This window comes from Dendrobates tinctorius, unplaced genomic scaffold (assembly GCF_039654945.1).
Source record: "Dendrobates tinctorius isolate UK_male_01 unplaced genomic scaffold, ASM3965494v1 ptg000442l, whole genome shotgun sequence".
Lineage (NCBI taxonomy): Eukaryota > Metazoa > Chordata > Amphibia > Anura > Dendrobatidae > Dendrobates > Dendrobates tinctorius.
In genome coordinates, this window is record NW_027362105.1 from 356,419 (window position 1) to 500,597 (window position 144,179).

The 144,179-nt window shown below is 49.3% G+C and overlaps 1 protein-coding gene, 1 long non-coding RNA gene and 1 other non-coding gene across 3 annotated transcripts; all 3 read right to left on the reverse strand.

Annotated features, from left to right (window-relative positions):
• Window positions 1–49,435: 49,435 nt before the first annotated feature.
• LOC141077370 (uncharacterized) lies at window positions 49,436–58,524 on the reverse strand. Its single transcript, XR_012227540.1, has 3 exons — window positions 57,582–58,524; window positions 56,284–56,490; window positions 49,436–52,400 (listed from the first exon to the last, which is right to left on the reverse strand). It is a non-coding gene; the product is annotated as an uncharacterized lncRNA (long non-coding RNA).
• A 1,625-nt stretch (window positions 58,525–60,149) lies between these two features.
• TRNAK-UUU (transfer RNA lysine (anticodon UUU)) lies at window positions 60,150–60,222 on the reverse strand. Its single transcript has one exon. It is a non-coding gene; the product is annotated as a tRNA-Lys (tRNA).
• A 27,081-nt stretch (window positions 60,223–87,303) lies between these two features.
• LOC141077372 (sodium/potassium-transporting ATPase subunit beta-2-like) lies at window positions 87,304–116,008 on the reverse strand. Its single transcript, XM_073564266.1, has 7 exons — window positions 115,851–116,008; window positions 105,377–105,505; window positions 103,811–103,918; window positions 103,361–103,566; window positions 100,978–101,049; window positions 91,746–91,859; window positions 87,304–88,709 (listed from the first exon to the last, which is right to left on the reverse strand). The coding sequence occupies exons 1-7, from the start codon at window positions 115,960–115,962 to the stop codon at window positions 88,548–88,550; spliced, it is 903 nt and encodes a 300-aa protein (XP_073420367.1). The 5' UTR covers window positions 115,963–116,008; the 3' UTR covers window positions 87,304–88,547.
• Between the last annotated feature and the right edge of the window lie 28,171 nt (window positions 116,009–144,179).

The following is a 144,179-nucleotide window of genomic DNA, read 5'->3' on the forward strand; positions in this document are numbered from 1 at the left end:
TGGGGATCACCATCTCCACCCACCTGTCTGGTTATATCTGCCTGTATGAACAAGTCCCGCTCCCCAGCAGCGACTCTAGGGGGCTTTTACCAAAGCCGCAGGGACATGGAGGAAAAATACACTCACTGGTCGCCTTCCTCCTCACAACCAGGAGGGGCGGCTTCTTCAGCTAAAGCTAACAATGAATTGAGGCTTGCAAAAGATGTCAAAAGCAATAATAAAGGATTTTGGGGATATGTCAAAAGTAAAAGAAAAGTCAAAGATGCTATAGGATTTTTACAGGATGAAAATGATGAAATGGTAAGACAGGATGTTGAGAAGGCCGAACTTTTAAATTCCTATTTTGCATCTGTTTTCTCTCAGAAAGGAAATGTAACATCAACTGTTCTTCACTGTCCTATTAAGGGAATAGAAGAATCCAGGATATCTATAAACAGAAATATAGTGAGGAAACACTTAGCTAACCTAAATGAATTCAAGTCTCCAGGTCCTGATGAATTACACCCCAGAGTACTGAAGGAGATAGCAGAAGAAATTTTTGAACCCCTCTCCATAATCTTTGAAAATTCTTGGAGAACAGGAGAAGTCCCAGAAGACTGGAGAAGAGCAAATGTTGTTCCTATCTTCAAAAAGGGGAAGAAGGTGGACCCAGGAAACTATAGGCCGGTGAGTCTGACTTCTATACCAGGAAAGATCTTTGAGCAAATTATTAAACAACATGTATGTCAGTACCTGGATAAGAATGAAGTGATTAAACAGAGTCAGCATGGGTTTGTAACTAATAAGTCATGTCAGACTAACTTAATTTCCTTCTACGACGGAATCACTGATTGGGTGGATCAAGGAAATGCTGTAGATATAGTATATCTTGACTTCAGCAAAGCATTTGACAAAGTCCCTCATACAATCCTTATTGAAAAAATGACTAAGTATGGAATGGACAAGGCAACTGTTAGGTGGATTCATAACTGGCTTAGTGATCGGACCCAAAGAGTGGTCGTAAATGGCTGCACATCCAGTTGGAAGAATGTCTCAAGTGGGGTACCACAGGGCTCTGTCCTGGGCCCTGTATTGTTCAACATCTTTATCAACGATTTAGATGAAGGAATTGAGGGTAAACTGATTAAATTTGCTGATGACACAAAGCTAGGAGGGATAGCTAATACTAGAGAAGAGAGAGAGAGGATTCAAAAAGATATAAATAAACTGGAGAAGTGTGCAGCAACTAACAGAATGGTTTTTAACAGGGAAAAATGCAAAGTACTACATCTGGGCAATAAAAATGAAAAAAGCATATACAGAATGGGAGGAATAGGGCTAAGCAACAGCACATGTGAAAAAGACTTGGGTATACTAATAGATCACAGACTGAATATGAGTCAACAGTGTGATGCAGCAGCAAAAAAGGCAAATGCAATTCTAGGATGTATTAACAGAAGCATACAGTCTAGATCACGTGAAGTCATTATTTCCCTCTACTCCTCTTTGGTCAGACCTCATCTGGAATATTGTGTCCAGTTTTGGGCACCACATTTTAAAAAAGACATCAACAAACTGGAGCAAGTTCAGAAAAGAGCGACCAGAATGGTGACCGGTCTGCAAACCCTGTCTTATGAGGAAAGGTTGCAGGATTTGGGAATGTTTAGTTTGCAAAAGAGAAGACTGAGAGGAGACTTAATAGCTGTCTACAAATATCTAAAGGGCTGTCACATTGTAGAAGGATCAACTTTATTCTCATTTGCACAAGGAAAGACTAGAAGCAATGGGATGAAACTGAATGGGAGGAGGCACAGATTAGATTTTAGAAAAAACTTTTTGACAGTTAGAATGATCAATGAGTGGAACAAGCTGCCACGAGAAGTGGTGAGTTCTCCTTCAATGGATGTCTTCAAACAAAGGCTGGACAGACATCTGACTGGGATGATTTAGCGAATCCTGCTTTGAGCAGGGGGTTGGACCAGATGGCCCAGGAGGTCCCTTCCAACTCTGCGATTCTATGATTCTATAAGATTTGGCGTTAGCCCCGCGGACTATACACCAGTCTGCTCACTACAGGGACGTACCCCTTCACCTCGGGGAACCCCAGACAGCACCATGGGGATCACCAACTCCACCCACCTGTCTGGTTACGTCCGCTTGTAAGAACAAGTCCCGCTCCCCAGCAGCGACTATAGGGGGCTTTTGCCAGACCCGCAATTTGCCAAAGCCGCCATTTTGATTTCCTGGTTACCTGAGCAGAGGCCCCAGACCCTGATAACTGCTGCTGCAGCGGCTCTAAACACCTTGCTGCTCCCCACTCACCTCAGTGAGGCCCGGCAGCAATTACTCACAGGTCTCCACACGGCCAAAGCTCACCAGAAAAAAAAAAGTAAGGTTGGTGATAATTTCACAGTCACGTGTGTCTGGACGCAGCGAGTACCGCAAGGCGAACCCATATGACACACGTGACCCTGGATACACCGCCTCCAGTGGGGCGAATTTAGACATTACACGTATATACAAGTCTGGAAACCCCGCCTCCAGTAAGGCGAATTTAAACAATAAGGGAAACCTGGGAAACATTAACAATGGTGGGCCCTGCTATAGGGAATAGGGAAGTGGAGACCTCCTGAGCTCCCCTCAGCCAGTGTCCCTGCACTCCTAATGTTCCCTCCCTATGCCGGTTCCGCACCGGGCGCCCACCAGGAACCTAAAAACCCTAGCTCGCCCTGACCTAAACCCTCACTAGGGAATTGGTCGGTGGGGAAACTAATCCCACCACTGCACTAAAACACACATGAGGGAAAATGACAATACAGGGGAAACACCACTTAGGTTTGCTCTGTTGCATGCGCTCCTAGCAACAGAGCCCACCACCTGTGTGCATCTTCTCCTCCACCCGGATCCATCACCATAACTGGATCCTTCACCATAGTGCAGCCTTGGAGCAGAGGCCACCACCAGTTGCAGCTGTCCAGTAAACGGAGTCCCAAAGATGAGTCCAGCTTCTGCCAAAATGTCCAGCATGCTTGAGTCCAGCTCTCAGCAACCAAGTCCCGCATGCTGAGTGCAACTCTCTCCATAGTCGTCACTCCACCATGCCATGCAAGCACTTCCTGCCAACACCATAAACTGTGACTCCACCACGCCATGCCAGCCCTTCTTGCAGACCACCTAGCTGCCACTCGTCCCCTCTGGCTGGGCTGCGCAGGACTCATGTTCAGCTCCTTCTTTCACCCAGCCTTACTTGCCAAATGAACACAAAATATCACCAACAGTGATTGAACCCACCTGGCTCTCTTTTATAGAGCCTAACACCTGATTTGTAATTGAATGCACATTAACCCTAAAACTAAGGTGCAATACCACTCACCACCACCGGGCAACTTAGAATGAAACACCACGTGTAATAATTCTAATGGCCACCGGGGGCAATCAACCCACTTTGGCACCTAGCCAAAGGAAAAAAAGTTCACTTTTCCATTTAATTTGTCAGATCCACCTTGGATCATGACAATTTGATGGTGTAATGTAAGATATGTCTGTAAAGTTTGATGTTTCTGTAACATGCTAGAAATCTCCCATTTCACTCTACTGAGGACATTGTAGCCTATCACAAGCTTGCAGCATCCTCCTTCCCCCCTCCTCTTTTCGCCCACAGCTTACACACACACAGACCAGTGTCCCCCTGCTTGCAGCTCTGTGAAATCTGAACTCACACCGAGGAATTCTCCCCTCCCCTGCAAGGGATGTTAATTAAGCTGAGTGGAGAGCATTTCTTTGCTTGAGACATGTGGCTGAATAAAACTATGAGAGATATTAAACTAAGCTAGCACGGACTCCGGTCACGGCAGGAAAATTATACAGACATTTCTGTGATCTGCATGGACCCGGCTTCGCTACGGTGGATTTTGCAAAGTTCTAACACCTCCCGAAACTGAGATATGGATTGCTCCCAAATGGAGTGTCTTAATTATGGCATGCTTGGTTTTGTTTTATTGTATTCAATAAACTGGGAAACATGATACTATCGGCGTGTTTGTACAAGCTTCCCTCATCTAGATAAAGTTAGTATAAGTTTTTTAGTTAAATTGCAACTTCTCCAGCCAGCCTCTTTTGTGAGGTCACACAGCAGAGGCCATAAAGCCTGCCAAGGTTCAAACCATTCAGTTGGAGCTGCAGAGACTGTGCTGACAAGAACCCCAGATGAGTGGAGATGTGTGGCTCCGCCTTCTTTCCCCACATGGCTTGCTTAAAGACCATTAAGTAACTGTAAGTGTTGATCTATGTTAATCCCATTTATTTTATATTTGCATTGTACATATCTAATGTCTCAACTTTGTAACAATTTTTTTATCTGTGTAATCACTGCCCTCTTTGTACAAATATCTAAAGGGCTGTCACATTGTAGAAGGATCAACTTTATTCTCATTTTCACAAGGAAAGACTAGAAGCAATGGGATGAAACTGAATGGGAAGAGACACAGATTAGATATTAGAAAAAACTTTTTGACAGTTAGAGTGATCAATGAGTGGAACAGGCTGCCACGAGAAGTGGTGAGTTCTCCTTCAATGGAAGTCTTTAAACAGAGGCTGGACAGACATCTGACTGGGATGATTTAGCGAATCCTGCTTTGAGCAGGGGGTTGGACCAGATGGCCCAGGAGGTCCCTTCCAACTCTACGATTCTATGATTCTATGATTCTATGATTCTATGAATAAATCATAAAATTATCAGTTTGTCTCCATGCTCTAAGAAATTAACATGCACCTTTTTTTAGATAATCGCTACTAATTTGGGGGTTTGCTACGGACCCTCTTAATTAACTCTGTGATGAAGTGAATTGTGGCTGGTGGCAGCGTGGTGTGTTCGGTTGGTTGGGCTAGTTGGCAGTACGGAAGGGTCTTATATGCTGAATGAGTAGTTGCGGCAAAAGTATTGATAATTTCCTTACTGCAGTAGTCTAATTGCCCATGCACAACAAGCAGCCCATCCGGCGACTAATTATCCTAGGTGCAGTTCCCTGACTGACCTGAGGGTAAGGGGGGGCACTGGAGAGCTGCGAGTTCCAAAGTGGAACTGAGAAAGTGGGATATCCATAAATCCCCGCAGTTCTTGGAAGGTTGTTAGCAGTGGTGGGGCATCCAGAATAACCCCCTGCGATAAATTGTTAGGGCGAGATTAGCTTGCTGTATATTCTTGTCACATGGTGCCAGTGGTGGGATAACTAAGATAAGCCCCCACTGCGCCTGTGATAGCCGTGTGCCGGCAGTACGTCGCATCCCTCCGTCCTCTGACATTCCTGTGTCTGCGGTGGGATCGTGACATATTGGTGGCAGCGGTGGGATCGTCACATATTGGTGACAGCGGTGGGATAATCATAGAGCATTAGTGATTTGGTTTGAGCAATCATTCCTCTCACTAAAAACCTGCACGGTTCCTGCGGGAATGCTGCGTCATGGGTTTTGGAGAACAGACTCAGTGGTTACTAGTCTTGAGACAATTTTGTGTACTTGCGAGTATCCCCTCCCTTCTCTTTGTTTTTCTTTTCTATCTTTTATTTGGCAACCATGGCTACGCGGGGAGAATTTTATTATAAGCAGCTTAATAAAGGCACCCTGAGGTCCCTGTGCACGTCAAAGCAGATTGACGTCGCCGACAAGACCAAAGCCCAGTTGGTCACGGCTCTAGTGCATTGGGATGAGAGCCAGAGCGCAGAAGGCAGCACCAGTGCCGATGGTGCAGCCGCAGAGGTCCAGCTGGTGCAGACCGGCAGCCAGGAAGTTCTGGACCCCTATCTGCAATTGGCCCTACAGCAACTCCCTGCCGAAGACCATGTGGGACGTCTGCAGCTGATCCAGCAAGCTCAAAAGAGAGCCCATGAACTGCAGCTGGCCCGGGTGAGGGGAATGCCCTCCGCAGCCCGAAGCAGAGAGCCCAGCAACGCCCAGAGTCCTAAACCCCGGCCAGAGCATTTTCCCATGATGGAAAAGGATGGGGACTTGGACACGTTTCTGTGGGCCTTTGAGAAAGCCTGCAGACAGTACCAGCTGCCTAGAGACCAATGGGCCAGGTACTTGACCCCAGAGCTAAAAGGCAAAGCTCTGGAGGCGTTTGCTTCTCTCCTGCCAGAAGACGACGACTATGATGCCATCAAGCAGGCTCTGATCGCCAAATACCGGCTGACACTCGAGGTGTACCAAAAGAAGTTCCGGAACCTCCAACGTGGCCCACACGATAGCTATAGCGATATGGTGCAAGGACTCATGACCCACTTTGACCAATGGATCCATGGACTGTCTGTTGATTCCTTTGAGCTGCTATGGGACCTGATGATCAAAGACCAGCTCCTGCATCTTTGCCCAGCTGAGGTCCGACAGTTCATCCTGGACCGCGAACCAACGAACGCGGACAAAGAGGCGCAGATCGCCGACAACTATGAGGCCAACCGGAAGCCAGAGACGCGGAGGCCAGTCACCACCAGCTGGAGAGGGGGTAAGCCTGCAACCAACCCCAGTGCCCCAGCTAGCCGTCCCTCCGGAGGCCCTGTCCCTGTTGCCAACACCAGGCCTACTACTGACAGTCGCAAGTGTTACAACTGCCAGCGGCCTGGTCACATCAGTATCACATGTCCAGAAAAGCAGAAGACCTCCCCAGCCAAGGCCTCTGGGCCCAATGCCTCTGTTCTTTTGATGGGAGGTGTGGTTGGGAGGATTGACGACAACGTTCAACCCGTCCAGGTGGGGGCCCGTGTTGCTAAAGGCCTCAAGGACACCGGGGCTGAATGAACCCTCATCAGTCCTGGACTGGCGGCCCCTGAAGAGTTTGTTGAGGGGAAAACCCTGTCTGTCACCTGGATTGGAGGCACCCGTTGTCCCTTGCCAGTGGCTCGGGTCTTTCTTGATTGGGGTGCTGGGAGCGGGTTGAGGGAAGTGGGAGTGTCTGAAAACCTGCCCACTGATGTTTTATTGGGGACTGACTTGGGGAGGATGGTTGCATACTACGTCCCTGACACCCCTCCCCAATCTGGTAATAAGGGTAAAGTTAACCCTGATGATGATGATGATGGGAAACTGAATGTGTTGCCTGCTTTTGCCTTTGATGAGTAATGATGCAACTAATAACCATTCTCTCCCCAAGAATGATGCTGATGGTGATGTGAATGTACCAAAGAAATCTGATAACCATTCTTTTCCTAGGAATGATGATGATGATGTATCTGTGCCGACTGAACCTGTTAACCATTTCTTTGAAACGGTAGATGTGTCCACAGGTACCGAAGTGCTCAGCCACGTTACTCTGCGGAGTGAGACGGCTGAGGAACCCCTGGCAGGAGCAAGCAATGATGCTCAAGGAAATGGGGAGGTGCATGGGGACCATGAGGAAGGTAATGCCATGCAACTGACCAGTGCCACCGAGGAAGGTAACTGGCCCATAAGTAGCACTGCTCCTGAAGTGTTGGGGGTGGATGGGGAGGTAGAGCACATAGCCGCGCCGACTGGTGGGTCTGTAGAAATCCCCAGGGAGACAGCATACATAGCAGCTGTCACACACAGTCAGAGTGCCCAGATCGCAGGTAGTGCCCTGTCTTCTTGACCCTCTTCTGTTACTGGAGAGACTGAACCAGAGGTGAACCCAGAGCAGATTCCAGAGGGTCCCAGTAAAGAAGTAACCCTGACGTCACTTCTGGCAGCCTCCAACAAGGAGTTCCAGGCTGCTCTGCACGCAGATACCAGCCTGGAGAAATTGAGAGATCTCGCCGAGACGCCCACCTCCGAGTCTGATAAGGAGAGGGTGTTCTGGGAATGAGGACGGTTGTACCGGGAGACAGTACCTGTAGATTCCCAAAAGGAGTGGTTAAGGGAAATGTGGCGCTCCTGAGGGTTCAGTCGCCACAGAGGTACTGCACCTCCTCCTGAGGTGTGGTACCCCACCATTCAGGTAAGGTGGAGACACCTGACCACACTCCAACACCTGCATCCCACACAACATAGTAGTGTAGCAAAGCACCCTTTGGTGGCTCCCTGCTTGGAACACGAAGCATGCTGGGAGGCGGGTGGAGTTTAATTTGCACCAAAAGAGCAGGAAGAGTGTAGGATTAGAGGGGAGTCTGACTAGGTCAGTCTGAGAGAGAAGATCCCCGGAGTGGGATGGATGAAGGAAGTGCTGCAGCCGACCTCAGTGACCTGGGTCCGCTGGCACAGGAAAGGAACATTGATAGAAAGCCTGACTCTCTCCATAAGAAGGAAAGGATTAGTACGGAACGTAAGGAGAAGAAGAGAACTAAGGATTAGGGTTAGAGGAGAACCCTTCCCAAGTTCTAAGCGCAAGGCCGGGGTCCGGTCCCCGAGGTTGTATGGATACTAATGGTCCTGCAGCAGACACCGGAGGAACAGAAGTTGTTACCACTTTATTCCCACACCAGACTTGGGGGCACAGCAGCATCGTGAGTGAGTCGGGGCTAGGTAGTAAGGAGTCCCCGAAGCAGGCTACAGCTGCCTGCCGTACAAGTAGAGTTCATAGGAACATCTGACAGGAGGAACTCCAGTGTAACTCAGTACTGTGAGTACTTCACAAAAGGCGCAATAAGGGAGACTTTCAGAAAAGGCACATGTTGGCAGAGTGTTGGAAAGGAGCACTTCATCTTGCCTGGAGGTTGGCTGAGCTCCTGACCCGGAGGACACGGCACCGAGGCGGACACCTGTATGCTCAACAGACTGTGAGTAAAGCTTTAGAACTACATGCCCTGGTGTCCTCCACTTATTCCTGCGTCAACCTGCTCAGCACTGCTACATCCCCCTGCGCCTGACACGGCACCATCTACGTGTCACTTCACCTGCACTGCCCTGGGACTGCAGTCCTGCCTGTGGAGGGCTATAACATCATTGCTGCACAGCGCCATCTGACCCAGAGAATCTGTCTGCAGCGTCGGCTTAACATCATCATTGCCAAACACCACAGGTGGCGTCACAAATCAATTCATAAACTTTAATCCACCTAAGCACACTGAACTTTTCCCCCTTGTACAATGGGCGCCCAGGGCCACGGGCCGGGTCCCAGTTGCTGTGACATCTCCCATTGAAGCTTATTGGGCCTGGTACCGAGTAACCCCCACAGCCCTGGGAGGGCGACCCAGAAAGACAGCTGGTCGTCCCCTATCGGTTCAGAACTGAGTTGTTGCGGATTGCCCATGAGATTCCACTCGCTGGACACTTGAGGATCAGCAAAACAAGGACAAGGCTGTCTCAACACTTCTATTGGCCCAAGATGGGGACAGACGTCACAAAATACTGCCGCTCCTGTGCCACCTGTCAGAAAGTGGGTAAGGCGGGACCTGCTCTTAAGGCTCCCCTTATCCCGGTGATAGAGGAGCCCTTCCAGAGAATCGCGGTGGACATTGTGGGCCTGCTGGCCGTCCCCAGCAGCTCCGGAAAGCAATACATCCCCACCGTGGTAGACTACGCTACCCGGTACCCAGAGGCAGTAGCTATGTCTTCAACCAGGGCAGATAAGGTGGCTGACATACTCGTGACCATCTTTTCAAGGGTAGGATTTCCCAGGGAGATGCTTACCGATCAGGGGACCCAATTCATGTCTCGCTCTCTGTGAGAAAATTCAGGTGAAGCACCTGGTATCGAGTGCGTATCACCCACAGACTAATGGTTTGTGTGAACGCTTCAACGGTACCCTCAAACAGATGCTCTGCATGCTGGTTGAGACCCAAGGGTGCGACTGGAAGCGGTACCTCCCACACCTGCTGTTCGCTTACAGAGAGGTTCCACAGGTCTCAACGGGGTTCTCCCCCTTCGAGCTCCTGTATGGCAGGCGAGTCTGGGGATCCCTTGGGTTGATAAGAGAATCCTGGGAAGATGAGCCAAACCCCACAGAAGTGTCCATCATGGATTATATCATGCGCTTCAGTGACAAGATGCAGACCTTGCATGACAACATGACGCAGGCTCAGGCTGACCAGAAGCACTGGTACGACCAGAATGCCCGGGAGCGGACCTACCAGGTGGGTCAAAAGGTGTGGGTGCTGGTCCCCGTACCAATGGATAAGCTTCAGGCAGCCTGGGAAGGCCCATACGTCGTCCACCAACAGCTCAACCCGGTCATCTACGTGGTCATGCTTGACCAGGCTCGGGGTAGGCGCAAGGCCTTTCACGTCAATGTGCTGAAGGCACACCACGAATGTGAAGCCTGCGTCCTACCGGTCTGCAACCTGCCCGAGGATGGGGAGGAAGATCCCCTCCTGGACATGTTGGCCCAATCCAAGGCCAATGGGTCCATTGAGGACATGGAGATAAGTGATTTGTTAACCATACCCCAGCGGTCGCAGTTGGCCACCCTGGAACCCTTCCGGGTCGTGTTCACCAACCGACCTGGGAGGACGGAGTTAGCGGTTCATGAGGTGGACATCGGGAATCACGCCCCTCTACGGCGAACACCTTATCGGATCTCTGAGGCAGTGCAACAAGTCATGTGCCAAGAGATCGATGAGATGTTAAGGCTGTGGGTGATTCGATGGTCCAAAAGCGCGTGGGCCTCGCCTGTAGTTCTCGTGCCTAAAAAGGATCGGACTACCCGGTTCTGCATGGACAACAGGGGGCTCAACACCATTACAACCTCTGATGCACACCCGATGCCACGCATCGAGGATCTGCTTGAGCGGTTGGCGAAAGCAAAGTACATATCAATCATGGATTTGAGTCGGGGATACTGGCAGATCCTCCTGAGCCCTGAGGCGCAGGAGAAATCCGCCTTTATCACCCCCTTTGGACTGTACGAGTCCATAGTCATGCCCTTCGGCATGAAAAATGCCCCTTCCACTTTCCAGCGGATGGTCAACCACCTGCTCCGGGGACTGAAGGAGTACGCGGTGGTGTACTTGGATGACATTGCCATCTTCAGTTCCACCTGGGAGGAACACCTTCTGCATCTCCAGGAGGTGCTCAAGCGTCTTCACCAGGCAGGCCTGACTATCAAGCCGGGAAAGTGCCAGATGGGCATGAGCGAGGTAAACTACCTGGGGCACCGGGTAGGCGAGGGTTCCATGAGTCTGGAGCCAGACAAGGTGGACGCAATCATGTCCTGGCCCATCCCCAGGACCAAGAAACAGGTGAAGTCCTTCTTGGGCACTGCAGGGTACTATAGGCGTTTCGTACAGGAATATGGCACCCTTGCAAAACCCTTGACCGACCTCACCAAGCAGAGGCTACCCCAAACAGTCAACTGGACAGATAACTGTGAGGCAGCCTTCCAAGCTTTGAAAACAGCCCTGTGCCACTCTCCAGTGTTGAAAGCAGTCAACAGCAATCACCCGTTTCTGGTACAGACCGACGCCAGCGAGTTTGGCCTCGGTGCGGTGCTCAGCCAGGTCGACTCGGTGAACCAGGAGCGCCCCGTGTTGTACCTGAGCCGGAAACTTCTGCCGAGGGAAGTGGCCTACTCCACCATCGAGGAGTGCCTGGCCATGGTGTGGGCACTGCAATGTTTGCAGCCCTACCTGTATGGGCACACCTTCACGGTAGTAACTGACCACAACCCTCTGAGCTGGCGGCACACAGTGTCTGGAACCAATGAAAGGTTGCTCCACTGGAGCCTTGCCCTTCAACAGTACGACTTTACCATACAACACAAAAGGGCAGCGAACATGGTAAGGCCGATGGGTTGTCCCGCCGGGGCAAACCCGCTGAGGTGCGCATGGCGGATTACTGTCAGGTTATGCCTCCGTAGCGCACTCAAAAAGGGGGAGGTGTAATGTAAGATATGTCTGTAAAGTATGATGTTTCTGCAACATGCTAGAAATCTCCCATTTCTCTCTACTAAGGACATTGTAGCCTGTCACAAGCTTGCAGCATCCTCCTTACCCCCTCCTCTTTTCGCCCACAGCGTACACACACAGGCCAGTGCCCCCCTGCTTGCAGCTCTGTGAAATCTGAACTCACACCAAGGAATTCTCCCTTCCCCTCCCCCTGCAAGGGACATTAATTAAGCTGAGTGGAGAGCATTTCTTTGTTTGAGACATGTGGCTGAATAAAATTATGAGAGATATTAAACTAAGCTAGCACAGGCTTCGGTCGCGGCAGGAAAATGATACGGACATTTCTGTGATCTGCGCGGACCCGGCTTCGCTACAGTGGATCTTGCAAAGTTCTAACACCTCCCGAAACTGAGATATGGATTGCTCCCAAATGGAGTGTCTTAATTATGGCATGCTTGGTTTTGTTTTATTGTATTCGATAAACTGGGAAACATGATACCATCAGTGTGTTTATACGAGCTTCCCTCGTCTAGATATATAGTTAGTATAAGTTTTTTAGTTAAATTGCAACTTAGAGAAAGGGGGGCTGAACTTCTCCAGCCGGCCCCTTTTGTGATGTCACACAGCAGAGGTCATAAGGCCTGTCAAGGTTCAAACCATTCAGTTGGAGCTGCAGAGCCCGTGCTGACAAGAACCCCAGATGAGTGGAGACGTGTGGCTCCGCCTTCTTTCCCCACATGGCTTAATAATAATAATAATAATAATCTTTATTTTATATAGCGCCAACATATTCCGCAGCGCTTTACAGTTGAACAGTTTCAAACACAACAGTCATAAGTAATAACGTTAACAATACAATAATTAAAGCGAAATAAGACGACCCTGCTCGTGGGAGCTTACAATCTACAATGAGGTGGGGGAGACACAAAGCACAGGTTTGTATTTACAATGATGCATTTACAATGATGGTCCAGCCATCTTCAGGGGGTGGGGGATAGATGGAGATAGTGAATGGGCTACACACACACAAGCATAAAATGACTTTGATTAGTGAATGTGATAGGCCGCTCTGAACAAATGCGTTTTGAGCGAGCGCCTAAAACTATGCAAATTGTGGATGGTCCTAATTAGTGTTGAGCATTCCGATACCGCAAGTATCGGGTATCAGCCGATATTAGCTGTATCGGAATTCCGATACTGACTTCCGATACTTTTTTCATATCGGATACCGGAATCGGAAGTTCCCATAATGCTATCAGCCCGCTCGCTTTGATTCAGCCAATGGGAATCCTCAGAAGTGTGGGCATATCCTGTTAGGCATGTTAACTATTGGCATGGCTGTGATTGGCTGCTGAAATGATGTCATGATGCACTATAAAAGCCACTGCCGCCGCCATTTCTGGTCACTCTGCTGTGAATTCAGTTAGGGACAGGCTGCTGTTGAAGACTGTGAGCGACAGTTAGAAATAGCGATTCTCAAAACAATATTGTGCTTTACCCAGGCTACATAAACCACCACTGTAGCTTGCTTTTCCCTAGCAGCAGTGTTCACAGCTGTCTGCAAGGGCTGTGTGAGTGCAGCTCACGCTGTGGAGTGGGTACTTCAGCCACGTCTGGTTGTAGGCCGCCCAGCGTGCCTCACTGCTGCCTCATACATATTTTTCTTTTTGAGCTGCTTATTTTTTAAAAATTCTATCTAGTGTGCTTCCATCCGTATCCATATACGTTGGTTGCAAACACTAGTAGTAGACAGTGGAGCCTTTCTGCAGCCTTTCAGTGCTAGTGCCCACTTAGCTGCACTGTTCACAGCTGTCTGAGAGGTCTCTGACTGTGTGTGAGTGCAGCTCACGCTGAGTAGTGTGTCCTGCAGCTATGTCTGGTTGTAGGCCGCTCAGCGTGCGTCACTGACTCACACATATTTTTCTTTTATTGCAGCTCATTTTTTCTTCTCCTATTAGTGTGCATCCATCCGTATCTATATACGGTGGTTGCAAACACTCTAGGAGTAGACAGTGGAGCCTTTCTGCAGCCTTTCAGTGCTAGTGCCCACTTCTCTGCACTGTTCACGGCTGTCTGAGAGGTCTCTGACTGTGTGTGAGTGCAGCTCACGCTGAGTAGTGTGTCCTGCAGCTACGTCTGGTTGTAGGCCGCTCAGCGTGCGTCACTGCCTCACACATATATTTCTTTTATTGCAGCTCATTTTTTCTTCTCCTATTAGTGTGCATCCATCCATATCCATCTACATTGATTGGTTGCAAACACTATATAGGAGTAGATAGAGGAGCCTTTTTTCTGGCTTGTGCCCTTCAGCTGCAGCCAGATTAGTAATACCCAATTTTTTTGGAGCCTCATCTTTTGCATTGTAGGTTACCTGCCTGCATTGTAATAGCTCCAAAAAGTTTGTGATATTATCACTTTCAAATCTTTGGTCACATCCTTTTAGATTTTTTTTCCAAAAAAAAACCAAAATAAAGTTCACCAAACACTACATTTGACAGTTGTGTAGGCCACATTAGCTCCTATTAAAGTGTAGTCCACACACACACTTCATAAAATTAGTGTTTCTTATACCTGTTACCAGCTGTTCAAGAATAAGCACACTAAGCCCCCCCTTTGTACTTTTCTGCCTATCTTTATCAGTCTAGCAAGATGAAGAAAGCAGGGAGTAAGGCACGTGGGCGTGGGCATGGAGTTTCAGCAGGGAGAGGACGTGGGATTTCTGCAGGGAGAGGATGTGGGGATTCTGCAGGGAGAGGACGTGGGGATTCTGTGCCTGCTGCGGGCACCAGTGAGTCAGTATCCCCCAGTTTTAGCAGGCAACAGTCCTTTATGCGCAGCTTTGTAGGACCTCGCCGTACCCCACTGCTGCGGGAGGAACAAATTGAAGCCGTTGTCGGATGGATGGCAGCTAGCGCATCGACTTCAATTACTTCCACATCCTCTCAGGGCCAGAGCACCGAAGAGCAACCATCTGTCTCTTCACCACCTGCCAAAGTGCCCAGGCAGTCAGAGAGCCCTGGACAGGAGCCATCACAGTCTCTACTTCAGTTCTCGGAATCTGTTGGTTTGGAAAGAGGGGGCCAGCCAAGCAGCATTCCAGAATGTGAAGAAGAGGGAGTATGCAGTGATGCGCAACTTCTTTGTCCCTCTGAATCTGAAGAGGCGGGTGGGCCAGTGCCTATGGTCAGCACACCTCAGTACGCATCGGATGATGACGAGACTCAGTTACCACTTTCTGCTGCGTACGGTGCTGGCGAGACAACCCAGTAGAAGCAGGTGTTTGAAGAGGGGAGTGTAGATGTTGAGGTCCTTGACCCATCATGGGGTGAGGAACAGGAAGGTGGTGGGAGCATCTCTGAGGAAGAGATTCCCTGAACGGCCAAAACCGTAGGGAGAGGGAGGGGGCAGACTTGGTTGCCTGTAGCCTCCACTTCGGCACCCATTAGGAGCATTCCACTTTCAAAAGGCAAAACGGGCGCTCCCAAGACTTGCAGTGCGTGGTCCTTTTTTGACACAGTTACAGTTGCAGATGACATTTGCTTTGTCAAATGCAAGCTGTGTCATCAGAGAGTCAAAAGAGGGAAAAATGTCAGCAACCTCAATACCACTAATATGTGGAAACATGTGCGGACCAAGCACGAGCTGGAGTTACACAGACACACTGAAGACATAGGCCAACGTACAGTACCACCTACCACCTCTTCAGCTCGTGTTGGGGCCTCTTCCTCCAGCTCACACACAGCTGGTTCGGCTTCCTCACAGGATCGCCAAGGAAGAACCTCTGGCACTGTTGTCCGGAGACCCTGTGACATTCCACCCACAGCACCACGTTCAAAGTCATCCTCACACTCCCAGGCAACTCGGCAGCCATCGGTAGCACAGGCATGGGAGAAAAGGCGGCCATACTCGGCAAACCATCCCGGAGCACAGGCTCTGAATGCTGGCATTGCCAAACTACTGGCCCTTGAAATGCTGTCATTCAGGCTGGTGGAGACTGACACCTTCCGGGACTTCATGGCATTGGCAGTCCCACAATACACCGTGCCCAGCCGCTTTTATTTCAGCAGGCGAGCCGTCCCTGCCCTGCAGAAACATGTGGAGGCAAACATAAAACATGCGCTACTAAACGCCGTCAGTAGCAAGGTCCACCTGACCACTGATGCGTGGACCAGTAACCATGGACAGGGACGATACCTTTCCCTCACTGCCCATTGGGTCAATGTTGTGGAGCCAGGTACAGATCTGGAGAGTGGCGCTCCACGTGTTCTGCCAACTCCACGGATTGCAGGAATCCAGTCTGTACATATTGACTCCTCCTCCTACTCCAGTTCCTCTGAAACAGCACAGCAGGAGCCTGTTACGACCGATATGAGCACAGCCGTGGCCAAACGTCAACAGGCCGTACTGACATTAATTTCATTGGGGAATCGAAGCCACACAGTGCAGGAGCTCTGGAATGCCATCAAGCAGGAGAGCGACGTGTGGTTTGTGCCAGCGAATCTCCAGCCGGACTTGGCAGTGTGTGACAATGGCCGAAATCTGGTGGCAGCTCTTGGCCTAGGCAACCTCACTCACATCCCATGTCTGGCACATGTGCTCAACTTGGTCGTGCAGAGCTTTCTGAGGGACTATCAGGATCTTGATGCACTGCTGCACAAGGTCCGCATAGAGTGCGCTCACTTGCGTCGTTCCAGCACGGCAAGATCGCGCCTTGCTGCTCTGCAGCGCCGATTACGCCTTCCGGAACATCACATCATATGTGACCTACCCACCAGGTGGAATTCAACGTTACATATGTTGGAGCGGTTGTGTGAGCAGCAGGCAGCAGTCATGGAGTACCAGCTGCATAAGGCTCAAACAAGTCGCAATGTGCGCCGGTCACACTTCAGCACCACTGAGTGGGCCTCTATGAAGGACATCTGCTTCGTTTTGCGTGCCTTCGATGATTCCACGCGGATGGCGAGTGCAGATGACGCACTAGTCAGCATGACTGTCCCTCTTATCTGCATGCTTCAAAAAACACTGCAAGCACGAAGGGAGGAGGTTTTGGAAGAGGTGCAGGATGAGGAGTCCCAAATGCCATCTGCTTCTGGAAGTCTGCGCTACGTGCTTCCTCACAAAGGCCTAGGCAGGGGACACTTTGTGAGGAGGATGAGGAGGAGTCGATGGAGGAGGAAGACATCTCTCCACAGGAGGGAGGTACACAAAGCTCTAGTCAGTATGTACAGCGACGGTGGGGTGATGCAGAGCAGGCAGAGATCACGCCTCAAGCAGGGGACAGCGGTTCTTTGGCAGTTGGAAATCTGCAGCACAATGTTGACTTCATGCTGCAGTGCCTGAGAAACGACCGCCGCATCGCCCACATTCTCTACACAGCTGATTATTGGGTGTACACCCTCCTAGATCCTTGCTACCTGGACAACTTTCAAACCCTCATACCAACGTTGAACCGGGAGCGTAAACTGCGGGAGTACCAAGACACACTGGTGCAGTCCATCATGTTTTCCATTCCACCCGACAGCAGTGGTGCTAGTGCTTTACAAAGCACCTCTGTGCGTCAAGCCAGTGGAGGAAACCCGGCACAAAGAGGGAGCAGAGGCAGCGCCTCAGCACAAGGCAAGACCACTATGGCCCAAATGTGGCAAAGTTTTGTGGGTCCGCCACAATTGTCTACACCATCACTGACGGCTCCAGTCAGCAGGAGGTAACGTTTCCGTCAGATGGTGACAGACTACATGTCTTGCCCTGTGAGTGTACTCCCAGATGGCTCTTCCCCCTTCAAGTTTTGGGTCTCTAAGCTGGATACATGGCCAGAGCTTAGCCAGTATGCATTGGAGGTGCTGGCTTGCCCTGCTGCCAGTGTATTATCGGAACGCGTCTTTAGTGCCGCAGGTGGTGTACTAACAGACCGTCGCACGCGACTTTCTTCCGATAACGTCGACCGGCTTACTTTTCTGAAAATGAACAAGGCCTGGATCTCGCCAGAATTTGCCAGTCCTCTACCAGAATAAATAATTGGTTGGCAACAGTATCCAGGTCTCCTGTTGTGCTCATGTTTCTACCACCTGAACTGGGCTTCAACACAGCCAGTTGTCGCTCAGAAGTGCCGTCTGCACAGAGAAAAACACTTGCTCCTGTGTTAGTGGGGTTCAGTAACGCCAGCTGCTCCCCTGCTGTGTGGACGACAAGTCTCCTGCTCCATCCACATTCAAACTACTACTGATTTTTAACCCTGCTCCACTTAGGCCTCTGGCTCCACTGTCTCTAGTATTTCCCCTGGCCTCCAACCCCGCCAGTGACAGCTCTTAAGTGGTATCTGCATAATCCACACTTGTTCCAGTGTTACTTGGCCTCAGTCACATCAGTTGATCCCCTGATGTGTGTCCGGCAAGGTCTCCTGCTCTGTCCACATTCCCATTACTAGTAGTGTGAATGATGACAGAGCAGGAGACCTTGCCGGACACACATCAGGGGATCAACAGACGGGACTGAGCCACAGTTACACAGGAACAAGTGTGGATTGTGCTGACGCCACTTCAGAGCTGTTACTGGCGGGGTTGGAGGCCAGGGAAAATACTAGAGACAGTGGAGCCGGAGGCCATAGTGGAGCACGGTTACAATCTGTTGTAGTCTACTACCTCTATAAAACGTGCTGCAAGTTGGCCTCAGTCAGCTCCATGCCTCATCCTGGGCTCCAACAATTGGTGTTCAGAAGTGCCGTCTTCACAGAGAAAAACACACTCGCTCCTGTGTCTATGGGGTTCAGTAATGCCAGCTGTTCCCCTGCTGTGTAGAGGGCAAAGTCTCCTGCTGCCTCCACATGCCAACACCATCAGGCCTCAGCCTGCTCCATGCCTCATCCTGGGCTCCAACAACACCAGTTGGTGTTCAGAAGTACCGTCTTCACAGAGAAAAACACACTCGCTCCTGTGTCAGTGGGGTTCAGTAATGCCAGCTGTTCCCGTGCTGTGTAAACGGCAAAGTCTCCTGCTGCCTCCACATGCCAACACCATCAGGCCTCAGCCTGCTCCATGCCTCATCCTGGGCTCCAACAACGCTAGTTGGTGTTCAGAAGTGCCGTCTTCACAGAGAAAAACACACTCGCTCCTGTGTCAGTGGGGTTCAGTAATGCCAGCTGTTCCCCTGCTGTGTAGACGGCAATGTCTCCTGCTCCATCCACATGCAAACTACTACAGATTTGTAACTTTGGTCAACTTAGGCCTCTGGCTCCACTGTCTCTAGTATTTCCCCTGGCCAACAACCACGCCAGTTACAGCTGTGAAGTGGCGTCTGCACAATCCACACTTGTTCCTGAGTTACTGTGGCTCAGTCCCGTCAGTTGATCCCCTGATGTGTGTCCCACAAGGTCTCCTGCTCTGTCCACATTCACATTACTAGTAGTGTGAATGAGGACTGAGCAGGAGAGCTTGCCAGACACAAATCAGGGGATCAACAGACGGGACTGAGCCACAGTTACACAGGAACAAGAGTGGATTGTGCAGACGCCACTTCAGAGCTGTAACTGGCGGGGTTGTTGGCCAGGGGAAATACTAGAGACAGTGGAGCCGGAGGCCATAGTGGAGAACGGTGACAATCAGTAGTAGTCTACAACCTCTATAAAACCAGCTGCAAGTTGTCCTCCGCCTGCTGCATGCTTCATCCTGGGCTACAACACAGCCAGTTGTAGCCTGGAAGCGCCGTCTGCACAGATATAAACACTTGCTCCTGTGTTACTGGGGTTCAGTACTGCCAGCTGCTCCCCTGCTATGTGGACGGCAAAGTCTCCTGCTCCATCCACATTCAAACTACTACTGATTTTTAACCCTGCTCCACTTAGGCCTCTGGCTCCACTGTCTCTAGTATTTCCCCTGGCCTCCAACCCCGCCAGTGACAGCTCTGAAGTGGCGTCTGCACAATCCACACTTGTTCCTGTGTTACTTGGCCTCAGTCACGTCAGTTGATCCCCTGATGTGTGTCCGTAAAAGGTCTCCTGCTCTGTCCACATTCCCATAACTAGTAGTGTGAATGAGCACAGAGCAGGAGACCTTGCCGGACACACATCGGGGGATCAACTGACGGGACTGAGGCCAAGTAACACAGGAACAAGTGTGGATTGTGCTGACGCCACTTCAGAGCTGTCACTGGCGGGGTTGGAGGCCAGGGGAAATACTAGAGACAGTGGAGCCAGAGGCCTAAGTGGAGCACGGTTACAATCAGTAGTAGTCTACAACCTCTATAAAACGTGCTGCAAGTTGGCCTCAGCCAACTCCATGCCTCATCCTGGGCTCCAACAATGCCAGTTGGTGTTCAGAAGTGCCGTCTTAACAGAGAAACACACACTAGCTCCTGTGTTAGTGGGGTTCAGTAATGCCAGCTGTTCCTCTGCTGTGCGGATGGCAAAGTTTCCTGCTGCCTCCAACATCACACTACATGTTATTTTCCACTTGCTCCAAGTAGGCCTCAGCCTGCTCAGAGCATTGATCCTGGGGTTCAACACAGCCAGTTGTAGCTTGGAAGTGCCGTCCGCACAGATAGAAACACTCGCTCCTGTGTCTGTGGGGTTCAGTAACGCCAACTGTTCCCCTGCTGTGCGGATGGCAAAGTCTCCTGCTGCCTCCAGCATCACACTACATGTTAATTTACACTTGCTCCAAGTAGGCCTCAGCCTGCTCGGAGCATTGATCCTGGGCTTCAACACAGCCAGTTGTAGCTTGGAAGTGCCGTCCGCACAGATAGAAACACTCGCTCCTATGTCTGTGGGGTTCAGTAACGCCAGCTGTTCCCCTGCTTTGCGGATGGCAAAGTCTCCTGCTGCCTCCAACATCACACTACTACTGACTTTTAACCGTGGTCCACTTAGGCCTCTGGCTGTACTGTCTCTAGTATTTCCCCTGGCCTCCAACCCCACCAGTCGCTGCTCTGATGTGCTGTCTGCACAATCCACACTTGTTCCTGTGTTACTGGGGCTCAGTCACGTCAGTTGATCCCCTGATGTGTGTCCGGCAATGTCTCCTGCTCTGTCCTCATTCCCATTAATAGTTGTGGGAATGTGGACAGAGCAGGACACCTTGCCGGACACACATCAGGGGATCAACTGACGTGACTGAGCCCCAGTAACTCAGGAACAAGTGTGGATTGTGCAGACAACTCTGCAGAGCAGCAACTGCCATGGTTGGAGGCCAGGGGAAATACTAGAGACAGTATAGCCAGAGGCCAAAGTGGAGCATGGTTACAATCAGTAGTTGTGTACAACCAATATAAAACTCGCTCCAAGTTGGCCTCAGCCTGCTGCATGATTGACCCCTGGGCTTCAACATCGCATGTTGCTGCTCAGAAGTGTGTTTGCCACGGGTACTCCTTCCTGCCCAGCCGGGTTCCAGCACCGTCAGCTGTTTCTCGGCAGAGCCTTTGGCCTAGGTGCCTCCTTCTTGGTATCCGAGTTCCAGCAACGTCTACTGGTCCTTGGTAGTGCTTTTTAGCACAGGTACCTCCTGTTTAGAAACCGTGTTCCAGCACCGTCAGCTGTTCCACGGTTGTGCCATTGGCTCTTGTTCCTTTTGCTGCCCCTCCGGGTTCCAGCACCGTCAGCTGGTTCTCGGTAGTTCCATTGACTCTTGTAGCTAATGCTACCCATTCGGGTTCCAGCACCGTCAGCTGGTTCTCGGAAGTGTCTTTGGCACGGGCACTCCCTCCTGCCCAGCCTGGTTCCAGCACGCCTGCTGTTTCCGGGTAGTGTCAACGTCACTTTGCCACTGATACGTTGTCCTGTCGTGTTGCGGTCGCGTTAGCCGAGTCTATGGTGCCTGCAGTTTCAGTGCTTCCTATGTGGGCTGCGGGTTCTGGTAACAAAGGCTGGTTCCATAGTGCCAATAGTACAAGCACTCCCTGTTGGACTGTGGGTTTTGGTAACTGCGGCCGGCTCGCGGCCTTGCAACTTTGTTTTTCATGGGTATCGTCTGCTACCCATCCGGGTTCCAGCACCGTCAGCTGGTTCTCGGCAGTGCCTTTGGCTGAGGTGCCTCCTTGTCGGTATCCGAGTTCAAGCAACGTCTGCTGGTCCTTGGTAGTGCTTTTTAGCATAGGTACGTCCTGCTTAGAAACCGTGTTCCAGCACGTCAGCTGGTCCACGGTTGTGCCATTGGCTCTTGTTCCTTTTGCTGCCCCTCCGGTTTCCAGCACCATCAGCTGGTTCTCGGAAGTGTCTTTGGCATGGGCACTCCCTCCTGCCCAGCCTGGTTCCAGCACGCCTTCTGTTTCCGGGTAGTGTCAACGTCACTTTGCCACCAATACGTTGTCCTGTCGTGTTGCGGTCAGGTTAGCCGAGTCTATGGTGCTTGCAGTTTCGGTGCTTCCTATGTGGGCTGCGGGTTCTGGTAATAAAGGCTAGTTCCATAGTGCCAATAGGACAAGCAACAAGCACCCCCTGTAGGACTGTGGGTTTCGGTAACTGCGGCCGGCTCACGGCCTTGCAACTTTGTTTTTTTCCTGGGTACCTTCTGCTACCCATCCGGGTTCCAGCACCATCAGCTGTTTCTCGGCAGTGCCTTTGGCCTAGGTGCCTCCTTCTTGGTATCCGAGTTCCAGCAACGTTTCCTGGTCCTTGGTAGTGCTTTGTAGCACAGGTACCTCCTGCTTAGAAACCGTGTTACAGCACCGTCAGCTGGTCCACGGTTCTCCCATTGACTCTTGTTCCTTCTGCTGCCCCACCGGGTTCCAGCACTGTCAGCTGGTCCTCGCTAGTGTCATTTGCTCTTGCAGCTTCTGCTACCCATCCGGGTTCCAGCACCGTCAGCTGGTTCTCGGCAGTGCCTTTGGCCTAGGTGCCTCCTTCTTGGTATCCGAGTTCCAGCAACGTCTGCTGGTCCTTGGTAGTGCTTTGGAGCACAGGTACCTCCTGCTAAGTAACCGTGTTCCAGCAACGTCAGCTGGTCCACGGTTGTGCCATTGGCTCTTGTTCATTCTGCTGCCCCTCCGGGTTCCAGTACCGTCAGCTGGTTCTCGGCAGTTCCTCAGCCTTCTTGTACCTTCTGCAACTTTGCAAAGTTCAAGCTTGTGGAAATGGTTTTTGATTCTCACTCTGGATCTCCCTGACAATGACCCTGTAGACGACGACCCTGAAGACCACACAGAAGAATGCCTAAAAGATGATCCTGAAGAAGATGACCAAGAGGACAAAGAACAGGAAGACAACCACCAAGATGCAGAACAACAAGAGACAGAAGACCAAGAAGCATAAAAACCAAAAGCTGAAGAACATGAAGCATAAGACTAAAAATCAGAGCAAATGATATTATCTAATTCATAACCAGAAGAAGACTAAGCAGTGTATGGGGGTGAGTCCGTTCCTCCTCGTGGTGCCCCTGGAAAAGGCCTGCTGCTGCAGGCCAAACTGAACGTGGACAAATCCTGTTGTAAATCTTTTGTGACAGGCTGAACGGAAGGTGTAATCTTCAAACTTTTATAGATAACAACTACAGGAATGCCTGACACAAATAAGAATATGATGAAGAAGAATAGGAAGAATATGAAGAAGTAGAATATGAAGAATAATAAAAGAAGAAGAATAAAAGAAGAAGGATAAAAGAAGAATAAAAGAGGAAGAATAAAAGAAGAATAAAAGAGGAAGAATAAAAGAAGAATAAAAGAAGAAGAAGAAGATACTGCTGCTGCTGAGGATGATGAAGGAGAAAGTGTGGGAGAAGTAAAAAAGAAGGTAAAGAGCATGGAAGTAGTGAAACATATATATCTGACAAAAAATTAAAGACTTTAACATAGTCAATATCTTTGTAACTACGAACGTCTTAAAAAAAAAAAAAAATCCTGCTATTCCATTTGATTGGGCTAAAGCTCTATGGCTTTAATGTCTCCTCCACCTCCCACAATACATTCTACATTATTATTAGTTGTTTTTCTCCATGTAGAATGAACCAACAGGGAAAGAAAGGGTTTTTTTTAATTCCGATATTTCTGTTCCATTGACTTGAATGGGACTTCCGGGATCGGAATCAGCGATACCCGATACTTTTTTTAGATCGGCCGATCCATTCCGATACGATATTTTTCAGTATCTGGTGGTATCGCTCAACACTAGTCCTAATATCTTGGGGTAGAGCATTCCAGAGGATTGGCGCAGCATGGGAGAAGTCTTGGAGTCGGGAGTGGGAGGTACGGATTAGGGCAGAGGTTAGTCGAAAGTCATTTGCAGAGCGCAGTGGTCGGTTAGGCCGATAGACTGAAATGAGGGAGGAGATGTAAGGGGGTGCCGCACTGTGGATAACTTTGTGGGTGAGAACAAGTACTTTGAATTGTATCCTGTAATGAATGGGTAGCCAGTGTAACGACTGGCGAAGAGCGGATGTGTCCGAGAAACGATTAGCCAGATGGACAACCCTGGCTGCTGCATTAAGGATGGCTTGCCTAAAGACCATTAAGCAACTGTGTTGATCTATGTTAATCCCATTTATTTTATATTTGTATTGTACATATCTAATGTCTCAACTTTGTAACAATTTTTTTTATCTGTGTAATCACTGCCCTCTTTGGGGAATAAATCATAAAATTATCAGTTTGTCTCCATGCTCTAAGAAATGAACATGCACTTTTTTTAGATAATCGCTACTAATTTGGGTATTTGCTACGGACCCTCTTAATTAACTCTTTGATTTAGTGAATCGTGGCTGGTGGCAGCATGGTGTATTCGGTTGGTTGGACTAGTTGGCAGTACGGAAGGGTCTTATATGCTGAATGAGTGGCTGCGGCCAAAGCATTGATAATTCCCTTACTGCAGTAGTCTAATTGCCCGTGCACAGCAAGCAGCCCATCCAGCGACTAATTATCCTAGGTGCAGTTCCCTGACTGACCTGAGGGTAAGGGGGGGCGCCGGAGAGCTGTGAGTTCCAAAGTGGAACTGAGAAAGTGGGATATCCATAAATCCCCGCAGTTCTTGGAAGGTTGTTAGCAGTTGTGAGGCATCCAGAATAACCCCCTGCGATAAATTGTTAGGGCAAGATTAGCTTGCTGTATATTTTTGTCACATGGTGCCAGTGGTGGGATAACTAAGATAAGCCCCCACTGCGCCTGTGATAGCCGTGTGCTGGCAGTGCGTCGTGTCCCTCCGTCCTCTGACATACCCGTGTCCACGGTGGGGTTGTGACATATTGGTGGCAGCGGTGGGATCGTCACAGATGGGTTCTCACAAAAGGAGGGCAAGATTATCTCCTGGTTTAGGTTTTGGACTGACGCAATCTTGGGCAAAAAGGTGGGATCTAGTCTCATGATCATTCTATCCTCCCAGATACGGAGATATGGATCTCGGATGGATAGCGCCTGTATCTTGCTTATACGCTTTCCTGTGGTGATTGCCACTAAGAATGCTACCTTCATGGTTCGATGTGAAATGGGCATCTCCTGGTTCTGGATAAAGGGATCTAAGCAAAGAGTCGGAAGGACAAGACTAAGATCCCATGGGGGAACTGACCTCCTGATTGTGGGACGTAACCTCTGAATTGCCTGATAAATCTTATTATCCAGGGATGGGAAGCCTGGGGGTAATTGAGGAGCTTAATGCTGAGATCTGGACCTTCAGTGTGCTAGGCCTAAGTCCTTTATTAAAGCCTGCCTGAAGGAAATCTAGTATTTTTGGTATGTCTGGTTTTCCTTCCGCTGAGTCGAACCTGCCACAATCCAGACAGAATCTTTTCCAGATCTTGTGGTATATTGCTGAAGTTATGGGCTTTCTGCTGGCCTGGATAGTGGATATAACCTGGTCTGACAAACCTCGAGCCTTCAAGATCTGACGTTCAGGATCCAGGCTGATAGGTGAAGCCTTCCTGGGTCTTGGTGAAAGACCGGCCCCTGGTGGATGATGTCTTCCCTCTGTGGAAGCCGGACTGGTTGATCTTCTTGTCATGATCCAGACGGGGTTTCGCTTTGACCCATCCTGGTCAGACTGGGGGTTAATTGTTCTGCCTCTCTCTGGCAGAGGGCGGCTATTTAATGCTCACTGGACCTAGGTCCGGTGTCAGTTATACTCCTGCCCTCGGCTGAGTTAGTTGACCTCTTGTGTACGTGTGCCTTGTGCCTGATAACTTGTTGCTTGTTTGGTTGTGATCCGGTTCTGTCCCTGTTACGAGTTCTGCCTGCCCCTCTTGTACCGCACCGCTCTCTTGTGTATGACTCTCTGCTTGTGACTCGACTACTCTCTGCTCGTCCCTTTGGTACCGCACCGCCCTCTTGTTTATGACCTTTGGCTTTGTGTGACCTCACGTCTGTTTATCCCTCCTGTACCTCGTTTGCCCGTTCTGTGTATGAACTGAGCTACCGGAGGAGGCGCGGATTGGGCGGGGCTTAGTGGCGGCTGTGCGCAGGCCGACGCTGCTGCCTGAAACGCTAATGTCAAACCACCCTTAGAGCATCTATCCCTTCTGGATTGTCCAATGGATTCAGAGAAAAAACCTGTCCGTCTTGGTATTTTTCCTGGTTGCAAAGAGGTTTATGTGCGGTCTTCCCCAGCACTGGCATAGGTTCTGGAAGATCTCTGTGTTCAGCTCCCACTCTGTGGGACAGATCTTCTGCCTGCTTAAATAGTCTACCACTGTACTCTGGGATCCTTCGAGATGGACGGCTGTTATTGATAGAACCGTTTTCTCTGCCCAGGGAAAATATCTTCTTTGAAAGGTCCTGGAGTCTCCAATGCCTGGTTCCCCCTTGATGCCGCAGAAAGGACACCGCCATCACATTGTCTGATAGAATCTTGACGTGCTGGTTTTTCAGTCGGGCTTGATTTCTTCTTAGGGCCTCCCATGTGGTGTAAAATTTCTTGTAGTTGGAGGAAGTGGTACGCTTGTTTGCCGGCCATTCCCCTTGAAGAATTTTGCCTTCTAGATGTGCTCCCCAGCCCCATTTGCTGGCGTCTGTGGTGATTACTATGCATGGGGAGGTGATCCAGGGGACACCCTTCCTCAGGTTTTCCTGCCACATCCACCACTCCAGGGATCTTCTTACTGCCAGAGACAAGGATATTTTCCTGTCTAGGGAGGCCTGGTGATGATCCCAGGCGGCAAGTACTTGTTTTTGAAGGGTTCTTGAATGGAAGTGAGCCCATCAGACACAAGGGATGAAGGATGTCATGAGGCCCAGATCGCACATTGCTGCTCTGATGGAAACGCAACCTTTTTGAAATTCCTTCATGCTGTCTCATATTTTCCTCTGTTTCTCTGGTGGTAAGGAAGTTCTGCTTCTGGAGTCCAGTAGTACTCCCCCAAAAAATTACTTTTTTCTGGCACCAAGTCCGATTTTTCTTTGTGAATGATCCAGCCCAGGAACTATCGAACCTCTATTGTCTTCTCCTTGTGCCACTGAGGAAGTCATCCAGATATGGAATGATGATTATTCCCTGATTTGTTAGGAATGCTACCACCTACGCGATTAGCTTCATAAAGACTCGAGGCGCCAAGGCCAGGCCAAACGGAAGACACTGGAATTGAAAGTGGCAGGTCCGATTCTGAAGTCTTACTGCAAACCTCAGGAATCTCTCTGATGTTGGGTGAATTGGTACCTAATAGTAGGCACTTTTCAGGTTTAGGGTACACATCAGGGCATCCTTGTCTATCAGATGGACTGTGGATCTGATTGACTCCTTTCGAAATCTTTTGTACGTGACCCAGGCATTTAAGGGTTTTAAGTTTATGATGGTGCGGGATTCTCCGGATGGGTCGTGATGGCGAATAGGGGTGAATAGTGGCCCGCACCTACTTCTGCCCAGGGAACCGGAATTATCACTCCGGAGTTAGCCAGGTCTGTTACGTCGACCCACATCTAGGAGTCGTCTTTTACTCTGAGGGGAGAAATGGACCTTTCAGGGGGAGGGGATGAAAATTCTATTAGGTAACCCTCTGCTATTGTTCTCAGCACGCATTGACTTTTTGTGATCTGAGACCACTGGGAACTGAATTCTCTGAGCCGACCCCCTATGTTGATATAGTCATGTCCTTCTAGATCTAGTATGTGATCCAGAAGGGGGAGCTCTAGGTCTTCCAGCCCTAGAGTGGGTGCTACCGTAGGAACCCCTCTGGGAACTCCCCTGGTATCTATAGTACTGCTGTCTTCCATATCCACCAGGTCTACCTGGTCCCTAGGCTTCTTTTCCTCTGGGAATCCCTTTTTTATATCGGATGCTTTTTCTAATATGTCGTCTAATGCTGGGCCAAAAACCTTTAGCCCGGAGAAGGGAAGGGCACAGAGCTTGTTTTTAGAGGCCTGACCAGGTCTTTAACCAGATAGCTCTGGGAGCCAAATTTGACAAAGAGCCATTTTGGGAAGAAAATCTCACGGATTCCGCCGAAGCATCGGCTAGGAAGGCTGTGGCTGACTTCATAATCGGAAGTGAATCTATAATTTTCTCCCTTGGGGTTTTGTTAATCAAGTGCCCAACTGCCCCAACCATAAAAACATAGATCTTGCTACCGAAGTAGCTTCTACGTTTGTTTTAATTAAGGCTTCTGATGTCTCCCAGGTCCGCCTTAATAGGTTATCCGCCTTCCTATCCATGGGGTCCTTCAGGCTACAGGCATCCTCGAAGGGGATAGCTGTTTTCTTGGCAACTTTTGCCACAGGGACATCAATTTTGGGAACTTCATCCCACACCTTAATGCCCGCGGGGTCGAAGGGGAGACGTCTCTTCAAGTCCCGGAACATCACGAGACGCTTTTCCGCTTCCTCCCACTCCTCCAGGACCATAGCTCGCACATGGTCGTTCACTGGGAATACTAATTTCCTCTGCGCCCTAAGGCCCCCAAATATCATGTCCTGTCTGGACTGAGGTTTCTGGACTTCCTCTATCTGCATTGAGTCTCTGACCGCCTGTATCAGGTTGTCCGTATCGTCTGAGGAAAGAGGTATCTTCTCCCATACTCTGGTTCATTATCGCACACCTTGCCTTCTTCCTGATCCGACTCCGAGTAGAAATTTTCCTCTGAGCTAAGCTCCATCTCCTGTCTGGTCCGCTTTTACCTGGGACCTGGACTGGCTGGTTGTGGCTGGGAAAAGGTGGCCATGGAAGCCTGGAGCTCCTCTCGAATCAGCGATCTCATCTCTGATAGGAGAGACGGCTGTTCGCCCTTCATTTCTTTGGCCGTACAGGTGTCGCACAACATCTTTTTGTGCTTGCTGGAGAGCTTAACCCTGCATAAAGGACACCTATTAGATTTCCCTGGAGCATTTTCCGTCTGCTTGGTCATGGGAATGGGCGCTGTGGGCTGTGCCTTTTCCTGCATAGTGTCTGGGCAGTCAGGGTCTTGGTTAGTCGGTTTGCGCTGAGCGCACTTACCCCGTCCGGATCGACTCTGCCCTGGTCCTCCATCCTACGCTGTGAGCCTCTGCAAGGTCAGGAAGGCTGCTGCTGCCTGCCTTGCTGTTGCCGTACTCTGCTCTTTCAGAGCGCTCGCCGGCGGCCTGTATTTCCGGTGCTCTGACATCACTGGAAGTGTGCCACGGTCTCCCTCCACGCGACTTCCAGTCCCCGCACTGCGGCCAGTGTCGGAGCTGAGAGCCTCCACTGCGGGAGGAAGCAGCTCTACCCAGGGGGCTCTTCCCCCCTCTGGTCTCTGCGGCTGAGGGACCCCAACCCAGGAGGGTTTCAGCGCCGGGGCCGCTTCACAGGAGGAAGGTTTGGCTGGGCCACCCGATCCCCCTATTGTGTCTCTCCCAGGCGGCTTGCTGCAAACTTTAAATGACACTTTTTATGGATATCTTTGAGAAATGGCTTTCTTCTTGCCACTCTACCATAAAGGCCAGATCTGTGCAGTGTACGACTGATTGTTGTCCTATGGACACTGTCCCACCTCAGCTGTAGATTTCTGCAGTTCATCCAGAGTGATCATGGGCCTCTTGGCTGCATCTCTGGTCAGTCTTCTCCTTGTTCTAGATGAAAGTTTAGAGGGACGGCCAGGTCTTGGAAGATTTGCAGTGGTATGATACTCCTTTCATTTCAATATGATCGCTTGCACAGTGCTCCTTGGGATGTTTAAAGTTTTGGAAATCATTTTGGATCCAAATCCAGCTTTAAACTTCTCCACAGCAGTATCATGGACCTGCCTGTTGTGTTCCTTGGTCTTCATGTTGCTCTCTGTGCTTCAAACAGAACCCTGAAACTATCACAGAGCAGGTCCATTTATATGGAGACTTGATTACACACAGGTGGATTATATTTATCATTAGTCATTTAGGACAACTATTCTGTCCCCGGGGCCTATGGCTGCAAATATGGCTCTGTGAAATACTGGATCTCTTCACCTTACTTACAATTGGCGGCGGTCACAGATAGCTTAACTCAGCTGCTGGCACACATGTTATAAAATTGTTTTGTTCGGTTATTGATTTAACCAAGTATCACTTTACTCTCTGTGTAGAAAGTAAATGAATCAATATCAATGTCCATTTCGTCCTTTATAGCTTCAGCTAACTCCACTGCCAGAACGGCGGCACAAAGTTCGAGTCTTGGAACAGGGTGAGCAGGTTTCAGGGTTAGTTTTGCCTTACTGAGGATGAATCCACAATGCACCTTGTAACCTTCTTCCAAAGTCTTCAGGTAGGCTACAGCAGCTATAGCCTCTGTAGAAGCGTCGGAGAAAATGTGGACTTCTCTTCTGAAGGTGGCTGAAAGGGTGCCTGGGGAATAACAACGTGGGACTTGGAAATGCTCTAAGACCTTCAGAGACTTCTTCCACGCCTCCAACCTTTGTTGTTTCTGGGATGGTAGTGGAGTGTCCCAATCCGTACTCTCGGTGGTCAACTGTCTCAACAGTATCTTGCCTTGAATGGTGATGGGTGCAATAAACCCGAGAGGATCATAGATGCTGTTCACAACAGATAGGATTCCTCATTTAGTGAAAGGTTTATCACAAGCTGACACCTGGAAAGTGAACGTGTCCTACTTAATATCCCAAAGCAGACAGAGGCTGCGTTGCGTGGGAGGAATGTCAGAACCCAGAACAAGATCCTTTACACCAGCAGTGTGATCCTCAGATGGAAATGCTTTCATTACCTTTTTACTGTTGGAGATGATTTTGTGGAGTCTAAGGTTTGCTGCTAACAGCATTTCCTGAGTCCTAGAGAGCAGATCGATAGTCTCTTCACTTGTGGGAAGAGACTTAAGCCCATCATCTATGTAGAAGTTTCTTTCCACAAATAGACGAGCATCAGACCCATACTCTCTCACCTTCCAGTGTTGTCAGTCTTAGTCCATAGATGGCCACTGCAGGCGAGGGGCTGTTCCTGAAGACGTGCAACTTCATCCTGTAGCCCATGACCTTGTTGCGGATGTCGTTGTAGAATCATAGAATCGTAGAGTTGGAAGGGACCTCCTGGGCCATCTGGTCCAACCCCCTGCTCAAAGCAGGATTCGCTAAATCATCCCAGTCAGATGTCTGTCCAGCCTCTGTTTGAAGACTTCCATTGAAGGAGAACTCACAACTTCTCGTGGCAGCCTGTTCCACTCATTGATCACTCTAACTGTCAAAAAGTTTTTTCTAATATCTAATCTGTGTCTCCTCCCATTCAGTTTCATCCCATTGCTTCTAGTCTTTCCTTGTGCAAATGAGAATAAAGTTGATCCTTCTACAATGTGACAGCCCTTTAGATATTTGTAGACAGCTATTAAGTCTCCTCTCAGTCTTCTCTTTTGCAAACTAAACATTCCCAAATCCTGCAACCTTTCCTCATAAGACAGGGTTTGCAGACCGGTCACCATTCTGGTCGCTCTTTTCTGAACTTGCTCCAGTTTGTTGATGTCTTTTTTAAAATGTGGTGCCCAAAACTGGACACAATATTCCAGATGAGGTCTGACCAAAGAGGAGTAGAGGGAAATAATGACTTCACGTGATCTAGACTGTATGCTTCTGTTAATACATCCTAGAATTGCATTTGCCTTTTTTGCTGCTGCATCACACTGTTGACTCATATTCAGTCTGTGATCTATTAGTATACCCAAGTCTTTTTCACATGTGCTGTCACTTAGCCCTATTCCTCCCATTCTATATATGCTTTTTTCATTTTTATTGCCCAGATGTAGTACTTTGCATTTCTCCCTGTTAAAAACCATTCTGTAAGTTGCTGCCCACTTCTCCAGTTTATTTAAATCTTTTTGAATCCTCTCTCTCTCTTCTCTAGTATTAGCTATCCCTCCTAGCTTTGTGTCATCAGCAAATTTAATCAGTTTACCCTCAATTCCTTCATCTAAATCGTTGATAAAGATGTTGAACAATACAGGGCCCAGGACAGAGCCCTGTGGTACCCCACTTGAGACATTCTTCCAACTGGATGTCTTTGTGCCATAGGAATCTGAGGTAGTTTCTGCTGTCTTCTCTCACGATAAAGCAATGAAACATTTGTTGAATGTCGGCCATTACTGCGACAGATTCTTGCCTGAAGCGAATCAGTTCACCTATAAGGCTGGTGTTTAGATTAGGCCCAGTGAGGAGCAGGCTATTTAGGGAGATGCCTTCATACTGAGCACTGGAGTCAAACATCACTCTAATTTGGTCGGGTTTGCGAGGATGGTAGACACCAAAGGATGGAAGATACCAGCATTCTTCTTCTTTTAGCGGGGGTGCGGGTTCAGCGTGACCTCTATCGAAGATATTCTGCATGAAGTCGACAAAATGTGTCATGATCCCAGTGCAGGTTTTTGAGCTGCACGTCAGGGGTTAATGTCTGGAGCTCAGTGCAGGTTATGGTCAGGAGGATAATTCCTGGGTCTCTGCCTCTGATATTCATGCCAAAAGATTGGTGCGTGCCTTTCATCGGGCTCACCCTGATCGCCCTGGTGGCGTGGTTGAGGGTTCGGTGACCCCTCCTCAAGGGGGAGGTACTGTTGTGAGTTCATTTTCCCCTTCACCACTGAGGCCCGATGAACTCCCTCTTCTATTAAAGAAAGGTAGTGAGCCTGATTATCAAGCACCTGAGACTAATGATGATGACTGGCTGAGTGGAGTTACTGACTGGATATAAGGCCGCCGACGCCCTTCTGCCCTGCGGGTGATTTCTATGAGGGATCCTTGGAGACCAGTCTGAATTCCTGCTCTTCTAAAGCTAACTTTTCTGCTCAGCTTTTTGCATTTGTGCTTTGACTTTGTTTTGCTTTGTTTTTCTGGATTTCTGCCATTCCCTGCTGGGGTGAGCTGAATTCCTTTAGCTCTGTCTTCAGAAAATACCTGAGTGCTGATATAGTTTTTGAAGCCTAGCTGCTTCAGGGTCTTTTTCCATATCAGCCTGTTGGCTTATGTCTTTGATAGGGTTTTGGCAGATTGCAGACAGCAACCTTCCTTTCCTGTCCTGTTTAGTTAGCTTGGGCCCCATTGTTTGCTCAGCCTATCTTTCTGTCTTTGTGAGTGTTTTTTCATCTTGCTTCACCGTCATTATATGTTGGGGGCTGCCTTTTACTTTGGGGTCTGCTCTGGGGCAGTTTAGATTTCCTTTTCTGTCTTTAGGCTATTTAGGCTATTTAGGCTAGCTGTGATCGAGGGGTCTAGGGCTCCGTAGGAACCCCCCACGGCTACTGCTAGTTGTGTTGATAGGTTCAGGGGTCTGCAATCTGATAGTTGCCAACTTCTCTGGTTTTCTGGACGTAGCTTCTATTTTTGTGTCTGCCTCCTACGGTGACTCTATCATAACAGTGGACAGTGTAACCTGCACAGAAAGGATCGAGACAGCTAGAGAACTCCTTTATAGCCAATCATCACCAAACAGCCCCTGGAGTTGGTAGCCCTGTACCATGTGAAGCTGGTTCCAAGCCGGTCAGGCTACCTCTATGCCCTTACCATTGTGGACCACTATTCAAGATTCCTGGTGGTTGTGCCCGTCAAAGATCTAACGGCCAGAACAGCGGCCAGAGCATTCCAACTGCACTTCTGTAGACCACATGGTTATCCTGAGAGGGTGCTGACAGATCAAGGTCCAGCTTTCGAGGCAGAAGTGTTCCATGAATTTTGCAACTTATATGGGTGTAAGAAGATCCGAACAACACCTTATCACCCACAGACCAACGGCATGTGCGAGAAGATGAACCAGGTAGTGATTGAATTACTGAAGACATTGCCCTTGGAGGAGAGAAATCTGTGGCCAGGAAAGTTACCCGATGTGGTAGATCTCTACAACCATATCCCACTGAACTCTACCAACTGTACTCCAGCATACCTGATGAGAGCAAGGCCGGGTAAGCTGCCTATTGACTTGGACATGGGAGTCCTGACGCCTGAAGTAACGTCACCAGATGCTGACTGGGACAAGGAGAGGCAGCAGCAGTACAGAAGGGTACAGGAGTGTGTGGAGAAGAGTCTATCTGAGGCAAGGCAGAAGCAGGAGAGACTTTATAACCAAAATGCACCTGCTGTTCCTTTGTCGCCGGGAGAACAAGTTCTCAAGAGAAAAAGAAGACTGCATAAGCTGGATGATCAATGGGAAGAGGAGCCCTATACAACTCTGCCCTCAAACTTTGATAATGCCAAAGTATGCCTTGTTAGCAAAGATGGAGGAGAGACCTCAGCAGTGGTATCCAGGGATCACTTGAAGTTATGCCCTGACCAGTTGAAAGAAAAAGCGGGAGGATCAGATAACATCCCACCTACAGAGGAAGAAAAGACAGTCAGTACCGTGCTGGGAGAGTTCCCTGAGAATTAGACTAGAGTTAATGATGCAATTGTGGTGCCAGTGTTGTTATTTCCCCAAGTAGAAGCACAGGACTCAAGAAAACCCTGAAGATCGAGAAAATCAGGCAACAGAGGCCGCACCTGCAGTGGAGTCAGGGAACCATCGCTCTGCCAGTGGTGAACCTGTCGTGCCCGTGGTGAGTCCGTGAGAGTTCACAGACCAGTTAATGTCCCTGTGCTACGTAGAACTAGAGCATTACACATTACACCGGTAGTTAGGACCAGACGGTTGGTAGGGACCACTACAACACCAGTGTTACGCAGGTCCACTCGTACCACACAGGGTGTACTACCAGTTAGGTTCCGCATATAAAGTAAAATGTGAATACTGAAATTGAATGTAAATATGTGACTGTTTTCAAAGTTTTGTACCTACAGGTGACCTGTAAGAGTTATCTTTGCTTTGTTTTATGGACACTGAACCATAGGACTTGTGTGTGGTCAAAAACTTTATTTATAAATAGTTCACCATTTGCCAGGAATGGACCATGGACATTGATGCTGGACTTATCATCATAGGACCATTTTTGAGCTCTTGGTTTTTGTACATTTTTCCTTTTTCAAATCTTGTACAAATATTATTGTTCAAATGTTTATATGTTATTTATGTTTCTTTTTGTTCAGCCCAGGAGTGCTGACTTGCACTAGGGGGGAATGTGGTGCCCCCAGGGGTATGGTTGCCACACTGGCTTTGCCTTCCTCCAGGGGAGGGTAATGCCAGGCTTGGAAGCAGTGATGGGTCTCTCCAGCAGTTAACCTAATGCATGCAACACAGTTCTACTCCAGGCCACCAGGGGGAACTCTGAACCAGGATTCTGGAGAGGAGTGTCCTCTGAGGGCCAGGAGGAAGAAGGGGCAGATAGTGTGAGGAGGTCCACATGTGCAGACGTGTGGAGCGGGGTGGAGGTTGAGCTCCGGGTGGAGAGCTCCCTCACCGCTAAAGCGCAAAGACTGGAGCCTGGTCACCACAGTGGTACGGATACTAAAGGTCCTGCCACAGATACCAGAGGAGTAGGAGGCTGTAAATGCCCTGCTCCCATCAGAGACTTGGGACACAACAGCAATTGAATAGAGAGCCAGGACTCAGGAGAGGAGTCCCCGAGAGAGGCTACAGCTGTCTGTCATACAAGTAAAGTTCTAGGAACATCTGAAGAGAGGCATTCCGGAATAACTAAGTACTGGAGTTCTTCACACCACAAAGCGCTAGGAAGGAGACTGCACAGCCCTTCTGTTGAGAGAGAATCCTGATCTGCTTCCAGGCTAACCTGCTCCAATACCATCTGTAATCAGGACTCTGGACTGCATATACTCAGTAAAGGTATAGAAACTACAACCGCTGTGTCTTGTCTGTTCCCTATGCTTTCGGCACTGCTACATCCCTGTGCCAGCTACAGCTCCACCTGTGGGGAGCTTTACCATCTAAGCTGCACATACCATCAGTCCCAGCAGATCTTTATGCAGCGTTGGCCTAACACCATATTTGCCAAACACCACGGGTGATGTCACGAACTATTCTACCATTAACTACATCTCCCCAGTGCTTGGGCGCCCAGGGCCACTGACCGGGTCACCGCTGCTGTGACACATCCCCCTGATACCGGCCTGGTACCGAGTACCCCACAGCCCTGGGAGGGTGACCCAGGCTCTTGTTCCTTCAGCTGCCATTCTGGGTTCCAGCACCGTCAGCTGGTTCTCGGTAGTTCCATTGACTCTTGTAGCTTCTGCTACCCATCCGGGTTCCAGCACCGTCAGCTGGTTCTCGGCAGTGTCTTTGGCACGGGTACTCCCTCCTGCCCAGCCTGGTTCCAGAACGCCTGCTGTTTCCGAGTATTGCCAACGTCACTTTGCCACCGACTCGTTGTCCGGTCGTGCTGCGGTCGGGTTAGCCGAGTCTATGGTGCCTGCAGTTTAGGTGCTTCCTATGTGGGCTGCGGGTTCTGGTAATAAAGGCTGGTTCCGTAGTGCCAATGGGACAAGCACCCCCATGTAGGACTGTGGGTGTCGGTAAATGCGGCCGGCTCGCGGCCTTGCAACTTTGTCTTTTTCATGGGTACCTTCTGCTACCCATACGGGTTCCAGTACCGTCAGCTGGTTCTCGGCAGTGCCTTTGGCCTAGGTGCCTCCTTCTCGGTATCCGAGTTCCAGCAACGCCTGCTGGTCCTTGGTAGTGCTTTATAGCACAGGTACCTCCTGCTTAGTAACTGTGTTCCAGCACCATCAGCTGGTCCACGGTTGTGCCATTGGCTCTTGTTCCTTCAGCTGCCACTCTGGGTTCCAGCACCGTCAGCTGGTTCTCGGTAGTTGCATTGACTCTTGTAGCTTCTGCTACCCATCCGAGTTCCAGCACCGTCAGCTGGTTCTCGGCAGTGTCTTTGGCACGGGTACTCCCTCCTGCCCAGCCTGGTTCCAGCACGCCTGCTGTTTCCGGGTAGTGTCAACGTCACTTTGCCACCGATTCGTTGTCCTGCGGTCGGGTTAGCCGAACTTATGGTGCCTGCAGTTTAGGTGCTTCCTATATGGGCAGTGGGTTCTGGTAATAAAGGCTGGTTCTGTAGTGCCAATAGGACAAGCACCCCCTGTAGGACTGTGGGTTTCGGTAACTGCGGCCTGCTCGCGGCCTTGCAACTTTGTTTATCATGGGTACCTTCTGCTACCCATCCGGGTTCCAGCACCGTCACCTGGTTCTCGGCAGTGCCTTTGGCTGAGGTGCCTCCTTCTCGGTATCCGAGTTCCAGCAACGTCTGCTGGTCCTTGGTAGTGCTTTCTAGCACAGGTACCTCCTGCTTAGTAACCGTGTTCCAGCACCGTCAGCTGGACCACGGTTGTGCCATTGGCTCTTGTTCCTTCTGCTGCCCCTCCGGGTTCCAGCACCGTCAGCTGGTCCTCGCTATTTCCATTGGCTCCTGCAGCTTCTGCTACCCATCTGGGTTCCAGCACCGTCAGCTGGTTCTCGGCAGTGCCTTTGGCCTAGGTGCCTCACTCTCGGTATCCGAGTTCCAGCAACGTCTGCTGGTCCTTGGTAGTGCTTTGTAGCACAGGTACCTACTGCTTAGTAACCGTGTTCCAGCACCGTCAGCTGGTCCACGGTTGTGCCATTGGCTCTTGTTCCTTCTGCTGTCCCTGCGGGTTCCAGCACCGTCAGCTGGTCCTCGCTAGTTCCATTGGCTCTTGCAGCTTCTGCTACCCATTCCGGGTTCAAGCACCGTCAGCTGGTTCTCGGCAGTGCCTTTGGCCTAGGTGCCTCCTTCTCGGTATCCGAGTTCCAGCAACGTCTGCTGGTCCTTGGTAGTGCTTTCTAGCACAGGTACCTCCTGTTTAGTAACCGTGTTCCAGCACCATCAGCTGGTCCACGGTTGTGCCATTAGCTCTTGTTCCTTATGCTGCCCCAACGGGTTCCAGCACTGTCAGCTGGTCCTCGCTAGTTCCATTTGCTCTTGTTCCTTCTGCTAACCATCCGGGTTGCAGTACCATCAGCTGGTGTCATGTCGGACGCTGTTCACACCACAGCGTCCGGCAGGCAGAGGTAGTTCCACCTCCGTCCACTATAGCCTCAGTGGCGCCGGCTTGATCTTCAGGCTCTCGGGGGTTAATCTTACTGGAGACCAGGTTGGATGTTTAGTCACGCCCACGGTCTTTAAATAGTCATGCTGGCCTATGGGCGTCGCCGATTATAGCTTGTGTTTCATACCAAGTGGTTCCGGTCTGGAGTGGAGGTGTTGAAGAGAGAGAGATTCGTATCTGGTGGCGTATGATCTGTTGTTATCCTTTCTCCTTCCCATATTTGTGCTTAGTTGTGCCCTGTCACATTACTGTATATTCCTGTGTGCGTGCGGCGCAGTGCAGTTTAAGTTCTCCCTGTCTGTCATAATTTATGTGGGGGCTTTGGTGGTGTGTCTCCTCACTGGGTGGAGGGTGGAGGGTTAAGTGCAGGGCTGAGCAGGAGATAAGGAAAGGTTGGAGGCTCAGGCATTTGCACCATCAGCAAAAACCCTGGGTTGAGGGTCAGACAGGGTTTCCCCTAGTTAAAGGGACATCACAGGGGCCCCGGGAATTTCAGCCTTAGTTGAACTAAGCCCGCATGACATTATAATCGGCCCACATTTTTCAGGAGTCCATGGATCCATTAGATTCCATAACCCGCCAGTTGGCGGCGCTGTCCTTACAGGTCTCCGAGTTGAAAGGGGCAGTTCAGCAGCAGGGCCTGGTAGTAGCGAAGGTGCAAACGGCATCTGCAGGTATCGGTGCAGAGCCGAAGTTTCCGCTGCCAGAACGATTTTCAGGGGATCGCAGCAAATTTGTCGTATTTCGGGAGGCCTGCAAGTTATACTTCTGCATGCGCCCTATCTCCTCAGGTAATGAGGCTCAGCGGGTAGGGCTGGTGTTGTCATTACTGAGTGGTGACCCCCAAGCATGGGCATTTTCCTTACCAGCTGACTCTGCTACATTTCATTCTGTCGATAATGTTTTTCCTACTCTCGGGCTCATTTACGATGATCCTGACCGACTGGCTCTAGCGGAATCTAAAATCCGCGCCCTCCGCCAGTGGGAGCGCTTGGCAGAGGACTATTGTTCGGAATTTCGCCGTTGGGCCGTAGACACACAGTGGAATGACCCAGCACTGCGGAGCCAGTTTATTCATGGGGTATTAGGGAAGGTTAAACAAGCCCTCCTGATGTATGAGACTCCAGCATCGTTGGAGTCTGCCATGAGTTTGGTGATACGTATTGATCGCCGTTTTCGTCAGGGGGCACAGGAGACGCTACCTCTGTGGGAAAGCAGAGGTGCAAGTGTGGTTGAAGTAGATGAGTCCCCTGAACCTATGCAGATTGCTGGCGTGGCACAGGTTAAGCGTCGTGCTCCGGGATTCCGGAAGCCCGGAGCATATTTCTACTGTGGTAAAAGAGGTCATTATGTTAACGTTTGCCCGGTACTACCTAAGAAGGTCACACCGGCGGAAAACTGTTAAGCTCAGAGGGTATGGAGGAGACCCAACTGAGCGTATGCATATCCTCCATGATGGTATCTCAATGTATGCTCCCTGCCAAGGTTATTATCGCGGGCAGAGAGCTACCAATATCAGTGTTTGTGGATAGCGGTTCCGCCACCAATCTCATAGATGAGGAGTTTGCACACACCGCCGGGTTTAAGATCGAAAGACTTCCTCACCCCATACAGGTGGTTACCATTAATGCTGTTCCCCTCCCTCAAGGGGAGATTACGGAGTTTGTGGCAGAGGTGAAACTCCACATTGGGGTCCTACATTCTGAGTCGGTTACATGTAGGGTCCTCCGTAATCTCCCAGCAAAAATGGTCCTGGGTTTTTCATGGTTGTCCAGGCACAACCCGGTAATTGATTGGAAAACTCAGGACATAGTACAATGGAGTGGTTTCTGCCAAGACAATTGCTTGGCCACATGTGTGTCCGCCGTGACGCCCAGCCTGCCGGAGGCTTTGCAGGATTTCGCGGATGTTTTCTCTGAGAGGGGTTGCTCAGAACTGCCTCCACATCGAGCCTATGACTGTGTGATTAGGTTAAAACCCGGGGCCAAATTACCTAAGGCCAGGATGTTTAATATTTCTGGTCCTGAGAGACAGGCTCTGAAAGACTACATCGCGGAGAGTCTGAGCAAAGGACACATCCGGCCTTCGTCCTCGCCTGTAGCCGCGGGGTTTTTCTTCATTAAGAAGAAAGATGGGGGGTTACGCCCGTGTCTGGATTTCCGAGAGTTAAACCAGATTACTATCCGTGATCCCTACCCTATGCCGTTGATCCCGGATTTGTTCAACCAGGTAGCGGGGGCGAAATGGTTTTCCAAGCTGGACCTCAGGGGGGCGTATAACCTCATAAGGGTCCATCAGGGAGATGAGTGGAAGACGGCGTTTAACACTCCTGAGGGTCATTTTGAGAGTCTGGTTATGCCGTTTGGGTTGACCACCGCGCCTGCCATTTTCCAACATTTTATTAATGATGTATTTGCTCATGTCCTGGGGAGATTTGTGATTGTATACCTGGATGATATCCTCATTTATTCTAGCGATCGGGACACTCATTTCGAGCATGTCAGGCAGGTGTTACAGTTGCTCCGGGAGAACCAGCTCTATGCTAAGCTGGAAAAATGTTTATTTTTTGTCCAGGAGTTGCCCTTTTTGGGATATATTGTGTCCGCAGCCGGGTTTAAAATGGACACCGCTAAGGTGCAAGCGGTGCTGCAATGGGGGAGGCCGGAGAGTCTGAAAGCACTCCAGCGGTTCCTTGGGTTTGCGAATTATTATAGGAAATTTATAAAACACTTTTCGACTATCGCCAAACTGCTCATGGACATGACAAAAAAAGGTGCCGATCTGGCGAGCTGGCCTGAGGTGGCTATACGTGCATTTGAGCGTCTGAAGAATAGTTTTGCTTCAGCCCCCATTCTGGTGCAACCAGACGTGTCTAAACCTTTTGTGGTGGAGGTTGATGCGTCGGAGGTGGGAGTGGGGGCAGTACTGTCTCAAGGCTCGTCCTTGAGCGAGATGCATCCATGCGCCTACTTCTCCAAGAAGCTGTCGCCGGCCGAACGGAATTATGATATCGGCAACAGGGAGTTGTTGGCCATCAAATTGGCTTTTGAGGAATGGCGACACTTCTTGGAGGGGGCGGCTCACCAGGTCACAGTCATCACCGACCATAAGATTCTGCTCTATCTGGAGTCGGCCAAGCGTATGTCTCCTAGGCAGGCCCGCTGGGCATTGTTTTTTACTCGTTTCAATTTTCTTGTGACTTACCGTCCCGGGGCTAAAAACACCAAGGCGGATGCTTTGTCTAGGTGTTTTCCGGGGGGAGAACCTCGGGAAGAGCCGGTACCCATCCTCCAGGAAGGGGTAGTGGTCTCGGCTCTCACGACTGAGGTAGAGGCGGAGATTGCAGAGGCCCAAGAGGAGGTACCGCCAGGACTTCCCGCCAACAAATCATTTGTACCCCTGCATCTTCGGCTTAAGGTGTTGAAGGAACACCATGACTCGGTACTGGCTGGTCATCCAGGGGTGAAGGGCACCTTAGAGCTGGTATCGCGTCGTTTCTGGTGGCCCAAAATCCGGCAGGACGTGGTCTCATACGTGGCAGCTTGCATCACGTGCGCTAGGGCTAAGTCACCCCGAACCCGTCCTGCTGGCACGCTACAGCCTCTGGGGGTACCCAATAGGCCATGGACAGAAATCTCCATGGATTTCATCACTGACTTGCCAGCCTCGGCGGGGAACACGGTCATCCTGGTGGTGGTTGACCGTTTTTCAAAGATGGCGCATTTTGTGGCGTTGTCTTCATTGCCCAATGCAAAGACGTTGGCTCAGGTATTTGTGCAGGAGGTGGTCAGACTCCACGGAGTTCCGTCGGACATAGTATCTGATAGGGGTACGCAATTTGTGGCGAGGTTTTGGAAAGCTTTTTGCTCACATTTAGGGATCAAGTTGTCACATTCATCGGCGTTTCATCCACAGTCTAATGGACAAACTGAGCGCATGAACCAAAATCTAGAACAGTATTTACGATGCTTTGTGTCCGACAACCAGGAGGAGTGGTCTACTTTCCTTCCTCTGGCCGAATTCGCGTTAAATAATCACCGCCAAGAGTCATCGGGAGAGTCTCCGTTCTTTTGTGTCTACGGTCAACATCCTCAGTTTTGTACCTTACGTCAGGGTGACTCGGGGGGTGTCCCGGAGGAGGATCAGCTAGGAGCCCAATTGTCATCGGTCTGGAGGAGGGTGAAACAGCGTTTGTTGAGCATGAGTGCTAGGTACAAACGGGTGGCTGACAGTAGACGCGTGCCAGGTCCGGACCTGTGTGTGGGTGAATGGGTGTGGTTAGCTACGAAGAACATAAAACTCAAAATTCCATCTTTATAACTGGGTCTAAGGTTTATTGGGCCTTTTAGGATTTCTGCCATCATTAACCCAGTGGCTTATCGGTTGGAACTTCCTGCGGTATACAAGATACACAACGTGTTTCACAGGGCTTTATTGAAAAAGGTGGTAGGCTCTGTGGACACGACGCCGATGCCACCTCCAGTCATGGTGGATGGCGATTTAGAGTTTGAAGTCTCCAAGGTGAAAAACAAGGGAGGGGGCGCAGACATAGGGCATAGTTTTTGTAGTACATTCAATAAAGAACTTGAAAGATTTATATGGATTTTTGAAGAATTCGTGTCACTGTAGCAGCGCGGTTGCTCAGAAGTGCTTTTCTTGATCCTCAACTTGTGATTCTTAGTGGACGTTTCCACCTGCACTAGCTCTGCAGCAGCTATACAACTGCAAAAAATGTTGTGAGTGGTTGTGTCTGAACACAACCCATAAAGGGTGAGTACTTCAGAGTACTTTTTTCATTTTCATTGATTTATACCAGGTGAAGCCCTATGTCTGCGCCCCCTCCCTTGTTTTTCCTTTGTAGTGATTTCAGCAGACCCTGCGGTGTACAAGATACACAACGTGTTTCACAGGGCTTTATTGAAAAAGGTGGTAGGCTCGGTGGACACAACGCCGATGCCACCTCCTTATGCAGGGGGCATTTATGCACACTTTATCCAAGTACAGTTTATCAAAGTACTGGCAGTTATAACATGGATGAATGTGACACGCATCTCTATTCTCTTCATACAGGTAACCAGCATTTCCAGTCTCTGCTCTGAATCCACTCCTGTGTCTCCATTCAATGTCAGCAAGCAGTTAATCCTGAATGCTATCTCTGTGTTTTCAACTCTGCAAGCTTATATATGGTATATAGTTTTTTTTCAACTTACTCTGCTTGTCCCCTTATGTTGTGAGGTCAAGAAACTTTTCAAAGTGCTTTATGATCCATGTAGTGCTGGACATGTGTTTATTTGACCACAACATTTTATTGGGTCCTGGTGTCTCAATTTAGTGTGATTGATTAACGAGAAGAGAGAGAGGCCAAAAAAAAAAAAAAAAGTTCTAAGTCTTATCCTCCTATATATTCAGACATAGCTTGGGGATAGCATTTATGCAGGGGGCATTTATGCACACTTTATCCAAGTACAGTTTATCAAAGTACTGGCAGTTATAACATGGCAGTTAGACAGGGCAGGAGACAGGTAATACATTTATATACATCTACTCTCTGTACATTTGGAGTACAACAAATATATACCATATGCATTTGTGTAATTTTAATCCTGGCCGCTGCATTCACACACATCCACCGCCCTGGTATTAACTCTCTACACTCCATCCACATTGGCCCCTCGCTTCTTTCCTCTCCTATGTTTAGCACTCATGCTCTTTTCACGTTGTTAAATTGCACAGATCCAGTCAGTCCCACCATTCAACATCAGAGACGCTCTCACAAATCACTTAACCATCTGCTCACTCTTTCTATCCTCCTTCTCCTAGTCGCAGGAGACATTGCTCCCAACCCTGGTCCCCCATGTTATAGAGAGTCAAAACCCCCGACTGCTACACTTAGAAACCCCTCTAATCTTATTAATATTCCCTGCATGCCATCTGTCTCTCTTAATTGTGCACTTTGGAATTCTCGCTCAGTGTGTAACAAACTCTCCTTTATTCATGACTTTTTCCTTTCTAATTCTCTTAACCTCCTGGCTCTTACTGAAACCTGGATCCAGCAGTCAGACACTACCGCTGCTGCTGCTCTTTCATACGGGGGGCTTCACTTCTCTCATACCCCAAGATCAGACAGTAGAGCTGGTGGAGGCGTTGGTCTGCTCCTATCACCAAAATGTACCTTTCAGGTTATCCCTCAAGTACCCTCACTTGTCTTCCCTTCTTTTGAGGTCCATGCCGTCAGACTCTACACCCCCTTCTCCATGCGAGTGGCGGTGGTGTATCGTCCTCCCGGCCCCTCCCATCAGTTCCTGGATCATTTTGCCACTTGGCTTCCACATTTTCTCTCCTGTGACATCCCTACCCTCATCATGGGAGATTTCAACATCCCCATTGCTCTTCCCCTCTCACCATCTGCTACTCACCTTTATCTCTAACCTCCTCGTTTGGCCTTTCGCAGCTTACTAATTCTCCAACGCATGAAGACGGAAACTCCCTCGACTTGGTCTTCTCTCGGCTTTGTGCAGTGGATGATTTTGCAAACTCCCCTCTCCCGCTCTCTGACCACAATCTTCTTTCATTCTCTATCAAGAACTGCCAAGCTGCTCAGGTCACCCCCACTGTCCAGACTTATAGAAACATACAGGCCATTAACACCCAGAAACTTATGAAGAACTTGCAGTCTTCATTGGCCCCTATCTCCTCCCTCTCATGTCCTGATTCTGCATTGAAGCATTACAATGAAACACTTCAAACTGCCCTGGATGAATTTGCACCCCCTATAAATAGAACACCACAACGCAGACGGCGACAACCCTGGCACACGGTGCAAACACGTTTCCTGCAGCGGTGCTCCAGGTGCGCCGAACGTCTGTGGAGAAAATCCAATCTACCCGAAGATTTCATACATTTTAAGTTTATGCTTAGAACATACAACACTGCCCTTCACCTCTCCAAACAAACCTATTTCAACACCCTCATCACCTCACTGTCCAATAACCCGAAACGTCTCTTTGACACTTTTCATTCTCTACTCAATCCAAGAGTACAGGCCCCAACCACGGAGCTCCGAGCTGACGATCTGGCCAATTACTTCAAAGAAAAAATTGACCAGATCCGACAGGAAATTATCTCCCAATCACCTCATACCATGCACTGTCCTCCCTCCCCCACTGCATCTAACTCACTCTCTGATTTTGAACCAGTCACAGAAGAAGAAGTAAGCAGGCTCCTTGCATCTTTTCGCCCAACTACTTGCACCAGTGACCCATTTCCGTCACAGCTCCTCCAGTCCCTTTCCCCTGCTGTCACCCCTCACCTAATTAAAAAATATTTAACCTCTCTCTCTCTTCTGGTATTTTTCCCTCCTCATTTAAGCATGCCATCATACATCCACTACTTAAAAAACCATCCCTCGACCAAAACTGTGCCGCTAACTATAGACCTGTCTCTAATCTTCCCTTCATCTCTAAACTCCTGGAACGCCTGGTCCACTCCCGTCTTATCCGCTATCTCTCAGAAAACTCTCTTCTCGACCCTCTCCAATCCGGTTTCCGCTCTTTACACTCCACTGAAACTGCCCTCACTAAAGTCTCTAATGATCTGCTAACAGCTAAATCAAATGGTCACTACTCCATGCTAATTCTCTTGGATCTCTCTGCAGCATTCGACACTGTGGATCATCAGCTCCTCCTCACTATGCTCCGTTCCATTGGCCTCAAGGATACCGTTCTCTCCTGGTTCTCCTCCTATCTCTCCGACCGCTCCTTTACTGTATCTTTTGCAAGTTCCTCCTCCTCTCATCTTCCCCTTACTGTTGGGGTCCCCCAAGGATCGGTTCTAGGCCCCCTCCTCTTCTCCTTGTACACTGCCCCTATTGGTCAAACAATCAGTAGATTTGGTTTCCAGTACCATCTCTATGCTGATGACACCCAATTATACGCTTCTTCTCCTGACATCACCCCAGCCTTTCTAGAAAACACCGGCGATTGTCTAAACGCTGTGTCTAATATCATGTCCTCACTATATCTGAAACTGAACCTGTCAAAGACTGAACTCCTGGTGTTTCCTCCCTCTACTAATGTACCTATACCCGACATTGCCATTTCTGTGTGTGGTTCCACTATTACTCCCCAGCAACAGGCCCGCTGTCTTGGGGTCATACTTGATTCCGAGCTTTCCTTTGCCCCCCACATTCGATCACTGGCTCGCTCTTGTCATCTGCACCTCAAAAACATTTCTAGAATTCGACCTTTTCTTACCTTTGACTCTGCAAAAACTCGTACTGTTTCTCTTATTCATTCTCGTCTCGACTATTGTAACTCTCTTCTAATCGGTCTCCCTCTTACCAAACTCTCCCCTCTCCAATCTGTCTTGAATGCTGCAGCCAGGATCATATTCCTCACCAATCGTTACACCGATGCCTCTACCTTGTGCCAGTCATTACACTGGCTACCCATCCACTCCAGAATTCAGTATAAACTTATTACCCTCACCCACAAAGTCCTCCATGGCTCAGCACCACCCTACATCTCCTCCCTTGTTTCAGTATACCACCCTACCCGCGCCCTCCGTTCTGCTGATGACATGAGGTTAGCATCCTCAATAGTCAGAACCTCCCACTCCCGTCTCCAAGACTTTACACGTGCCGCGCCAATTCTTTGGAATGCACTTCCCAGGTCAATACGATTAGTCCCCAATCCCCACAATTTTAAGCGTGTCCTGAAAACGCATTTATTCAGACTGGCCTATCGCCTCAACACATTAACCTAATCTATCCCTGTGTGGCACAGCCAAAAGTCTTACCATAACCAGGTTCCCCGCATCATTCTCCCACATGCTTTATGCATCCATTAGCCCTCTGTGTCCGTACTGTCACACACCTAACATTATGGCTGGTCCATACAATCAGGGCAACTGTTACCACCCACCTTTCGTGTCTACCTCTTTCCTCATAGACTGTAAGCTTGCGAGCAGGGCCCTCTTTCCTCTTGGTATTTGCTATAATCTACTGTATGTGATTATTGTTATGCTGTAATGTCTATTGTCTGTACAAATCCCCTCTGAAATGTAAAGTGCTGCGGAATATGTCGGCACTATAAAAATAAAATTTATTATTATTATTATTATGGTGGATGGCGATTTAGAGTTTGAGGTCGCCAAGGTAGTGGACTCTCGAGTAGTACGCCATACTCTTCAGTATTTGGTGCACTGGCGGGGGTATGGTCCGGAGGAGAGGTCTTGGGTTCCAGCCTCAGACATACATGCGAATCGGCTGGTCAGTTCCTTTCACCATCGTCATCCGGACAAGCCGGGTCCTATGAGTCTTGAGGGTCCGGGGGTCCCTCGTAGAAGACGGGGTAATGTCATGTCGGACGCTGTTCACACCACAGCGACCGGCAGGCAGAGGTAGTTCCACCTCCGTCCACTATACCCTCAGTGGCGCCGGCTTGATCTTCAGGCTCTTGGGGGTTAATCTTGCTGGAGACCAGGTTGGATGTTTAGTCACGCCCACGGTCTTTAAATAGTCATGCTGGCCTATGGGCGTCGCCGATTATAGCTTGTGTTTCATACCAAGTGGTTCCGGTCTGGAGTGGAGGTGTTGAAGAGAGAGAGATTCGTATCTGGTGTCGTATGATCCAGTGTTATCTTTTCTCCTTCCCATATTTGTGTTTAGTTGTGCCCTGTTCACATTACTGTATATTCCTGTGTGCGTGTGGCGCAGTGCAGTTTAAGTTCTCCCTGTCTGTCATAATTTATGTGGGGGCTTTGGTGGTGTGTCTCCTCACTGGGTGGAGGGTGGATGGTTAAGTGCAGGGCTGAGCAGGAGATAAGGAAAGGTTGGAGGCTCAGGCATTTGCACCATCAGCAAAAACCCTGGGTTGAGGGTCAGACAGGGTTTCCCCTAGTTAAAGGGACATCACAGGGGCCCCGGGAATTTCAGCCTTAGTTGAACTAAGCCCGCATGACATTATAATCGGCCCACATTTTTTAGATTCCATAACCAGCCAGTTGGCGGCGCTGTCCTTACAGGTCTCCGAGTTGAAAGGGGCAGTTCAGCAGCAGGGCCTGGTAGTAGCGAAGGTGCAACCGGCATCTGCAGGTATCGGTGCAGAGCCGAACTTTCCGCTGCCAGAACGATTTTCAGGGGATCGCAGCAAATTTGTCGTATTTCGGGAGGCCTGCAAGTTATACTTCCGCATGTGCCCTATCTCCTCAGGTAATGAGGCTCAGCGGGTAGGGCTGGTGTTGTCATTACTGAGTGGTTGTGAAGGGTTAATACTAAAATCAGAGCTTAAGTTTCACTTCTCCATTTCTTTGTAAGGTTTCGTTTCTTAGTTTTGTTGTTGTAAGATAAATTTTTATAATTGGCATGGCCTGTCATGAAACCAGACTGTTTCCATCAGGTGCAAGATAAGGGGCTTGGGGGGGGGGAGTGTATTGCTCTGAATATGCCATTATACTACTTTCTATTTGGATACGGACATATATGTAGTTTCCGGTTTTCTTGCAATATTATTGGCTTATAAAGTGAAATGATGCTATTGGTACTTGAGAACCTTGCATAATTAAGCAAAAGATTATAAAAGATGTGACTAAAATAAAGGGGCTTAGTGATCTGCCTCGATCCTCCCGTACAGAGACCCCGTCTCCGTGTGGTCATTTGAGTTGCTAGCAACACTGGAATAATTTGGAAATCACTGGCTCAACCGTGAAGGGTTAATTTAACTCTCTCCTTATCAACGTGGGGCCCCTGAATAGGGACGCCTCAGCCCCCGGAGGACAACAAGACAAAGGACCCTCGGAGCGGACACAGGTGTTGGAAAATTGGGACTGATCACCCCCCACACAGCCGCGGTAAGTTGGCAGTTATACTGTTCAGACTAACCGTTGGTGTGGTTTTCCTGTGCTTGTTGCTGCAAAGAGGATCTGAGGTTTGTCCCCTGGTGGGGTGATACATGGGTGGAATCATATAGAGGTGTAGTCCCGTTGGGGGCCCAGTGCTCGAACCGTACCTCATAAGGGACGGACACCCCGGATTGACCAGTGATTGTGGCTCTCTTTATAGTCAAAATATCCTGAATTCCTGAATTCACTGTTAGTAATCAGGGTGGTCATGTGATCGAAGATGGGTAGGATACGTAACTCAGGTATATATAGATATATATATAACCAGAGGTGTCCGGAGGGAGAGTCTGAGACGCCCTCCTCCTTTCACTGAGTACCGCGAATTTTGGGCAATCCCAGAGGGGGATTATTGACCCGGTGGAACAAACTGAGACGGCCGCTCCAGTATTGTGCACAACTGAAGTAAGGATATTTAGCTGTAAATGAGAGAATCTGTGGAAGGAAAAGAAGAATTTTGTGGCTTGGCACATGTATAATACAAAATAAAATTGTGGTACCGTGTAAGCCAGAAAAATAGATGTAATTATTCAAGGTGTGATACCTTTATTGGCTAACCAGAGAAATTATATTTGCAAGCAAGCTTTCAGGGCTCAGGCGGCCCCTTCATCAGGCTAGATTACAAGTGAATCACTGAGAAAAGATGGCAACATTTAAATAGGAATTACAACAGGACATGAGATGATGCTAGCTATAGACATGCCAAGGAAATCAAATTAAGGTTTTTGTTACACATGCAGATGAGGACCAAGTGTTCTATTAGAGATCTGAAGACCTTCTTGTGGAGGTGTGAACTGTGTCCATGTAATGAGTCATGACAGCCCAGTCCTATTGTTAGCGATTGGAACATATTTATAAATTTAAACTCCCAAATCTTCCTTTCTCTGTCACTATTAAAAAAAAAATGAAATGAAAAATGACCTTTCAATATTAGGACTTTTAGATCTGCCAAGCTGTGTCCAGGTCTAGAGAAGTGTATCCCTACAGGTGTGTCCAGCTCAGTCTTTATCGTATGTCTGTGCAGATTCATCCTTGTTTGTAGCTTTTGCTTAGTTTCCCCGATGTATGTCCCTGCATTGCACCTTGTACACTGTGTCATGTACACGACATTGAAGGATGGACATGAGAAAGAGTCCATGCTCTTATAGTCCTGATTTGTGTTGGGTATGGGGACTTTATCTGTTGGTGATATGTGGGGGCAGGTCTTGCATTTCTTACTGTTACAGGGACTGTGCCTGTCTCTGAAGGTGATGTGAGGGTACTTCTGACAAGGATATTCCTTAGGTTGGGTGGCTGTTTGTAGGAGAGAAGTGACAGTTCCGGGAATATTGCTTTCAGTCTGTGGTCTCTGTGGAATATGGGTTGGAGGTCTGCGATGTTTTTCTGAGTGATTATTATTATTATTATTATTATTATTTATTGTTATAGCGCCATTTATTCCATGGCGCTTTACATGTGAGGAGGGGTATACATAATAAAAACAAGTACAATAATGTTAACAATACAAGTCATAACTGGTACAGGAGGAGAGAGGACCCTGCCCGCGAAGGCTCACAATCTACAAGGGATGGGTGAGAATACAGTAGGCGAGGGTAGAGCTGGTCGTGCAGCGGTTTGGTCGGTCGGTGGTTACTGCAGGTTGTAGGCTTGTCGGAAGAGGTGGGTCTTCAGGCTCTTTTTGAAGGTTTCGATGGTAGGTGAGAGTCTGATGTGTTGTGGTAGAGAGTTCCAGAGTAGGGGTGATGCGCGAGAGAAATCTTGTATGCGATTGTGGGAAGAGGAGATAAGAGGGGAGTAGAGAAGGAGATCTTGTGAGGATCGGAGGTTGCGTGCAGGAAAGTACCGGGAGACGAGGTCACAGATTTATGGAGGAGACAGGTTGTGGATGGCTTTGTATGTCATGGTTAGGGTTTTGAACTGGAGTCTTTGGGTAATGGGGAGCCAGTGAAGGGATTGACAGAGGGGAGAAGCTGGGGAATAGCAGGGGGACAGGTGGATTAGTCGGGCAGCAGAGTTTAGAATGGATTGGAGGGGTGCGAGAGTGTTTGAGGGGAGGCCACAGAGCAGGAGTTTGCAGTAGTCAAGGCGAGAGATGATGAGGGCATGGACTAGGGTTTTTGCAGATTCTTGGTTGAGGAATGAACGGATTCGTGAAATATTTTTGAGTTGAAGTCGGCAGGAAGTGGAAAGGGCTTGGATATGTGGTTTGAAGGAGAGACCAGCGTCAAGGATTACTCCGAGGCAGCGAGCTTGTGGGACTGGGGAGAGTGGGCAGCCATTTACTGTAATGGATAGGTTCGTTGGGGGGGTCACGTGAGATGGGGGAAAGATGATGAATTCTGTTTTGTCCATGTTAAGTTTCAGAAATCTAGCGGAGAAGAAGGATGTAATAGCAGTCAGACATTGAGGGATTCTGGTTAGTAGGGAGGTGATATCTGGTCCAGAGATGTAGATCTGTGTGTCATCAGCATAGAGGTGATACTGAAAGCCATGAGATTCTATGAGCTGTCCCAAGCCGAAGGTATAGATGGAGAAGAGCAGGGGTCCAAGGACTGAACCTTGCGGGACTCCGACGGATAGGGGGCGAGGTGAGGAGAGAGAGCAGAGGTCTCTGAGGTGAGGAGGTGGTGTGTGAGTGGGAGACGCTGAATGTCCGGTCTGTTAGGTATGATGAGATCCAAGATAGGGCCAAGTCTGTGATGCCAAGAGATGAGAGGGTCTGTAGTAATAGGGAATGGTCCACTGTGTCAAAGGCAGCCGACAGGTCCAGGAGGAGGAGGACAGAGTAGTGTCGCTTGCTCTTGGCGGTTAAGAGGTCATTGGTGACCTTAGTAAGGGCAGATTCAGTGGAGTGGTGTGACCGGAAGCCAGATTGTAAGCGGTCGAAGAGGGAGCAAGAAGAGAGATGGGAGGACAGTTCAAGGTAGACGTGTTGTTCCAGTAGCTTGGAGGCATAGGGGAGAAGTGATATAGGGCGATAGCTGGATACAGAGGATGGGTCAAGAGAGGGCTTTTTGAGGATAGGCGTGATAGTAGTTGTAGTTTTCTATCCTCATTGTCTGAACAGATCTGAATGTACCTTAGAGCTTGACTGTAGGTTCTAGAAAATGGATTTGGGATTTTGAAGAGTTGAGGGTGAGTTTGATGTTTGGGTGGAACTTGTTGCACATGAATTGTGTGACGAAGGTGTTAGGAAGAACAGAGGAAGTGAATTCTGATTGTTTTTATTGCTATGTGGAAAAAGGAAAATTGTCTAACACCGTGAAAAAGACAAAGTGTTGTGGTACAGGAGAGAATTGAGAATGTGATTAACGGAGACGACACTGAGATCGAGGTTAATGTGTCAGGGAAATAGTTAAAAGTGATGATTTGAAAGAAGAGGTCTCCCTGCTAGATGACAATTGTACAAGGAGACCGAGAGTCGCAGACCCCACCTTTTCTTTGTTAAACGCTCACAGTATCTCTTATGAGCCACCGCTGCCAGCCTCAGTCCCCGCTAAAAAAAAAAAAAGGAAAAAAAAAGTTTTCAGAAGTATTTAACCCGTCTGTTCAGCGTACAAAAAAAAAAAAAAAGCAAGCTAGCAGCCAGCAGCTGCTCCAGCCCCCACCATTGTGCCCAGCGAGGCTGCGAGTTCACAGTCCCTTATCAGTATCAGTGTGCCCTTCAGCCCACACAGCAAACTCTGCCCCCCCTCAGACTTCAGCTACTGGGAATCCTGCTCCTCAGCCCCTCCCTGTTAATTCTGGCGATGCGCCAGACTCGAGCACTATCAGAGATTGTCATTCCCCTGCTGTTTTGATCGGAGTAGATGGTAGACCCAATTAATATACTTTTATAAACCCTATTTCTGTGGGACCCTTCCCCGAAGTTACTGCCCAGTTTGTAATCTCTCCCACATGCCCTGTAAATTTACTAGGGAGAGATTTATTATCGCAGTTCCGCTCCTGAATACAATTCCAAGATGATGGTCAGATGGTTTTTTTTTTGTTATATAATCCCTATGTAGATGAAGACAGTGAGAAAATCTGTATTTTGCATGCCCTTCCTACAGTTATGATGGCCCTGATAGGCTCAGATCCACCCCCAATATTGCCTGAGGATCAATGACTCACCCCATACCTCTCAGAGATATTATCTAAACTCCTGTCAAAAGGGCCAAATGATATAGGGAAAATGCCTGTAGAACCAGTAAAAGTGTTTCTCAAACCTGGTGCCTAATCCTCATACTTTTTTGTCCCAAATACCCCAGGATGCTGCTTGGTTTACAGTTATTGATCTTACCAATGCCTTCTTTAGCATTCCGTTATACCCAGACTGCCAGTTTCTATTTGTATTCACTTAACTGTCCATATTAACTGTCGTCCCTGCTATGTCACAAGGGGCACAAAACAGTCCCAACCAGTTCGCAAAAAAATATGAGCAGGTGTCTTTTGCCATTGCTGCCACTGTTAGCCTCCTTAAGCATCTGGCAGCACTGAACTGTCGGGTTTCGGCCTCGAGACTTCAGTTCTGCCTTGGTCAAGTGATATTCTTGGGTCACTGTCTCCTTCAGGGTGCCAGACACCTCACAGAAGAAAGAAAAATAGCTGTCAGCTCCCTTCCTTTCCCAAAAGATGAAACTGGACTCCAGCGTTTTCTTGGACTATGCACTTATTGTTGTCAGTGGATACCGGATGCATCCCGCATAATGCAATCCCTTTACAACGCCTTGAAAGATGGTATAATGAACTATAAGGAAAGATGGCAGTGATGAGGATTATCTCCAATATGATTGTTCCCAACTTTTGACTGAAGAAACAGCTACTCCACCAAATGTCAGTGAGAATCCACTCCCAAATCCTGATCTGGTGATATACACGGACGGTTCAAGATATGCTGATGAGTTTGGTAGATTCCACACGGGATATGCTGCTACCACAGAGGACACTGTAGTGCACGCAGCTGCGCTCCCGCCCTCACAGTCAGCACAAGAAGCAGAACTCCAGGCTCTGCCTACTGCATGTACTTTGGCCAAGAACAGACGGGCTAATATATACACGGACTCACGGTATGCATTTGGTATTGCTCACGATTTTGGGGCTCTATGGGCCAATCGAGGGTTTATTACTACTGCCGGAACCCCAGTGAAAAATGCTGAAGCTGTTAAAGCCCTCATGGACTCGATCAAATTACCTACTCAGGTGGCTATTATCAAAGTTAAGGCGCATGGTCCTAGGACCAGTCCACAGACTGTTGGCAACGCATTTGCAGATATGCAAGCAAAAGCCGCCGCTCTCTTATCCGTTGAACCAACCATACCAACTATGGTGACCACACGCTCTCAGCGTAAACAGTTACAAGAAGCACTGACCCTACGAGAACCTGATGATCTACAACAGACTGAAGTTTTCTGTCGGACCCTGCGAGACCGCTTAATGACAATGCAGAGAATGTCTCCAAAGGAAGAGGTGAAGCAATGGAAGACTGATGGAGCACGTATGGATAATGGTCTCTGGAAAAAGGATCAACTTGTGTGTCTCCCTAAGCGGATGTACCCGGCTATTGCCACATGGGCACATGGACCTACATATCGAGGAAAGAATCAGGCCCTCGCACTGGTGCAAAAATTCTACTGGGCCCCGGTTCTCCAGTTGGCCGGAAGCATTCCCTGTTACCAACATGACTGCAAAGACCACAGCGAAGAAACTGGTGATGGAAGTCATATGCAGATATGGGTTTCCAGAAGTTGTTGAAAGTGACCAAGGCCCGGCCTTTTCTTCACATGTGTACCAAGAAGTTCTGACAATGCTTGCATCCACTGTAGCCCTCCATACTCCGTACCACCCACAATCCAGTGGGAAAGTTGAGAGGTTGAATGGCACACTGAGGGGACAATTGACCAAAATGATGCAGGAGACTACGGCTCCATGGCCAGAGCGCCTACCCATTGTACTATACCACATTCGTACTACCCCTATTACAAAATATGGCCTGTCCCCATATGAGATATTGTTTGGTGCTAGGCCCCAGTTGCAAATTTCCAGCCTCAGCAGTTATCAGAAGAGACTGACCGTGTTGTTCAATATGTTATTCTGCTTAGTAAAAATCTTGCTAACACCTATGTTCTAGTTTTCTTTTCCTTTCCAGATTCAGCAGAAACCGATACCTGTTATAACCTGAAGCCTGGTGATTTGGTAGTCGTGAAAAGGCATGTCAGGAAGCACGGACTAGAACCCTTGTATGAAGGTCCCTATCAAGTTCTCCTCATCACCCAACAAGCCAATAGCAAATGAAGGGGCATAATGTTTTGGTTTTCCGCATTTTTCATATTATTATTGGTAGAAGTTAAAAGTTAAAGTTAGAAGATATTCAATGACTCAGAGATTAATACGATAAAGACAATGATCGTAATAAGGACAGTTGGTTGTTCAGACACCTTCTCCTTTTTCAATTCAGCCAATTGATTTAGGGGAATTGGGGGCTGAATAGCTGGGATCTTACAAAGCTTGTTACACATTGCTGCCTGTATCCTTGTTGTATATGTGATACTAAAACTTGTTCTTTGGTGTATTTCTGTATGTATTAGGAAATTCTACACTAAGCCAGCTAATGATGATACCAAAGGTGTCGTTGCCTCTGCTTTTCTCTACACCGATCTCAAAAGGCTACTTGATGAAGATGTTGAAGCCAAGCGCATGGCTACCTACAAAAGATCTCCACCACCGTCATCAAAAATTGTTATTCGTGAACTGCAGTATACAGGGGGGACGGGTGCGCCGCGACAGCCATGACTGGTAACACGGCATCAGTCATGTGAAGACCAGTACCCCTCAAGCTGTTAGCTTGGGATAGCACCTCTGATGCTGCATATGTGTTAAAAAAATTTATCTAGGGGGGAATGTGAAGGGTTAATACTAAAATCAGAGCTTAAGTTTCACTTCTCCATTTCTTTGTAAGGTTTCGTTTCTTAGTTTTGTTGTTGTAAGATAAATTTTTATAATTGGCATGGCCTGTCATGAAACCAGACTGTTTCCATCAGGTGCAAGATAAGGGGCTCGGGGGGGGAGTGTATTGCTCTGAATATGCCATTATACTACTTTCTATTTGGATATATATGTAGTTTCCGGTTTTCTTGCAATATTATTGGCTTATAAAGTGAAATGATGCTATTGGTACTTGAGAACCTTGCATAATTAAGCAAAAGATTATAAAAGATGTGACTAAAATAAAGGGGCTTAGTGATCTGCCTCGATCCTCCCGTACAGAGACCCCGTCTCCGTGTGGTCATTTGAGTTGCTAGCAACACTGGATTAATTTGGAAATCACTGGCTCAACCGTGAAGGGTTAATTTAACTCTCTCCTTATCATGGTGACCCCCAAGCATGGGCATTTTCCTTACCAGCTGACTCTGCTACATTTCATAGTTGAACTAAGCCCGCATGACAGCTGGTTCTCAGCAGTTCCTCAGCCTTCTTGTACCTTCTGCTACTTTTCTCAAGTTCGAGCTTGTGGAAATGGTTTTTGGTTCTCACTCTGGATCTCCCTGACGACGACCCTGAAGATGACGACCCTGAAGACCACACTGAAGAAGACCAAAAAGATGACCCTGAAGAAGATGACCAAGAGGACAAAGAACATGAAGACAACCACCATGATGCAGAACAACAAGAGACAGATGACCAAGAAGCAGAAAAACCAAAAGCAGAAGAACATTAAGCATAAGACTAAAAATCAGAGTAAATGATATTATCTAAATTATAAGCAGAAGACGACTAAGCAGTGTATGGGGGTGAGTCCGTTCCTCCTCGTGGTGCCCCTGGAAAATGCCTGCTGCTGCAGGGCAAATTGAACGCGGACAAATCCTGTTGTAAATCTTTTGTGACAGGCAGAATGGAAGGTGTAATCTTCAAACTTTTATAGATAACAACTACAGGAATGCCTGTCACAAATAAGAATATGATGAAGGAGAAGAATAGGAAGAAGATGAAGTAGAATATGAAAAAGAATAATAGTTGAATAAGAAGAATATGAAGAATGTAAAAAAAAAGAATAATAGGAAGAAGGTGAAGAAGATGAATAAGGTGAAGAAGAAGTTGATGAAAAAGATGATGCTGCTGCTGAAGATGATGAAGGAGAAAGTGTGGGAGAAGTAAAAAAGAAGGTGAAGAGCATGGAAGTAGTGAAACATATATATCTGACAAAATATAAAAAAGGTTAACATAGTCAATATCTTTGTAACTCCGAACGTCTTTAAAAAATTTTTTTATTCCTGCTATTCCATTTGATTGGGCCAAACCTCTATGGCTTTAATGTCTCCTCCACCTCCCACAATACGTTCTACATTAATATTAGTTGTTTTTCTTCATGTAGAATTAACCTACAAGGAAAGAAAGTGTTTTTTTTAATTCCGATATTTCTATCCCATTGACTTGAATGGGACTTCCGGGATCGGAATCGGCGATACCCGATACTTTTTGGATATCGGCCGATCCAATCTGATCCGATATTTTTCTATATCCGATGGTATCGCTCAACACTACCGGTGGCTCTGGCTGATGGGATGATATGGGATATTAGGGGTGGTAGTGTAGGGGTGGCGAGGGAAGGTAATTTAGGTGGTGGTGCTGATGCTGATAGGCAGGGAAGGTGTGCTGTGCTTAGGTGGTGCTGATCCAACAGGCTGGGGGGGTGACCCACCTCTTGACGCAGACAGACTGGAGATTGAGACAGGAAAGCGTATTCAACAGGTCCGTATTCTATTCACTAACTTCCTTGACGACTTCCACAAACCATGACAGGACTTTTGGGTATTAAATCTCACACAGACCCGGGTACCTTTGCTTTCTCTGTGTGTCACCGTCGTGGTGTCCCCTGTGGTTCTCTTCGCTGTGGCAACCCTAGGCACCTTCACCACAGCGCTTCACCGCCCAGAGTACACCGTTGCCCTCACCCTCAGGGTGTCACTGTCTGCTGCCTCCGTCTATTTTGTCACCCCCCGTGACCGTCTTCACTGTCAGGCTCTATCTGAGGGCTTTCTGCTGCCTTTCACTAAACAGCAGACCCTACTTTCTTGTGAGCTCCTCTGTCTGACTGAAACTTCTAGAAGCTTACCTCAGTCTTTATACTCACAGCCTAGGTAGCCCCACCCACTGTCACCTGACAGTCACCTCTTACCAATGAGAGTGACATCGACCTCTGGCAGTTACATAACCTCTCTCATGGCAGTTATACAACTACCCTTTACAAGCTCCCCACTGCCCTCTAATGGTCACTCTCAATATGGCACCCTCTTTCTTGATCTGAGTGCCTCTGTCAGGTCAACCTCCCCTCAGTAGTCTGGTGGCTCTGGCTGACGGGACAATGTGGCATATTAGGGGTAGAAGTCCGGTGGCTCTGGCTGACGGGACAATGTGGCATATTAGGGGTAGTAGTCCGGTGACTCTGGCTGACGGGATGATGCGGGATATTAGGGGTAGTAGTCCGGTGGCTCTGACTGACGGGATGATGTCGGATATTAGGGGTAGTAGTCCGGTGGCTCTGGCTGACGGGACAATGTGGGATATTAGGGGTAGAAGTCCGGTGGCTCTGGCTGACGGGATGATGTGGGATATTAGGGGTAGTAGTCCGGTGGCTCTGACTGACGGGATGATGTGGGATATTAGGGGTAGTAGTCCGGTGGCTCTGGCTGACGGGACAATGTGGGATATTAGGGGTAGAAGTCCGGTGGCTCTGGCTGACGGGACAATGTGGGATATTAGGGGTAGTAGTCCGGTGGCTCTGACTGACGGGATGATGTCGGATATTAGGGGTAGTAGTCCGGTGGCTCTGACTGACGGGATGATGTCGGATATTAGGGGTAGTAGTCCGGTGGCTCTGGCTGACGGGATGATGTGGGATATTAGGGGTAGTAGTCCGGTGGCTCTGACTGACGGGATGATGTCGGATATTAGGGGTAGTAGTCCGGTGGCTCTGGCTGACGGGATGATGCGGGATATTAGGGGTAGTAGTCCGGTGGCTCTGACTGACGGGATGATGTCGGATATTAGGGGTAGTAGTCCGGTGGCTCTGGCTGACGGGACAATGTGGGATATTAGGGGTAGAAGTCCGGTGGCTCTGGCTGACGGGACAATGTGGGATATTAGGGGTAGTAGTCCGGTGGCTCTGACTGACGGGATGATGTGGGATATTAGGGGTAGTAGTCCGGTGGCTCTGGCTGACGGGATGATGTGGGATATTAGGGGTAGTAGTCCGGTGGCTCTGGCTGACGGGACAATGTGGGATATTAGGGGTAGAAGTCCGGTGGCTCTGGCTGACGGGACAATGTGGGATATTAGGGGTAGTAGTCCGGTGGCTCTGACTGACGGGATGATGTGGGATATTAGGTGTAGTAGTCCGGTGGCTCTGACTGACGGGATGATGTGGGATATTAGGGGTAGTAGTCCGGTGGCTCTGACTGACGGGATGATGTCGGATATTAGGGGTAGTAGTCCGGTGGCTCTGGCTGACGGGATGATGCGGGATATTAGGGGTAGTAGTCCGGTGGCTCTGACTGACGGGATGATGTGGGATATTAGTGGTAGTAGTCCGCTGCTCTGGCTGACGGGATGATGTGGGATATTAGGGGTAGTAGTCCGGTGGCTCTGGCCGACGGGATGATGTCGGATATTAGGGATAGTAGTCCGGTGGCTCTGGCCGACGGGATGATGTGGGATATTAGGGGTAGTAGTCCGGTGGCTCTGGCCGACGGGATGATGTGGGATATTAGGGCTAGTAGTCCGGTGGCTCTGGCTGACGGGATGATGTGGGATATTAGGGGTAGTAGTCCGGTGGCTCTGGCCGACGGGATGATGTGGGATATTAGGGGTAGTATAGAATCATAGAATCATAGAATCGTAGAGTTGGAAGGGACCTCCTGGGCCATCTGGTCCAACCCCCTGCTCAAAGCAGGATTCGCTAAATCATCCCAGTTAGATGTCTGTCCAGCCTCTGTTTGAAGACTTCCATTGAAGGAGAACTCACCACTTCTCGTGGCAGCCTGTTCCACTCATTGATCACTCTAACTGTCAAAAAGTTTTTTCTAATATCTAATCTGTGTCTCCTCCCATTCAGCTTCATCCCATTGCTTCTAGTCTTTCCTTGTGCAAATGAGAATAAAGTTGATCCTTCTACAATGTGACAGCCCTTTAGATATTTGTAGACAGCTATTAAGTCTCCTCTCAGTCTTCTCTTTTGCAAACTAAACATTCCCAAATCCTGCGAAGCTTACGCCCGAACAGGGACTTGAACCCTGGACCCTCAGATTAAAAGTGTGATGCTCTACTGACTGAGCTATCCGGGCTCTCTTAGTAGTCCGGTGGCTCTGGCTGACGGGATGATGTGGGATATTAGGGGTAGTAGTCCGGTGGCTCTGGCTGATGGGATGATGTGGGATATTAGGGGTAGTAGTCCGGTGGCTCTGGCTGATGGGATGATGTGTGATATTAGGGGTAGTAGTCCGGTGGCTCTGGCTGATGGGATGATGTGGGATATTAGGGGTAGTAGTCCGGTGGCTCTGGCTGATGGGATGATGTGTGATATTAGGGGTAGTAGTCTGATGGCTCTGGCTGACGGGATGATGTGGGATATTAGGGGTAGTAGTCCGGTGGCTCTGGCTGACGGGATGATGTGGGATATTAGTGGTAGTAGTCCGGTGGCTCTGGCTGACGGGACGATGTGGGATATTAGGGGTAGTAGTCCGGTGTATCTGGCTGACGGGATGATGTGGGATATTAGGGATAGTAGTCCGGTGGCTCTGGCTGACGGGATGATGTGGGATATTAGGGGTAGTAGTCCGGTGGCTCTGGCTGATGGGATGATGTGGGATATTAGGGGTAGTAGTCCGGTGGCTCTGGCTGATGGGATGATGTGGGATATTAGGGGTAGTAGTCCGGTGGCTCTGGCTGATGGGATGATGTGTGATATTAGGGGTAGTAGTCCGGTGGCTCTGGCTGATGGGATGATGTGGGATATTAGGGATAGTAGTCCGGTGGCTCTGGCTGACGGGATGATGTGGGATATTAGGGGTAGTAGTCCGGTGGCTCTGGCTGATGGGATGATGTGGGATATTAGGGGTAGTAGTCCGGTGGCTCTGGCTGACGGGATGATGTGGGATATTAGGGGTAGTAGTCCGGTGGCTCTGGCTGATGGGATGATGTGTGATATTAGGGGTAGTAGTCCGGTGGCTCTGGCTGATGGGATGATGTGGGATATTAGGGGTAGTAGTCCGGTGGCTCTGGCTGACGGGATGATGTGGGATATTCGTGGTAGTAGTCCGGTGGCTCTGGCTGACGGGACGATGTGGGATATTAGGGGTAGTAGTCCGGTGGCTCTGGCTGACGGGATGATGTGGGATATTAGGGGTAGTAGTCCGGTGGCTCTGGCTGAAAGGATGATGTGTGATATTAGGGGTAGTAGTCCGGTGGCTCTGGCTGACGGGATGATGTGGGATATTCGTGGTAGTAGTCCGGTGGCTCTGGCTGACGGGACGATGTGGGATATTAGGGGTAGTAGTCCGGTGGCTCTGGCTGATGGGATGATGTGGGATATTAGGGGTAGTAGTCCGGTAGCTCTGGCTGATGGGATGATGTGGGATATTAGGGGTAGTAGTCCGGTGGCTCTGGCTGATGGGATGATGTGTGATATTAGGGGTAGTAGTCCGGTGGCTCTGGCTGACGGGACGATGTGGGATATTAGGGGTAGTAGTCCGGTGGCTCTGGCTGATGGGATGATGTGGGATATTAGGGGTAGTAGTCCGGTGGCTCTGGGTGACGGGATGATGTGGGATATTAGGGGTAGTAGTCCGGTGGCTCTTGCTGACGGGATGATGTGGGATATTAGGGGTAGTAGTCCGTTGGCTCTGGCTGACGGGACGATGTGGGATATTAGGGGTAGTAGTCCGGTGGCTCTGGCTGATGGGATGATGTGGGATATTAGGGGTAGTAGTCCGGTAGCTCTGGCTGATGGGATGATGTGGGATATTAGGGGTAGTAGTCCGGTGGCTCTGGCTGACAGGATGATGTGGGATATTAGTGGTAGTAGTCCGGTGGCTCTGGCTGACGGGACGATGTGGGATATTAGGGGTAGTAGTCCGGTGGCTCTGGCTGATGGGATGATGTGGGATATTAGGGGTAGTAGTCCGGTAGCTCTGGCTGATGGGATGATGTGGGATATTAGGGGTAGTAGTCCGGTGGCTCTGGCTGATGGGATGATGTGTGATATTAGGGGTAGTAGTCCGGTGGCTCTGGCTGACGGGATGATGTGGGATATTAGTGGTAGTAGTCCGGTGGCTCTGGCTGACGGGACGATGTGGGATATTAGGGGTAGTAGTCCGGTGGCTCTGGCTGATGGGATGATGTGGGATATTAGGGGTAGTAGTCCGGTGGCTCTGGCTGACGGGATGATGTGGGATATTAGGGGTAGTAGTCCGGTGGCTCTGGCTGACGGGATGATGTGGGATATTAGGGGTAGTAGTCCGGTGGCTCTGGCTGACGGGATGATGTGGGATATTAGGGGTAGTGGTCCGGTGGCTCTGGCTGACGGGATGATGTGGGATATTAGGGGTAGTAGTCCGGTGCCTCTGACTGACTGGATGATGTGGGATATTAGGAGGAGTAGTCCGGTGGCTCTGGCTGATGGGATGATGTGGGATATTAGGGGTAGTAGTCCGGTGGCTCTGGCTGACGGGATGATGTGGGATATTAGGGGTAGTAGTCCGGTGGCTCTGGCTGACGGGATGATGTGGGATATTAGGGGTAGTAGTCCGGTGGCTCTGGCTGACGGGACGATGTGGGATATTAGTGGTAGTAGTCCGGGGCTCTGACTGACGGGACGATGTGGGATATTAGGGGTAGTAGTCCGGTGGCTCTGGCTGACGGGATGATGTGTGATATTAGGGGTAGTAGTCCGGTGGCTCTGGCTGATGGGACGATGTGGGATATTAGGGTTAGTAGTCCGGTGGCTCTGGCTGACGGGATGATGTGTGATATTAGGGGTAGTAGTCCGGTGGCTCTGGCTGACTGGATGATGTGGGATATTAGGGATAGTAGTCCGGTGGCTCTGGCTGACGGGATGATGTGGGATATTAGGGGTAGTAGTCCGGTGGCTCTGGCTGACGGGATGATATGGGATATTAGGAGTAGTAGTCCGGTGGCTCTGGCTGACGGGATGATGTGGGATATTAGGAGTAGTAGTCCGGTGGCTCTCGCTGCTGGGGTGATGTGGGATATTAGGGATAGTAGTCCGGTGTATCTGGCTGACGGGATGATGAGGGATATTAGGGGTAGTAGTCCGGTGTATCTGGCTGACGGGATGATGTGGGATATTAGGGGTAGTAGTCCGGTGGCTCTGGCTGACGGGATGATGTGGGATATTAGGGGTAGTAGTCTGGTGGCTCTGGCTGACGGGATGATGTGGGATATTAGTGGTAGTAGTCCGGTGGCTCTGGGTGACGGGATGATGTGGGATATTAGGGGTAGTAGTCCGGTGGCTCTGGCTGACGGGATGATGTGGGATATTAGGGGTAGTAGTCCGGTGCCTCTGGCTGATGGGATGATGTGGGATATTAGGGATAGTAGTCCGGTGGCTCTGGCTGACGGGATGATGTGGGATATTAGGGATAGTAGTCCGGTGGCTCTGGCTGACGGGACGATGTGGGATATTAGGGCTAGTAGTCCGGTGGCTCTGGCTGACGGGACGATGTGGGATATTAGAGGTAGTAGTCCGGTGGCTCTGGCTGATGGGATGATGTGGGATATTAGGGATAGTAGTCCGGTGGCTCTGGCTGATGGGATGATGTGGGATATTAGGGATAGTAGTCCGGTGGCTCTGGCTGACGGGACGATGTGGGATATTAGGGATAGTAGTCCGGTGGCTCTGGCTGACGGGATGATGTGGGATATTAGGGATAGTAGTCCGGTGGCTCTGGCTGACGGGATGATGTGGGATATTAGGCATAGTAGTCCGGTGGCTCTTGCTGACGGGATGATGTGGGATATTAGGGATAGTAGTCCGGTGGCTCTGGCTGACGGGATGATGTGGGATATTAGGGATAGTAGTCCGGTGGCTCTGGCTGATGGGACGATGTGGGATATTAGGGGTAATAGTCCGGTGGCTCTGGCTGACAGGATGATGTGGGATATTAGGGGTAGTAGTCCGGTGGCTCTGGCTGACAGGATGATGTGGGATATTAGGGGTAGTAGTCCGGTGGCTCTGGCTGACGGGATGATGTGGGATATTAGTGGTAGTAGTCCGGTGGCTCTTGCTGACGGGATGATGTGGAATATTAGGGGTAGTAGTCCGGTGGCTCTGGCTGATGGGATGATATGGGATATTAGGGGTAATAGTCCGGTGGCTCTGGCTGACGGGATGATGTGGGATATTAGGGGTAGTAGTCCGGTGGCTCTGGCTGACAGGATGATGTGGGATATTAGGGGTAGTAGTCCGGTGGCTCTGGCTGACGGGATGATGTGGGATATTAGGGGTAGTAGTCCGGTGGCTCTGGCTGACGGGATGATGTGGGATATTAGGGATAGTAGTCCGGTGGCTCTTGCTGACGGGATGATGTGGGATATTAGGGGTAGTAGTCCGGTGGCTCTGGCTGACAGGATGATGTGGGATATTAGGGATAGTAGTCCGGTGGCTCTTGCTGACGGGATGATGTTGGATATTAGGGGTAGTAGTCCGGTGGCTCTGGCTGACGGGATGATGTGGGATATTAGGGATAGTAGTCCGGTGGCTCTTGCTGACGGGATGATGTGGGATATTAGGGGTAGTAGTCCGGTGGCTCTGGCTGACGGGATGATGTGGGATATTAGGGATAGTAGTCCGGTGGCTCTTGCTGACGGGATGATGTGGGATATTAGGGGTAGTAGTCCGGTGGCTCTGGCTGACGGGATGATGTGGGATATTAGGGATAGTAGTCCGGTGGCTCTTGCTGACGGGATGATGTGGGATATTAGGGGTAGTAGTCCGGTGGCTCTGGCTGACGGGATGATGTGGGATATTAGGGATAGTAGTCCGGTGGCTCTGGCTGATGGGATGATGTGGGATATTAGGGATAGTAGTCCGGTGGCTCTTGCTGACGGGATGATGTGGGATATTAGGGATAGTAGTCCGGTGGCTCTTGCTGACGGGATGATGTGGGATATTAGGGGTAGTAGTCCGGTGGCTCTGGCTGACGGGATGATGTGGGATATTAGGGGTAATAGTCCGGTGGCTCTGGCTGATGGGATGATGTGGGATATTAGGGGTAATAGTCCGGTGCCTCTGGCTGATGGGATGATGTGGGATATTAGGGGTAGTAGTCCTGTGGCTCTGGCTGACGGGATGATGTGGGATACTAGGGGTAATAGTCCGGTGCCTCTGGCTGACAGGATGATGTGGGATATTAGGGGTAGTAGTCCGGTGGCTCTTGCTGACGGGATGATGTGGGATATTAGGGGTAATAGTCCGGTGGCTCTGGCTGATGGGATGATGTGGGATATTAGGGATAGTAGTCCGGTGGCTCTGGCTGACGGGATGATGTGGGATATTAGGGGTAGTAGTCCGGTGGCTCTTGCTGACGGGATGATATGGGATATTAGGAGTAGTAGTCCGGTGGCTCTGGCTGACGGGATGATGTGGGATATTAGGAGTAGTAGTCCGGTGGCTCTCGCTGCTGGGGTGATGTGGGATATTAGGGATAGTAGTCCGGTGTATCTGGCTGACGGGATGATGAGGGATATTAGGGGTAGTAGTCCGGTGTATCTGGCTGACGGGATGATGTGGGATATTAGGGGTAGTAGTCCGGTGGCTCTGGCTGACGGGATGATGTGGGATATTAGGGGTAGTAGTCTGGTGGCTCTGGCTGACGGGATGATGTGGGATATTAGGGGTAGTAGTCCGGTGGCTCTGGGTGACGGGATGATGTGGGATATTAGGGGTAGTAGTCCGGTGCCTCTGGCTGATGGGATGATGTGGGATATTAGGGATAGTAGTCCGGTGGCTCTGGCTGACGGGATGATATGGGATATTAGGAGTAGTAGTCCGGTGGCTCTGGCTGACGGGATGATGTGGGATATTAGGAGTAGTAGTCCGGTGGCTCTCGCTGCTGGGGTGATGTGGGATATTAGGGATAGTAGTCCGGTGTATCTGGCTGACGGGATGATGAGGGATATTAGGGGTAGTAGTCCGGTGTATCTGGCTGACGGGATGATGTGGGATATTAGGGGTAGTAGTCCGGTGGCTCTGGCTGATGGGATGATGTGGGATATTAGGGATAGTAGTCCGGTGGCTCTGGCTGACGGGATGATGTGGGATATTAGGGGTAGTAGTCCGGTGGCTCTTGCTGACGGGATGATATGGGATATTAGGAGTAGTAGTCCGGTGGCTCTGGCTGACGGGATGATGTGGGATATTAGGAGTAGTAGTCCGGTGGCTCTCGCTGCTGGGGTGATGTGGGATATTAGGGATAGTAGTCCGGTGTATCTGGCTGACGGGATGATGAGGGATATTAGGGGTAGTAGTCCGGTGTATCTGGCTGACGGGATGATGTGGGATATTAGGGGTAGTAGTCCGGTGGCTCTGGCTGACGGGATGATGTGGGATATTAGGGGTAGTAGTCTGGTGGCTCTGGCTGACGGGATGATGTGGGATATTAGGGGTAGTAGTCCGGTGGCTCTGGCTGACGGGATGATGTGGGATATTAGGGGTAGTAGTCCGGTGCCTCTGGCTGATGGGATGATGTGGGATATTAGGGATAGTAGTCCGGTGGCTCTGGCTGACGGGATGATGTGGGATATTAGGGATAGTAGTCCGGTGGCTCTGGCTGACGGGACGATGTGGGATATTAGGGCTAGTAGTCCGGTGGCTCTGGCTGACGGGACGATGTGGGATATTAGAGGTAGTAGTCCGGTGGCTCTGGCTGATGGGATGATGTGGGATATTAGGGATAGTAGTCCGGTGGCTCTGGCTGATGGGATGATGTGGGATATTAGGGATAGTAGTCCGGTGGCTCTGGCTGACGGGACGATGTGGGATATTAGGGATAGTAGTCCGGTGGCTCTGGCTGACGGGATGATGTGGGATATTAGGGATAGTAGTCCGGTGGCTCTGGCTGACGGGATGATGTGGGATATTAGGCATAGTAGTCCGGTGGCTCTTGCTGACGGGATGATGTGGGATATTAGTGGTAGTAGTCCGGTGGCTCTTGCTGACGGGATGATGTGGGATATTAGGGATAGTAGTCCGGTGGCTCTGGCTGACGGGACGATGTGGGATATTAGGGATAGTAGTCCGGTGGCTCTGGCTGACGGGATGATGTGGGATATTAGGGATAGTAGTCCGGTGGCTCTGGCTGACGGGATGATGTGGGATATTAGGCATAGTAGTCCGGTGGCTCTTGCTGACGGGATGATGTGGGATATTAGGGATAGTAGTCCGGTGGCTCTGGCTGACGGGATGATGTGGGATATTAGGGATAGTAGTCCGGTGGCTCTGGCTGATGGGACGATGTGGGATATTAAGGGTAATAGTCCGGTGGCTCTGGCTGACAGGATGATGTGGGATATTAGGGGTAGTAGTCCGGTGGCTCTGGCTGACAGGATGATGTGGGATATTAGGGGTAGTAGTCCGGTGGCTCTGGCTGACGGGATGATGTGGGATATTAGTGGTAGTAGTCCGGTGGCTCTTGCTGACGGGATGATGTGGGATATTAGGGGTAGTAGTCCGGTGGCTCTGGCTGATGGGATGATATGGGATATTAGGGGTAATAGTCCGGTGGCTCTGGCTGACGGGATGATGTGGGATATTAGGGGTAGTAGTCCGGTGGCTCTGGCTGACAGGATGATGTGGGATATTAGGGGTAGTAGTCCGGTGGCTCTGGCTGACGGGATGATGTGGGATATTAGGGGTAGTAGTCCGGTGGCTCTGGCTGACGGGATGATGTGGGATATTAGGGATAGTAGTCCGGTGGCTCTTGCTGACGGGATGATGTGGGATATTAGGGGTAGTAGTCCGGTGGCTCTGGCTGACGGGATGATGTGGGATATTAGGGGTAGTAGTCCGGTGGCTCTGGCTGACGGGATGATGTGGGATATTAGGGGTAGTAGTCCGGTGGCTCTGGCTGACGGGATGATGTGGGATATTAGGGATAGTAGTCCGGTGGCTCTTGCTGACGGGATGATGTGGGATATTAGGGGTAGTAGTCCGGTGGCTCTGGCTGACGGGATGATGTGGGATATTAGGGATAGTAGTCCGGTGGCTCTTGCTGACGGGATGATGTGGGATATTAGGGGTAGTAGTCCGGTGGCTCTGGCTGACGGGATGATGTGGGATATTAGGGATAGTAGTCCGGTGGCTCTTGCTGACGGGATGATGTGGGATATTAGGGGTAGTAGTCCGGTGGCTCTGGCTGACGGGATGATGTGGGATATTAGGGATAGTAGTCCGGTGGCTCTTGCTGACGGGATGATGTGGGATATTAGGGGTAGTAGTCCGGTGGCTCTGGCTGACGGGATGATGTGGGATATTAGGGATAGTAGTCCGGTGGCTCTGGCTGATGGGATGATGTGGGATATTAGGGATAGTAGTCCGGTGGCTCTTGCTGACGGGATGATGTGGGATATTAGGGATAGTAGTCCGGTGGCTCTTGCTGACGGGATGATGTGGGATATTAGGGGTAGTAGTCCGGTGGCTCTGGCTGACGGGATGATGTGGGATATTAGGGGTAATAGTCCGGTGGCTCTGGCTGATGGGATGATGTGGGATATTAGGGGTAATAGTCCGGTGCCTCTGGCTGATGGGATGATGTGGGATATTAGGGGTAGTAGTCCTGTGGCTCTGGCTGACGGGATGATGTGGGATACTAGGGGTAATAGTCCGGTGCCTCTGGCTGACAGGATGATGTGGGATATTAGGGATAGTAGTCCGGTGGCTCTTGCTGACGGGATGATGTGGGATATTAGGGGTAATAGTCCGGTGGCTCTGGCTGATGGGATGATGTGGGATATTAGGGGTAATAGTCCGGTGCCTCTGGCTGATGGGATGATGTGGGATATTAGGGGTAGTAGTCCTGTGGCTCTGGCTGACGGGATGATGTGGGATACTAGGGGTAATAGTCCGGTGCCTCTGGCTGACAGGATGATGTGGGATATTAGGGATAGTAGTCCGGTGGCTCTTGCTGACGGGATGATGTGGGATATTAGAGGTAGTAGTCCGGTGGCTCTGGCTGACGGGATGATGTGGGATACTAGGGGTAATAGTCCGGTGCCTCTGGCTGACAGGATGATGTGGGATATTAGGGGTAGTAGTCCGGTGGCTCTGGCTGACGGGATGATGTGGGATATTAGGGGTAGTAGTCCGGTGGCTCTGGCTGATGGGATGATGTGGGATATTAGGGGTAATAGTCCGGTGCCTCTGGCTGATGGGATGATGTGGGATATTAGGGGTAGTAGTCCTGTGGCTCTGGCTGACGGGATGATGTGGGATACTAGGGGTAATAGTCCGGTGCCTCTGGCTGACAGGATGATGTGGGATATTAGGGATAGTAGTCCGGTGGCTCTTGCTGACGGGATGATGTGGGATATTAGAGGTAGTAGTCCGGTGGCTCTGGCTGACGGGATGATGTGGGATATTAGGGGTAGTAGTCCGGTAGCTCTGGCTGACGGGATGATGTGGGATATTAGGGGTAGTAGTCCGGTGGCTCTTGCTGACGGGATGATGTGGGATATTAGGGATAGTAGTCCGGTGGCTCTTGCTGACGGGATGATGTGGGATATTAGGGGTAGTAGTCCGGTGGCTCTTGCTGACGGGATGATGTGGGATATTAGGGATAGTAGTCCGGTGGCTCTTGCTGACGGGATGATGTGGGATATTAGGGATAGTAGTCCGGTGGCTCTTGCTGACGGGATGATGTGGGATATTAGGGATAGTAGTCCGGTGGCTCTTGCTGACGGGATGATGTGGGATATTAGGGATAGTAGTCCGGTGGCTCTGGCTGACGGGATGATGTGGGATATTAGGGGTAGTAGTCCGGTGGCTCTGGCTGACGGGATGATGTGGGATATTAGGGGTAGTAGTCCGGTGGCTCTGGCTGACGGGATGATGTGGGATATTAGGGATAGTAGTCCGGTGGCTCTGGCTGACGGGATGATGTGGGATATTAGGGGTAATAGTCCGGTGGCTCTGGCTGATGGGATGATGTGGGATATTAGGGGTAATAGTCCGGTGCCTCTGGCTGATGGGATGATGTGGGATATTAGGGGTAGTAGTCCGGTGCCTCTGGCTGATGGGATGATGTGGGATATTAGGGGTAGTAGTCCGGTGGCTCTGGCTGGTGGGATGATGTGGGATATTAGGGGTAATAGTCCGGTGCCTCTGGCTGATGGGATGATGTGGGATATTAGGGGTAGTAGTCCGGTGCCTCTGGCTGATGGGATGATGTGGGATATTAGGGGTAGTAGTCCGGTGGCTCTGGCTGATGGGATGATGTGGGATATTAGGGGTAGTAGTCCGGTGGCTCTGGCTGATGGGATGATGTGGGATATTAGGGGTAGTAGTCCGGTGGCTCTGGCTGACGGGATGATGTGGGATATTAGGGGTAGTAGTCCGGTGCCTCTGGCTGACGGGATGATGTGGGATATTAGGGGTAGTAGTCCGGTGCCTCTGGCTGACGGGATGATGTGGGATATTAGGGATAGTAGTCCGGTGCCTCTGGCTGATGGGATGATGTGGGATATTAGGGGTAGTAGTCCGGTGCCTCTGGCTGACGGGATGATGTGGGATATTAGGGGTAGTAGTCCGGTGCCTCTGGCTGATGGGATGATGTGGGATATTAGGGGTAGTAGTCCGGTGCCTCTGGCTGATGGGATGATGTGGGATATTAGTGGTAGTAGTCCGGTGGCTCTGGCTGGTGGGATGATGTGGGATATTAGGAGTAGTAGTCCGGTGGCTCTGGCTGACGGGATGATGTGGGATATTAGGGGTAGTAGTCCGGTGGCTCTGACTGACGGGATGATGTGGGATATTAGGGGTAGCAGTCCGGTGGCTCTGGCTGATGCGATGATGTGGGATATTAGGGGTAGTAGTCCGGTAGCTCTGGCTGACGGGATGATGTGGGATATTAGGGGTAGTAGTCCGGTGGCTCTGGCTGGTGGGATGATGTGGGATATTAGGGGTAGTAGTCCGGTGGCTCTGGCTGATGCGATGATGTGGGATATTAGGGGTAGTAGTCCGGTAGCTCTGGCTGACGGGACGATGTGGGATATTAGGGGTAGTAGTCCGGTGGCTCTGACTGACGGGATGATGTGGGATATTAGGGGTAGCAGTCCGGTGGCTCTGGCTGATGCGATGATGTGGGATATTAGGGGTAGTAGTCCGGTGGCTCTGGCTGGTGGGATGATGTGGGATATTAGGGGTAGTAGTCCGGTGGCTCTGGCTGATGCGATGATGTGGGATATTAGGGGTAGTAGTCCGGTGGCTCTGGCTGACGGGACGATGTGGGATATTAGGGGTAGTAGTCCGGTGGCTCTGACTGACGGGATGATGTGGGATATTAGGGGTAGCAGTCCGGTGGCTCTGGCTGATGCGATGATGTGGGATATTAGGGGTAGTAGTCCGGTAGCTCTGGCTGACGGGACGATGTGGGATATTAGGGGTAGTAGTCCGGTGGCTCTGGCTGACGGGATGATGTGGGATATTAGGGGTAGCAGTCCGGTGGCTCTGGCTGATGCGATGATGTGGGATATTAGGGGTAGTAGTCCGGTAGCTCTGGCTGACGGGATGATGTGGGATATTAGGGGTAGTAGTCCGGTGGCTCTGGCTGGTGGGATGATGTGGGATATTAGGGGTAGTAGTCCGGTGGCTCTTGCTGACGGGATGATGTGGGATATTAGGGGTAGTAGTCCGGTGGCTCTGGCTGGTGGGATGATGTGGGATATTAGTGGTAGTAGTCCGGTGGCTCTGGCTGACGAGATTTTTTTGGATATTAGGGGTAGTAGTCCGGTGGCTCTGGGTGACGGGATGATGTGGGATATTAGGGGTAGTAGTCCGGTGGCTCTGGCTGATGCGATGATGTGGGATATTAGGGGTAGTAGTCCGGTGGCTCTGGCTGATGCGATGATGTGGGATATTAGGGGTAGTAGTCCGGTGGCTCTGGCTGGTGGGATGATGTGGGATATTAGTGGTAGTAGTCCGGTGGCTCTGGCTGGTGGGATGATGTGGGATATTAGTGGTAGTAGTCCGGTGGCTCTGGCTGACGAGATTTTTTTGGATATTAGGGGTAGTAGTCCGGTGGCTCTGGGTGACGGGATGATGTGGGATATTAGGGGTAGTAGTCCGGTGGCTCTGGCTGATGGGATGATGTGGGATATTAGGGGTAGTAGTCCGGTGGCTCTGGCTGATGCGATGATGTGGGATATTAGGGGTAGTAGTCCGGTGGCTCTGGCTGGTGGGATGATGTGGGATATTAGGGGTAGTAGTCCGGTGGCTCTGGCTGACAGGATGATGTGGGATATTAGTGGTAGTAGTCCGGTGGCTCTGGCTGATGGGATGATGTGGGATATTAGGGGTAGTAGTCCGGTGGCTCTGGCTGATGGGATGATGTGGTATATTAGTGGTAGTTGTCCGGAGGCTCTGGCTGATGGGATGATGTGGGATATTAGGGGTAGTAGTCCGGTGGCTCTGACTGACGGGATGATGTGGGATATTAGTGGTAGTAGTCCGGTGGCTCTGGCTGATGGGATGATGTGGGATATTAGGGGTAGTAGTCCGGTGGCTCTGGCTGACGGGATTATGTGGGATATTAGGGATAGTAGTCCGGTGGCTCTGGCTGATGGGATGATGTGGGATATTAGGGGTAGTAGTCCGGTGGCTCTGGCTGACGGGATTATGTGGGATATTAGGGATAGTAGTCCGGTGGCTCTGGCTGGTGGGATGATGTGGGATATTAGTGGTAGTAGTCCGGTGGCTCTGGCTGACGAGATTTTTTTGGATATTAGGGGTAGTAGTCCGGTGGCTCTGGCTCACGGGATGATGTGAGATATTAGTGGTAGTAGTCCGGTGGCTCTGGCTGACGAGATTTTTTTGGATATTAGGGGTAGTAGTCCGGTGGCTCTGGCTGATGCGATGATGTGGGATATTAGGGGTAGTAGTCCGGTGGCTCTGGCTGGTGGGATGATGTGGGATATTAGTGGTAGTAGTCCGGTGGCTCTGGCTGATGGGATGATGTGGGATATTAGGGGTAGTAGTCCGGTGGCTCTGGCTGACGGGATTATGTGGGATATTAGGGGTAGTAGTCCGGTGGCTCTGGCTGACGGGATGATGTGGGATATTAGTGGTAGTAGTCCGGTGGCTCTGGCTGACGGGATGATGTGGGATATTAGTGGTAGTAGTCCGGTGGCTCTGGCTGGTGGGATGATGTGGGATATTAGTGGTAGTAGTCCGGTGGCTCTGGCTGACGGGATTATGTGGGATATTAGTGGTAGTAGTCCGGTGGCTCTGGCTGACGGGATGATGTGGGATATTAGTGGTAGTAGTCCGGTGGCTCTGGCTGATGGGATGATGTGGGATATTAGGGGTAGTAGTCCGGTGGCTCTGGCTGACGGGATGATGTGGGATATTAGGGGTAGTAGTCCGGTGGCTCTGGCTGATGGGATGATGTGGGATATTAGGGGTAGTAGTCCGGTGGCTCTGGCTGACGGGATGATGTGGGATATTAGGGGTAGTAGTCCGGTGGCTCTTGCTGACGGGATGATGTGGGATATTAGGTGTAGTAGTCCGGTGGCTCTGGCTGACGGGATGATGTGGGATATTAGTGGTAGTAGTCCGGTGGCTCTGGCTGATGGGATGATGTGGGATATTAGGGGTAGTAGTCCGGTGGCTCTGGCTGACGGGATGATGTGGGATATTAGGGGTAGTAGTCCGGTAGCTCTGGCTGATGGGATGATGTGGGATATTAGTGGTAGTAGTCCGGTGGCTCTGGCTGATGGGATGATGTGGGATATTAGGGGTAGTAGTCCGGTGGCTCTGGCTGACGGGATGATGTGGGATATTAGTGGTAGTAGTCCGGTGGCTCTGGCTGACGGGATGATGTGGGATATTAGTGGTAGTAGTCCGGTGGCTCTGGCTGACGGGATGATGTGGGATATTAGGTGTAGTAGTCCGGTGGCTCTGGCTGATGGGATGATGTGGGATATTAGTGGTAGTAGTCCGGTGGCTCTGGCTGATGGGATGATGTGGGATATTAGGGGTAGTAGTCCGGTGGCTCTGGCTGATGGGATGATGTGGGATATTAGGTGTAGTAGTCCGGTGGCTCTGGCTGATGGGATGATGTGGGATATTAGTGGTAGTAGTCCGGTGGCTCTGGCTGACGGGATGATGTGGGATATTAGAGGTAGTAGTCCGGTGGCTCTGGCTGACGGGATGATGTGGGATATTAGTGGTAGTAGTCCGGTGGCTCTGGCTGATGGGATGATGTGGGATATTAGGGGTAGTAGTCCAGTGGCTCTGGCTGATGGGATGATGTGGGATATTAGTGGTAGTAGTCCGGTGGCTCTGGCTGACGGGATGATGTGGGATATTAGGGGTAGTAGTCCGGTGGCTCTGGCTGATGGGATGATGTGGGATATTAGGGGTAGTAGTCCGGTGGCTCTGGCTGATGGGATGATGTGGGATATTAGTGGTAGTAGTCCGGTGGCTCTGGCTGATGGGATGATGTGTGATATTAGGGGTTGTAGTCCGGTGGCTCTGGCTGACGGGATGATGTGGGATATTAGTGGTAGTAGTCCGGTGGCTCTGGCTGATGGGATGATGTGTGATATTAGTGGTAGTAGTCCGGTGGCTCTGGCTGATGGGATGATGTGTGATATTAGTGGTAGTAGTCCGGTGGATCTGGCTGATGGGATGATGTGTGATATTAGTGGTAGTAGTCCGGTGGCTCTGGCTGATGGGATGATGTGGGATATTAGGGGTAGTAGTCCGGTGGCTCTGGCTGATGGGATGATGTGTGATATTAGTGGTAGTAGTCCGGTGGCTCTGGCTGATGGGATGATGTGTGATATTAGTGGTAGTAGTCCGGTGGCTCTGGCTGACGGGATGATGTGGGATATTAGAGGTAGTAGTCCGGTGGCTCTGGCTGACGGGATGATGTGGGATATCAGAGGTAGTAGTCCGGTGGCTCTGGCTGACGGGATGATGTGGGATATTAGTGGTAGTAGTCCGGTGGCTCTGGCTGATGGGATGATGTGGGATATTAGTGGTAGTAGTCCAGTGGCTCTGGCTGACGGGATGATGTGGGATATTAGGGGTAGTAGTCCGGTGGCTCTGGCTGATGGGATGATGTGGGATATTAGGGGTAGTAGTCCGGTGGCTCTGGCTGATGGGATGATGTGGGATATTAGGGGTAGTAGTCCGGTGGCTCTGGCTGATGGGATGATGTGGGATATTAGGGGTAGTAGTCCAGTGGCTCTGGCTGACGGGATGATGTGGGATATTAGTGGTAGTAGTCCGGTGGCTCTGGCTGATGGGATGATGTGGGATATTAGTGGTAGTAGTCCAGTGGCTCTGGCTGACGGGATGATGTGGGATATTAGGGGTAGTAGTCCGGTGGCTCTGGCTGATGGGATGATGTGGGATATTAGGGGTAGTAGTCCGGTGGCTCTGGCTGATGGGATGATGTGGGATATTAGTGGTAGTAGTCCGGTGGCTCTGGCTGACGGGATGATGTGGGATATTAGGGGTAGAAGTCCGGTGGCTCTGGCTGACGGGATGATGTGGGATATTAGGGGTAGTAGTCCGGTGGCTCTGGCTGACGGGATTATGTGGGATATTAGGGGTAGTAGTCCGGTGGCTCTTGCTGACGGGATGATGTGGGATATTAGGAGTAGTAGTCCGGTGGCTCTTGCTGACGGGATGATGTGGGATATTAGTGGTAGTAGTCCGGTGGCTCTGGCTGATGGGATGATGTGGGATATTAGGGGTAGTAGTCCAGTGGCTCTGGCTGACGGGATGATGTGGGATATTAGTGGTAGTAGTCCGGTGGCTCTGGCTGATGGGATGATGTGGGATATTAGTGGTAGTAGTCCAGTGGCTCTGGCTGACGGGATGATGTGGGATATTAGGGGTAGTAGTCCGGTGGCTCTGGCTGATGGGATGATGTGGGATATTAGGGGTAGTAGTCCGGTGGCTCTGGCTGATGGGATGATGTGGGATATTAGGGGTAGTAGTCCGGTGGCTCTGGCTGATGGGATGATGTGGGATATTAGGGGTAGTAGTCCAGTGGCTCTGGCTGACGGGATGATGTGGGATATTAGTGGTAGTAGTCCGGTGGCTCTGGCTGATGGGATGATGTGGGATATTAGTGGTAGTAGTCCAGTGGCTCTGGCTGACGGGATGATGTGGGATATTAGGGGTAGTAGTCCGGTGGCTCTGGCTGATGGGATGATGTGGGATATTAGGGGTAGTAGTCCGGTGGCTCTGGCTGATGGGATGATGTGGGATATTAGGGGTAGTAGTCCGGTAGCTCTGGCTGATGGGATGATGTGGGATATTAGGAGTAGTAGTCCGGTGGCTCTTGCTGACGGGATGATGTGGGATATTAGTGGTAGTAGTCCGGTGGCTCTGGCTGATGGGATGATGTGGGATATTAGGGGTAGTAGTCCAGTGGCTCTGGCTGACGGGATGATGTGGGATATTAGTGGTAGTAGTCCGGTGGCTCTGGCTGATGGGATGATGTGGGATATTAGTGGTAGTAGTCCAGTGGCTCTGGCTGACGGGATGATGTGGGATATTAGGGGTAGTAGTCCGGTGGCTCTGGCTGATGGGATGATGTGGGATATTAGGGGTAGTAGTCCGGTGGCTCTGGCTGATGGGATGATGTGGGATATTAGGGGTAGTAGTCCGGTGGCTCTGGCTGATGGGATGATGTGGGATATTAGGGGTAGTAGTCCAGTGGCTCTGGCTGACGGGATGATGTGGGATATTAGTGGTAGTAGTCCGGTGGCTCTGGCTGATGGGATGATGTGGGATATTAGTGGTAGTAGTCCAGTGGCTCTGGCTGACGGGATGATGTGGGATATTAGGGGTAGTAGTCCGGTGGCTCTGGCTGATGGGATGATGTGGGATATTAGGGGTAGTAGTCCGGTGGCTCTGGCTGATGGGATGATGTGGGATATTAGGGGTAGTAGTCCGGTGGCTCTGGCTGATGGGATGATGTGGGATATTAGTGGTAGTAGTCCGGTGGCTCTGGCTGACGGGATGATGTGGGATATTAGGGGTAGTAGTCCGGTGGCTCTGGCTGACGGGATGATGTGGGATATTAGGGGTAGTAGTCCGGTGGCTCTGGCTGACGGGATTATGTGGGATATTAGGGATAGTAGTCCGGTAGCTCTGGCTGATGGGATGATGTGGGATATTAGGAGTAGTAGTCCGGTGGCTCTTGCTGACGGGATGATGTGGGATATTAGTGGTAGTAGTCCGGTGGCTCTGGCTGATGGGATGATGTGGGATATTAGGGGTAGTAGTCCGGTGGCTCTTGCTGACGGGATGATGTGGGATATTAGGGGTAGTAGTCCGGTGGCTCTGGCTGATGGGATGATGTGGGATATTAGTGGTAGTAGTCCGGTGGCTCTGACTGATGGGATGATGTGGGATATTAGGGGTAGTAGTCTGGTGGCTCTGGCTGACGGGATTATGTGGGATATTAGGGGTAGTAGTCCGGTGGCTCTGGCTGACGGGATGATGTGGAATATTAGGGGTAGTAGTCCGGTGGCTCTGGCTGACGGGATGATGTGGGATATTAGGGGTAGTAGTCCGGTGGCTCTGGCTGATGGGATGATGTGGGATATTAGTGGTAGTAGTCCGGTGGCTCTTGCTGACGGGATGATGTGGGATATTAGGGGGAGTAGTCCGGTGGCTCTGGCTGACGGGATGATGTGGGATATTAGGGGGAGTAGTCCAGTGGCTCTGGCTGACGGGATGATGTGGGATATTAGGGGTAGTAGTCCGGCAGCTCTGGCTGACGGGATGATGAGGGATATTAGGGGTAGTAGTCCGGTGGCTCTGGCTGATGGGATGATGTGGGATATTAGTGGTAGTAGTCCGGTGTCTCTGGCTGATGGGATGATGTGGGATATTAGTGGTAGTAGTCCGGTAGCTCTGGCTGACGGGATGATGAGGGATATTAGGGGTAGTAGTCCGGTGGCTCTGGCTGATGGGATGATGTGAGATATTAGGTGTAGTAGTCCGGTACCTTTGGCTGACGGGATGATGTGGGATATTAGGGGTAGTAGTCCGGTGGCTCTTGCTGACGGGATGATGTGGGATATTAGTGGTAGTAGTCCGGTGGCTCTGGCTGACGGGATGATGTGGGATATTAGGGGTAGTAGTCCGGTGGCTCTGGCTGATGGGATGATGTGGGATATTAGGGGGAGTAGTCCGGTGGCTCTGGCTGACGGGATGATGTGGGATATTAGGGGGAGTAGTCCAGTGGCTCTGGCTGACGGGATGATGTGGGATATTAGGGGTAGTAGTCCGGTAGCTCTGGCTGACGGGATGATGAGGGATATTAGGGGTAGTAGTCCGGTGGCTCTGGCTGATGGGATGATGTGAGATATTAGGTGTAGTAGTCCGGTACCTCTGGCTGACGGGATGATGTGGGATATTAGGGGTAGTAGTCCGGTAGCTCTGGCTGACGGGATGATGAGGGATATTAGGGGTAGTAGTCCGGTGGCTCTGGCTGATGGGATGATGTGAGATATTAGGGGTAGTAGTCCGGTACCTCTGGCTGACGGGATGATGAGGGATATTAGGGGTAGTAGTCCGGTGGCTCTGGCTGATGGGATGATGTGGGATATTAGGGGTAGTAGTCCGGTACCTTTGGCTGACGGGATGATGTGGGATATTAGGGGTAGTAGTCCGGTACCTCTGGCTGATGGGATGATGTGGGATATTAGGGGTAGTAGTCCGGTGGCTCTGATGGAATGATGTGGGATATTAGGGGTAGTAGTCCGGTGGCTCTGGCTGACGGGATGATGTGGGATATTAGTGGTAGTAGTCCGGTACCTCTGGCTGACGGGATGATGTGGGATATTAGGGGTAGTAGTCCGGTGGCTCTGGCTGACGGGATGATGTGGGATATTAGTGGTAGTAGTCCGGTACCTCTGGCTGTCGGGATGATGTGGGATATTAGGGGTAGTAGTCCGGTGACTCTGTGTTGTGAGTTCATTTTCCCCTTCATTACTGAGGCCCGAGGAACTCCCTCTTCTGGTAAAGAAAGGTAGTGAGCCTGGTTATCAAACACCTGAGGCTGATTATGATGACTGGCTGAGTGGAGTTACTGACTGGATATAAGGCTGCCGACGCCCTTCTGCCCTGCGGGTGATTTCTCTGTGGGATCCTTGGAGACCAGTCTGAATTCCTGCTCCTCTAAAGCTAAGTTTGCTGCTCGGCCTTTTGCTTTGGTGCTTTGACTTTGTTTTGCTTTGTTTTTCTGGATTTCTGCCATTCTCTGCTGGGGTGTGCTGAATTCATTTAGCTCTGTCTTCTGAAAATACCTGAGTGCTGATTTAGTTTTTGAAGCCTAGCTGCTTCAGGGCCTTTTTCATATCAGCTTGTTGGCTTATGTCTTTGATAGGGTTTTGGCAGATTGCAGACAGCAGCCTTCCTGTCCTTTCCTATCTAGGTAGTTTTGGGCCCCGTCTTTGCTCAGTCTATCTTTCTGTCTGTGTTAGTATTTTCATCTTGCTTCACCGTCATTATATGTTGGGGGCTGCATATTGCTTTGGGGTCTGCTCTGGGGCAGTTTAGATTTCCCCTTTCTTTCTTTAGGCCTATGTAATTCTCCGGCTGTGATCGAGGGGTCTAGGGCATCGTAGGAACCCCCCACGGCTACTGCTAGTTGTGTTGATAGGTTCAGGGGTCTGCAATCTGATAGTTGCCAACTTCTCTGGTTTTCTGGACTTAGCTTGTATTTCTGTTTTTGCCTCCTACGGTGACTCATTCATAACAGAATCACCCGCCATACCGCAGATCCTAGGGTACTCAATAGCAGGAAAGAATTGTAAAAAAAAAAAAAAAAAAAGTGTGTATATTTTTTCCTCTATATCTCTAAGGCCGTAGGGGGACTCTTTTTTTCTCTCAATGGAGATAAAGCAATTGTCTGATCGTGTGGAGCAGCTCGCTGCGGAAGTGCAGGGAATTTCCGCCTACCTTGCTCATTCACATGCTGCTGAACCAAAGATTCCTATACCTGATGTATTTTTTGGGGATCGGTCTAAATTTTTGAATTTCAAAAATAATTGTAAATTATTTTTTGCCTTGAAGCCTAACTCGTCAGGGAGCTCCGCTCAGCAGGTTAAAATTGTCATCTCTTTGCTGCGTGACGATCCCCAGGATTGGGCGTTTTCTTTGAAACCAGATGATCCTATTTTGACTAATGTGAACGCATTTTTTCAGGCCTTGGGGTTGTTGTATGACGAACTTAATGCCATTGATCAGGCTGAAAAGACCCTGCTGGCATTGAGCCAGGGTCGTGATTCTGCAGAATTGTACTGTCAAAAATTCCGAAAGTGGGCGGTCCTTACTACCAGGAATGATGGTGCCTTGGCTGCTCTCTTTCGGAAGGGGTTGTCAGAAGCCGTAAAAGATACTATGGTGGGATTTCCTGTTCCCTCTGGTCTTGACGATTCTATGTCATTAGCCATTCAGGTTGATCGGCGTTTGCGCGAACGCAAAGCTGCACGAGAGGTGTTGCCACCTGTTGAACAAATGTCTGAACCTATGCAATGTGATAGAGTTTTTTCCAGAGAGCAGCGTCAGGAGTTCAGAAGGCGTAATAAGTTGTGTTTTTTCTGTGGAGATGCCTCGCATATTATTTCTGTCTATCCTAAACGAGAGAAACGCTTTGCACACATGTTTTCTGTTGGGGGTGTTCAACCAAAGTTTCTTCTGGCTATTACTCTGATCTGCTCCCTGTCCACATTTTCCGCCAAGGCTTTTGTGGATTCGGGAGCAGCTCTAAACCTAATGGACTTGGATTTTGCTAAACGTTGTGGATTTCCGATGACACCTCTGCAGACTCCTACCCCTTTGAGGGGGATTGATGCTACTCCTTAGGCTAAAAATAAACCCCAGTTTTGGACCCAGGTGGTAATGCGGGTCGCCCCAGACCATCAAGAAAATTGCAGATTTTTGGTGTTGCATAATCTGCATGATACTATTGTTCTGGGGTTTCCCTGGTTACAGATTCATAATCCAGTGTTGGATTGGAAATCTGTGTCTGTGGTGAGTTGGGGTTGTCGGTGTGCCTTTAGTGAGGCTCCGGTGTTTTCCACTTCTCCTCAGTTGCATGATGTTCCTGATTATTTGGCGGACTTTTATGATGTATTTAGTGAGAATGAGTCTGCGTCTCTGCCTCCTCATAGGAGTTATGACTGTTGCGATTGAACTGAGCCCGGGGTGTAAATTTCCCAAGGGTCGGCTCTTCAATTTATCTGTACCCGAGCACGAGGCTATGCGATCCTATATTAAGGAGGCGTTGGAGAAGGGTCATATTAGACCATCCTCGTCACCCTTAGGTGCCGGTTTTTTTTTTGTAGCCAAAAAGGATGGTTCATTAAGACCTTGTATTGATTATTGTGCCCTCAACAAAATTACTGTTAAATATCAGTATCCGTTACCCCTGATTTCTGATCTATTTTCCAGAGTTAAAGGTGCTTGCTGGTTTACCAAGCTTGACCTCAGGGGGGCGTATAATCTTATTCGCATTAAGCATGGGGATGAATGGAAGACGGCGTTTAATACTCCGGAGGGACATTTTGAGTACCTGGTGATGCCTTTTGGGCTCACTAATGCCCCTTCTGTCTTCCAGTGCTTCATGAACGATATTTTCCGAGATTTTGTCGATAAATTTTTGATTATCTATCTGGATGATATTTTGATCTTCTCCAAGGATTGGGATTCTCATGTGGAACATGTTCGGACTGTGTTCCGGATCTTGAGGGAGAATTCCCTGTGTGTCAAAGGATCTAAATGCCTTTTTGGAGTACAGAGGATTTCTTTTTTGGGATTTATTTTGTCCCCGTCAACTATTGAAATGGATCCGGCCAAGGTACAGGCCATTTATGATTGGGTTCAGCCCACTTCTTTGAAGGCCCTCCAGAAGTTTTTGGGTTTTGCTAATTTTTATGGGAAATTTATAGCAAAATTTTCTAGTATTGCCAAGCCATTGACTGATTTGACTAAAAAGGGTGCTGATGTGTTAAATTGGTCTCCGGAGGCTGGTTCTTCCTTTCAGGAGCTGAAGCAAAGATTCACCTCCGCCCCGGTTTTGCGGCAACCAGATGTCTCACTTCCATTCCAGGTGGAGAAGTCTATGCTTCTGAGATTGGTGCAGGAGCTGTTTTGTCCCAAAAGGATCCTGTAACTTCTAAAATTAATCCCTGTGCTTTCTTTTCCCGAAAGTTCTCTCCATCTGAACGTAACTATGATGTGGGGAATAGGGAACTCTTGGCCATGAAATGGGAATTTGAGGAGTGGAGACATTGGTTGGAGGGAGCTAAGCATCAAGTCGTGGTCCTCACTGACCACAAGAATTTGATTTACCTAGAGTCGGCTAAGCGCTTGAACCCTAGACAGGCTAGGTGGGCCTTGTTTTTTACACGTTTTGATTTTGTGGTTTCTTTTCTTCCTGGAACAAAGAATGTCAAGGCAGACGCCCTCTCTAGGAGCTTCTTTGCTGATTCTCCTGTAGTGACCAAGCCTGCTACCATCTTAGGCGAAGGGGTAGTTCTTTCTGCCATCTCGCCAGATTTGAGACGTGCTCTGGAAGAGTTCCAGGAGGACAAACCTGAGTGTTGTCCCAGTGGAAAGTTGTATGTTCCTGACCAGTGGAGGAAGAGAGTGATGTCTGAAGTTCATTGCTCTGCTTTGGCTGGTCATCCAGGTATTTTTGGTACTAGAGATCTGGTGAGTCGGTTTTTTTGGTGGCCCTCCTTGTCTCGTGATGTCAGGAATTTTGTGCAGTCCTGTGGGACGTGCTCCCGGTCTAAATCGTGTTCTCGCTCTAGTGGGTTGTTGATGCCTTTGCCTGTCCCCAAGAGGCCATGGACCCATATTTCAATGGATTTCATCTCTGATATGCCTGTCTCTCAGAGGATGACTGTTATTTGGGTGATTTGTGATAGGTTCTCTAAGATGGTTCATCTTGTACCACTCCCTAGTTGCCGTCTTCCTCTGAGTTGGTGCCCCTGTTTTTACATCAGGTGGTTCGTTTGCACGGGATTCCTGAGAACATTGTATCTGACAGAGGAGTCCAGTTTGTGTCTAGATTTTGGAGAACTTTCTGTTCCAGGCTGGGAATTCAGTTGTCCTTCTCCTCTGCATTTCACCCTCAGACCAATGGGCAGACAGAGAGAACAAACCAGACCTTAAGATGTTTTATTTCTGCTGATCAGGATGATTGGGTTTCATTTTTGCCCTTGGCCGAATTTGCTTTAAATAATAGAGCTAGTTCTGTCACTTTGATGTCACCTTTTTTTTGTAACTTTGGGTTTCATCCTCGATTTTCTTCAGGGCAGGTGGAGCCCTCTGCCTGCCCAGGTGTTGACACTGTGGTGGAGAGAATGCACCAGATCTGGGACCAAGTGGTGGATAAGTTATCTCTCTCCCATGAAAAGGCCCAGCGGTTTTCCAACCGACATAGGACCATTGGTCCCCAGTTTAAGGTTGGTGATATGGTGTGGTTATCATCAAAAAATATTGCTATGAAGGTGGCTTCTCCTAAGTTTAAGCCTAGATTTATTGGACCTTACAAGATTGTGGAGATTATTAATCCGGTCTCTTTTCGTTTGGCTTTTCCTGTCACATTTAAAATCCATAATGTGTTCCATAAATCTTTGTTGAAGAGGTTTGTTGAACCTGTTGTTCCGGGGGTGGCACCTCCAGACCCTGTATTGGTTGAAGGTAACATGGAATATGAGGTAGAGAAAGTACTGGATTCCCGTCTGGCTAGACGGAGACTCCAGTATTTGGTTAAGTGGAAGGGTTATGGTCAGGAGGATAATTCCTGGGTCTCTGCCTCTGATATTCATGCCAAAAGATTGGTGCGTGCCTTTCATCGGGCTCACCCTGATCGCCCTGGTGGCGTAGTTGAGGGTTCGGTGACCCCTCCTCAAGGGGGAGGTACTGTTGTGAGTTCATTTTCCCCTTCATTACTGAGGCCCGAGGAACTCCCTCTTCTGGTAAAGAAAGGTAGTGAGCCTGGTTATCAAACACCTGAGGCTGATTATGATGACTGGCTGAGTGGAGTTACTGACTGGATATAAGGCTGCCGACGCCCTTCTGCCCTGCGGGTGATTTCTCTGTGGGATCCTTGGAGACCAGTCTGAATTCCTGCTCCTCTAAAGCTAAGTTTGCTGCTCGGCCTTTTGCTTTGGTGCTTTGACTTTGTTTTGCTTTGTTTTTCTGGATTTCTGCCATTCCCTGCTGGGGTGTGCTGAATTCATTTAGCTCTGTCCTCTGAAAATACCTGAGTGCTGATTTAGTTTTTGAAGCCTAGCTGCTTCAGGGCCTTTTTCATATCAGCTTGTTGGCTTATGTCTTTGATAGGGTTTTGGCAGATTGCAGACAGCAGCCTTCCTGTCCTTTCCTATCTAGGTAGTTTTTGATGTCAGAATGGCTGCCATGGCGAAGATGATATACGCAGGATGTGTATGATGGGTATATGGGCACGGGACTATGGGATGGAGGATGTTTGATGGGTATATGGGCACGGGACTATGGGATGGCAGATATGTATGATGGGTATATGGGCATGGGACTATGGGATGGAGGATATGTATGATGGGTATATGGGCACGGGACTATGGGATGGAGGATGCGTGATGGGTATATGGGCACGGGACTATGGGATGGAGGATATGTATGATGGGTATATGGGCACTGGACTATGGGATGGAGGATATGTATGATGGGTATATGGGCACGGGACTATGGGATGGAGGATATGTATGATGGGTATATAGGCAAGGGACTATGGGATGGAGGATATGTTTGATGGGTATATGGGCACGGGACTATGGGATGGAGGATGTTTGATGGTTATATGGGCACGGGACTATGGGATGGAGGATGTTTGATGGGTATATGAGCACGGGACTATGGGATGGAGGATGTTTGATGGTTATATGGGCACGGGACTATGGGATGGCAGATATGTATGATGGGTATATGGGCACTAGACTATGGGATGGAGGGTGTGTATGATGGGTATATGGGCACGGGACTATGGGATGGAGGATGTTTGATGGGTATATGGGCACGGGACTATGGGATGGAAGATATGTATGATGGGTATATGGGCACGGGACTATGGGATGGAGGATATGTATGATGGGTATATCGGCACGGGACTATGGGATGGAGGATGTGTATGATGGGTATATGGGCACGGGACTATGGGATGGAGGATGTGTATGATGGGTATATGGGCACGGGACTATGGGATGGAGGATGTTTGATGGGTATATGGGCACGGGACTATGGGATGGCAGATATGTATGATGGGTATATGGGCATGGGACTATGGGATGGAGGATATGTATGATGGGTATATGGGCATGGGACTATAGGATGGAGGATGTGTATGATGGGTATATGGGCACTGGACTATGGGATGGAGGATGTGTATGATGGGTATATGGGCACGGGACTATGGGATGGAGGATGTGTATGATGGGTATATGGGAACGGGACTATGGGATGGAGGATGTGTATGATGGGTATATGGGCACGGGACTATGGGATGGAGGATGTTTGATGGGTATATGGGCACGGGACTATGGGATGGCAGATATGTATGATGGGTATATGGGCACTGGACTATGGGATGGAGGATGTGTATGATGGGTATATGGGCACGGGACTATGGGATGGAGGATGTTTGATGGGTATACGTGCATGGGACTATGGGATGGAGGATATGTATGACGGGTATATGGGCACGGGACTATGGGATGGAGGATGTGTGATGGGTATATGGGCACGGGACTATGGGATGAAGGATGTGTGATGGGTATATGGGCACGGGACTATGGGATGGAAGATGTGTATGATGGGTATATTGGCATGGGACTATGGGATGGAGGATATGTATAATGGGTATATGGGCACGGGACTATGGGATGGAGGATGTGTGATGGGTATATGGGCACGGGACTATGGGATGGAGTATGTTTGATGGGTATACGTGCACGGGACTATGGGATGGAGGATATGTATGATGGGTATATGGGCACGGGACTATGGGATGGCAGATATGTATGATGGGTATATGGGCACGGGACTATGGGATGGAGGATGTTTGATGGATATATGGGCACGGGACTATGGGATGGAGGATATGTATGATGGGTATACGTGCACGGGACTATGGGATGGCAGATATGTATGATGGGTATATGGGCACGGGACTATGGGATGGAGGATGTGTGATGGGTATATGGGCATGGGACTATGGGATGGAGGATGTGTGATGGGTATATGGGCACGGGACTATGGGATGGTGGATATGTATGATGGGTATATGGTCATTGGACTATGGGATGGAGGATATGTATGATGGGTATATGGGTACTGGACTACGGGATGGCAGATATGTGTGATGGGTATATGGGTACTGGACTATGGGATGGCAGATATGTATGATGGGTATATGGGCACGGGACTATGGGATGGAGGATGTGTGATGGGTATATGGGTACTGGACTATGGTATGGAGGATATGTATGATGGGTATATGGGTACTGGACTATGGGATGGCAGATATGTATGATGGGTATATGGGCACAGGACTATGGGATGGAGGATAATTATAATTTGTTATAACTAACCACAGTTACTATGCCCGGGCAACGCTGGGCTCTTCAGCTAGTTATTTTATAAACATGAAAAATGTGCTTTTCTGATGCAGGAATTGAATTTCCTGGGGCATCTTGTTTTCAAATATTTTCCGTATGGACCCCTCTAAGGTCCAAGCTGTGCCATCCAAATCTCTGAAAACTCTCCTATGCTTTCCTGGTTAAACCATTGCCCGATTTAACTAAGAAGGAAGCTGAAGTTGTCAGCTGGAAACCTGAGGCCATCAGGGCCTTCTCGGAGCTGATGGAACATTTCTCATCTGACTCAGCATGACCCACAACGTCTTTCCATTGTAGAGAGGTAGATGTTTGTGAGAAGGAAGTTGGCGTGCCGCTATTATGGGGGCACTGTGGCATTGGGATAAGTCTTGCCATTTGCTGGGAACCAATAAGGTGGTATATAGAGAGACAAGTTCTGGTGCTTGTCTGCAGATCCCTGCAGAGGGGCAGTTGTGCACAATGCAGTCCCTGATAACCACAGACAGAGCCGGAGATTAGAAAGCCATAACTGTTCTTTAATGGTACAAGTATGGAGCAGAGCCATCTAGTGGACGCACATTAAATATATTATATACACTCATATATACAGGGCATGGTCAGAACACAAGGGGAGGAGCTGATTCATAGAAAAAGTAAAAATTTGGACAGAAGATCATCTACTGTTAAAACAGTAGTTGGTGTCCAGTATCCAAAGTTGCAGCTTGGCACCAGTCCTCAGGGTAGTGGAAGAGCCTGTGGAGGTGGAAAATTGGTGTGGTTTTTCCGGCAGTGATGATACATGGAGGGGACACCTGGGGTAGGAATCACGGGGTGGCAATTCCGGCACTCATGTTACATGGAGGGGGATACCTGGGGTAGGAATGATGGGGTGGCATTTCCAGCATTCATGTTACATGGAGGGGGATACCTGGGCTAGGAGACATGGAGGTGGCAGTTCCAGCAGTGATGTTACATGGAGAGGACACCTGAGCTAGGAGTCATGGGAGTGGAAGTCCTGGCAGTAATGTTACATGGACAGGACACAAGGGGTAGGAGACACAGAGTGGCAGTCCCAAACATAAGAACAATCCCACTTGTTCCAAAGATATGGAAAAGGGGGTGAAGAAACTGGGGAACAGATAAGCGCAAATAGGGTTTTAAATGGTAACAACGTGGTTACAAGGAAAGTGAATACACTCACCTGGTACAGTTGCACCTAAGCAACAAGTATTACGCATAGATGAGCTGCTGCAGGACACGGGTCCAAAGGACCAAGCCAAGCCAAAGGTAAATCTGGGTAACATTGATGAGCTGCTGATGGAGACTGTCGACAAAATGATATTCTTGGAAACTTTATCGGAAAGGTGTTTAAAGGTCACGCAGGACCCCTTCCTCAGGACAAAACCTAATCAAGGTTTTGTCCTGAGGAAGGGGTCCAGCATGACCTCAAAACGCGTTAACTTTAAAAAGCTTTCCAATAAAGTTTCCAAGAATATCATTTTGTCGACAGTCTCCATCAGCAGTGCATCAAGTGACACACATTACCTTTAGAGTGGCAGTCCCGGCAGTAATGTTACATGTAGGGGACACTTGGGTAGCAGTCACTGGGCGGTGGTTCCGGCAGTGATGTTACATGGAGAGGACACAAGGGGTAGGAGTCATGGGGCGGTGGTTCCGGCAGTGATGTTACATGGAGGTGACACTTTAGGCATCATGGGACGGCTGTTCGGCAGTGATGTTACATGGAGGGGACACCTGTCTATGAGTTAATCCTCAGTGTGAAGATCACTCTCCCCTGGAACTTGTCCCGATCGTCCTGGTTGTTGATATTGGCTGCGTTGACACGACACTCCACTGTGTGATCCATGTCACGACTAACATTCAGGAACTTCACAGCCACAAATGGTTGTGTGTAGTTTTTCTGTGGGGAAAAGAGAATATTCATCAGAGGAGTCAGAAAATGGACTTCTAGTGAAAGTCAAATGGAGAACTTGGAAGTACATCAATGCACAGAGAGATATCCTAACCCTCACACTAACCCTGTTATAAATGCTCCTACGCCGTGACTGGGAATGCTGCCATAGTATGTCTTTACTACCTCTCAGGGTCGGTCATTTCATAGTGTTATTGCTCTTACTGTAAATAATTTTTCCTTGTGAACGAGAATGCTGCATAGTATCTGCCACCTATCTCTTGGGGATGAGCATTCCATAGTATAACTGCTCTAATTGTAGTGATCTATTTCCATTAATGGTGTCTGGGTTAGGGTTTACATGGCCAACCTTCCCTCCTTTAGAAACCGTATAGACAATGCTGGGCGGGTCTCTGCCAATTCTGGGGGAAGGGGGTGGGGAAATGGAAGATCTTTTCCATATCATGACAGACAAGTGTGAAGGCATTATGTGATGTTGCCTTGAGGGAGTGACCTCTTATGATGGAGGGAGCCCATCCTATGATGGAGGGAGTGACCTCTTATGATGGAGGGAGCCCGTCCTATGATGGAGGGAGTGACCTCTTATGATGGAGGGAGCCCGCCCTATGATGGAGGGAGTGACCTCTTATGATGGAGGGAGCCCGTCCTATGATGGAGGGAGTGACCTCTTATGATAGAGGGAGCCCGTCCTATGATGGAGGGAGTGACCTCTTATGATGGAGGGAGCCCGTCCTATGATGGAGGGAGTGACCTCTTATGATGGAGGGAGCCCGTCCTATGATGGAGGGAGTGACCTCTTATGATGGAAAGAGCCCTTCCTATGATGGAGGGAGTGACCTCTTATGATGTAGGAAGCCGGTCCTATGATGTAGGGAGTGACCTCTTATGATGGAGGGAGCCCGTCCTATGATAGAGGGAGTGACCCCTTATGATGGAGGGAGCCTGTCCTATGATGGAGGGAGTGACCTCTTATGATGGAGGGAGCCCATCCTATGATGGAGGGAGTGACCACTTATGATGGCGGGAGCCTGTCCTATGATGGAGGGAGTGACCACTTATGATGGAGGGAGTCTGTCCCATGATGGAGGGAGTGACCACTTATGATGGCGGGAGTCTGTCCCATGATGGAGGGAGTGACCACTTATGATGGAGGGAGTCTGTCCCATGATGGAGGGAGTGACCACTTATGATGGAGGGAGCCCATCCTATGATAGAGGGAGTGACCCCTTATGATGGAGGGAGCCCGTCCTATGATGGAGGGAGTGACCTCTTATGATGGAGGGAGCCCGCCCTATGATGGAGGGAGTGACCTCTTATGATGGAGGGAGCCCGTCCTATGATGGAGGGAGTGACCTCTTATGATAGAGGGAGCCCGTCCTATGATGGAGGGAGTGACCTCTTATGATGGAGGGAGCCCGCCCTAAGATGGAGGGAGTGACCTCTTATGATAGAGGGAACCCGTCCTATGATGGAGGGAGTGACCTCTTATGATAGAGGGAGCCCGTCCTATGATGGAGGGAGTGACCTCTTATGATGGAAAGAGCCCTTCCTATGATGGAGGGAGTGACCTCTTATGATGTAGGAAGCCGGTCCTATGATGTAGGGAGTGACCTCTTATGATGGAGGGAGCCCGTCCTATGATAGAGGGAGTGACCCCTTATGATGGAGGGAGCCTGTCCTATGATGGAGGGAGTGACCTCTTATGATGGAGGGAGCCCATCCTATGATGGAGGGAGTGACCACTTATGATGGCGGGAGCCTGTCCTATGATGGAGGGAGTGACCACTTATGATGGAGGGAGTCTGTCCCATGATGGAGGGAGTGACCACTTATGATGGCGGGAGTCTGTCCCATGATGGAGGGAGTGACCACTTATGATGGAGGGAGTCTGTCCCATGATGGAGGGAGTGACCACTTATGATGGAGGGAGCCCATCCTATGATAGAGGGAGTGACCCCTTATGATGGAGGGAGCCCGTCCTATGATGGAGGGAGTGACCTCTTATGATGGAGGGAGCCCGTCCTATGATGGAGGGAGTGACCACTTATGATGGCGGGAGCCCGTCCCATGATGGAGGGAGTGACCACTTATGATGGAGGGAGTCTGTCCCATGATGGAGGGAGTGACCACTTATGATGGCGGGCGTCTGTCCCATGATGGAGGGAGTGACCACTTATGATGGCGGGAGCCTGTCCTATGATGGAGAGAGTGACCTCTTATGATGGAGGGAGACCATCCTATGATGGAGGGAGTGACCTCTTATGATGGAGGGAGCCCGTCCTATGATGGAGGGAGTGACCACTTATGGTGGTGGGAGCCCATCCTATGATGGAAGGAGTGACCTCTTATGATGAAGGGAGTGACCACTTATGATGGAGGGAGCCCGTCCTATGATGGAGGGAGCAGGGAGGACACTCACCTGAGCTCTGTTACAATAATATGGGAAATAAATGAGGTCAATGCTCCCCAAAGTATTATTGCTCAGACCAGGGTAGTAGAGGCGATTATTATGTGATGCTGCCTTGAGGGAGTGACCTCTTATGATGGAAGGAGCCTGTCCTATGATGGAGGGAGTGACCTCTTATGATGGTGGGAGCCTGTTCTATGATGGAGGGAGTGACCACTTATGATGGCGGGAGCCAATCCTATGATGGAGGGAGTGACCTCTTATGATGGAGGGAGCCCGTCCTATGATGGAGGGAGTGACCACTTATGATGGAGGGAGCCTGTCCTATGATGGAGGGAATGACACCACTTATGATGGAGGGAGCCCGCCCTATGATGGAGGGAGTGACCACTTATGATGGAGGGAGCCTGTCCTATGATGGAGGGAGTGACCTCTTATGATGGAGGGAGCCCGTCCTATGATGGAGGGAGTGACCACTTATGATGGAGGGAGCCTGTCCTATGATGGAGGGAATGACACCACTTATGATGGAGGGAGCCCGCCCTATGATGGAGGGAGTGACCACTTATGATGGAGGGAGCCCGTCCTATGATGAAAGGAGCATGGAAGACACTCACCTGAGCTCTGTTACCATAATATGGGAAATACATGAGGTCAATACTCCCCAAAGTATTATTCCTCAGACCGGGGTAGTAGAGGCGACTGCCCAGGAGACGGTCATTTTCTTCAGTCTGGAGAGGAAGAATTTATAAGAGATGATCCCAAAGAAGAAGCCAACACAAAGTCTGCAGCGAGCGATAGATCAGCTGATCACGCAGACGTGGACCTAGAGATCATCTATAGAGCTACGACAAGCACGGCACCTATATAATACTTATATCTACACTGTAAAATATCATACAGGCGACACCCGTACATACATTATAGGGTATCAGACAAGCGACACCCATACATACATTATAGGGTATCAGACAAGCGACACCCATACATACATTATAGGGTATCATACAGGCGACACCCGTACATACATTATAGGGTATCATACAGGCGACACCCGTACATACATTATAGGGTATCAGACAGGCAACACCCGTACATACATTATAGGGTATCATACAGGCGACACCCATACATACATTATAGGGTATCATACAGGCGACACCCGTACATTATAGGGTATCATACAGGCGACACCCGTACATACATTATAGGGTATCATACAGGCGACACCTGTACATACATTATAGGGTATCATACAGGCGACACCCGTACATACATTATAGGGTATCATACAGGCAACACCCGTACATACATTATAGGGTATCATATAGGCGAGACCCGTACAAACATTATAGGGTATCATACAGGCGACACCCGTACATACATTATAGGGTATCAGACAGGCAACACCCGTACATACATTATAGGGTATCATACAGGCGACACCCGTACATACATTATAGGGTATCATACAGGCGACACCCGTACATTATAGGGTATCATACAGGCGACACCCGTACATACATTATAGGGTATCATACAGGCGACACCTGTACATACATTATAGGGTATCATACAGGCGACACCCGTACATACATTATAGGGTATCATACAGGCAACACCCGTACATACATTATAGGGTATCATATAGGCGAGACCCGTACAAACATTATAGGGTATCATACAGGCGACACCTGTAAATACATTATAGAGTATCATACAGGCGACACCCGTACATACATTATAGGGTATCATATAGGCGACACCCGTACATACCGTACATTATAGGGTATCATATAGGCGACACCCGTACATACCGTACATTATAGGGTATCATACAGGCGACACCCGTACATACATTATAGGTTGTAATTGTAATGTAAAATATCATGTGATTTCTTCGAAACAATCCAGAATCTTCCATTCTCGACCCCCTTTTTCTTTCCCCCTTGTCACACATGGCAGCACTGTGCCTGCATCTGAAGCTTCACACATGCATCTGTAACACTACACCCATTCTTTCCTGTCCCCCCCTCCTCATTGCAAGGAATGTTAATTAGCCAGGAGAGTATTTTTCTTTGTCCTCAATATGTGGTGAATATAAGTGTGGAAAATATTAAAGGGGCCGTACCTCGGACCCCGTCCATGACAGAAATATGAAAACTATATATTGGTAATGTGTGCCGATCGGGCTTCACTACAGTGGTTCTTGCTAAATTCTAGCATCAACAGAATCCGAGAAACGGAGCTCTCCTGCACAGAGCGGAATAAACAGCTAGTGTTTGATGTCATTACAAAGCTAATTTCAATATAAGATGAATGATGGTTCTGCCGATATTCTGCTAGGCTCTCAAACCCAGATATGATGGTTATAAGTTTTCAGGACCCAAAGCTGAAAGGGGAGGACCGTCACCAGCCAGCCCCTTTTGGTGAGGTCACAAGCTCAGACTTATAAGTCTGCAACTGAGCCCCCCTAGTTAGTTGCTGCTTGGGAGCTCGGTGCCACAAGACGTCATCCATGAACTACGATGTCTGGCTCCACCCCCAGCACGGTTCTGCCTGAAATGATCTAAACAATATGTAAGTGTATCTCTCTGCTTTTAAACCCATTTTATTTGTAATCATATTGTACATATTTTATTGCCTCATTTCGCAAAACCTTACCTTCTGTAAACACTGCCCATCCTTTGGGAATAAACTATAAAATTTGTTCGTTCTGCCTCCATGCTCTGTGACGAACTCATGCGCCTATAAGCTAATTACGCTACTGATTCGGGTTTGCTTCGAACCCCTCTATTAATTTTAAATATTAATTGGAGAAATCTGAAGCTGGTGGCGGCGTGGTGTGTTTTGGTTGGTTGGGCTAGCTGGCAGTGATGGAAGGGGTTTTATAAGCTGATTGTGTGGCTGCGGCCAAAGCATTTATAACTCCCTCACTGCAAGCGGGCCTAATAGCCACTGCACAACAAGTAGCTTGTCCGGCGACTAATTATCCTAGGTGTAGTTCCCTGACTGACCTGTGGGTAAGGGGGGCGTCGGAGAGCTGCAAGTTCCAAAGGGGAACTGGAAAGCGGGATATACATAAATCCCGGCAGCTTGTAACATAATGTGGCAGTGGTGGGATAACCAAAATAAACCCCCTGCGGTAAATTTTTAGGGCATCGTGCCAGCGGTGGGATAACTAAGATAAACCCCCTGCGCCTGTGATAGCTGTGTGTGGCCAAGGGTCACATTCCCTGTCCGTGACATATTGGTGTCAGCGGTGGGATTGTGACATAGGGTATCATACAGGCGACACCCGTACATATGATATCAAGTGTACATTATAATACACATCTAAACAGAGGATAACCATCACCTACACCTTACATAATATCCATCACTTGTACATTATCACACAGACCAGACACCTATACAATATATATAAAACCCATCACTTCTAAATTATACATCACACAGCTGACACGTGATATTTTCCACATCACCTATGCATTATATATCATCCACTTAACACATATACAATGTATATAACTTATACTTTAATATCAACACCTATACTATATGTCATACACCCCAGCACCCATACATTATATCATACACACCAGCACCCATACATTATATCATACACACCAGCACCCATACATTATATCATACACACCTGGCACCCATACATTATGTCATACACACCAGCACCAATACTTTATATCATACACACCAGCACCCATACATTATATCATACACACCAGCACCTATACATTATATCACACACACCTGGCACCCATACATTATATCATACACCCCAGCACCTATACATTATATCATACACACCAGCACCCATACATTATATCATACACACCAGCACCCATACATTATATCATACACACCAGCACCCATACATTATATCATACACACCTGGCACCCATACATTATATCATACACACCAGCACCCATACATTATATCATACACACCTGGCACCCATACATTATGTCATACACACCAGCACCAATACTTTATATCATACACACTTGGCACCCATACATTATATCATACACACCAGCACCCATACATTATATCATACACACCAGCACCTATACATTATATCACGCACACCTGGCACCCATACATTATATCATGCACACCAGCACCTATACATTATATCATTCACACCAGCACCTATACATTATATCATACACACCAGCACCCATACATTATATCATACACACCAGCACCCATACATTATATCACGCACACCTGGCACCCATACATTATATCATGCACACCAGCACCTATACATTATATCATATACACCAGCACCTATACATTATATCATACACACCAGCACCCATACATTATATCATACGCACCTTGCACCCATACATTATATCACACACAACAGCACCTATACATTATATCATACACACCAGCACCCATACATTATATCATGCACACCAGCACCTATACATTATATCATACACACCAGCACCCATACATTATATCATACACACCAGTACCCATACATTATATCATACACACCAGCACCTATACATTATATCATACACACCAGCACCCATACATTTTATCATACACACCAGCACCTATACATTATATCATACACACCAGCACCCATACATTATATCATATACACCAGCACCCATACATTATATCATACACACCAGCACCCATACATTATATCATACACACCAGCACAATACATTATATCATACACACCAGCACCCATACATTATATCATACACACCTGGCACCCTTACATTATATCATACACACTGGCACATATACATTATATAAGGGACACACCAGCACCTATACATTATATCATACACACCAGCACCCATACATTATATCATACACACCAGCACCCATACATTATATCATACACAACAGCACCTATACAATATATCATACACACCAGCACCCATACATTATATCATACACACCTGGCACCCTTACATTATATCATACACACTGGCACCTATACATTATATCATACACACCAGCACCCATACATTATATCATACACACCAGCACCCATACATTATATCATACACATCAGCACCCATACATTATATCATACACACCAGCACCCATACATTATATCATACACATCAGCACCCATACATTATATCATACCAGCACCCATACATCATACACACCTGGCACCCATACATCATATCATGCACACCAGCACCAATACATTATATCATACACACCAGCACCCATACATTATATCATACACACCTGGTACCCATACATTATATCATACACACCAGCACCCATACATTATATCATACACACCAGCACCTATACATTATATCAAACACACCTGGCACCCATACACTATATCATACCAGCACCCATACATCATACACACCTGGCACCCATACATCATATCATGCACACCAGCACCAATACATTATATCATACACACCAGCACCCATACATTATATCATACACACCAGCACCTATACATTATATCATACACACCAGCACCCATACATTATATCATACACACCAGCACCTATACATTATATCATTCACACCAGCACCCATACATTATATCATACACACCAGCACCCATACATTATATCATACACACCAGCACCCATACATTATATCATACACACCTGGCACCCATACATTATATCATACACACCTGGCACCTATACATTATATCATACACACCAGCACCCATACATTATATCATACACACCAGCACCTATACATTATATCATACACACCAGCACCAATACATTATATCATACACACCAGCACCCATACATTATATCATACACACCTGGCACCCATACATTATATCATACACACCTGGCACCTATACATTATATCATACACACCAGCACCCATACATTATATCATACACACCAGCACCTATACATTATATCATACACACCAGCACCAATACATTATATCATACACACCAGCACCCATACATTATATCATACACACCAGCACCCATACATTATATCATACACACCAGCACCCATACATTATATCATACACACCAGCACCTATACATTATATCATACACACCAGCACCAATACATTATATTATACACACCTGGCGCCCATACATTATATCATACACATCAGCACCCATACATTATATCATACCAGCACCCATACATTATATCATACACATCAGCACCCATACATTATATCATACCAGCACCCATACATCATACACACCTGGCACCCATACATCATATCATGCACACCAGCACCAATACATTATATCATACACACCAGCACCCATACATTATATCATACACACCTGGTACCCATACATTATATCATACACACCAGCACCCATACATTATATCATACACACCAGCACCTATACATTATATCAAACACACCTGGCACCCATACACTATATCATACCAGCACCCATACATCATACACACCTGGCACCCATACATCATATCATGCACACCAGCACCAATACATTATATCATACACACCAGCACCCATACATTATATCATACACACCAGCACCTATACATTATATCATACACACCAGCACCCATACATTATATCATACACACCAGCACCTATACATTATATCATTCACACCAGCACCCATACATTATATCATACACACCAGCACCCATACATTATATCATACACACCAGCACCCATACATTATATCATACACACCTGGCACCCATACATTATATCATACACACCTGGCACCTATACATTATATCATACACACCAGCACCCATACATTATATCATACACACCAGCACCTATACATTATATCATACACACCAGCACCAATACATTATATCATACACACCAGCACCCATACATTATATCATACACACCTGGCACCCATACATTATATCATACACACCTGGCACCTATACATTATATCATACACACCAGCACCCATACATTATATCATACACACCAGCACCTATACATTATATCATACACACCAGCACCAATACATTATATCATACACACCAGCACCCATACATTATATCATACACACCAGCACCCATACATTATATCATACACACCAGCACCTATACATTATATCATACACACCAGCACCAATACATTATATCATACACACCAGCACCTATACATTATATTATACACACCTGGCGCCCATACATTATATCATGCACACAAGCACCATACATTATATCATACACACCAGCACCCATACATTATATCATACACACCAGCACCCATACATTATATCATACACAACAGCACCCATACATCATACACACCTGGCACCCATACATTATAACATACACACCTGGTACCCATACATTATATCATACACAACAGCACCCATACATCATACACACCTGGCACCCATACATTATAACATACACACCTGGTACCCATACATTATATCACACACACCAGCACCCATACATTATATCATACACACCAGCACCCATACATTATATCATACACACCAGCACCCATACATTATATCATACACACCAGCACCCATACATTATATTATACACACCTGGCACCCATACATTATATCATACACACCAGCACCCATACATTATATCATACACACCAGCACCTATACATTATATCATACACACCAGCACCCATACATTATATCATATACACCAGCACAATACATTATATCACACACACCAGTACCCATACATTATATCATACACACTGGCACCTATACATTATATAAGGGACACACCAGCACCCATACATTATATCATACACACCAGCACCCATACATTATATCATACACAAAAGCACCTATACAATGTATCATACACACCAGCACCTATACATTATATCATACACACCAGCACCAATACATTATATTATACACACCTGGCACCCTTACATTTTATCATACACACTGGCACCTATACATTATATAAGGGACACACCAGCACCCATACATTATATCATACACATCAGCACCCATACATTATATCATACACACCAGCACCCATACATTATATCATACACACCAGCACCTATACATTATATCATACACACCAGCACCCATACATTATATCATACACACCAGCACCCATACATTATATCATACACACCAGCACCCATACATTATATCATACCAGCACCCATACATCATACACACCTGGCACCCATACATAATATCATGCACACCAGCACCAATACATTATTTCATACACACCTGGCACCCATACATTATATTATACACACCTGGCACCCATACATTATATCATACACACCTGGCACCCATACATTATATCATACACACCAGCACCTATACATTATATCATACACACCAGCACCCATACATTATATCATACACACCAGCACCAATACATTATATCATACACACCAGCACCCATACATTATATCATACACACCTGGCACCCATACATTATATCATACACACCAGCACCCATACATTATATCACACACACCAGCACCTATACATTATATCATACACACCTGGCACCCATACATTATACCATACACACCAGCACCCATACATTATATCATACACACCTGGCACCCATACATTATATCACACACACCTGCACCCATACATTATATCATACACACCTGGCACCCATACATTATATCATACACACCAGCACCCATACATTATATCATACACACCAACACCCATACATTATATCATACACACCAGCACCCATACATTATGTCATACACACCAGCACCTATACATTATATCATACACACCAGCACCTATACATTATATCATACACACCAGCACCTATACATTATATCACACACACCAGCACCCATACATTATATCATACACACCTGGCACCCATACATTATATCATACACACCAGCACCTATACGTTATATCATACACACCTGGCACCCATACATTATATCATACACACCTGGCACCCATACATTATATCATACACACCAGCACCTATACATTATATCATACACACCTGGCACCCATACATTATATCATACACACCAGCACCTATACATTATATCATACACACCTGGCACCCATACATTATATCATACACACCAGCACCTATACATTATATCATACACACCTGGCACCCATACATTATATCATACACACCAGCACCTATACATTATATCATACACACCTGGCACCCATACATTATATCACACACACCAGCACCCATACATTTTATCATACACACCAGCACCCATACATTATATCATACACACCAGCACCCATACATTATATCATACACACCAGCACCCATACATTATATCATACACACCAGCACCTATACATTATATCATACACACCAGCACCTATACATTATATCAAACACACCAGCACCTATACATTATATCATACACACCTGGCACCCATACATCATATCATGCACACCAGCACCAATACATTATATCATACACACCAGCACCTATACATTATATCATACACACCAGCACCTATACATTATATCATACACACCAGCACCTATACATTATATCATACACACTGGCACCTATACATGATATAAGGGACACACCCATGTCACAATTCCTTCTGCGGAAGCTTAGCTACAAGTAGAATGCAAGCAGCAGATCTAACGTGGGGTTTGTGCGGCATTTAGAGGGGATGTATAGGGGAGTCATCTTATATGGGGGTGAATGAAGGATTGTCATCCAACCACCATGAGACTCATCTATAGGAACTCATCTATATGAGGACTCCTACATTTTCTGCCTCTTACCGTCTCATTTACTTCACTTTTAAGCTTCTGAAGACAATAAAGAGAAAAGAGACTGAGACTTCAGAGAAGAGGCAGAATGTGAGCGTCTACCTCAGACGTTCATGCACTCACCTTCCCGGAACAGTTCACGGTGATAGAAGTCAGAGATATTTCCGGAATTGGCTCTGGCAAAAAATGTATTACCTGCAGAAAGACATGGGAAATTACCATCATGAAGTACTTAGGATCAGAAGTGGCCCTCTGGAGGAGGGAAGAGCGGACCGGCAGAAAAAGAGAGAAGAGCGGACCGGCAGAAAAAGAGGGAAGATCGGACCGGCAGAAAAAGAGGGAAGAGCGGACCGGCAGAAAAAGAGGGAAGAGCGGACCGGCAGAAAAAAAGGGAAGAGCGGACCGGCAGAAAAAGAGGGAAGAGCGGACCGGCAGAAAAAGAGGGAAGAGCGGACCGGCAGAAAAAGAGGGAAGAACGGACCGGCAGAAAAAGAGGGAAGAGCGGACCGGCAGAAAAAGAGGGAAGAGCAGACCGGCAGAAAAAAAGGGAAGAGCGAACCGGCAGAAAAAAAGGGAAGAGCGGACCGGCAGAAAAAGAGGGAACAGCGGACCGGCAGAAAAAGAGGGAAGAGCGGACCGGCAGAAAAAGAGGGAAGAGCGAACCGGAAGAAAAAGAGGGAAGAGCGGACCGGCAGAAAAAGAGGGAAGAGCGGACCGGCAGAAAAAGAGGGAAGAGCGGACCGGCAGAAAAAGAAGGAAGAGCGGACCGGCAGAAAAAAAGGGAAGAGCGAACCGGCAGGAAAAGAGGGAAGAGCGAACCGGAAGAAAAAGAGGGAAGAGCGGACCGGCAGAAAAAGAGGGAAGAGCGGACCGGCAGAAAAAGAGGGAAGAGCGGACTGGCAGAAAAAGAGGGAAGAGTGGACCGGCAGAAAAAGAGGGAAGAGGGGACCGGCAGAAAAAGAGGGAAGAGCAGACCGGCAGAAAAAGAAGGAAGAGCGGACCGGCAGAAAAAGAAGGAAGAGCGGACCGGCAGAAAAAAAGGGAAGAGCGAACCGGAAGAAAAAGAGGGAAGAGCGGACCGGCAGAAAAAGAGGGAAGCGCGGACCGGCAGAAAAAGAGGGAAGCGCGGACCGGCAGAAAAAGAGGGAAGAGCGGACCGGCAGAAAAAGAGGGAAGAGCAGACCGGCAGAAAAAGAGGGAAGAGCGGACCGGCAGAAAAAGAAGGAAGAGCGGACCGGCAGAAAAAAAGGGAAGAGCGAACCGGCAGGAAAAGAGGGAAGAGCGGACCGGCAGAAAAAGAGGGAAGAGCGGACCGGCAGAAAAAGAGGGAAGAGCGAACCGGAAGAAAAAGAGGGAAGAGCGGACCAGCAGAAAAAGAGGGAACAGCGGACCGGCAGAAAAAGAGGGAAGAGCGGACCGGCAGAAAAAGAGGGAAGAGCGAACCGGAAGAAAAAGAGGGAAGAGCGGACCGGCAGAAAAAGAGGGAAGAGCGGACCGGCAGAAAAAGAAGGAAGAGCGGACCGGCAGAAAAAAAGGGAAGAGCGAACCGGCAGGAAAAGAGGGAAGAGCGGACCGGCAGAAAAAGAGGGAAGAGCGGACTGGCAGAAAAAGAGGGAAGAGCGGACCGGCAGAAAAAGAGGGAAGAGCGGACCGGCAGAAAAAGAGGGAAGAGCGGACCGGCAGAAAAAGAAGGAAGAGCGGACCGGCAGAAAAAGAAGGAAGAGCGGACCGGCAGAAAAAAAGGGAAGAGCGAACCGGCAGGAAAAGAGGGAAGAGCGGACCGGCAGAAAAAGAGGGAAGAGCGGACCGGCAGAAAAAGAGGGAAGAGCGGACCGGCAGAAAAAGAGGGAAGAGCGAACCGGCAGAAAAAGAGGGAAGAGCGGACCGGCAGAAAAAGAGGGAAGAGCGGACCGGCAGAAAAAAAGGGAAGAGCGGACCAGTGAAGTAAGAATGAGAGGGCCGGTGGAAGAAGGGAGAGCAGGCTCAGGGAAGAGTAGAACAGTAGAGGAGGAATGAGTGGATTGGTGGAGGGAGGAACGGGTAGACCTGTGGGAGGCAGGGATGAGATAAAATTTGTGGATCAGCTGGGAGTGAAATGGAGAGGATGTGCCGACCAGTGGGAAAGGAAGAGCAGTCCGGCAGAAGTGCTGACCGGTATGTGGGGGGGGGGACGGAAAGGCGAACTAGCGGGGGGCAGGGACCAGACCAGACATGCGGATCACCTGGGAATGAAATGGAGAGGACGTGTGGACTGCTGGGAAAGGAAGAGTTTTGGGGGTGGATGGGCGTACTGGCGTGGGGCAGGGACGAGAAAAGACATGCAGATCCTGCGGACCAATGGGAAAGGAAGAGCGGTCTGGCGGAAGAGCGGACCGGTAGAGGGAGGCAGGGACGAGACAGGACGTGTGGATCAGCCGGGAGGGGAATGGAGAGGATGTACGGTCAAGTGAGAAGGGAAAGGACGGGGCACATTAGGAGCTTGATTGATGTGATGATGTAGGCTCACCCTGTTCATCTTTATGAGCACACATGGCGCGCCATCTTTATATCCGAATGTCGGGTCATCAATACCAGAACAGTTCTCCAGCTTTTGGCGTAGAAACCAGCAGGCCTTCTTTGGGTAATTTCTGACATCGCCAGTGTCTTCTTGATTATTGTACACCCCACTGGTGCAGTTGATGCCTCTCTCCTCCTGTACGGTAGTGTTATAGTCTTTGCAAGAGTGAAAAGTGAATCTTATTATTTTCCATTTCATGGGGAAGTCATAGCCAAGAGGCTGCATGGATGTAGGTGAGGTGGCAAATGTCTCACCTTCAGACATTCACCACCTCGCGGACATCTGTCTGAGATGGTTTAGTGAATCCTGCATTGAGCAGGGTTTGGACACAATGACCCTGGAGGTCTCTAACATTCTAGGATTCTATGATTCCATGGAAAGGTCTAATTGTTCCCTTACCTTCCAGCAGGGTCCGAAGACCTTCCTTATAGTTCTCCCAGGTGCTGTTCTGTGATGTTAGACTATACACTACCTCCAGGGTGTCCAGCTTTGGACGGATCATGAGTCCTGATGAAAAGATGAGAGCAGTAAATAGAAAAAAGCATTTCTCATACGGTGGCTCAGTGGATAGCACTGTATGGTGGCTCAGTGGATAGCACTGTATGGTGGCTCAGTGGCTAGCAGTGTATGGTGGCTCAGTGGATAGCACCGCAACCTTGCAGCACTGGGGTCCTGGGTTCAAATCCCACCAAGGACAATATCTGCAAGGAGTTTGTGTATGTGTTTGCGTGGGTTTCCTCCCACATTCCAAAGACATACTGATAGGGAATTTAGATTGTGAGCCCCATTGGGGACAGTGATGATGATGTGTGCAAACTGTAAAGCGCTGCGGAATATGTTAGCGCTATATAAATATAAAGATTATTATAGATTCTTTAAAGGGCTAGTCTCAAAATCACAATGCCGTCTCATAATCTTTCTTGGTTTATGCCACTATAACACATTGTCAGATCTGCTCCTGGCTCATTTTAGCCTTTAGTTGTCAATGCATCCGTCCGACTGTAGTTCCGGTGCCCCTGGGTAATAATGCTCAGTGCAGCCTCTCTCCTGCTAACACAGTGCGGATTTTATCTTCTGCCATCAGTATAGCTACTGTCGCTTTACATCATTGTTAGCTGGTTTATAGCAGAGCTTGACTCTCCTGCACCCCTCCACAATGGAGCTGGAAACAGCTCAGCAGTGCAGAGCTACTGAACTGAGCTGCATTTGATGCCTGCTGCTCACAGATCAGTCACATGAAACTGCAAATGCTGCTTTGTTGCATATAGCAGAAGATAATCCTCTGACATATGAATCAACATATGAATTATAGATCTGTCAGCAGCAGCTAAAAATCATGCAAAAACCACACAGCAGCCATATTGATTTAGAGCGGCCACAAAGCATTTCCTCTTCCGATAAAAAGTAGATTGTAAGCTCTTACGGGCAGGGACGTCATTATATTGCTTTAATTATTGTATTACTTATGACTTGTATATGAACTGTTGAATTGTACAGCACCTCGGAATATGTTGTAGGCTAGCTATAAAAATAAAGATGATTATTAGATAAGACCTCATCCATCCAATGGTAGAAAATGCAGCAATAACTTTATAACATTACATATACATTTCAGGAGGCCTTTGTCAAGCTTCACGGATGGATCTTATCTGCTTTCTAACGTTGGACGGATTAATTAGATTGGATCCCTTGTGACGCTGCATCCTAATACGATGCAGACCGTGTGGGGAGAAAACCATCTACATTGACACCTCACAGTCATCGAGTGCCAAGGTAGAGCAGTTTGTTGGTCCACCGGCTCCACCACTCGGGACACATGCCTGTTAGCTCCAACCTCTTCATTCCCACCAGGAAAACAACTTTTCTTTCTCTCTCTTAATCAAGGTCTGAAGGAAGACCCAGTGTCACACCCCTTACTCTCGAACAATATGTACCCACAAAACGCCACAAACTTGAGTGATTTACCTGGATTAGTGAGTCGATCTGTGTATTTCGGATTATACTCATCAATGGTCTGCAGCATCACCCACATACTGAATGAGAAGACAGCCGTGAGGAAGGCATAGAACACCACGTAAAACAACACAATCAGCACTGCAGGAAAGAAAGGGTTAAAGAAATTAATACAATACAGTCATACAAAAGGGAGCAGATCCCTAACACACCTGTCCAATGCCATTCCAGAGGGGCAGGAAGATAAGGGCAATGGGGGCAAGAACATGGTCCTGATAGGTGGTACAACATGGGACACATTCAATGGACAGGGCATATTCTCCGTATGATGCCAGATATAACTTCCCTCCATGATGCCCACTCCCAGAAGAGTTAGTGGATATGATAAGTTCCTCCCATTATGTCCCCTATGATGCCCACTCCAAGAAAATGTAACAGTTCTCTCAATGATGCCCACTCCAAGAACATTTAGTGGATGTGATGTTTCCTCCATGATGCCCCCTGTGATGCCACCTTCCAGAACATTTAGTGGATGTGATGTTTCCTCTATTATGTCCCTTGTGATGCCACCTTCCAGAACATTTAGTGGATATGATGTTTCTTCTATTATGTCCCCTGTGATGCCACCTTCCAGAACATTTAGTAGATGTGATGTTTCCTCTATTATGTCCCCTGTGATGCCACCTTCCAGAACATTTAGTGGATGTGATGTTTCCTCTATTATGTCCCCTGTGATGCCACCTTCCAGAACATTTAGTGGATGTGATGTTTCTTCTATTATGTCCCCTGTGATGCCACCTTCCAGAACATTTAGTAGATGTGATGTTTCCTCTATTATGTCCCCTGTGATGCCACCTTCCAGAACATTTAGTGGATGTTTCCTCCATGATGCCCCCTGTGATGCCACCTTCCAGAACATTTAGTGGATGTGATGTTTCCTCTATTATGTCCCCTGTGATGCCACCTTCCAGAACATTTAGTGGATGTTTCCTCCATGATGTCCCCTGTGATGCCACCTTCCAGAACATTTAGTAGATGTGATGTTTCCTCCATGATGCCCCCTGTGATGCCACCTTCCAGAACATTTAGTGGATGTGATGTTTCCTCTATTATGTCCCCTGTGATGCCACCTTCCAGAACATTTAGTGGATGTTTCCTCCATGATGTCCCCTGTGTTGCCACCTTTCACAACATTTAGTGGATGTGATGTTTCCTCCATGATGCCCCCTGTGATGCCCACTCCAAGAAAATGTAACAAATATAAGTTTCCCCTATTATGCCAACTTCCTGAAGACTTTGTGGATATGGCAAGTTCCCCCTACTAGGTCCACTTACATATTATGTAGTAGACATGATAAAATCCCTACATGATGCCACCTATCAGGCCAACTCCTAGAAGATTTATAGAATATGGCAAATTTCCCCTAGGATGGCAGATGCCACACATATTTTAATGATTGTCACCACACCCCAAGGATAGGAATCATCACTGGCACCATCTATTACTAATGCACCAAATCAGAGACATGGCAAAGCTAAAGATTCAGAGCATTACTGGCCCTTCTGCTGAAGGTAGAGGGGACTTTAGTGTCTGATTCATTCCTTGTGTCTAGTGACAGTCTCATGTCCCACCGCTCTTACAGAAGGACCCTACAAGGATGGAAAAGTCTTCAGAGAAGATGCAAAGTTCAAATCATCTCTTGAAAACAACCCTTGATGTGAGAAGTGTCAGGTGCCCCATCACCCAGTGCCCTCCTCAGCACCATCTGTATAGCCAGGACCAGGAGGAATGATGGCAGTCATATGGTGACGTCCAGGGCGAGACATCTGTTGTCTTATGCAATCACCTCAATCTCACCAAGCTCAAACTTCAATCATTCCACAGATTATTCCTGTCCTTGCCCTCACTTAATGATCCAAAGAAGAGAAAAAGGACAAGGGGTAAAAAAAAGGTCAAGGCAAGCAGCAAAGAGGGCACTAACTGCCTAACTGTACCCATCACTAGAGCACCCTACCCCACTGTACCCATGTTTCCTGCCCTCCACCACTACACGAGAGAAAGGACATGGGGCAAAATAAAGCTCAAGACATGGGGTAAAGAGGGCACTAAGTGCCAAACTGTACCCACTACTAGAGCACCCTACCCCACTGTACCCATCATTTCTGCCCTCCACCACCACACAAGAGAGAAAGGACATGGGGCAAAAAAGCTCAAGACACGGGGTAAAGAGCGCAGTAGCTGCCAAACTAATACTAGAGAAGAGAGAAGAGAGAGCTAGAGAAGAGAGAGCGAATACTAGAGAAGAGAGAGAGAGGATTCAAAAAGATATAAATAAACTGGAGCAGTGGACAGCAACTAACAGAATGGTTTTTAACAGGGAGAAATGCAAAGTACTACATCTGGGCAATAAAAATGAAAAAAGCATATATAGAATGGGAGGAATAGGGCTAAGTGACAGCACATGTGAAAAAGACTTGGGTATACTAATAGATCACAGACTGAATATGAGTCAACAGTGTGATGCAGCAGCAAAAAAGGCAAATGCAATTCTAGGATGTATTAACAGAAGCATACAGTCTAGATCACGTGAAGTCATTATTTCCCTCTACTCCTCTTTGGTCAGACCTCATCTGGAATATTGTGTCCAGTTTTGGGCACCACATTTTAAAAAAGACATCAACAAACTGGAACAAGTTCAGAAAAGAGCGACCAGAATGGTGACCGGTCTGCAAACCCTGTCTTATGAGGAAAGGTTGCAGGATTTGGGAAAGTTTAGGTTGCAAAAGAGAAGACTGAGAGGAGACTTAATAGCTGTCTACAAATATCTAAAGGGCTGTCACATTGTAGAAGGATCAACTTTATTCTCATTTGCACAAGGAAAGACTAGAAGCAATGGGATGAAGCTGAATGGGAGGAGGCACAGATTAGATATTAGAAAAAACTTTTTGACAGAGTGATCAATGAGTGGAACAGGCTGCCACGAGAAGTGGTGAGTTCTCCTTCAATGGAAGTCTTCAAACAGAGGCTGGACAGACATCTGACTGGGATGATTTAGCGAATCCTGCTTTGAGCAGGGGGTTGGACCAGATGGCCCAGGAGGTCCCTTCCAACTCTACGATTCTATGATTCTATGAAACTGTACCCATCACTAAAGCACCCTACCCCACTGTACCCATCATTCCTGCCCTCCACCACCACACAAGAGAGAAAGGACACGGAGAAAAAAAGCTCAAGACACGGGGTAAAGAGGGCAGTAACTGCCTAACTGTACCCACCACTACAGCACTATACCCCACTGTACCCATCTTTCCTGCCTGTTCAAGTCAGTACCAGCCATTTCTGCGCCTTCCCACTTCCATGATTCCAGCATCTTTTCCTAGGTGGGAGCAGCTATAGACATAACATTGAGCACCCTGGCACGGCTTTACCCTGGCACACCCAACATCTCTCCTCAGTCCTCACTAGCACCTCCAAAATCCGGCCGCCCCAGCACCGCTTTATCTCAGTCACCCCAGCACCTCCTTACTCCGGCCGCCCCAGCACCTAATTACTCCAGCCGCCCCAGCACCTAATTACTCCAGCCGCCCCAGCACCTAATTACTCCGGCTGCCCCAGCACCTAATTACTCCGGCCACCCTAGCATCACTTTATCTCAGTCACACCAGCACCTAATTACTCCGGCCGCCCCAGCACCTAATTACTCCGGCCACCCTAGCACCTCCTTACTCCGGCCGCCCCAGCACCTAATTACTCCAGCCGCCCCAACACCTAATTACTCCGGCCGCCCTAGCACCTAATTACTCCGTCCACCCCAAAACCTAATTACTACGGCCACCCCAGCATCGCTTTATCTCAGTCGCCCCAGCACCTAATTACTCGGGCCACCCCAACACCTAATTACTCCGGTCGCCCCAGCATCACTTTAACTCAGTTGCCCCAGCACCTAATTACTCCTGCCACCCCAGCACCACTTTATCTCAGTCGCCCCAGCACCTAATTACTCCGGCCGCCCTAGCATCAATTTATCTCAGTCACCCCAGCAGCTCCTTACTCCGGCCGCCCCAGCACCTAATTACTCCGGCCACCCCAGCACCTAATTACTCCAGCCGCCCCAGTACCTAATGACTCAGGCCGCCCCAGCACCTAATTACTCCGGCCGCCACGCATCGCTTTATCTCAGTCGCCCCAGCACCTAATTACTCCGGTCGCCTCAGCACCTAATTACTCCGTCCACCCCAACACCTAATTACTCAGGCCGACCCAGCATCACTTTATCTCAGTCGCCCCAGCACCTCCTTACTCCGGCCACCCCAGCACCTAATTAATCCGGCCGCCCCTGCATCACTTTATCTCAGTCGCCCCAGCACCTCCTTACTCCGGCCACCCCAGCACCTAATTACTCAGGCTGCCCCAGCATCTAATTATTCCAGCCACCCCAGCATTGCTTTATGACAGTCGCCCCAACACTTAATTACTCCGGCCGCCCCAGCATCACTTTATCTCAGTCGCCCCAGCACCTGCTTACTCCGGCCGCCCCAGCACCTAATTACTCCGGCCGCCACGCATCGCTTTATCTCAGTCACCCCAGCACCTAATTACTACGGCCACACTAGCATCACTTTATCTCAGCTGCCCCAGCACCTAATTACTCCAGCCACCCCAGCATCACTTTATCTCAGTCGCCCCAGCACCTCCTTACTCCAGCCACCCCAGCACCTAATTACTCCGGCCACCCCAGCATCGCTTTATCTCAGTCGCCCCAGCACCTAATTACTCCGGCCACCCCAGCACCTAATTACTCCGGCCACCCCAGCATCACTTTATCTCAGTCGCCCCAGCACCTAATTACTCCGGCCGCCCCAGCATCGCTTTATCTCAGTCACCCCAGCACCTCCTTACTCCGGCCGCCCCAGTACCTAATTACTCCGGCCACCACGCATCGCTTTATCTCAGTCGCCCCAGCACCTCCTTCCTCCGGCCGCCCCAGTACCTAATGACTCCGGCCACCATGCATCGCTTTATCTCAGTCGCCCCAGCATCTAATTATTCCAGCCGCCCAGCATCACTTTATCTCAGTCGCCCCAGCACCTCCTTACTCCGGCCGCCCCAGTACCTAATGACTCCGGCCACCAGGCATCGCTTTATCTCAGTCGCCCCAGCACCTAATTACTCCGGCCGCCACGCATCGCTTTATCTCAGTCACCCCAACACCTAATTACTCTGGCCGCCCCAGCATCGCTTTATCTCAGTCACCCGAACACCTAATTACTCCGGCCGCCCCAGCATCGCTTTATCTCAGTTGCCCCAGCACCTAATTACTTCGGCCGCCCCATCACGTCTTACTCCGGTCGCCCCAGCATCGCTTTATCTCAGTCGCCCCAGCACCTAATTACTCCAGCCGCCCCATCACATCTTACTCAGGCCACCCCAGCATCTAATTACTCCGGCCGCCTCAGCATCGCTTTATCTCAGTTGCCCCAGCACCTAATTACTCCAGCCGCCCCATCACTTCTTACTCAGGCCACCCCAGCATCTAATTACTCCGGCCGCCTCAGCATCGCTTTACCTCAGTCACCCCAGCACCTCCTTACTCCGGCCGCCCCAGTACCTAATTACTCCGGCCACCACGCATCGCTTTATCTCAGTCGCCCCAGCACCTCCTTCCTCCGGCCGCCCCAGTACCTAATGACTCCGGCCACCATGCATCGCTTTATCTCAGTCGCCCCAGCACCTAATTACTCCGGCCGCCACGCATCGTTTTATCTCAGTCACCCCAACACCTAATTACTCTGGCCGCCCCAGCATCGCTTTATCTCATTCGCCCCAGCATCTAATTATTCCAGCCGCCCAGCATCACTTTATCTCAGTCGCCCCAGCACCTCCTTACTCCGGCCGCCCCAGTACCTAATAACTCCGGCCACCCCAAAACCTAATTACTACGGCCACCCCAGCATCGCTTTATCTCAGTCGCCCCAGCACCTAATTACTCGGGCCACCCCAACACCTAATTACTCCGGTCGCCCCAGCATCACTTTAACTCAGTTGCCCCAGCACCTAATTACTCCTGCCACCCCAGCACCACTTTATCTCAGTCGCCCCAGCACCTAATTACTCCGGCCGCCCTAGCATCAATTTATCTCAGTCACCCCAGCAGCTCCTTACTCCGGCCGCCCCAGCACCTAATTACTCCGGCCACCCCAGCACCTAATTACTCCAGCCGCCCCAGTACCTAATGACTCAGGCCGCCCCAGCACCTAATTACTCCGGCCGCCACGCATCGCTTTATCTCAGTCGCCCCAGCACCTAATTACTCCGGTCGCCTCAGCACCTAATTACTCCGTCCACCCCAACACCTAATTACTCAGGCCGACCCAGCATCACTTTATCTCAGTCGCCCCAGCACCTCCTTACTCCGGCCACCCCAGCACCTAATTAATCCGGTCGCCCCAGCATCACTTTATCTCAGTCGCCCCAGCACCTCCTTACTCCGGCCACCCCAGCACCTAATTACTCAGGCCGCCCCAGCATCTAATTATTCCAGCCGCCCCAGCATTGCTTTATGTCAGTCGCCCCAACACTTAATTACTCCGGCCGCCCCAGCATCACTTTATCTCAGTCGCCCCAGCACCTCCTTACTCCGGCCGCCCCAGCACCTAATTACTCCGGCCGCCACGCATCGCTTTATCTCAGTCACCCCAGCACCTAATTACTACGGCCACACTAGCATCACTTTATCTCAGCTGCCCCAGCACCTAATTACTCCGGCCACCCCAGCATCACTTTATCTCAGTCGCCCCAGCACCTCCTTACTCCGGCCACCCCAGCACCTAATTACTCCGGCCACCCCAGCATCGCTTTATCTCAGTCGCCCCAGCACCTAATTACTCCGGCCGCCCCAGCATCGCTTTATCTCAGTCACCCCAGCACCTCCTTACTCCGGCCGCCCCAGCATCACTTTATCTCAGTCGCCCCAGCACCTCCTTACTCCGGCCACCCCAGCATCACTTTATCTCAGTCGCCCCAGCACCTCCTTACTCCGGCCACCCCAGCATCACTTTATCTCAGTCGCCCCAGCACCTCCTTACTCCGGCCACCCCAGCACCTAATTACTCCGGCCACCCCAGCATCACTTTATCTCAGTCGCCCCAGCACCTAATTACTCCGGCCGCCCCAGCATCGCTTTATCTCAGTCACCCCAGCACCTCCTTACTCCGGCCGCCCCAGTACCTAATTACTCCGGCCACCACGCATCGCTTTATCTCAGTCGCCCCAGCACCTCCTTCCTCCGGCCGCCCCAGTACCTAATGACTCTGGCCACCATGCATCGCTTTATCTCAGTCGCCCCAGCATCTAATTATTCCAGCCGCCCAGCATCACTTTATCTCAGTCGCCCCAGCACCTCCTTACTCCGGCCGCCCCAGTACCTAATGACTCCGGCCACCAGGCATCGCTTTATCTCAGTCGCCCCAGCACCTAATTACTCCGGCCGCCACGCATCGCTTTATCTCAGTCACCCCAGCACCTAATTACTCAGGCCGCCCCAGCATCGCTTTATCTCAGTTGCCCCAGCACCTAATTACTTCGGCCGCCCCATCACGTCTTACTCCGGCCGCCCCAGCATCGCTTTATCTCAGTCGCCCCAGCACCTAATTACTCCAGCCGCCCCATCACATCTTACTCAGGCCACCCCAGCATCTAATTACTCCGGCCGCCTCAGCATCGCTTTATCTCAGTTGCCCCAGCACCTAATTACTCCAGCCGCCCCATCACTTCTTACTCAGGCCACCCCAGCATCTAATTACTCCGGCCGCCTCAGCATCGCTTTATCTCAGTCGCCCCAGCACCTAATTACTCCAGCCGCCCCATCACATCTTACTCAGGCCACCCCAGCATCTAATTACTCCGGCCGCCTCAGCATCGCTTTATCTCAGTCGCCCCAGCACCTAATTACTCCAGCCGCCCCATCACGTCTTACTCAGGCCACCCCAGCATCTAATTACTCCGGCCGCCTCAGCATCGCTTTATCTCAGTCGCCCCAGCACCTAATTACTCCAGCCGCCCCAACACTTCTTACTCAGGCCACCCCAGCATCTAATTACTCCGGCCGCCTCAGCATCAGTTTATCTCAGTCGCCCCAGCACCTAATTACTCCGGCCGCCCCAGCATCAATTTATCTCAGTCTCGCCAGCAGCTCCTTACTCCGGCCGCCCCAGCACCTAATTACTCCGGCCACCCCAGCACCTAATTACTCCAGCCGCCCCAGTACCTAATGACTCAGGCCGCCCCAGCACCTAATTACTCCGGCCGCCCCAGCATCTAATTATTCCAGCCGCCCCAGCATCGCTTTATCTCAGTCGCCCCAACGCTTAATTACTCCGGCCGCCCCAGAATCACTTTATCTCTGTCGCCCCAGCACCTCCTTACTCCGGCCACCCCAGCACCTAATTACTCAGGTCGCCCCAGCACCTAATTACTCCGGCCACCCCAGCATCGCTTTATCTCAGTCACCCCAGCACCTAATTACTCCGGCCACCCCAGCACCTAATTACTCCGGCCACCCCAGCATCGCTTTATCTCAGTCGCCCCAACACTTAAAAACTCCGGCCGCCCCAGCATCACTTTATCTCAGTCGCCCCAGCACCTCCTTATTCCGGCCACCCCAGCACCTAATTACTCCGGCCACCCCAGCATCGCTTTATCTCAGTCGCTCCAACACTTAATTACTCCTGCCACCCCAGCATCGCTTTATCTCAGTCACCCCAGCACCTAATGACTTCGGCCGCCCCAGTACCTAATGACTCCGGCCGCCACGCATCGCTTTATCTCAGTCAACCCAGCACCTAATTACTCCTGCCACCCCAGCACCTAATTACTCCGGCCGCCCCAGCATCGCTTTATCTCAGTCACCCCAGCACCTCCTTACTCCGGCCGCCCCAGTACCTAATTACTCCGGCCACCACGCATCGCTTTATCTCAGTCACCCCAACACCTAATTACTCTGGCCGCCCCAGCATCGCTTTATCTCAGTCGCCCCAGCACCTATTTACTTCGGCCGCCCCATCACGTCTTACTCCGGCCGCCTCAGCATCGCTTTATCTCAGTCGCCCCAGCACCTAATTACTCCAGCCGCCCCATCACATCTTACTCAGGCCACCCCAGCATCTAATTACTCCGGCCACCTCAGCATCGCTTTATCTCAGTCACCCCAGCACCTCCTTCCTCCGGCCGCGCCAGTACCTAATTACTCCGGCCACCACGCATCGCTTTATCTCAGTCGCCCCAGCACCTCCTTCCTCCGGCCGCCCCAGTACCTAATGACTCCGGCCACCATGCATCACTTTATCTCAGTCGCCCCAGCATCTAATTATTCCAGCCGCCCAGCATCACTTTATCTCAGTCGCCCCAGCACCTCCTTACTCCGGCCGCCCCAGTACCTAATGACTCCGGCCACCACGCATCGCTTTATCTCAGTCGCCCCAGCACCTAATTACTCCGGCCGCCACGCATCGCTTTATCTCAGTCACCCCAACACCTAATTACTCTGGCCGCCCCAGCACCTAATTACTCCTGCCACCCCAGCACCTAATTACTCCGGCCGCCCCAGCATCGCTTTATCTCAGTCACCCCAGCACCTCCTTACTCCGGCCGCCCCAGTACCTAATTACTCCGGCCACCACGCATCGCTTTATCTCAGTCACCCCAACACCTAATTACTCTGGCCGCCCCAGCATCGCTTTATCTCAGTCGCCCCAGCACCTATTTACTTCGGCCGCCCCATCACGTCTTACTCCGGCCGCCTCAGCATCGCTTTATCTCAGTCGCCCCAGCACCTAATTACTCCAGCCGCCCCATCACATCTTACTCAGGCCACCCCAGCATCTAATTACTCCGGCCACCTCAGCATCGCTTTATCTCAGTCACCCCAGCACCTCCTTCCTCCGGCCGCGCCAGTACCTAATTACTCCGGCCACCACGCATCGCTTTATCTCAGTCGCCCCAGCACCTCCTTCCTCCGGCCGCCCCAGTACCTAATGACTCCGGCCACCATGCATCACTTTATCTCAGTCGCCCCAGCATCTAATTATTCCAGCCGCCCAGCATCACTTTATCTCAGTCGCCCCAGCACCTCCTTACTCCGGCCGCCCCAGTACCTAATGACTCCGGCCACCACGCATCGCTTTATCTCAGTCGCCCCAGCACCTAATTACTCCGGCCGCCACGCATCGCTTTATCTCAGTCACCCCAACACCTAATTACTCTGGCCGCCCCAGCATCGCTTTATCTCAGTCGCCCCAGCACCTCCTTACTCCGGCCACCACGCATCGCTTTATCTCAGTCGCCCCAGCACCTAATTACTCCGGCCGCCCCAGCACCTAATTACTCCGGCCGCCCCAGCACTTAATTACTCCGGCCGCCCTAGCATTGCTTAATCTCAGTCGCCCCAATTTCTCCTTACTCCTGCCGCCCCAGCACCTCTTCTCTTACCCCAGCTGCTGCCTGTCCGGCCCATAAATTCCCGGGTCCTTGGGTTCCACATAAATTCCTTAAACTCATCCATTATTTGGCTGCAGGTCTTCTTTTGGGTGAGCGCAGCCATGATGCTGATGATCTTATCTCAGAAAAGTCCCAGAAGACTAATCCCCAGAACTAGAGCAGCAGCTTATAAATCTCTTCATAGCTCTGCCCCCTCATGAATAATAATCAGCTCCAGCCCAGATGGCAACAATGTATCAGATCACAAGAAGAAACCTGTAAACCAGGAGAGGATTAGATACACGACTCAGCAGACAGTATCACACAGGATAGGATTAGATACACAGCTCACCAGTCATTAATCACACAGGAGAGGATTAGATACACGGCTCAGCAGACAGTATCACACAGGAGAGGATTAGATACATGGCTCAGCAATCAGTATCACACAGGAGAGGATTAGATACATGGCTCAGCAATCAGTATCACACAGGAGAGGATTAGATACACGGCTCAGCAGTCAGTATCACACAGGAGAGGATTAGATACACGGCTCAGCAGTCAGTATCACACAGGATAGGATTAGATACACGGATCAGCAGACAGTATCACACAGGAGAGGATTAGATACACGGCTCAGCAGACAGTATCACACAGGAGAGGATTAGATACACGGCTCAGCAGACAGTATCACAGGAGAGGATTAGATACGCAGCTCAGCAGTCAGTATCACACAGGATAGGATTAGATACACGGCTCAGCAGTCAGCATCACACAGGAGAGGATTAGATACACAGCTCAGCAGTCAGTATCACACAGGATAGGATTAGATACACGGCTCAGCAGTCAGTATCACACAGGATAGGATTAGATACACGGCTCAGCAGTCAGTATCACACAGGATAGGATTAGATACACGGCTCAGCAGTCAGTATCACACAGGAGAGGATTAGATACACGGCTCAGCAGACAGTATCAAACAGGATAGGATTAGATACACGGCTCAGCAGTCAGTATAACACAGAATAGGATTAGATACACAGCTCCGCAGTCAGTATCACACAGGAGAGGATTAGATACACAGCTCCGCAGTCAGTATCACACAGGAGAGGATTAGATACACGGCTCAGCAGTCAGTATCACACAGGGGAGGATTAGATACACGGCTCAGCAGTCAGTGTCACACAGAATAGGATTAGATACACTGCTCAGAAGTCAGTATCACACAGGAGAGGATTAGATACACGGCTCAGCAGTCAGTATCACACATGAGAGGATTAGATACACAGCTCCGCAGTCAGTATCACACAGGAGAGGATTAGATACACGTCTCAGCAGTCAGTATCACACAGGAAAGGATTAGATACATGGCTCAGCAGTCAGTATCACACAGGATAGGATTAGATACACAGCTCAGCAGACAGTATCAAACAGGATAGGATTAGATACACGGCTCAGCAGTCAGTATCACACAGGATAGGATTAGATACACGGCTCAGCAGTCAGTATCACACAGGATAGGATTAGATACACAGCTCAGCAGTCAGTATCACACAGGATAGGATTAGATACACGGCTCAGCAGTCAGTATCACACAGAATAGGATTAGATACACAGCTCCGCAGTCAGTATCACACAGGATAGGATTAGATACTCAGATCAGCAGTCTTTATCACATAGGAGAGGATTAGATACACGGCTCAGCAGTCAGTATCACACAGGGGAGGATTAGATACACGGCTCAGCAGTCAGTATCACACAGGATAGGATTAGATACACGGCTCAGCAGTCAGTATCACACAGGAGAGGATTAGATACACGGCTCAGCAGACAGTATCACACAGGAGAGGATTAGATACACGGCTCAGCAGTCAGTATCACACAGGAGAGGATTAGATACACGGCTCAGCAGGCGGTATCACACAGGATAGGATTAGATACACGGCTCAGCAGTCAGTATCACACAGGATAGGATTAGATACACGGCTCAGCAGTCAGTATCACACAGGAGAGGATTAGATACACAGCTCAGCAGTCAGTATCACACAGGAGAGGATTAGATACATGGCTCAGCAGTCAGTATCATACAGGAGAGGATTAGATACAGGGCTCAGCAGTCAGTATCACACAGGAGAGGATTAGATACACAGCTCTGCATTCAGTATCACTCAGGATAGGATTAGATGCACGGCTCAGCAGTCAGTATCACACAGGATAGGATTAGATACACGGCTCAGCAGTCAGTATCACACAGGATAGGATTAGATACTCGGCTCAGCAGCCAGTATCACACAGGATAGGATTAGATACACAGCTCAGCAGTCAGTATCACACAGGAGAGGATTAGATACACAGCTCTGCATTCAGTATCACACAGGATAGGATTAGATACACGGCTCAGCAGTCAGTATCACAAAGGATAGGATTAGATACACGGCTCAGCAGTCAGTATCACACAGGATAGGATTAGATACTCGGCTCAGCAGCCAGTATCACACAGGATAGGATTAGATACACAGCTCAGCAGTCAGTATCACACAGGATAGGATTAGATACACGGCTCAGCAGTCAGTATCACACAGGATAGGATTAGATACACAGCTCCGCAGTCAGTATCACACAGGAGAGGATTAGATAAACGGCTCAGCAGTCAGTATCACACAGGAGAGGATTAGATACAGGGCTCAGCAGTCAGTATCACACAGGAGAGGATTAGATACACGGCTCAGCAGTCAGTATCACACAGGATAGGATTAGATACACAGCTCAGCAGTCAGCATCACGCAGGAGAGGATTAGATACACGGCTCAGCAGTCAGTATCGCACAGGATAGGATTAGATACACGGCTCTGCATTCAGTATCACACAGGATAGGATTAGATACACGGCTCAGCAGTCAGTATCGCACAGGACAGGATTAGATACAGGGCTCAGCAGACAGTATCACACAGGATAGGATTAGATACACGGCTCAGCAGTCAGTATCACACAGGTTAGGATTAGATACTCGGCTCAGCAGTAAGTATCACACAGGATAGGATTAGATACACGGCTCAGCAGTCAGTATCGCACAGGATAGGATTAGATACAGGGCTCAGGAGACAGTATCACACAGGATAGGATTAGATACACGGCTCAGCAGTCAGTATCACACAGGATAGGATTAGATACACAGCTCAGCATTCAGTATCACACAGGAGAGGATTAGATACATGGCTCAGCAGTCAGTATCACACAGGAGAGGATTAGATACACGGCTCAGCAGACAGTATCAAACAGGATAGGATTAGATACACGGCTCAGCAGTCAGTATCACAGAGGATAAGATTAGATACACAGCTCAGCAGTCAGTATCACACAGAACAGGATTAGATACACGGCTCAGCAGTCAGTATCACACAGGATAGGAATAGATACACGGCTCAGCAGTCAGTATCACACAGGACAGGATTAGATACATGGCTCAGCAGTCAGTATCACACAGAATAGGATTAGATACACAGCTCAGCAGTCAGTATCACACAGGAGAGGATTAGATACACGGCTCAGCAGTCAGCATCACACAGGATAGGATTAGATACACGGCTCCGAAGTCAGTATCACACAGTAGAGGATTAGATACACGGCTCAGCAGTCAGTATCACACAGGGGAGGATTAGATACACAGCTCAGCAGTCATTATCACACAGGAGAGGATTAGATACACGGCTCAGCAGTCAGTATCACACAGGAGAGGATTAGATACACGGCTCAGCAGGCAGTATCAAACAGGATAGGATTAGATACACAGCTCAGCAGTCAGTATCACACAGGACAGGATTAGATACACCGCTGAGCAGTCAGTATCACACAGGATAGGATTAGATACACGGCTCAGCAGTCAGTATCACACAGTACAGGATTAGATACACGGCTCAGCAGTCAGTATCACACAGAATAGGATTAGATACACAGCTCAGCAGTCAGTATCACACAGGAGAGGATTAGATACACGGCTCAGCAGTCAGTATCACACAGGAGAGGATTAGACACACGGCCCAGCAGTCAGAATCACACAGGAGAGGATTAGATACACGGCTCAGCAGTCAGTATCACACAGGATAGGATTAGATACACGGCTCAGCAGACAGTATCACGCAGGAGAGGATTAGATACACGGCTCAGCAGTCAGTATCACACAGGATAGGATTAGATACACGGCTCTGCAGTCAGTATCACACAGAATAGGATTAGATACACAGCTACGCAGTCAGTATCACACAGGAGAGGATTAGATACACGGTTAAGCAGTCAGTATCACACAGAATAGGATTAGATACACAGCTCCGCAGTCAGTATCACACAGGATAGGATTAGATACACGGCTCAGCAGTCAGTATCACACAGGAGAGGATTAGATACACGGCTCAGCAGTCAGTATCACACAGGATAGGATTAGATACACGGCTCAGCAGTCAGCATCACACAGAATAGGATTAGATACACGGCTCAGCAGTCAGTATCACACAGGAGAGGATTAGATACACGGTTAAGCAGTCAGTATCACACAGAATAGGATTAGATACACAGCTCCGCAGTCAGTATCACACAGGATAGGATTAGATACACGGCTCAGCAGTCAGTATCACACAGGAGAGGATTAGATACACGGCTCAGCAGTCAGTATCACACAGGATAGGATTAGATACACGGCTCAGCAGTCAGCATCACACAGAATAGGATTAGATACACGGCTCAGCAGTCAGTATCACACAGGATAGGATTAGATACACGGCTCAGCAGTCAGTATCACACAGGAGAGGATTAGATACACGGCTCAGCAGTCAGTATCACACAGGATAGGATTAGATACACGGCTCTGCAGTCAGTATCACACAGAATAGGATTAGATACACAGCTACGCAGTCAGTATCACACAGGAGAGGATTAGATACACGGCTCAGCAGTCAGTATCACACAGAATAGGATTAGATACACGGCTCAGCAGTCAGTATCACACTGTGGAGGATTAGATACACAGCTCAGCAGTCAGTATCACACAGGAGAGTATTACATACACGGCTCAGCAGCCAATATCACACAGGGGAGGATTAGATACACGGCTCAGCAGTCAGTATCACACAGGATAGGATTAGATACACGGCTCAGCAGTTAGTATCACACAGGAGAGGATTAGATACACGGCTCAGCAGTCAGTATCACACAGGATAGGATTAGATACACGGCTCAGCAGTCAGTATCACACAAGATAGGATTATATACACGGCTCAGCAGTCAGTATCACACAGGAGAGGATTAGATACACGGCTCAGCAGTCAGTATCACACTGGATAGGAATAGATACATGGCTCAGCAGTCAGTATCACACAGGAGAGGATTAGATACACGGCTCAGCAGTCAGTATCACACAGGATAGGATTAGATACACGGCTCAGCAGTCAGTATCACACAGGAGAGGATTAGATACACTGCTCCGCAGTCAGCATCACACAGGATAGGATTAGATACACGGCTCAGCAGTCAGTATCACAGGAGAGGATTAGATACACGGCTCAGCAGTCAGTATCACACAGGATAGGATTAGATACACGGCTCAGCAGTCAGTATCACACAGGATAGGATTAGATACACTGCTCCGCAGTCAACATCACACAGGAGAGGATTAGATACACGGCTCAGCAGTCAGTATCACACAGGATAGGATTAGATACACGGCTCAGCAGTCAGTATCACACAGGATAGGATTAGATACACTGTTCCGCAGTCAGCATCACACAGGAGAGGATTAGATACACGGCTCAGTAGTCAGTATCACACAGGATAGGATTATATACACGGCTCAGCAGTCAGTATCACACAGGAGAGGATTAGATACACGGCTCAGCAGTCAGTATCACACAGGAGAGGATTAGATACACTGCTCCGCAGTCAGCATCACACAGGATAGGATTAGATACACGGCTCAGCAGTCAGTATCACAGGAGAGGATTAGATACACGGCTCAGCAGTCAGTATCACACAGGATAGGATTAGATACACGGCTCAGCAGTTAGTATCACACAGGAGAGGATTAGATACACGGCTCAGCAGTCAGTATCACACAGGATAGGATTAGATACATGGCTCAGCAGTCAGTATCACACAGGATAGGATTAGATACACGGCTCAGCAGTTAGTATCACACAGGAGAGGATTAGATACACGGCTCAGCAGTCAGTATCACACAGGAGAGGATTAGATACACGGCTCAGCAGTCAGTATCACACTGGATAGGAATAGATACACGGCTCAGCAGTCAGTATCACACAGGAGAGGATTAGCTACACGGCTCAGTAGTCAGTATCACACAGGATAGGATTAGGTACATGGCTCAGCAGTCAGTATCACACAGGAGAGGATTAGATACACGGCTCAGCAGTCAGTATCACACAGGATAGGATTAGATACACGGCTCAGCAGTCAGTATCACACAGGAGAGGATTAGATACACTGCTCCGCAGTCAGCATCACACAGGATAGGATTAGATACACGGCTCAGCAGTCAGTATCACAGGAGAGGATTAGATACACGGCTCAGCAGTCAGTATCACACAGGATAGGATTAGATACACGGCTCAGCAGTCAGTATCACACAGGATAGGATTAGATACACTGCTCCGCAGTCAACATCACACAGGAGAGGATTAGATACACGGCTCAGCAGTCAGTATCACACAGGATAGGATTAGATACACGGCTCAGCAGTCAGTATCACACAGGATAGGATTAGATACACTGCTCCGCAGTCAGCATCACACAGGAGAGGATTAGATACACGGCTCAGTAGTCAGTATCACACAGGAGAGGATTAGATACACTGCTCCGCAGTCAGCATCACACAGGATAGGATTAGATACACGGCTCAGCAGTCAGTATCACAGGAGAGGATTAGATACACGGCTCAGCAGTCAGTATCACACAGGATAGGATTAGATACACGGCTCAGCAGTTAGTATCACACAGGAGAGGATTAGATACACGGCTCAGCAGTCAGTATCACACAGGATAGGATTAGATACATGGCTCAGCAGTCAGTATCACACAGGATAGGATTAGATACACGGCTCAGCAGTTAGTATCACACAGGAGAGGATTAGATACACGGCTCAGCAGTCAGTATCACACAGGATAGGATTAGATACACGGCTCAGCAGTCAGTATCACAGGAGAGGATTAGATACACGGCTCAGCAGTCAGTATCACACAGGATAGGATTAGATACACGGCTCAGCAGTTAGTATCACACAGGAGAGGATTAGATACACGGCTCAGCAGTCAGTATCACACAGGATAGGAATAGATACATGGCTCAGCAGTCAGTATCACACAGGATAGGAATAGATACACGGCTCAGCAGTCAGTATCACACAGGAGAGGATTAGATACACGGCTCTGTAGTCAGTATCACACAGGATAGGATTAGATACACGGCTCAGCAGTCAGTATCACACAGGAGAGGATTAGATACACGGCTCAGCAGTCAGTATCACACAGGATAGGATTAGATACACGGCTCAGCAGTCAGTATCACACAGGAGAGGATTAGATACACTGCTCCGCAGTCAGCATCACACAGGATAGGATTAGATACACGGCTCAGCAGTCAGTATCACAGGAGAGGATTAGATACACGGCTCAGCAGTCAGTATCACACAGGATAGGATTAGATACACGGCTCAGCAGTCAGTATCACACAGGATAGGATTAGATACACTGCTCCGCAGTCAACATCACACAGGAGAGGATTAGATACACGGCTCAGCAGTCAATATCACACAGGATAGGATTAGATACACGGCTCAGCAGTCAGTATCACACAGGATAGGATTAGATACACTGCTCCGCAGTCAGCATCACACAGGAGAGGATTAGATACACGGCTCAGTAGTCAGTATCACACAGGATAGGATTAGATACACGGCTCAGCAGTCAGTATCACACAGGATAGGATTAGATACACGGCTCAGAAGTCAGTATCACACAGGAGAGGATTAGATACACTGCTCCGCAGTCAGCATCACACAGGATAGGATTAGATACACGGCTCAGCAGTCAGTATCACAGGAGAGGATTAGATACACGGCTCAGCAGTCAGTATCACACAGGATAGGATTAGATACACGGCTCAGAAGTCAGTATCACACAGGAGAGGATTAGATACACTGCTCCGCAGTCAGCATCACACAGGATAGGATTAGATACACGGCTCAGCAGTCAGTATCACAGGAGAGGATTAGATACACGGCTCAGCAGTCAGTATCACACAGGATAGGATTAGATACACGGCTCAGCAGTCAGTATCACACAGGATAGGATTAGATACACGGCTCAGCAGTCAGTATCACACAGGATAGGATTAGATACACTGCTCCGCAGTCAGCATCACACAGGATAGGATACAGGATTTCAGTGAGGGATGATGATGAAACCAGAGTTGTGGATTAGATACCCCCCAGTTGGCCTTCGCCTGCAGGTTAGGTGGGCCGGGGGGATGACTTGCTGCAGGGTTTGTCAGTCCAGTTTGGGCTGATTAGAGCAGATTCTTGGGGAATTTTCCTGTTGTTCAGGGTGAAACTCTCAGGACAGTTTCTTCCCTCCAGAGAGTGGTATAAAGGGCGGCAGGAGACATTGTGTGCCATGTCTGCCACACCCGGCTCCTGGAACTTGCCCGGCCACTTCTTGCTGTGTCAGGTGCAGACTGGATCTCTCTGTCCTTCTCTCTTCACATCCTTATTAAAATACCTGAGCTGATGTGTATCTGACCCACAGATCAACTCCTCCGGGGCGCAGGAGCTGACACTCATCCGGGCTGACGCTGAAGCACGACACGTGTACGCAGCAGCCATGGAAATAGTGGCACGGACATCAGGGGCAGAGCTAGAGGTCAACCCAAAAATAAGAAGTGGGGTGGCGAGACCTGATCTAGTGCTCAACCCAAAAATAAGAAGTGGGGTGGAGAGACCTGATCTAGTGCTCAACCCAAAAATAAGAAGTGGGGTGGAGAGACCTGATCTAGTGCTCAACCCAAAAATAAGACGTGGGGTGGAGAGACCTGATCTAGTGCTCAACCCAAAAATAAGAAGTGGGGTGGCGAGACCTGATCTAGTGCTCAACCCAAGAATAAGAAATGGGGTGGAGAGACCTGATCTAGTGCTCAACCCAAAAATAAGAAGTGGGGTGGAGAGACCTGATCTAGTGCTCAACCCAAAAATAAGAAGTGGGGTGGAGAGACCTTATCTAGTGCTCAACCCAAAAATAAGAAGTGGGGTGGAGAGACCTGATCTAGTGCTCAACCCAAAAATAAGAAGTAGGGAGGAGAGACCTGATCTAGTGCTCAACCCAAAAATAAGAAGTGGGGTGGAGAGACCTTATCTAGTGCTCAACCCAAAAATAAGAAGTGGGGTGGAGAGACCTGATCTAGTGCTCAACCCAAATATAAGAAGTGGGGTGGAGAGACCTGATCTAGTGCTCAACCCAAAAATGAGAGGTGGGGTGGAGAGACCTGATCCAGTGCTCAACCGAAAAATAAGAAGTGGGGTGGAGAGACCTGATCTATTGCTCAACCGAAAAATAAGAAGTGGGGTGGAGAGACCTTATCTAGTGCTCAACCCAAAAATAAGAAGTGGGGTGGAGAGAACTGATCTAGTGCTCAACTCAAAAATAAGAAGTGGGGTGGAGAGACCTGATCTAGTGCTCAACCCAAAAATAAGAAGTGGGGTGGAGAGACCTGATCTAGTGCTCAACCCAAAAATAAGAAGTGGGGTGGAGAGACCTGATCTAGTGCTCAACCCAAAAATAAGAAGTGGGGTGGAGAGACCTTATCTAGTGCTCAACCCAAAAATAAGAAGTGGGGTGGAGAGGCCTGATCTAGTGCTCAACCCAAAAATAAGAAGTGGGGTGGAGAGACCTGATCTAGTGCTCAACCCAAAAATAAGAAGTGGGGTGGAGAGACCTGATCTAGTGCTCAACCCAAAAATAAGAAGTGGGGTGGAGAGACCTGATCTAGTGCTCAACCCAAAAATAAGAAGTGGGGTGGAGAGACCTGATCTAGTGCTCAACCCAAAAATAAGAAGTGGGGTGGCGAGACCTGATCTAGTGCTCAACCCAAAAATAAGAAGTGGGGTGGCGAGACCTGATCTAGTGCTCAACCCAAAAATAAGAAGTGGGGTGGAGAGACCTTATCTAGTGCTCAACCCAAAAATAAGAAGTGGAGTGGAGAGACCTGATCTAGTGCTCAACCCAAAAATAAGAAGTGGGGTGGAGAGACCTGATCTAGTGCTCAACCCAAAAATAAGAGGTGGGGTGGAGAGACCTGATCTAGTGCTCAACCCAAACATAAGAAGTGGGGTGGAGAGACCTGATCTAGTGCTCAACCCAAAAATAAGAAGTGGGGTGGAGAGACCTTATCTAGTGCTCAACCCAAAAATAAGAAGTGGGGTGGAGAGACCTGATCTAGTGCTCAACCCAAAAATAAGAAGTGGGGTGGAGAGACCTAATCTAGTGCTCAACCCAAAAATAAGAAGTGGGGTGGAGAGACCTGATCTAGTGCTCAACCCAAAAATAAGAAGTGGGGTGGAGAGACCTGATCTAGTGCTCAACCCAAAAATAAGAAGTGGGGTGGAGAGACCTGATCTAGTGCTCAACCCAAAAATAAGAAGTGGGGTGGAGAGACCTGATCTAGTGCTCAACCCAAAAATAAGAAGTGGGGTGGAGAGACCTGATCTAGTGCTCAACCCAAAAATAAGAAGTGGGGTGGAGAGACCTGATCTAGTGCTCAATCCAAAAATAAGAAGTGGGGTGGAGAGACCTGATCTAGTGCTCAACCCAAAAATAAGAAGTGGGGTGGAGAGACCTTATCTAGTGTTCAACCCAAAAATAAGAAGTGGGGTGGAGAGACCTTATCTAGTGCTCAACCCAAAAATAAGAGGTGGGGTGGAGAGACCTTATCTAGTGCTCAACCCAAAAATAAGAAGTGGGGTGGAGAGACCTGATCTAGTGATCAACTCAAAAATAAGAAGTGGGGTGGAGAGACCTTATCTAGTGCTCAACCCAAAAATAAGAAGTGGGGTGGAGAAACCTGTTCTAGTGCTCAACCCAAAAATAAGAAGAGGGGTGGAGAGACCTGATCTAGTGCTCATCCCAAAAATAAGATGTGGGGTGGAGAGACCTGATCTAGTGCTCAACCCAAAAATAAGAAGTGGAGTGGAGAGACCTGATCTAGTGCTCAACCCAAAAATAAGAAGTGGGGTGGAGAGACCTGATCTAGTGCTAAACCCAAAAATAAGAAGTGGGGTGGAGAGACCTGTTCTAGTGCTCAACCCAAAAATAAGAAGTGGGGTGGAGAGACCTGATCTAGTGCTCAACCCAAAAATAAGACGTGGGGTGGAGAGACCTGATCTAGTGCTCAACCCAAAAATAAGAATGAGGTGGAGAGACCTGATCTAGTGCTCAACCCAAAAATAAGAAGTGGGGTGGAGAGACCTGATCTATTGATCAACCCAAAAATAAGACGTGGGGTGGAGAGACCTGATCTAGTGCTCAACCCAAAAATAAGAATGGGATGGAGAGACCTGATCTAGTGCTCAACCCAAAAATAAGAAGTGGGGTGGAGAGACCTGATCTATTGATCAACCCAAAAATAAGACGTGGGGTGGAGAGACCTGATCTAGTGCTCAACCCAAAAATAAGAATGGGGTGGAGAGACCTGATCTAGTGCTCAACCCAAAAATAAGAAGTGGGGTGGAGAGACCTGATCTATTGATCAACCCAAAAATAAGACGTGGGGTGGAGAGACCTGATCTAGTGCTCAACCCAAAAATAAGAAGTGGGGTGGAGAGACCTGATCTAGTGCTCAACCCAAAAATAAGAAGTGGGGTGGAGAGACCTGTTCTAGTGCTCAACCTAAAAATAAGACGTGGGGTGGAGAGACCTGATCTACTGCTCAACCCAAAATAAGAAGTGGGGTGGAGAGACCTGTTCTAGTGCTCAACCTAAAAATAAGAAGTGGGGTGGAGAGACCTGATCTACTGCTCAACCCAAAAATAAGAAGTGGGGTGGAGAGACCTGATCTACTGCTCAACCCAAAAATAAGAAGTGGGGTGGAGAGACCTGATCTAGTGCTCAACCAAAAAATAAGAAGTGGAGTGGAGAGACCTGATCTAGTGCTCAACCCAAAAATAAAAAGTGGAGTGGAGAGACCTTATCTAGTGCTCAACCCAAAAATATGAAGTGGAGTGGAGAGACTTTATGTAGTGCTCAACCCAAAAATAAGTATTGAAGTGGAGAGACCTCATCTATCGATCAACCAAAAAATAAGAAGTAGAGTGGAGAGACTTGATCTAGTGCTCAACCCAAAAATAAGAAATGGGGTGGAGACACCTGATCTATTGATCAATCCAAAAATAAGAAGTGGAGTGGAGAGACCTTATCTAGTGCTGAACCCAAAAATATGAAGTGGAGTGGAGAGACCTGATCTAGTGCTCAACCCAAAACTAAGAAGTTGTGATGACTCCTGGAGTGTAGCCTCTGGATCGTGGCACCAACCCACCCAGGGCAAGCTGACCTAGTAAGGACCACCCCCTATATTGGGAGTGTCAGGAGCCAGCCCAAGGGGGCGAGGTACCACAACTGCTGGAACCAGGTGGCCGGCTCACAGGAGACATGAGTGAGTGTGTCTAGCAACAGGGAGTGTGCAAAGCGTGGACACAGGGACACGTAGGGTATAGGATAATACAAGGCGTGTACACGGGAGTGCATTAGATACAGGATAGTGGAAGGAGGGTACACAAGAGCACGTATAGCGTGCACAGACAAGCACGTCCAGGTGCGAGCAAAGCAAGGCTCGTGCAAAGGGGCTCGCCAAAGTACAGTTAGAAAGAGCGTGCGCAGAGAGCATGCCTGAGTGCTAGGCTAGGCAGAAGGTGTGCTAGGAAGCACGACAGAGCACGGAGCAGAGCGTGTACCAAGAGGCTCGACAGAACACAGTGCAGGAGCAGAACATGTGCTGGGAGACACAGTAGAGCACAAGGCAAAGACAGAGTGGAGCACAAGGCTGAGTACAGGAACAGAGCATGTGCCAGGAGGCACAATAGAGCACAAGACATAGGGGAGAATACTTTTGAAAAGAAGCCACAGGTGACTAGATGTTCAGAAGAAGACTTCTGCAGAACTGTGCCGGCCCCGGTAGAGGATGCATCCACCTCGAGAGTGAAAGGTTTACTAACCTCAGGACGATGAAGTGCTGGAGCAGAGGCGAAGGCTTGCTTCAAGGACTGGAAAGCATTCTCTGCCTCAGGGGGCTAAGCATTCGAGTTAGCTCCTTTGCGGATGAGGGATGAGATAGGCCGAACCAATGAGGAGAAATGGGGAATGAACTGCCGATAGTAGTTCGCAAAGCCAAGGAAGCGTTGGATTGCCTTCACCCCATGGGGCCGTGGCCAGCCGAGAATGGCAGACATTTTCACCTGGTCCATGCGTAGACCAGAGTCCGAGATAATGTACCCCAAAAATGGCAAGGAAATCTGTTCGAAGACACATTTCTCGAGCTTGGCATAAAGTCGGTTCTCCCTCAAGCGCAAGCGCACATTTTTTCTGTGGGCAGACAGATCTGCAGAAATAATGAGGATATCGTCCAGGTAGACTACCACGCAGGAGTACAGCATATCCTGGAAGACGTCATTCACGAACTCCTGGAATACTGCTGGGGCATTGCAAATGCAGAAGGGCATGACCAAGTACTCATAGTGACCGTCACGGGTGTTAAAGGCGGTCTTCCACTCGCCACTGGAACGAATATGGATCAAGTTGTAGGCCCCACGAAGATCCAGCTTGGTGAAAATTCGTGCTCCTCTTAGCCGGTCAAAGAGATCCGAGATCATTGGCAGTGGGTACATGTTCTTGAACGTGATGTCGTTCAGCCCACGGAAGTCTGTGCAGGGATGGAGGGAGCCGTCCTTCTTTTTGACAAAGAAAAATCCCGCTCCTGCGGGTGAGGGGGACTTACAGATGAAACCTCTGGCTAGGTTCTCTTGGATATACTCCGACATAGCTTGGGTTTCAGCAGGAGATCGCGGGTATATTCTACCCCTGGGTGGGGTAGAACCAGGAATGAGGTCAACCGGACAGTTGTATGGTCGATATGGAGGCAGTGTTTCGGTCTCCTTCTTGTCGAAGACATCTGCAAAAGACCATTAAGCCGACGGCAGACCTGTAGGTGCTGAGGACGGACAGGTAGAGATCATCGGATGGACAGACAACAGGCACTTCTTCTGACAGAATGGTCCCTAACGGAGTATATCGCCCAACTGCCAGTCAAGGGTTGGCTCTTGAGCCCGTAACCAAGGGAGACCAAGAAGAAGCCCATGGGACATGGTCGACAAGACATAGAAGGAGATCTTCTCTTGGTGCAGGGCTCCAATCTGCATCTCAATTTCCTCGGTGATGTGGGTAACGGTCTCCTGCAAGAGTTTACCATCGACCGAAGCAAACATCCGAGGAGTCTCCAGGGATCTGACAGGAATCCAGGATTTTTTAACCGCCTCGAGCCTAATAAAGTTCTCTGCCGCGCATGAGTCTATAAAAGCCTCTTCAGAATAATGCTTAGAGTCCAAATTCAGCAGGAAAGACACGATCAAGGGAGCGGAGGAATCACGTATACCTAGGGAGGCCTTTCCTACCACTCCTAGGTGGAGAAGCTTCCTGGCTTCTCGGAACAGGAGTGAAGGAGATGAGAAGGACTCCCACAGTAAAAACAGAGTCCTTGAGTGAACCTCTCCTTGTGACACCGTTTGGCCATCTTGAAATGGTCCACCAGCATAGACTCAGAAGCAGGGGCCGCAGAAGAAGGCACGGGTCGCGAATGGGGAGGACTGCAAGTAGACGGAGGAAAACGAGAGAATCTTCTCTCTCTGGCTGCCTCATGGATACGCTCTTGGAAACGCAGATCAATGCGTGTCGCAAGAGAGATCAGATCCTCTAAAGAGGTGCAGGTATCCCGACCTGCCAGCTCGTCTTCGATCCGACCGAACAGGCCACGCCAAAAGACCCCTACGAGGGCCTCGTTGTTCCAAACGAGTTCGGAGGACAAGGTGCGAAAACAGATGGCATATTGTCCTACCGAAAGAGTACCCTGATGGAGGTTAAAGAGGGACTCACTGGTAGTAGCCTGACGACCCAGCTCGTCGAACACCTTGCGTAAGGCGTCCAAAAAGGTGGAAAGCAGAGAGACGAGTGGCTCATCATGCTCCCAGAGGGGATTCACCCACGCTAACGCCTCCGCCTCCAAGTGTGAAACTATAAAGGCTATTTTAGCGCAATCGGTGGGGTAGTGCTGCGGTAAGAGCTCAAAATGTAACTGGCATAGGTTCAAACACCCCTGACATAATTTGGAATCACCACTTTATCGGGATGGTTTGCATAGATGGGGTAATGAGTGTGAGGTCGAGGCAGAAACAGAGGACTGATTGGCCAACAAATGGGACTCTGTTGTGAATTTGCTTTCTGGCCTACCTCTGGTTACTAGTGAAGGTAGTGGAGCTGGTTATATTGATAGAAGGGTCGTGAGTTCTCTTCCCGGGCTTCCTCTGGTGGTTACTGGAGGTAATGGAGCTGATTTAATTAGCAGAGGCCTGCCACCTGATAATGAGGAGGATGACTGGATAGCTGGAGTTTCTGACTGGATTTAAGACAGCTGACTCCCTCTAACCCTGCTGGTGATTTTTTCCTGCCTCCTGAGGTCTTAGTTTCCAGCTCAGTCCCCTGCATGCTCAAGCTGCGTGTTCTTTTGCTATTCTGTTCACATTTGATCTGGTTTTGTCTATTTCAGTTTTGTGTGGTCAGCCAGCCCCGGCTGGGGCTGTGCTGAATCGCCGTCCTTAGGTTACTGTTTGTGCCATTTTGTTTTTGTCCCTTATTAGATTGTCCTCTTTTTTCTCTGCATTCAGAATATACCAGAGTGCTGATATAGTGGGTGAAGTCGTGTGACTTCAGTATTTTTCTATCAGACGTGTTGGGCATTTTTTGCAGGGTTTTTTGCGTGCTTGCAGACAGAGTCTTTCCTTTCTTGTCCTGTCTAGTTAGTGTGGGCCCCATCATTTGCTCAGTCTATTTTCCTACCTGCGTTTGTGTTTTCATCTTGTCTCACCGACAATATATGTTTGGTGGCTGTCTATTCCTTTGGGGTCTGCTCTGGGGCAGTTTAAATTTCCCTTTTCTTGCTTTAGACTTAGTTCTTCGGCTGTGTCGAGGCATCTCGGATCATCGTAGGTACGCTCCACGGCTACTGCTAGTTGTGTGGATAGGATCAGGGGTCTGCAATCTGCTTAGTTACCAACCTCTCTGGTTTTCTGTGGCTCAGCTTGGTTTTGCTTTCCTCCTCTGTGACCCAATCATAACAGGACTCCATAGATTTCCTAAAGGCCATAATCCTAGTTTGATTAGAGTACTGAATGGCCGACAAATGGGACTCCATAGATTTCAGAGAGGACACGATCCTAGTCTGACTCTCCCGTAGGTACACCAGTTCCTTTTGGGCGGGGGCCGTGGTACCAGCAGGGTCCATGGCCTGATTATACTGTGACGACTCATGGAGTGGACCCTCTGGGTCGTGGCACCAACCCAACTAGGGCGTGCTGACCTAGTGAGGACCACCCCCTATACAGGGAGTGTCAGGGACAAGCCAAGGGGGTGAGGTACCACGACTGCTGGAACCAGGTGGCCAGCTCACAGGAGACATCTGTGAGCTGGCCACCTGGGAGTGTGTCTAGCAACAGGGAGTGTGCAAAGCGTGGACACAGGGACACGTAGGGTACAGGACAACACAAGGCGTGTACACGGAAGTGCGTTAGATACAGGATAGTGCAAGGCGGGTACACGAGAGCATGTATAGCGTGCACAGACAAGCACGTTCGGGTGCAAGCAAAGCAAGACACGTGCAAAGGGGCATGCCAAGGTACAGAGTTAGACAGAGCGCACGCAGAGAGCACGACTGACTGCCAGGTTAAGCAGAAGGTGTGCTAGGAAGCACAACAGAGCACAGAGCAGAGCGTGTGCCAAGAGGCATGACAGAACACAGTGCAGAATCAGAGCATGTGCTGGGAAGCACAGCAGAGCACAAGGCAAAGACAGAGAGGAGCACAAGGCTGAGTACAGGAACAGAGCATGTACCAGGAGGCACAACAGAGCACAAGACAGAGGACCCGAATATAGAGCAAAGCCAGGCAAGGACCAAGCAGACCAAGCCAGGAAGCACAACAATAATCAGGCACCTCCCATAGGAAGAGGTAGCCTGATATAGGGCATGAGTGCTAGGACTTCCGGGTCAGGTCCTCCAGGACCATAGAGAGGAACAGACTGGAGACAGAGCTGAGAAGAGCACGCGTGCGCACCAAGAACACTGCGCAGCCATGGGACAAGGTACGAGAGGTGCACGTGTGCACCCGACGGAACCCCCAGAGCGGCCGTGGCACCGGAAGTAGAGACGTTCAGCCCGAGGTCCTGCCCCCAGGTGAGAGCGGCGTGACACAAGTGCAGTAGAGAGACCTGATCTAGTGCTCAACCCAAAAATAAAAAGTGGTTAAAACAAAACTAATCTAGTGCTCCACCCCAAAATAACAAGTGGGATGGAGAAATCTAGCGTTCCATGCAAAAATAAGTGGGTAATAACGTAACATAGTAACATTGTTAGCAAGGCCAAAAAAAGACATTTGTTCATCCAGTTCAACCTATGTTCCGTCAAAATAAATCCCCAGCTCTACGTCATTCTAAGGGTATGTTTCCATGAGCCGGATTGCCGCGCTTTGGATGCTGCGGAAACCCCACTCCGCCCAAAGCACCGCCATTTTGTGCGCGCAGTGATAGCGCATGTGTTCATTGAACTCATGCGATATCACCGCATCGTATCTACAGACTGAGCTATTTATCTTGCGGAGACGGAGCTTCTCCGCAAGATAAATAGACATGCTGTGGTCTATAAAGATGCGCCACATGTCCGTATACGCAGGGCCGCTGGATGTGGCCCTGCATGCATAGTACGCATAGTACATAGTCTGGACGCTGCGAAATGGACGCTGTGGCTGTACGCAGCGTCCAATCTGCAGCAATTCCTGATGTAATCCGGCCCGTGGAAACATACCCTAAAGAATCTAAAAACTGTAAGATACAATATTGTTACGCTCCAGGAAGACATCCAGGCCTCTCTTGAACCCCTCGACTGAGTTCTCCATCACCACCTCCTCAGGCAGGGAATTCCAGATTCTCACTGCCCTAATAGTAAAGAATCCTCTTCTATGTTGGTGGAGAAACCTTCTCTCCTCCAGACGCAGAGAATGCCCCCTTGTGACCGTCACCTTTCTTGGTATAAACAGGTCCTCGGAGAGATATTTGTATTGTCCCCTTATATACTTATACATGGTTATTAGATCGCCCCTCAGTCGTCTTTTTTCTAGACTAAATAATCCTAATTTTGCTAATCTCTCTGGGTATTGTAGTTCCCCCATCCCCTTTATTAATTTTGTTGCCCTCCTTTGTATTCGCTCTAGTTCCATTATTATTATTATACATTTTTATAGCGCCATTTATTCCATGGCGCTTTACATGTGAAAAGGGGCAAATATAGACAAGTACAATAAACATGAGCAATACAAGACACACACAAGTAGAGGAGGAGAGAGGACCCTGCCCGCAAGGGCTCACAGTCTACAGGGGATGGGTGAGGATCACTAGGAGAGGGTAGAGCTGGTCATGCGGCGGTTCAGTAGACTGAGGATCACTGCAGGTTGTAGGCTTGTCGGAACAGGTGGGTCTTCAGGTTCTCTTTGAAGGTTTCCATGGTAGGCGAGAGTCTGATGTGTTGGGGTAGAGAGTTCCAGACTATGGAGGAAGCACGGGAGAAGTATGTGGTTGTGGGAAGAAGAGACAAGAAGGGAGTAGAGAAGATCTTGAGAGGATCGAAGGTTGCGTGCGGGTAGGTACCGGGAGACCATGTCACAGATGTATGGAGGAGACAGGTTGTGGATGGCTTTGTATGCCATAGTTAGCATTTTGAACTAGAGCCTCTGGATGATAGGAAGCCAATGAAGGGCTTGGCAGAGAGGAGAGGCTGGTGAATAACGGGGAGACAGGTGGATTAGTCGGGCAGCAGAGTGCAGGATGGATTGGAGTGGTGCCAGAGTGCTAGAGGGGAGACCAAAGAGTAGGAGGTTGTAGTAGTCGAGGCGGGAGATGATAAGGGCGTGCACTAGTGTTTTTGTGGTTTCATGGTCAAGGAATGCACGGATCCGTGAAATATTTTTGAGTTTGAAACGGCAGGAGGAGGCAAGGGTTTGAATATGTGGTTTGAAAGAGAGCGCAGAGTCAAGGATCACCACGAGGCACCAAGCATGCGGGACTGGGGAAAGTGAGCAGCCATTGATATTGATAGATAGGTCTGGTGGAGGGGTAGAGTGAGATGGGGGAAAGATTATGAATTCTATTTTGTCCATGTTCAGTTTTAGAAAGCGAGCAGAGAAGAAGGCTGATATAGCAGACAGACATTGTGGGATTTTGGTAAGTAAGGAGGTGATGTCAGGTCCAGATAGGTAGATCTGCGTGTCATTGGCATAGAGATGATACTGCAAACTGTGGGATTCTATGAGCTGTCCCAGGCCGAAGGTGTAGATGGAGAAGAGTAGGGGTCCTAGAACTGAGCCTTGAGGAACACCGACAGACAGGGGGTGAGGTGAGGAGGTGGTGTGGGATAGGGAGACACTGAATGTTTGGTATGTTAGATATGATGAGATCCAGGATAGGGCCAAACCTGTGATGCCAAGAGATGAGAGAATCTGTAGCAGGAGGGAATGGTCCACGGTGCCGAAGGCAGAAGACAGGTCCAGGAGAAGGAGGACTGAGTAGTGTCGCTTGCTCTTGGCGGTTAGAAGGTCATTGGTGACTTTAGTAAGGGCAGTTTCAGTTGAGTGCTGCAGTTGGAAGCCTGATTGAAAGCGGTTAAAGAGGGAGCAGGAGGAGAGGCGGAAGGGCAGTTCAAGATGGACATGCTGTTCCAGTAGTTTTGAGGCATAAGGGAGAAGAGATATCGGGCGATAGCTAGACACAGAGGATGGGTCAAGGGAGGTCTTTTTGAGGATGGGTGTGATTGAGGCATGTTTGAAGGATGAGGGGAATACACCTGGGCACCGGTGCCCAAAACTGTATACAGTACTTCATGTGTGGTCCAGGGATTTGTACAGAGGCAGTATAATGCTCTCATCATGTGTATCCAGACCTCTCTTAATGCACCCCATGATCCTGTTTACCTTATGTGGTGCAGTAACCTCTGTTAAAGCAGCTAGGAGGCACTACATATGCTACTCAGAATATGCATGTGGGCATTTCCTTGATTGGTGGTGAAACAGTGACCAGTAGAGTTGAGCGAAACGGGCCAAAAAAATTCAAAAGTCGCCGACTTTTGGCAAAGTCGGGTTTCATGAAACGAAACTCGACCCTAGGATAAGGTCGGCCACGAGGTCGGCGACTTACACGCCAAAGTCGCGTTTCAAAAGTTTGTTTTGCGCTCTTTTTCAGCCAATCAGGATCCACGGACACTGTGGGCAACGTGATGACCTAGGCACGGGTCACCACCATCTTTCAGAAGGGCATGCAAGTGATTGGCTTGCTTTGGTGGGCGTCACAGGGGGTATAAAAGGGCGTGCACGCCGACCGCCATCTTACTTCTGCCGATCTTAGTATAGGGAGAGGTTGCTGCTGATTCTGTAGGGAGAGCGTTAGGCAGGGAAGAAGACAAAAAAACTGCTTCTGCTGCTAGCGATTTGGCCTGCACAACACACAAGTCACTGTGTGTGCAGTGCAAGGGGAGGCTATATTGTGGTGTATCAGTGGTGTTGGTTGTTGGGCTGCCTTTTAAGGCTTCCTGACACGCTGGCATTGCTGTTTACCCACTGCTCCGCAAACTGCTTTTTTAAAAGCAATCCAATCTCCCTTATCCTCTAGTCACTTTTGTCACAGCTGTGCCATCGAGCCTGTCACATAGCGCTCAGATATCAGTGGGCCTCACACAATCCACAAGTGTCCAGTGTCCAAAAGTGTGCACAGAGATTCAAAATCTCCATTATCCTCTCGTCACTTTGGTCACAGGCAGCTGTGCCATCGAGCGTGTCACATAGCGCTCAGATATCAGTGGGCCTCACACAATCCACAAGTGTCCAGTGTCCAAAAGTGTGCGCAGAGATTCAAAATCTCCATTATCCTCTCGTCACTTTGGTCACAGTGTTACACCGCTCCGCCATACTCACCCGGCCTCCGCTCCCACACTGCAGTCGCCCTCCGCTCCCACACCGTAGCCTCTCTCCACCCGACGGCCGCGGCGGTCACCTGAGACAGGTCCGCGACCGATGCCTTCCCTGCATGCTATGCGCATGCGCCATAGGCCGCGTCCGCGCCTCCTTCCTGCTTCTTATGCTCCGGCTGTGCCCTAACCCGGAAGCACCTGTGGACCAATGGCTGACCAGACGGGACCATATCAGGCCGCTTCCCCCTGAGGGAGGCGCCTGATCGTTGTGTTTCCTGACACTCTGGCCTCGCTCCATCGTGCACACACTGCTGCTGCAGTTTCTGTCTCGGCTGCTCCTCACAGCAGCTTCTCAGTCCCGCTACCTGTGTTCCTGCCGACCTTCTCCAGTCCTGCCTTGTGTTCCTGCCGACCTACTCCAGTCCTGCCTTCAGTGTTCCTGTCGTCCTACTCCAGTCCTGCCTTGTGTTCCTGCCGACCTACTCCAGTCCTGCCTTCAGTGTTCCTGTCGTCCTACTCCAGCCCTGCCTTGTGTTCCTGCCGTCCTACTCCAGTCCTGTCTTCAGTGCTCCTGCCGTCCAACTCCAGTCTCAGTCTTACTCCGGTCCATCCTGAGCCGCCCCTCTCGGTACCGGCTACCGTGGTACTCGAACCCCTGGGCCTGCTCCTAACGGTCCCTGTATAGGGGTCGGTTCCACCTGGCAGCTCGCCCGGGGCCCCTCGGTGCCACGGTCCAGAGGGTCCACTCTCGGAGTTTCCCGCTCCCGACCACCCGCGCTAACACACAGCTGTGCCATCGAGCCTGTCACATAGCGCTCAGATATCAGTGGGCCTCACACAATCCACAAGTGTCCAGTGTCCAAAAGTGTGCGCAGAGATTCAAAATCTCCATTATCCTCTCGTCACTTTTGTCACAGGCAGCTGTGCCATCGAGCCTGTCACATAGCGCTCAGATATCAGTGGGCCTCACACAATCCACAAGTGTCCAGTGTCCAAAAGTGTGCGCAGAGATTCAAAATCTCCATTATCCTCTCGTCACTTTGGTCACAGGCAGCTGCGCCATCGAGCCTGTCACATAGCGCTCAGATATCAGTGGGCCTCACACAATCCACAAGTGTCCAGTGTCCAAAAGTGTACGCAGAGATTCAAAATCTCCATTATCCTCTCGTCACTTTGGTCACAGGCAGCTGTGCCATCGAGCGTGTCACATAGCGCTCAGATATCAGTGGGCCTCACACAATCCACAAGTGTCCAGTGTCCAAAAGTGTGCGCAGAGATTCAAAATCTCCATTATCCTCTCGTCACTTTGGTCACAGGCAGCTGTGCCATCGAGCGTGTCACATAGCGCTCAGATATCAGTGGGCCTCACACAATCCACAAGTGTCCAGTGTCCAAAAGTGTGCGCAGAGATTCAAAATCTCCATTATCCTCTCGTCACTTTGGTCACAGGCAGCTGTGCCATCGAGCCTGTCACATAGCGCTCAGATATCAGTGGGCCTCACACAATCCAAAAGTGTCCACTGTCCACAAGTGTGAGCAGAAATTCTAAATCTCCCCTGTCCTATAGACACCTTGTACCTTGTTTTACATTACTATATAGTTTGTTGGATTTTGTCTACATTTCTACCAAAAATGAGGAAGGCTGGTGGAAGAGGCCGTGGAATTGGGCGGGGGTTGGCAGCTGGTAATGATGGTGTTGGTGGTGGATCTGATGGAAGTGGCAAGAGCAAAATAGGACCGAATGCAGGAGGTGCTGACCCTGCGTCATCGTCTGGCTACATAAGGCCTCGAACGCTTAGTTTTCTAGGAGTTGGCAAACCGCTTTTAAAGGCAGAGCATCAGGAAAAAGTTTTGTCTTACATTGCTGACTCAGCCTCCAGCTCTATCGCCTCCTCTTCTTCAGTTGTAAAAAGTAAAAGCACTGAGTCGTCATTGGAGGCTCATGTTCATGAACCACACCTTTCCTTGTGTCCTTCACCCCAACCAAGATTGAAGGATGACGCAGGCCATACTACTGATTACTCCATGGAGCTGTTTTCACATACCATGCCTGGATTATCAAGTGAAATGGTGAATTACCCAGGCCAAGATGAATATGACATGGAGTGCACTGATGCACAGCCGCTGATGGATGATTCTGCTGGTACATTCACTCAGAGCACTACATTGTCCTCGCAGTGTACAGAGCCAGATTTTGACCCTGATGAGACTCAGGTGCCCCTTCCCGCACACTATACCACCATATACGGTGACACAGAGGAAGGTGCACATGACATAGAAGAGGAGGTGATGGATGACCCAGTTGTTGACCCAGATTGGCATCCATTGGGGGAAGAGGGTGCTGCTTCCAATAGCTCAGATGAGGAGCATCCACAGCAGACATCGACATCGCAACAGCTGTTATCTGGCAGGCCCGGAGCACTCCAAAGACAGGTTCCAAACATCAAAAGAGTTGCTGGACAGCTTGTCCAGAGGGTCAAAAGATCACAGCGTGCTAGGCCGCAAAATGTCTGCCAAAGTAGGAAGAGTGCAGTGTGGCACTTTTTTGAACAAAATCCTCATGATCAGGCCAAGGTTATCTGTAAGAAGTGCGCAAAGACCTTTAGCCGAGGGAAAAATCTGAAAAATTTGAATACCAGTTGCATGCTTAGACATTTAACCAGCATGCACTTGCAAGCGTGGACACAACACCAAACCTCAAGTGCCACATGTGCAACTGATCACAACGAAGGTAGTCAGCAACGCTACATTGTTTCCCCCACTGTAAGCCCACCGGTTAGCACAGCAGCAAATGTTGAGGTGTCGTTGCAAGACCACAGCAGTCAGGGAATCCCACTGTTATATCAACGAAAGACTGATTCTAGGCCATCAGAAAGAACACCATCTCCATCACCATCATCAACCCTCTCTCAGTCCGCCCTGTCCACCGCTACTTCCACCATATGCAGCTCTCAAGTCCAGCTCACCCTCCCAGACACTATGAGTAGGTCAAGAAAGTACTCAGTCTCTCATCCGCGTACACTGGGTTTGAACGCCCACATTGCCAAACTAATCTCGTTTGAGATGATGCCCTTTCGGTTGGTGGAAAGCACAGCTTTCCGCGAACTCATGGCCTATGCAGTACCACGCTATGACCTACCCAGTCGCCACTTCTTCTCTCGCAAAGTCATCCCAGCCCTCCACCATCATGTGAAAGACCGCATTGTCCATGCACTCAAGCAGTCAGTGAGCGGAAAGGTGCACCTCACAACTGATGCATGGTCCAGTCGGCATGGCCAGGGCCGTTACGTGTCCATCACTGCGCACTGGTTTAATGTGGTGGATGCAGGGTCCACAGGGGACAGCGGTGGTGGGACAGTGCTGCCTAGCCCACGGTATAGGAAACAGTTGGCTGTAGGCGTTCGACCCTCCTCCTCCTCCTCCTCCTCCTCCAGAAGCGAAAGCTCGTCCACAGAGCGCAGTCGTACGAGCACTCCATCTGCAGCTGCCACTGTTGCACACGATGTGTCCCCCTATCGAGCAGCTAGTGGAAAGCGTCAGCAGGCTGTGTTGCAGATGATGTGTTTGGGCGACAGACACACCGCCGAGGTGCTGGCCGAGTACTTGAAGTGACAAACTGAGTCATGGCTGGGCAGTGTACATCTTGAGGCAGGCAAGGTAGTTAGTGATAACGGCCGTAATTTTGTGGCAGCCATAGCCCTTTCAAAACTCAGCCACATACCTTGCTTGGCTCACACCTTGAACCTGGTGGTGCAGTGCTTCCTCAAAAATTATCCGGAGTTAACAGCCCTGCTCCAGAAGGTGCGAAGACTGTGCGCGCACATCCGCCGGTCGCCTGTACACTCCGTTCGTATGCAGAAGCTGCAGCGATTGCTCCACCTTCCCAACCACCGCCTCATTATCGACATTGCAACAAGGTGGAACTCCACCCTGCACATGGTGGAGCGGCTGTGCGAGCAGAGGCAGGCCATAATGCATTTGTGGGAGGATACACGGCCAGGCACTTTGAGAGCAGACATGGAGTTGACAGGCATGCAGTGGTCGAAGCTGAAAGACCTTTGTAAAGTCCTTCAGTGTTTTGAGGAATGCACACGGCTGGTAAGCGCAGACGACGCCATCCTAAGCATGAGCATCCCACTTATGCATCTGCTCATGCAAACTTTGACGCACCTTAAGGAGCAGGCGTCTGCAGCCAATGTTGATGAGGAGGAAGAGGAGGAGGGAATCCTTGATGACATTCAGCCATTGTCTGCTCAGGGACCTCTCCTTGACGAGGTGGAGGAAGAAGAGGAGGAGGAGGAGGATGATGGGGATGATTACTTAGGGGAGGAGGATGCATCTCGTGGGGCAAGTGAAAATGTTGGCGTGGCAAGGTCTGGTACAGGGTTTGTGCGTGACTGGAGGGATGTGGATTTGCCAGAAAGTGCTCCTCCACCCAGCACTCGCAGTGCATCATTGACACCGGGAACATTAGCCCACATGTCAGATTATGCCTTGCGGATCCTAAAAAGGGACCCCCGCATTGCCAAAATGATGAACGATGACGACTACTGGTTGGCCAGCATCCTGGATCCACGCTATAAAGGCAAATTACAAAACATCATGCCACAGGAGAACCTTGACCTAATATTGGCTAATAAACAAGCTACTCTGGTAAATCGGTTGCTTGAGGCATTCCCAGCACACAGCAGCGGTGATGGTTCTCACACGAGCCGTACGGGCCGGGGGCAGCTTGGCAGAGGTGTTCGTGGTGCACACAGCAGAAGTGGCGTTGGAGACAGGGGTTTCATGACAATGTTGTGGACTGATTTTTCAAATACCGCTCACACAACTGGTAATACTGCATCGATGGAAAGTGACAGGAGACAGCAGTTGTCAACTATGGTTACAAACTACTTTTCCTCCCATATCGATGTTCTCCCGCACAGGTCATTCCCCTTTGACTATTGGGCCGCTAAACTGGACACCTGGCCTGAATTGGCCCAATATGCCTTACAGGAGCTCGCTTGCCCAGCTGCAAGTGTGCTATCGGAAAGAGTCTTCAGTGCAGCTGGATCAATCCTGACAGAAAAAAGGACCCGTCTGTCAACCCAAAATGTGGATGATCTAACCTTCATTAAAATGAACCATGCATGGGTTTCCAAGGATTTTGTCCCACCTTCCCCTGATGACACATAGGGTGACAGAAAAATGGCTTGCTTTGGTCCACCTCTTCCTGGTACTTCACCTATTTCGCCTTTTGCATCAGCTGAATGTCCAACATCAACATATGCCACTTTCTAAAACCCCCTAACTGTGCTGCCTCCCCCCCCATGGCCGGGGTCATCACCTACCGCATGACACCGTGCGAGTGCCGTTGCCCTGGACAGGTGGGTAGGCCGACTCTTGGGCGCGGGCACTGGCACAGGGTCCCTCATAGTGCAATCAAGTGTCTCTGACGGTGGTGGTGCACACCCACCGTCAGACACACCGCTGTACTATGAGGGGCCCAGTGCCAGTACCGACGCCCACGAGTGGGCCCCCCTTGCTTGGGCAGGGCCCCAGCATTTGCAATCTTTACCTCTCCCTGCTCCTCCGCTGTGTAATCTGGGCCGTCAAATCCATACTGTGCCTGACACCGTCTGAGCCTGCCTCCTGAGACATATATTTTGAATGTGTACGCTATCCATACATGTTATCCGGGGATACGGTACCCTTTCTAACCTTTGTGCAATCACGTGCAATCCATACTGGGCCTAACACCGTCTGAGCCTGCCTCCTGAGACATATATTTTGAATGTGTACGCTATCCATACATGTTATCCAGGGATACGGTACCCTTTCTAACCTTTGTGCAATCACGTGCAATCCATACTGGGCCTGACACCGTCTGAGCCTGCCTCCTGAGACATATATTTTGAATGTGTACGCTATCCATACATGTTATCCAGGGATACGGTACCCTTTCTAACCTTTGTGCAATCACGTGCAATCCATACTGGGCCTAACACCGTCTGAGCCTGCCTCCTGAGACATATATTTTGAATGTGTACGCTATCCATACATGTTATCCGGGGATACGGTACCCTTTCTAACCTTTGTGCAATCACGTGCAATCCATACTGGGCCCAACAGCGTCTGAGCCTGCCTCCTGAGACATATATTTTGAATGTGTACGCTATCCATCCATACATGTTATCCAAGGATACGGTACCCTTTCTAACCTTTGTGCAATCACGAGCAATCCATACTGGGCCTGACACCGTCTGAGCCTACCTCCTGAGACATATATTTTGAATGTGTACGCTATCCATACATGTTATCCAGGGATACGGTACCCTTTCTAATCTTTGTGCAATCACGTGCAATCCATACTGGGCCTAACACCGTCTGAACCTGCCTCCTGAGACATATATTTTGAATGTGTACGCTATCCATACATGTTATCCGGGGATACGGTACCCATTCTAACCTTTGTGCAATCACGTGCAATCCATACTGGGCCTAACACCGTCTGAGCCTGCCTCCTGAGACATATATTTTGAATGTTTACGCTATCCATACATGTTATCCGGGGATACGGTTCCCTTTCTAAACTTTGTGCAATCACGTGCAATCCATACTGGGCCTGACACCGTCTGAGCCTGCCTCCTAAAACACATATTTTGAATGTGTACGCTATCCATACATGTTTTCCAGGGATACGGTACCCTTTCTAACCTTTGTGCAATCACGTGCAATCCATACTGTGCCTGACACCGTCTGAGCCTGCCTCCTGAGACATACATTTTGAATGTGTACGCTATCCACACATGTTATCTGGGGATACGGTACCCTTTCTAACCTTTGTGCAATCACGTGCAATCCATACTGGGCGTGAGAACGGCTGGCGAGCTGTTAAGCAAGCTACAGCACCTGTCCAGACAAGTACAGGGATTCCCTAGCGAGGAGACTTATTTGATTGTTTTCAATGTTGGGACAGCAATTTTTGGGGAGCACTCTACTCTGGAGAATGATAGATGGGGCCCACCATACACTGGAAC

Excerpts from the sequence above, each read along its gene's own strand:
- LOC141077372 (XM_073564266.1), bottom strand. The coding sequence starts at position 115,962 with ATGGCTGCGCTCACCCAAAAGAAGACCTGCAGCCAAATAATGGATGAG. Across the intron at positions 103,567-103,810 it reads TCTTCGGACCCTGCTGGAAG|ACTATAACACTACCGTACAG; the intron begins GTAAGGGAACAA and ends ACTCTTGCAAAG. Across the intron at positions 101,050-103,360 it reads TGCTCATAAAGATGAACAGG|GTAATACATTTTTTGCCAGA; the intron begins GTGAGCCTACAT and ends GTCTTTCTGCAG.